The 113,532-nt window shown below is 42.8% G+C and overlaps 3 protein-coding genes across 4 annotated transcripts; 2 read left to right on the top strand and 1 right to left on the bottom strand.

The window, feature by feature from the left end:
- Nucleotides 1-41,569: 41,569 nt before the first annotated feature.
- Nucleotides 41,570-85,683, top strand: LOC104689058 (ubiquitin-conjugating enzyme E2 E1). Its single transcript, XM_039569226.1, is given in 9 exon segments — nucleotides 41,570-41,764; nucleotides 41,887-41,923; nucleotides 42,433-42,457; nucleotides 42,459-42,495; nucleotides 43,762-43,940; nucleotides 46,044-46,094; nucleotides 76,669-76,801; nucleotides 83,735-83,882; nucleotides 84,767-85,683. Coding segments are annotated over 9 exon segments (888 nt in total). The 5' UTR covers nucleotides 41,570-41,584; the 3' UTR covers nucleotides 84,865-85,683.
- A 1,518-nt stretch (nucleotides 85,684-87,201) lies between these two features.
- NKIRAS1 (NFKB inhibitor interacting Ras like 1) lies at nucleotides 87,202-102,511 on the bottom strand. The gene is made up of 5 exons (XM_039569216.1): nucleotides 102,436-102,511; nucleotides 101,319-101,412; nucleotides 100,518-100,642; nucleotides 92,670-92,911; nucleotides 87,202-89,822 (listed from the first exon to the last, which is right to left on the bottom strand). Exons 3-5 carry the CDS (start codon nucleotides 100,609-100,611, stop codon nucleotides 89,583-89,585), a joined length of 576 nt encoding a protein of 191 aa, XP_039425150.1. The 5' UTR covers nucleotides 100,612-100,642; nucleotides 101,319-101,412; nucleotides 102,436-102,511; the 3' UTR covers nucleotides 87,202-89,582.
- An 88-nt stretch (nucleotides 102,512-102,599) lies between these two features.
- Nucleotides 102,600-108,207, top strand: RPL15 (ribosomal protein L15). Of its 2 annotated transcripts, none has more exons than XM_039569207.1 (4): nucleotides 102,600-102,668; nucleotides 104,082-104,266; nucleotides 105,619-105,755; nucleotides 107,846-108,207. In XM_039569207.1, the coding sequence occupies exons 2-4, from the start codon at nucleotides 104,095-104,097 to the stop codon at nucleotides 108,149-108,151; spliced, it is 615 nt and encodes a 204-aa protein (XP_039425141.1). In that variant the 5' UTR covers nucleotides 102,600-102,668; nucleotides 104,082-104,094; the 3' UTR covers nucleotides 108,152-108,207. The 2 variants fall into 2 exon arrangements, with proteins under 2 accessions (XP_039425141.1, XP_039425145.1); XM_039569211.1 differs by having other exon boundaries at nucleotides 102,610-102,668; nucleotides 104,085-104,266.
- Nucleotides 108,208-113,532: the final 5,325 nt, after the last annotated feature.

Below are 113,532 nucleotides of genomic sequence, written 5' to 3'. Positions count from 1 at the left end.
ATCCTGATGAGAACACTGCACTGGAAATGCTTCTCAAAAATGGGATGGCTCTTACCTTTCCTTCTGTGCATGCTGAGTGGGTTAAAGCTTTTTTACGGATGTGGGTGAGAAGATGTTGAGGTCACTACAACACTATATGTGTTTTAAGTAAGGTAAGGATTTTAGAATGGCAAGACCCTCCCCTTGAATTTTGCCTTTTTGATTCTGTCAATTTCTGTAAAAGCACTGCAAAGAAAAGGAGAAAAATACGTATTTAAATGGACCTGTAACACTCAAGCAGAAAAGATTAGGCAGCATTTTCAGAACGAATGACTCTCGTCCTTTCAGTATGTTGCTTTACACACACTAGCATGCTCTACAGACCAGTATAGCAACAGACAACTACAACTGATGTAGTAATAGCCCTCAAGAGCCTACAGCATAACACAATGTCATAACATCTGAACAAGAAGGGTCTCAGGAGCATCTTCTACTGGAATCACTGAATGCACTATTCCAAGAGAAAACCCATCAAGCTATGGTGCTGCTGGAAGGTTTGGGGTAGAGGCAGTATAGATACTTTTAATTGACTCCCCTCCTTTTGGAAAGCAAAAAAGGGATTGGCAGGGAAGCGAGGGATGTTGCGGGGAGAACAGGAAGTTTTACATGAAAACTTTTACTTCATCAGTCTAGTACCAGTGCCACAGAGGCTGTTGCCTCAATGAGCATCCCCACAGGATCTCTGATAAAGCTGTTTAATATACACAGGACTGTGCTTAGCTGACTGAAGATGCGGTGGGAGGGTAGGGTGTTGCAGCGGAGATTACTGCAACAAGCATATTTCAAACCAGGAGTCCCGTGGAAACGAAGTATATATGGACAGATTCATGGTAGATGTTTCAGAGATGTTTATTTCTCCAGCCGCATGGCCGGGGCTCAGCTCAGGAACCCCGCAGTCACGGGACCCCAGGGTCCTTGGCCACCCTGGGGAACACAAACCAACCAATGGGGAATGAATCTGACCAGGGGCAGGGAAACCCCGTGTCTCCCCCCCAGGGCCCATCTCCCAGGGCTCCATGGCAGGGGGAGGGACCGCAACAGTAGGGTCTCTGCTGAGCTGCAGTGTCTCCGACTGACAGCAGTTCCACCTGGGTCTGGAGGCAGCAGTCATGCCATCAGGGTCTTGAGTGCAAAGGCAGTAGTGCTTGGGCTCCTCTATGACTTGTGTTATTTGCATTCCTGAAGATGCTGTTAAATATCTGTCCAGTTGTTCATTCAGATGAGTCAAAAATTGCCCTGATTATCATTAAATACATTCCAGTATGAATTAAGAATCAAGACTTAAGAATTTACAGTGTTATAAGGTGCACAAAAAAGTCTCATATTTGCAAATTCCTGCTTCTCTTGGTCAAGTTCATGCAATATTTCCATTACAGCTGGTGGCAGGTAGCTCCCAGTGCAGTTCCAGCACCATCCAGAAGACATGAGTGAGACTCCAGTAATAGCCTCTCCCTTGGGACAGGTTGCTAAGTATTTCTTACCATGAAACAACAGAATAGCCTAAAGCAGGAATCAACACTCTAAATTTTGGCCTGTACAGAGCTGAAACGTATGGCAGTGGAGAGAAGAGAATATCCAAGACACCCTATGAGGATCTGGGCTTTCTCAGAGCAGAGGGAGGTCAGAGCCTGAAGCTGAAAAATTAAGAAGCCATTTGATTTCACCTGAAAGATCTCGCTATTGTCCTTGTTCTGACTTCAGTGAAGTTGTTGCTAAATTGTAATAGCCAGAGCAGCAGGGCCAGTCAGGATCCACTTTACTCAATACAAAAGGAGTGAGCAAAGAGAAGAGGGTCTGGGCAAGCTGGGGCAAACTGAAGTGGGACACCAGAAGTCCAGAAAATGAAGAGCTGATCCAGCACAGAGGGAGTCAAATTTCTTCTGAACATTGTTGGCAAAAGCCAGTAAGGACTTCAAACAGATGAGAGCTTTTATTCTCTTGTTTTCTTTTCAGGATATTCTGTATATGAGCAAATCACTCATTCATCAGTGCTTCCACTCTTGGTGTTGACAGCTTTTGTTGATTTTTTTTGGTGGGGCTGGGTTTTGATTTTGTTTTTTTTTTAACTTTTGCATTTCTGCCCTAACAGCCCAACCACTAAAACAAACTCCAGCACAGCATGTTCAGAAGTGGTTTGAATATGCTAAAGATCAAAGAGAGATGCTACCCAATGTCTGATGTACACTTGTTCTTAATTCAAGGTTAAAGAAACAGCGAAAGCAAGGATGTACAAAATGACCCCCATTGAGAATGCATCTGGGAGGTGAAGGGAGAGACATTCCTCCCTAGAACCCCATAAAACTATGCACATATGCTTCTCCCTATTGTTAATCCCTTTTGCTGATGGGATGTGGAGAAGATTTTATACAGTGGTGCAAAATGGAAATCTATTGCAGGAGGAAAGAGTACTGCAATCCCAGAGGGACTCTTATGTTCAAAACAAAATACAACAATGGAGTTAATTAGCATTGCATGGTTCACAAAATCCCCTCGAGGGGATCTTTTTCTGTTCTAAATCATCACTTGTATGTGAGATGGAAAAGCTCCCACTGAGCAGGCCCCTTCCACAAACTTTTAATAGATATTACCACGGTTTTTCATCATTTGCCATTGGCTTTGAGAAAGGTAACAGCTGAGCCAGGGCTATTCAGCTGCATTAACCAGCTGCATGTTAATACAGAAATACTACCCTGCTCCTCCCTTCTGCCTGCAAACCACCACCGCCCCCCAAAAAGTTAACCCTTTCCTGCCACGCATTTATCTGCCACTGTGACACAGATACACGGGCAGAGGGGTTAGTACAGGTTGACAATTAAGCAAGAAAGGACCTCACTATTAATATTTGAACTTACTCGTGTGCAGATGAAGTTATCCAAACCAGATCTTCAACCCACTGTGTTCACACCCATTTGAAGGGACAGAACTTGCTCCAAAGGACTCGCTATGCCCCGGTACCAGGGAGGAGGGCAAAAAGCCAAGAGGAAGGGCCTGGTCTCAGGAAACTCACAGAAATTTACAGCATACCTCCTGTCTCCCACATTTGCTGTTACTCTCAGAGCCTATTGGCATAAGACTCCCAGCAATCTCAGCTCTATCCTCACTGAAATTCCCTGCACCCACACAGTGCAGTTTCCAGTGGGTATGAACACTGGAGTCTGAGCTCTGCTCACTAATAGCGCGCTGTGAGTGAGGATTAACGCTTCTCAGCTGGTTTGACTGGCCTCCAGTTGCCCTCCCGCTTTCTTTTGTGTCATGCCAAAATGGATCAGTACCTGCACATCCATTTGCAATCACGTAGCCAGATGGCCAAGCCTGTGTTTCAGTGCCAGCACTGCACTCAAGTGCAGTGCTCTCATGAGATGCTCTCATGCAATCTTCTGGAATCGGCAGCAAAGCTCCGCTGTGGACACAACTGCACTGCCTGATGCACCGCCCCACTGCTGATCCTGCATCTCCTTGTCTCCTGGGAGAGCCAGGAAGCCCTGAAGAAATACTTCAATACAGCAATCATTGCTGAAAGACACAGCTAATGAACTGTTGGAGCAAGAACATGTCAGGGCACCTTGTAACTCTCAATCAGGAGCTTGGAGGTGAAGTGCTTTGTAAAGGAAGAAGTCAGATTCTGGCAGGGTTTGTGCTACCTGCCAAATTCTGATGGGTGAGAGGGGGCTTTGGCATGGATCATTCCTACTAAACTATATTATATTATGATTGCCTCAGGTTAGTCAAGACTTCTGAATACTTTGGGACTGGGGGGGTATCTGGTGAGACCTAGCCAGAGAATTGTAGTATATTGAGGGAAGCCAGGGGGTAAGTCCCTTCTTCCATTTCAGCATTGGGTATGTTTACTGCTTTCTATCTTAGTTAACTGTATTGCTCTTCTCCCCTCACCTGTCCAGGGTTTCAGGGAACAGCCTCCATGGCTGGGCCCCAAGACCATCCCTGCTTGTAATCAGGGATCTCCCTGTAACACAGGAGGGAGAGACGCGTGGAGAGGGCAGATTGTGCGCGAGCATGGATGTATGTGCAGACTGCCAGTCCGGGGTGAGGGACCTCAGTAGGAAGCGTCTGTCCTTCTTTGTATTTTATTAGCATTTTAATATAAATGGTGGTGAGACTGATGTGAAAGGGAAGGTGAAGGGTGGTGATAAGTTCAAACAAACCATAGGCTAACACAAGCTGTCTTCCTCCAGATGTGGCTAAACTATCACACTCCAAATCCCCTTCCTCCCGCACTTCCTCACTCTCACCTGGCACACCACAGTGGCACACCTCCATCTTCCCTTTCACACACCGACAGCAAGTGACCAACCCAGGGCAAGAAAAAATGGTTAAGTACATCACTGCCTTGGGAATTTTCTGTTGGCCTCCCCCTGTCCTGCCACTATGCCACTACTTCTGTCACCTGCTTTTCATCCTTTCCTTCCTGTCACCCACTGCTTTACTCCCCCACTTCTCCCACTGCACTAACCTGCACATTTTGTCCAACCACCTCTGTCCCACCCTCGGCACAGCCAGTTGAAATGTACGACCATCTAATGGTGACACAGTCCTTGAATGCTTAATGCCATTTAGATTTGTTACTCTCTCACTCTGGCTGAGAGCCTGCTCTGAGATCACAACCTTGCAGCGCTCACAGGACCGATGACATAACGTTTCATGACTTTGCAGGCGCACTCATAGCTCTTTATAGTATGTCCCCAAGCATTTTATCACAGCACATGAGGAGATGTTTCACAGTATTCTATCTAGGCACTGCTCCTGGCCCAGAGCCTAGGCACTTGAACAGTAAACTCCTTTTAGGACTTGTGTGAATGTGCATAGAGATAGCAAGGCAAGAAACAGAGGATATAATTAACCACTGAAATTCCTCACAGTCATTGCAAAATGCCAACAGACTATTCATCTCTACAGAGGAAACAAAGTGGAATTTAAGCACAGGCAGGTCTCTCTTCCTGTTCTAACAGTCTTACTCTCAGATGTAAGGGGCAGAGGTGGTTTCCTCAATCTTTCTGTGTGCCCTTTCTTTCCTCTTTGGGAATCTATTGTGGAGTAGCTTATGATGAACAGCCTGCCCTAGTGCAGACCAGTGAAGCTTGGTCTTTTGAAGATGTGATCTGCCTTATTGAAACTCAGCCTAGTATTTAGGAGCAATTTGTGGAAGTGGCTCAAATCTTAGGGACGTGCTGCACAGACTACATTATGGTTAACTGCAACACATTGCAGCCACACCACAACAATGCTACATGCATTTCTTGTTCCATTATTTTAATGCATTTCCCCAGTTCACTGTAATCCACATTGTTCATCCAAGGACCTTTCACAACATCACTTCCTGTTGACTCAGTTTACCTGAGAGGAAATATGGGGAAGTGAGCAGTGTAGACAAGCCTGAAGTGACTACCTCCACTTCTGGGTTTGCTTTGTTATAGAATAAACCTGGAATAAACAGCAAAAAAGAAATCTGAACCTAATGGCCTGCAGGAAGAGCTGCTAGGAATCTATATAGTGTTAGTCGCATGAAACACACCAAGATGCTGAAAGGTTCAGATAGGTGTCTAACCACCTTGAATTGCTTCCAAAGGAAAGTTAAAGCCCTATTGTTTGAAATTCTTAAAACTGTCAATTGGGAAATTCCCTGTAGAAAACAGGCCTGCACTGACTAGTCCTCCAGTGGCCTTTCCCATCCTCAGCTCCTATGATTTATGTGCTCATGAATTCCTTTGTGTTCCATGCTTACCTGGAAGACTCGCCTATGGCTGGCATCCAAGAACACCAGAGTGGTGTTGTGTTAGACTGTTCTTTCTGGTTTCCCATTGTCTCTTCCCTGCCTGAATTTGTATGTAAGAGTGGATATGGACCAGATGCAATGTGTCCTCTTCAGACTGGAAGGCCACCTTTTCCCATAGGGACACCCATCCACTTCGATTCTGCCAAGTGATGGGTGAGATGTGAAATGCCCTGTCCTCACCAGCTGCTACCAGAGTATCTTCCCTTGCTGTGCCTTGCTCAGGCTCCTTGGCTTCAATCCTCCTCTATTTTATTTAAGAGTGGCTGTATCAGGAGAAAGAGAACTAGCCTGGGGCCAAACTGGTCTGAACTCAGAACCATTTCCCTACTACCACAGGCTTTGTGGAATATTTACTTTGCATCATTTTTCAAGATCAAGTTTTATTTCAAAGTGGTATATAAGGGAATAGTTTGTTGTTGCAACTCTGTTTCATGTAAATGTGCCCAAAACTCTTCTTTGCCATGTATACAGCAGTGTATTTGCATATCAGAAGATTTCACATAGCTTCTCAAGATACTGTACGTGCCTAACTGCTTACAATTGCCACAGTAACATTGGGGGGAAAAGCTTTTACAAATGCTTCGCCAGACAAATCACATTTTTAAGCAGAAGCAGAACAATTCCTTTCTCTTAGAAAGATGTTTTCAATGAGGGTAGAATCAGTACACTTAGTTACAATACTGGAGTGTCAGATGTTTATTGAGTCAGCAAAGGAGATATAAAAAGAACTGGCAGGGCTCTGCAAATCACTTTGATTTTCAGTAGTGACTCTACTATGGTAAACAGTAAATAATGTAAATAGCAAAGGTGTTCTCATTCACTGAGAAATGAAATGGGAAGTCAAAATCCTTTTTTTTCCTTGTGATAAGAAATCTTTTGAAACTCTCTGATGCCATTTCTTATTCCATCAGTATCACATTAACTTGATATGTTGCTCTTAAACAGCCGCACTTAAATACATCAAATGGATTAATGCTGGCATTTTAGCAGGTATAGTTTCTGTTTCTGTAACACGTCTCTAGACATATAGAAACTACTTAAAATGAGAAAGGAAGTTTCTCCTCTTCGCTGATTCAGACAACTGTGAGTAACTGGCTGATATTTCTTGAGCATCCTGATTAGTGCCAGGCTGGTCATGGCTGTGACAGGGCAGATAAGTTAAGTGGACTTTGAAAATTGCTCTAAGTGACATGAGTAAGTGCAGCTTCAAAGTGCTCTCAGCTGTGTGGGAAAGCAGGAAGAGGCATAGTGAGGAAGAGCCCACAGACACATTCAAGCTAGCTGCAGTTTTGCCAGGCATAATTCAACCAAAGCTGAGGTATAAACTCAGTGAGCTGTCTTGCACTGCCTTTGCTTATCTGGTATTGCTCTATGTAAATCCTTTGGCTGAAGGAAAAGGAAGGAAAGTAGTTGCTCATAAGAGAGAGTAACTTCATCACTGATAAAGGAAAGCACTAAAAGGAGTGAGTCATTGGGCCCCATTTACAGAGCAGTAAATAAATTCAGTGTAGTCACTTGTTACTTATCATTTTAGTACCAGAAGTAAGAATGAAAGCTCTTCTCTGTCCCAGTCTCATTGCTGTTTCTCCCTTGAGCATGCAGCACTTTATGCCTGTAGAATAAGCCACTCCACAGGCAGGCAGGCTCCCTTCCCTTCCCTTCCCTTCCCTTCCCTTCCCTTCCCTTCCCTTCCCTTCCCTTCCCTTCCCTTCCCTTCCTTCCCTTCCTACCGCTCTGGGATTCATGTGATTCCTACCTTAAACTTATGACTCTGCTCAAATAACCTTCAGCTTGTGGGCCAGGGCCTTCCTCCCCCTGCTCTCTAGGAACATCACTAAATCACTGCCAGCCCTGGCACAAAGCCTGGCTCCAATTGTGTCATCTTGGTCTTGTGTCACAAGCTGCTGGGGCTGCAGCTTTGTGGTGAAACAGGAAAGGTTTCTCCAGACGGAAAGCTGAGCCCAAGAAAAAGAGATCCTTCCATCTCCAAGCGGATTTTGAGTGCCCTGCCTCCTTGTGCGGGACAGTTAGCAATTTCCTCCCCTCTCAGCTGCTGCTGACACATGGCTGGATGGCTTCCAGCCTCCTCAGTGCACATTGTTCTGTGAATGTTTGTCTTAGCAAAGTGCAGAGCCAGCCGCACCTTGCAATTAATAAATATATGTCAACACTCAGTGCAAGCCCGATTATTATCTTTACCCCAGAATTAGAGAGCTGGCACAGCCACTGAGCCTCCTGAGGGCCTGATCCTGCCAGGTGCTCAACATTCTTCATTTCCACCAGCAGCAAGCAGAAGTGAAGGCCAGGAGGGAATTACAGGATTCAGCTATCCAAGGGGTGATTTTTTATTTAGTCTCAAATACTAAAAGAGATTATTCCTGTCAAGAGAGAGGAGAAAGGCAAAATTAATATCTAGGGGCCATCCCCTCAACAGCTATGAAATAATGACACTCACTTAACAGCAATGGATCGCTGCTGATCTACATCAGCTCAGAATCTGGTGCTGGTAAACATGAAATGGAGATTATGAAAGGAAATTAATTACAGTGAAAGCTAACCTAAAAGGTGAATATGTATGCAGGGATTCCCATGCTGGTTACAGTGCAGCCATGTTGGGCTTGAGTTGAATTTCTAATCCATATTGACCTTAGAGAACTCCCCATTTTATGCTTGGAGCACTGCCCCCCTGGAGTCAGGGTCACAGTGATGTACCTGGAGGGAGGATTTGTATCCTCAGGCCTGATTATGATTTGCACTAATGCCTCTTTTCACTTTTCACTGCTGTGACATTTACCTAACACCCTGAGCACTGCTAGAATGAAAAAGAAACCATGGAGGATGATCTTGAAAGGAGGTTATTTTCCCAAAAATGCAGATGGGACATGTTTTTAAGATATCTGCATTCTAAAAATGTCTCTTCAGGCTTAGTCCTCGGCTCTCCTTGATTTCAAGCGTTCAGCATTGCTCCTGCATCAATACTCTGCAGAATTTGTAGAAGTGCCAAACTGGTCTTCAGGTACCTTCCTAATTTGAGCAATCCTGCCACCCCAGCAAGCAGGGGATCAGGCTGTCCAGCAGGATTTGGCTGCATCTGAAGGAACAGGTGGTTCTCATCCAAGCTGCTGTGTCAGAAGGGTTGAGGGTTGGGCTAGAAGCCTTGAAATGAGTAGGGTCCTTAGAGAGAGCAGTAGCCTGGAGTACTGTCAGGTGTAGTGATGCTTCCACAAGTGCCCAGGGAAAGGTGCCTGCTGCCATTTACTCTTTTCCAGATCTGTTGGTCTGAGCATTCTCACACCATTTAGAGCAAGAGAAGGGCTGGAGTGGACGCTGGTGCTGACTTGAATGGGAAGCAATCTAAGAAATATGCCAAAACCCAGCACAGCCCTAGGCCTGGCAAGTGCCTCTTGAATAAAACAGAAGTGTTAGCCCCTCCAAGAACTGCCATTACTCAAGCTGCAGTTATCCCAGGTCCCTCTGCCCCTTCTAATGTATCCTGCAGACACTGCTACAGTATCAAAGCCCACTGCTACCTGATAAACACCAACCCAGGTGAACTGTGCCCTGTGGTGGGTTAAAGTGAAGGGTATTCAAGTACAGGAGGCAAGGCTGAAGGGTCATGCTGTGGTTAGATAGAAGGGCTCTCTGTTGCCTCATGTAATGCTGCAATCCTTACAAAACAGTTTCTACACCCCAGTCCTGCCTGAGGAGCACAGAGAAGCAGACATCTCTGCCAGCTGTTGACCCGGTTATTTGCCTCTGTTCATATCTCCAGCTCATTCAACATTTCTTCGAGAAAGTGAATCCAGGAGTTTGACTCACCATGGATAACTACTACTATTTACTGGTACTATCACCTGTCTTGATTATTGTGGAAATCAGTTCCTGCATTAGACATTGTTAAATTATCTCTTTGTTTCCCAAGGTCACACACATAACTTGGTATCAGTGAACCCTTCTGTGTAATAATACCAAGAAGTGGCTTTTCCTAGATAAACTCACAGTGAAAATTATTATCCTGGTCTAGGACTATTTTAAGTCATGGACCCATGGTTCCCCAGCCCGATACCATTGTTAGAAAAGGCTCCTGAGATCCATCAGCCAATCCAGAGGTAGTGAAATATTGGATAATATAAAATAATATAAAATTTTGGTGTCTTATATGATCAAAGCCAAGATCGTCTGTGAAAGGCATAGAGGACTATCTCAAATTTTTGTAACACCTGTTTGCATTGCAACAAAGCAACCCAAGCATGAATCATGTGTGTATGGCTGTGTCAGACCTCCTGAGCAAGGTAGCAGATAAGTGACTTCCTGGAGAGGCTGGGTGCTGCCATGCATGTCTGTGTCCTCATGCTCAGCTGCCATCTGTTCAGGAGAGCAGAGCCCTCACCGAGCCTTGGGGTTGGCACTGCCACAGTTCATAGCATAGTACAGTTTAGCCCTCATCACTTATATTTTCATACCCACAGGCTACCCATAAACTACTGAAATAGCAATCTGTTTTCCTACTGAAATTTCTCCCTGTCTCTTCTTATGAGAATTTACCAAAAAACACAGTCCACACTTGATTATGGGTGAGCTGCTGCAACAGGAATACTGCTTCTTGTTGCTTATAGCACATCTATTCTTCTTTTAAACTTCTCCAGCCAAAAGGCACCTTTTTTCTTCTTTTTGATTTTGTTTTCTGTTTACAGAGTACCTGGCAGAGTTATATTCTGTGGTAGAGTGGGTTTGGTGTGCAAGCTCTGTGGTAATGAGAACAGCATTATTATTTTTAAGAGGTGGCTTTTTTTCCACTCTGTGGTACGGCAGCAAGAGCAGTCACAGCTGTGAGCTCCTTCCAGCCTCTATACTGAGTTCCTTGTGGCTGATGTTGATTTGTTACTCATGTCCTTTAATGGGAAGAAGGATTTTCACAAAACTGTGTTGGCACAGCTGAAATTCTCCATGGTGCCTTCCTGCTTCTGGATCACCTGCTCTTCAGCAAGAAATCAGATTCCTTCTGAAAACAGAGGCAGGAGGGGCTGCCTTACTGGGAATGCAGAAACAGGTCTGTTGCACATACTGCATGGCACTTTTTTGATCATTACTACATCACCCAGTGCAGACACAGTGTTTCTGCTTCAGAAATGGGATACCTGCATCCATCTCAGCACTACTTTCTGGGACTTTCCCTAACCCTTTGCCTTGGTGTCTGGATTTGGAGAGCCTGTTCTGCACTGGGTCTCAGAGCCACTGGCTTTAAGACCTTGTTTGTGCATTTTGACCACAGAAGCTCACTAAATGAGTTGATTAAAGCCTAGATCCTCAAAGGTATGGCGGCACCTAAATCAGGTTAAGCCTATTTGATCCCAGTGGGGTTAGGTACCCCTGTGTTTTTAAGGAGCTGGGTGTAGTACCCTGGTTTTGGGGGAGGAGCAAGAGGTATTTTTCTGCAAAATGTGCATAAAATAATTGAAAACTGGAAATGAAGGAGGTTAGACCCTGAGTTACAGGTCTTAAGGCTATAGAACTTGTGAAGAATAAATAGTGGAAAGAAAATTATCATTTTCTTCCAGTTTCTCAAAATATACTGGGGCAAACCACATACTTTCCAACACTGGCATGCCTTTTTCATCTTAATTGTTCCTTTTCCTCACTGTTAGTCTGCCAATGACCATTATCCCCTTCAGGCAAGAACTGTGCTCTCCTTCCTGTCCACAAAGCGTTCAGCAGATCCTGGGCAATGAGAATGTGCCTTTCAGAACCAGCCAGGTAGTGCAAGGACTTAACGCTGTCCTGAAGTCCCACACAATAGGAAGAGCACAGTATCTTGGCTCTTTGATACTCTTTATTGGCCTTATGTGCTGGTGCACTGGTCTCAGCTCCTTTTCCTGATGACTGCTGGCCTCCAGCTTCAGTTGTGAGAGGTCCTCATGAATATCTAAATGTCAAGGGGGGTGCTGTGGCTGTGCCTGGGTATGAATCCTACCCCAGAGTTCATTTCTTCATGTGGGAACCAGGCTACTTCCCAGGCACAATCACACATTGGAAAGGTACTTCTCCTGTCAGGAAGGAGTTGAGCCACTACTGGTGGTGGTTTGTCCCAGGGACCCTGTCACTGCCGCTCAGAGGGCTGGGGGTGATGGCTGCTGAGGAATTGCCCTCGCTTACCTGTGCAACCACTCTGACAAAGCTCAGTGCTTAAGAGAGTGAGTATTATATACCCCTGGCAGACATCAATATGTGCCAGTGCTTATCTTTCCTGAAAATAAATGAACAGAGATGTCTGTTGCTGGAGTCTCTGAGTGTGCATGTACACAAAGTCTGCAAGCAGAAACAACAGCTCCCAGCTTCCTGCAAACACATTTCCTCATTTTGCCATGTCCAGCCAGAAGTGGCCTCTCACCCTCCAGTGTGAGAAGGCAAGGCAGTGCCCATGGAGCCCATTGAAGTGGAGCTGGAGGAAGAGATGATTAAGACATGAGTGAAGAAGCCCTGCTCATGAGGCATTCCCAGCAAGCATTCCGGTGGGACGTCTGCCCACGAACCCTGCAGCAGCAGCAGCCACCTTCCCTGGACCTCTGGAGACACTGGGAGAATTTCCTCTTCAGCTGTTTTCAGGCAGCATCTGCGTCTCTCACCAGCCATGGATGCCACAAGGCATGGTGCCAAAAAATCAGCAGCTTGGCAGCTTGTCTACATGGACTCAAGAAATATATTTTGGATTAGCTGTACCATCTGCCTCTCACAGGTGTTCATCTGGGAGGATGGGGGAGGAGAAGGGCACCTGAGGGCACCAGAATCCAACAGAAAGTGTATTATAGGGCAATACACGTTAGCAGCTGGTGTTGATGGAGGAGGAATAAGGAGGAAGAATGGATACTAACTCCTACCTTTAAAAAATTAATAAACTTTGCAGCCCAGTTTCACTGAATCTGGGCAAATCTGAGTCCTTAACCCTTGACCTGCTACAGGGGGCAAGGGGAGGTTCAGGGTAAGAATTCCCAGGGTTACGTACTGAAGGGAGGGAAGAAATTTTCTGGATAAATTTGTAAAATAGCCATGTGACATGTGCCTTTGTTTTGGGTAAGTGGAAGATTGAGCTAATCATTCACAGGCCACAGGCTTGGGATTTTTGTCAGCTATGACAAAATAACTGCTATCTCTCAGCAGACACCACAAAGATCTCATCCTTCTTTACTTATTTATGGTTAATCATTAATATTTTCCTGGAAGTGGAACTCTACTGGTTCTCACAGAACTACAAAGCCACATTTCTAAACAAAGATCTTATTTGTGAGAAGATGAAACCCTGACAGCAATGAATGGTTTGCTTTCCACTGCACTACAGAAACACCATTTCCTGTCCCTCCCATGAAAAGAATTTGTGGCAGCAGTCCCTGCACAGGCTGCACACCTACGGAAACCATGGGCTGCCCACGCCAGCAGCACCAGCACCTGCTGCCTGCCTCACCTCTGGGGACAGAGGTGGCTCAGCAGGAGCTGCAGCTGTCACACCTGCAAGGCTCCACGTACCACCCATCAAAGGAGGGCGACTATCCTGCCTTAAAACTTTTTTTTAATCTGTTGCAAGGAATTGATTCCCACAGAGGCAGGGAAACAGAGGCAGGAGGGTATTTCTGTTGTTTGGGGACAACGTGCTGTTAGGACCAACACTAGGTAGATCCAGTCGACACCTTGCTGGGTAGATGTTCCTGCTGTCGTCCTTGCTGTGTGTGTTGGACAAGTCATGAAAGAACTGGAGAAGGCCATCACCACTTCTTTCTCCGTCCTCTGAACTGTTGGTCCCACACCTCCTTTAAAACCTGCAGAAGGTGCAGGGATGGTGCTTCCCACGGCGGCACTTCCACTTCAATTGCCTTCAGACCAGTTCATGGGAATGGACGAAATTTGCAGGAGCTACTCTTCAAGACATAAGGCTGCACAAGTCATGAAAGAATTGCATGGAGGGGAAGGAAAATAAACCCACTCTCGGCTCCTCATCTGCAAGCTGTTGCTACACAGGAAGGCAGCACTGAGCTCTTGTGAGGAAAGAGATTGTTGTTTCCTGTGTTTCCAGATAGCCACCAATAACATGTACGATTGCAGCTGACCTTGCAATACCATACTGCTGCTTCTATTTTCTTTAAAAGTGCAAATAGCTGTGTTGCCTAATGCAAACAAGACTGGCAGTGGAGAAGCAAGCTCACAGCACCTCTGGTAGCAAGACTGATGACTACAGTATTGTCTTTCCGTATTTCCTGTTCTGTCCATCATCATCTGGATCATACACTGTCTGTGTCATTTGACTGTAAAACATGGCCCTTCATCATCGGACACATGGTTTCCTAATCCCCTGGGCTGAACCACTGGGCTTTCTTTTCCTTCATCTTTGGAGCTACATGTAGTACTTTCAACATTCGTGCTACCAGCACATATCCTCAGGAGGTGTCCCATGCACACCTTTTTGGTGGGTTCCTACCACCACACTTCAGGCCTAATTTCAAGTTAGAGCTTCTCCACCAGTGGCACTGCAGACAAATCAGAGTCCTGATCCAGGCAATTTTAACTGGATACTCATGTTGAATAAATACAAGCAATAAGAAAAAAAGTAGGCTTTGCTCTTTCCAGCTAAACCAGGAAAATCTTGACTGAGCCCAGGGAGGCTCACGATGTACTCTTGGCACGTCAGCTATCTATACTTGTAGGGTTCCAGCAAGTTTCAGTTTTATTCAGAATACTAAATAGCGTTAGTGTGTGTTTCCTAGTGGAGATTTTCTATTTTTATCACCACTTTTTTGTTTTCAAGCACAGAATAAAAATACACCTGCTGCGAATGGCTGTTTATTGGGTAGGTACAGATTGGGGAAATTGAGACTCAAAATTGCAATGACTTGTAGATTGGACAGGACAAAAGATACTGCCTGTGAGTACTGCTTGTATGTCTCATGATGTGTATACAGTTTATTAAGGGCATTAATGTCTTCGGGCACCTTGTTATTTTTAATGCTGGCTTTGTGTCACTTATTTTTGGGATGAATGTGAGAGAGAGAGAGAGCAAACATCACATTAGCCCTTGTGAAAGGTGCCAGCAAGTACTTAATACACACCTGTGTCAAGCAGTACAGAGGCAGAAAAACCCACCCAAACATATGCTGAGAGGAGCTGCAGAAAACTTCTTGTCATTGGGAAGAGAGAGCTACCTGAATGCTCCCATGGTCCTGCCTGCTTTGGATGCTGGGAGGGGTCCCAGTGTGATGCAGGACAGTCTGTCCCAGTTTTGCAGCTTGGGCCTGTGCTAGCGACTCCAGGCATCTCAAGACCGCACAAGACACAGTCCTGGCTGGTTCCCCAGACATTTGTAATAATACCTTATGTCCTCAGGTATTTTATGGTGAGCTGTGCCTGATCTTCAGGAGCACCTGTAAGTTCAATTGCTACAGAGCTGACTTTTACAGAAGTTTCATGAATACAGTTTATAGATGAGATTTGCCCCGTGTTAGGTTTGCATACATATCAGACTATTAAATTGCATAGCTGTTGTGTTGGTCATTAGCAGATGTCACCCCAAGGTTCCAGGCTCACCACATGATATATAGACTGTTTGGCCTGGTTTCAATCCCATGGGGGAAAAAAAAAGAATGTGATGATACAAGGCTCAATTAATATTTAATTGGAGGACTAAAGTATAATAATTGCCAATCAACAGACGTTGTGGAAAACAGGTCAAGCAAACAGAATGTGTTATAGCTACACAGTTATTTTTACCAGCTGATATGTTTGACATAGTGCTTCATGCCATTTTGTTTAAATTTAACATTATACAATTTCCACAGAGTAAGCCTACAGTGGACTGGGAAACACACTACTAAGAGTTCAAAAAGAAATAATAACTGTATGACATGGTATTGAGGGGCTTCTATTGGGTTTCTGTAAGCATCAACATTAGGATCAAGGGCATTCAACATCTCTAAATTAATGCCCTGGAAATGAATATAAAATCACTGCTAATAAAATTTGTAGATGACATCAAGACAATTTTTAGTACAGACCACTCACACAAACTGACCAAGAGCTTAGCAATCCTGGATCATTCTGAGAAAATGTGGGTTTATGCAGTGAAATGTAAAGCAATTCATTTAGCAGTATGGAATCAAGCCAAAGGTATAGACTTCATCCTGTAGAAGAATGGATCTGAAAATGATTATAGCAGAAGAGCCATTCAGCATGGACTCCAAAGGCAATTGTGTGATAAAACATGAGCAGTCTTACTCTGGGACTTCCAAATTGATGATTACTGTGTAGGACTAAGGAACTGATTTTCTGGGTAGAACACTGGGGCAAGTTATATTGGAATACAACATCTAGTTTTGGTGTCCATGGGTTTAAAGGGTATTTGAAACAAATCCGAAAGGAGAGAAATCTTTGCAGCAAGAGATGCGAGGGCTTAGTGTTTTAGCTTGTTGCAAAGCATATTGAAGGCACTGAATTACAGCACAAAGTACCTCTGTTGTAGGCAGAAATAGAAATAGAAGGGTTCCCCAGCCTCGTGGAGAAGATTGTAGTAAGGACTAATGGCTGGAAACTAAGGCCACGCAAGTTCAAATTTAAAAAGTAATTTTGTTTTGGTGTTGTTTTTTTTTTTTTTTTGTAGTGAAGGTGGTCAACCATTGGAACACATGATCAAAGGAACAAGTCATTCTTTGTCTCATGGCATCTTTAAATCAGGCTGTGCCTTTGCCAAATGCAAATTATTGGCTTCATTACAGACATAACTGCAAGGAATTTAATGGTCTGTGATGCACAGGAGGCTATGCCAAATATCTAATGATCCTTTTTCACCTTAACTTCTGTGCATCAGTGAATTAAAGGAGTGTATTCTGGTACTACAGGATATTGTCAACTGGGAGAGGATGAACTGGTGCTTTTGGCACCTTGGGAGGAGTGGAGGATGCTTCTAATAACCAAAAGATTGCTACTTTAGTTATAACTTTACTCTTTAGTAATAATATTAGAGGTCAAGAAATTAATTTATTTTGGGGGGGGTGAGAATTTCTATTGCTAAATTCTTTCCTACCAACAGGCCTGGAAAACAAATTTTCTTTATTTTCTTAACTCAAAATTTATGCTTTCAATTTTTGCTTAAACAAATGTCTTCATTTGCTTAGCAAATGAAACGAATCATCTGGAGGTTCCTATTACTATCTGTGACTAATAGCTAACACTAAGCCCAGTCCAAAGACCATTGAAATTAGAGGGAGTCTCCACAGAGTTTTTCGAGTAGAAGTTTTATCAGATTCACTGACATTCAGTCAGTCATTATGCAGTTTTCTGGTCCACATCTGGTCAATAGAATGGACTTCTGCTACTTTGGCATAGATCTGGATGCACACCTGGGAAGCCCATCTGCATTAGTTCAAACTCTGCACTCCGTAGAAAAAAATTTTTTTTAATAAACCACACAGCAATTTATATTTTGCCAAGATTTGGATTATTCTTTTCCACAACTTTCCACAGTATCTTTTCCACAACTAGGAGAATGTTGACTTCCATCATAAAGTTCAGTTTCACAACACCAGTACCAAATAATCTGGTTTTTCAGCTTTCCTATTTTCCCCAAAAGCAAGAGACAATATTCTAGAAGACCTGAAAGGAATTCATCCCAAAAGTTTTCATTTAGCTCCTATAATAAAAATGTTTTTTTCTAAAATTATCTTTTTGTCTGTCCTACTTGCCTCTCTGTTTCATCCAACCTGTTGAAAATTTGGCCTTTAGGACCACCTGAAAAAAATATGTTTAAGCAAAGTAAAGATCTTGGATGTGGAACATTAGAGCCAACTCTACTTCTGATTTCACTGGAACTCTAAGTCAAATATTCTCACTATTACTATCAGTAAGGATTTTTTTAATGTAAGTGGCAGTAATATCGAATATTGTACATTAAATGAGTTAGAAAACATACAATAAAGCCCCCATTCATTGACAGGTGTTTTCTATCACCCATCTGTTTTTATAATAATGTTCTTGCCCATAGCTGATGTGAAAAAAGAGATGTACCTATTGTTCCATGTACATTACTCCAGTACATTGCCTCTGCTAGCCAGCACAGTATCATAAGTAATAAAAATACTGATGATGATAGCAACAGTAATAATAATTATATATATATATATATATGTATATACTCAACAGGCAGAAGAATATATGCAAGTATTAAGACAAAGAAAGAATTTACCTAACAGGAGGTTAACTGGGTGACAAGAGAATAAGATGGGTGGATCCAGGATACTTGCAGATTGTATAACAAGTGTCTATATAAAAATGTTTTATTTATTTAGATGGTTTACAAAACTATATATACCATTATATACATTTCATACACATGGAAAACTTTCCCATTCAGAAAGCCTACTTACTTTATTCTGTGATTAAGAACACCCAGTAATATTGCTATGTTCAGGTCCATTCTAAGTATAACAACTATGCTCCTATTCTCTCTAAAAAAAGAAAGAAAAAATGAAAAAAAAAAAAAGAAACAAAGAAAGATCTGTAGAAATGCATCACTGATGTACTAACACATACTGGGAATATTTTCCCAGCTGGGAATGGTAAACTGTCAGTAGATAGTAGATACTTTGGGGGGAGGGGAAGATGCAGCAGAAAGGAAGGAGAATCCTGTAAGTGGGAAGCTCATCGGGAAACAGAAAACCTGTGATGAGTTCCCTGCCACCGATACCCCGAGGCCATGCAGATAATGTCTCTTTAGTGTCTCTGGTCCTTCTCCAGTAGTCCTTCACCATGCAGCCATGTTGGGAGTCTCTCAGATGTGATTGTAATGAGGAACCATATCGAGAGTGAGCTGAGTTAGATACGAGAGACAGCAGGATAATATCTGCCTTTATTAGGGGACAGATACTGCCTTGAAAAGCCAGGACATGGTCCCTGCTGTTAGGATATGAACAGAAGGATTATTAAATGAATGGGTGTCATAACAGAAATAATAACACTGACCTCCAGTTTTCATCAGTCTTAATGTTGTTCCCTCATTATAACAAACTATTTACCCTTTGGCCTCATTTTATGCACATGGGAATCAGATTATTGCCTCATAAAACAAAGGAGCAGTGAGATTATCACTTAAGTAATGGTCCCAAGCATGCTGTTAGCACAGTGTCACGGACTGTTGCTGTACGGCAGAGCAGCATAACCCCTTTCATTAGGGCACAGTCTCAGTAACACAGGCAGTGGAGCAAGCAGGAATGTCATGGGGCGAGCGAGCACAGCTTCCCGTTCACCCTCAGAGCAGTCAATCCCCAGAATTTTATCCCTGCAACTTTTTAAACCTCGGAAAGCCCATAGCCATTTAAAAGTGATGGCTGCTGTGTCTGTGCCAAATTGCTTTATCAGTTCTAGATAGCCGATTTTTCACACACACACACACCCATCCCAGCCCCTTGGTATTTGCTGATAAAATGTTTGCACACTGCTACATGGGGAAATACAGAGCACTTGGGGTGAAAAAAGGAAAGAAAAAAGGCCTTGATAATTTAAGAGCTGGCATTTCAGAACGAGAATGTCAAGTAGTTTAGATCTTGTTGACATTGAACCCTGGGGGTCTTCCTCCCTCCTTTTACTTCATGTTTAAAGCAGGCAGAGTGATCCTATGTTAAGGACGTGTAGTCAGATACCTCTGCTGGGGATTCTTCTGACCAGCTTCAAGCACACTGTGGTGACTGAAGCCCATGGAGACAAGGATCTGTGGATATAATACTGGCATTGTCTACACTTTCATTTCTGCCATATGCTGGCCCCTCTCCTCCTCTGCATTCATTGTCACTATTACATTTATCTGGGGAGAGGGGCCATCATAGGCTGCATATTTATTAATCATTCTTACCTGCTTCTCTTTTTGTTCTTTGCTCTTGTTCTTTCCTGCACAGGGAGACAGAAAGGCAGCAGCATATCATTGCAAAAGTACTTACACAGTGCTTTTTTTATCCACAGATCTCCAAGTGCTCTACATAGGTAAGTGCTAATATAACAATTATCATTCCTGTTTTTGTCAAACCAGACAAGTGACATAAGAGAGAAGCCGAAGGGCACACAGCAGGCCAGTGGTACAGGATGGGAGAGACCTTACAGTTTCCACAGTTTTATGCTATGTGCTTCTTAAGCCAAGAAGCCTGGTGGAAAGGCCTCTCTTGTCCATAATCAGAGAACTTTTGACCAGCAGAAGACATCCTTGTTTTAGTGGGTAAGCCAGCACAGCACAATATTATCTTTACTGTAGCAACTGGGTTACTTTCTTCTCAGCACTCTGCAAAACTCCTTCCCAATCACTGCTTTCTGTAGAGATTACTAGGCTGATGGGCAAGCACGCTGCAAAGGCTGCATAGGGATAAGGAAATTAATATATGCATCTGGAGATTTAGAAGAGGTCACTAAACCCCTGACTATTAGCAACTACCTCTGAACAGCCCTCCCTTTTAAAGTTTGGGTCAACCACCCTGGGTAGGCAGAGATTTCCCCAATTACACAGACACAACAGCAAAATTTTGATCTGCCTGAAGGTAGTGGTGTCTGTATAATATCATACTACTCATTTCTAGATCTTCATTTCAGCTTTATCTTCTGAGAACAGTTATAAAAATAAAATCCTGATTTTTTTTTTTTTTTTTAAGTGCTGATGAGGATGGGAGTTTGGATGTCTCAGGGATTAGGTAATGGGAGAGACAGTCTTTGGCTTGAAGTCACCCATTCAGCTTTAGTCAGGTCAGCTGTGTGTTAGCATTTATATTGTCTGCTATCCCAAGTACTGAGAAGTTGGTGGTCCTGTTCTGATGTGCAGCTCAAAAGGAACATTTCACTTTGAATGTGGAGAGCATTTATCAACAACAAGGCTAAAGACTACAAGAGCACTGAAAATTAAGCAGACCTGAAACTTCTGGGCTGTGCCAGGATTTCTGTTCACAGGAAGAAGCTGTGGATAATGCTGCACATCTCTTGCAGGTAATAGATCTATGGAAAAGCCTTCAGTGCAGTCAATCTAACACCTTCTCAAAGGTGGTATCATCACTTTAAAAGAGGCTGAACATTAGTATTGTTTTTCTTTGAAAACTGAAAATTTCAGTAGATTCAAGATTTAACCAATCCCTTTTTGGCTCATACCACCATATGAACTTAATGTAATTTTGTATGTTATTATCTCCACTGAAAATATTCTGTAGTTTCTTTTCCCCTCCTGGTATAAGTACAATATCTATAACACAGTACTTGCAGCCACTGCCAGCGCCTTGGACAGTTGTGAGGGGAAATGTGAATTAGAAGTGGATTTTAAAAAAATCCTTTCCTTAATGGTACCTTTGTAGCTGATTAGATTTGGTAATGGACTTGCAAATGAAGTTTAAACATTAATCTAAGAGCTCAATTAGGTAAGGTATTATGGTGCAGCAGAGATTTTCTCCATTCCCCAAGCAAGTGAAAAAAACCTTGAAAATTAAGACAAAATCAGCTTCTCTTCTTTCTTGTCTTTTGAGAGGTTTAACAGAGGTTGTTACTGAATTAATGAAATATTATTGATTCATATATCCTTTCTAGTAAGTGAAATGAAAAGGGATATCACACTATATTCCTGTGCAGTTTCATACTGCAACTGGCAACACCACTGCAGCCCTATGGGCCTGAAAATCCCCAAACAAAACAGACCTCTCTGGAGGTCACATCAGCAAGCCATCTGACTTTTCTGAATAAACTCCTCAGATTTAACTTTGCTCTGGGAATCATAAAGTACACTTTTCAGTATGACCAAGTTACTGGACCCCATAATGTTTTCTCACAAAGGTGCAAACTCAAAAGTTGCACTTAACTGCATATTTAAATGGGAATTAAGCATATCATTAAAGTTAAGTGTGTGCTTAAGGACTGCTCTAAATAGAAATGCTTTCCTGAATCCGAATAGCAGCAAAGAGTAATTCCTTCCACTGCAGGTTTTGCGGGGTGGAATGCCACAACCTACATTATGCGGGAGGTCAGATAGGGTGGATGGTTGTAGCCATCCTGTTTGGACCTCCAGCCTGTGAATAGGACACATCGTTGAACAAATACCAACTTTCCAACTGGACTACATCCAGCACAAGCAAACAGTGTTTAGAATTATACGAAGGAAATAAAGACAGGCGGGGGTAATTAAACTCGGGGGAGATTTTTTCCATTCACAAGCCCTAGCCATCAGTGTTTTGAATAACTTGTTCTATTAAAAAGCTATCTTGCTACAATATATTTGAACAATCCTTTATTCTGCTCATTCTATCAAGGTTGCTCTAAAATTATTCCACTGAGTATTGCCAGCAGCTTTGAGAACTTTAACACACAACATTAAGTAGAAATGAATAAAGACTTGGCTAAAATAACACATGGCAACTCTCTTAAAAGGCACTGTCAAGGCATTTTATACACCTTTGCTTTTACTCTGCTTTGTTCATAATATTCCTCTGAGAAGCCTGAAAATTCTTGGCTCTTCCCACTGGCATTTGATCCCTTGCACTCTGAAAATAGACATTGTCTTCAGTGGCAGTGGGACTGAGCCTGGCTGTTTCCTCTTAAGAGTCCCAGCTTGCACAATTTGCTGCTGGACTGGATCAGCAGTAAAGGTATCCCAATAACAGCTCCTTTGCAGCTGTGTGATGCAAGGAGCATCTGAATTGGCAGTCCATTTAAACTAATGACTGTGAGACCTTAAAATACAAGCTCTTGCAAAGTAACACCTACTATCTGCATGCAGGCATAAAAATGTCTTCTTGGTACATAAACCCAGGAGATGCTGAGTTTGTTAAAGAACAAGGCTCTCCACTGCAGCTTCCCACAAGGTCCGTCTCCAGTGAGAGACTCACCCATCATGCGCCTAGTGGTGCCTTGCAACAAAAGGCATTCCCCAGCTGCTGCAGACAGGATAACCTGAGTGGGAGGAGCGTTCTGCCGGCTGGGACCGTTTGGCGGTGGGTTGGCAGCACTCATGGTGACACAGCCATACAAGCCTCACAGCACCAGCTGGGCTCATGCAGTGGAGTGAACACTGAACAACTCAGTGTAGCCATCCAAATCATCTCCATCAGATGTGGGCTGGCAGCCTCAGCTGCACCACTGAGTTAGTTACTTTGCTGGGTGGTGCTTTGAAGCAGGGAATTGCTTGCCTCTTCCCCCATCTTCTTGCACTCTGGTGCTTTTTGCCACGCATCCATCACAGCTCCTCCTTCCCCCTCTCATTGTCATTCGACTTCCTGAAAAATAGCAGGAATGTGGACCAAAGTGACTAGGTACTGATTCAGTTCTCTCTGAGGTAGCACCAACACTCTGCCAGCTTTAATTACATGAAAAATATTAGTTTAGTAATGTGGGGGCTTTTTATAAGCCCTAAGGACTGGTTCTCTTCTCATCTATGCTGGCGTCAATCAGGAGGATGTCAACAAGGGCTAGTCAGACCCTGTTTAAAGCAAGTGCAGTCTTAATTCCTTTCCAAATCTCCTAACAGTATAGATGTCACTGCAGAACTGTTGCCTGTCAGCAGACAAAAAAAAAGCATGCTGAAGTACTAGGACTAGCTATTAAAAAACCTGCTTTCATTAGTTCAATGACCATCATCTCCTGTCCCACCATCCTCTTCCCTGTTTCTCCACTGCCTCCTCACCCAGACCTGGAACCATTCAAAGTGACAGTTGCTGGTGACAGAACCTGTCTCTGCAAGAAAAATATTAAAATCCAGCCCAGGAATGCCCCAGGAAACAAAATGGAATTTCTTGAATTCAGAAAGAAAGCCAGGGCAACTAAGATTTCACAGTATTATGGGGTGGGGGCCAGGGGTATTTCCATCCCGCTTCACAGATTTCCTGACAGCAAGACTCTCTACCAGCATTACATCATCCGTCTTTAAGAGGAACAGCAACAGCTGTTTAATAGCACTGTGTAACACTTCCTGACAGCATATGACAAAGTGGGAAGTGCAAATTGGACTTTCTTTTTCAAAGATCATTGCTACTATTTTACCTACCAATTGTCTCTAATGAATTGTGTGATTCAGCCCCAAGAGAACTTGCTTGAAGGACTGTTCTCCCCGAGAGAGCTACTGTGAAAGCCCTTTTCAATAGTTTTTTCCCAGATTTGACGACTTCCCTGACATTAAACCCCCTCCCTCCCCTTCTCACAAACCTGTGCATGAGTGTTGCTCACTCTCTACTTTCCTTTCCTTCCACCTTTCCATGAGAAGGATTGAAAGTCTCTTTGCAAAGATATCAATGGAAGTTTTGTACTTTGAACACAGTTCTACTAAGATGAATATTTGAGGGAAGCCTGAAGTACTTTTTCAGTCTTTGCCTATCAATTGCATTTTGGAGTGCTGATTGAATCTGACCTGTAAGAGATAACAGATATTTAAAGAGAAATGATGCCCTGTTTCATTAAGGCTCTTGGTTTTCAAAGTACATCAGTCCTTGTCTTGAGCTGATGCAAATTTCCACTTGATACATTTACAGTGTTTTGGCCCCACCAAGGTCTTGTCCCTTATGTTTCCTTTAAATTAGTCTTGTTTCATCTCTTTCCCTCAGAAACAGAGCTCAGACTCCTGCCTTCAATACAGGGCCCAACAAAGAGCATCTCATGAGATGAGAGATTGTGTCCATCCCCTTGGCCTGTTGTAAAAGGGAGGCAGCATGAATGATGAGTCAGATACTTCAAGTGAGGTATTACAGAGAAGCTGATGCATGGTACCCTGCTAGCAGGGTCAAACATGTCTGAGCACTTTTCTATTTATGGGATGCTCTTGAGACAATGAGGTTGAGATTTATTTTACTATATTTTATTCAGAACCCACGTGCAGAGTTGAATTTTTTGTCTCCATACCTGTACTGTTCCTGTGTGTGTGCACGTGTGCATTTTTATGAGTGTGTATATATATATTGTAGGTATGTTGCTTTGGTTGGCTGCTCTTCAGATTCAGGACACAAAAATTCAACAGTTTCATAACTCACTACTCACATTCACAGACCTTTTCAGCCTCCTAAACCATAACCACTCTCTATGTTTTGTAAGATCAGATGACAAGGACCACTGACTTGTAATGGTGCCTTGTAACAGTGAGTATTGAAGATGGACATTGTGTTAGACAGCAAAATTGCAGACAATAATCACGGCTCAAAGCGTATCTCTGACATAAGCATAAATATTGCTCATTAAATATTATGGGAGAGGAATATAAAAATCTTACTTAGTCTCTCATTGAAGCAATAAACAGCACAGCCAAAGCACCTGCTATGAACAGCTCTGTAAATCTTTATATAACATATGGCATCCAGGAATGAAGAATTAGTTTGTCTTCCTGTTCATCTACATTTTCAGGGAATATATAAGTTCCTGGGAAACCAAATCTAAATCTTTCCAGAGGTGCTCAGCCATGGGAACCTCAGCATCCTGTTTGAGACCTCAGTAATTCTCCCTGTGACTGGAAAGCACAGCTGCTTCCAGTAGCCAATACAGTGATATAGAACATAACACCTCCATCCTTTCTAAAGCAGATCTTCTGCTAAAGTCAATGAGAAATCAGCATCTGTATCAGTAGTCAAAATAAGGTCTCGGTATGCAGTTTTCAAGTCAGTTGCCAGCAGGGATTTTCTTCTGTGGGATATGTCCCTGGATTTGAAAAAAAAAAAAACCAAACTAAAAAAATCATGCTAGCACTTTTGTTAGTTACATCATTATGAAACCTGTATATACATCAAGTCAAAGGCTTAGTATTAAAACCATTCATTTTGGATAGTGTTAGTCCACTGGAAGCAAATGAATACGTTCAAAACCCTAGTCCAGGCAAGATAAACCGTGCTGTAGCACTCACTGAGCTGATGAAACTGAAGCCTTGGAGGAAAAGCCAGGCTTCAGACCAGCAATCATCTCCATGAAAGCAGGCAGGCAGTCATGTGCAGCTCTGCCTGCACTCCAAGACAGCCAGATGTGAAGCAGCCAAGAAGTCCTAGGGAAGCATGTGTGTTGGATCCAGTGTGTCATATGTGCTCTAGATTAGTTTTCCATTTCCACTCTTGGAAGACATCCTTGTCCATATCTGGATTAATTATGTGTCACATGCTCCTTTTGCAATCAAGAAGCAATATCAGCATTTTCCTGCAGCTACAGAAACACCTATACATTGAAAGTCTTATAGGTTGGCATCTTTTTCTAGAGAAAAAAGGGGGGGAAGTAAAAGAGAAATAAGCTTACTAAGAAAGTTTCTTAGATTTAATTTTCTTACTGTGAGCTATGGCCTTACAGTTAGAATAATTAAAACACAAGTATCACATGGGTAGCTGACATAAGGATCCTAAATTTATACTGACCACATAAAAATTACCAGGTAGTGAGGGATGCAAAATATTTACCATAGCTTCAGTAGTCAGCACTTTTGAAAATCAGGCCACTTGATACAGGCAGCTAAACAGGCACATTGGAAATGGTTTGCCTTAATTAGTTCCCCAAAGTTACATAGATTATTAGAAAAATAACTAAAGAAGCATTTTTATTCAGGAGGCAAAATCTAATGCAGCGTTAAACTATTAAGCGTAATTTGCATGAAACGTGGTGTGCACACACAACTCCCTCTGTTTGAACTTTACAGCCTTTCTATATAATATACTGGTGGTAATAATTTTCCTCTTGTAATACTCATTACGTTTCTCTTGCTTTGGGGGATATTAAGTGAATTCTTTTGTAGGTAAAATGACAACGGCAAATGAATGGTAGGATTGTGTAGCTGAGTGGATAAAATACTTTAAAATATGGCACTATGATAAAGACACCTCTGCAAAGGTTGCAAATCATTTTTCATTTTAAGGTCAGTATTCATGATTCTACTAACATTTTTAGATAGGTTTAAGAATGAGGTTCATTCTGTTTAAATGTATCACAGGGCTGTATCTGTGGAAAGCTTTCTGTGCCTGCAGAGAACCTGCCCCTTTTCCACAGCAAGGGAAGATGCAACCCTCTATCTGTGAGAGCTCATCAGGAAATTATTTGATTTGGCACTATATACTTTGATCTCTCTAGATTCTTTCTCCTCTAGGTCAAGAGGTAAGCTCTTTTTTACTAGTCATAGGCTCAGCTTGCACTAATAATGAGGGTCATGAGTTTACAAATAAGGAGGGGGATATTTTACCTTAAAAAGCCATCTCATGAGAGATTGCCGGATATCAAATTTGGGAATTTTCATGGATTTTATACAGGAGAATTATGCAGGCACTTAGGGGGGCCATAAAAGAAATCCCTCTCCAATTTGTCACTACGTATTAGGAGATTAACTTTCCACAGGGCTCTCTGCACTAGGAAAACCACTGCCCACTTTAGAGACAAGCTCAGCTGCAGTACTGCACCAGCAGGCTGTGCATGAGGGCAGGCAGGGCTTGGTCTCACCACCATGAAAACCTGCTCTCACCACTGCTGTGAAACCAACACAGGTTTTCCTTGTGGCTTAGCTCCATAAAAACTGATGTTAGCTTTGTCTGGACAAATGCATTCCGAAAGCTGAAATTTCCTCTGCAGTCTTGGGGAGAAATGTCCTCAGGAAGGAGCTTTGACAAGTTAGGAATTTTCCCCAGATTCTGCCTTCAGTTGACTTCTCAGAGAAAAGAGTAAAAACAGCAAATGCAAAAGAAGAAAAGTGTGGTGCCTCCAAGTTTGAGATAAATTTTTCAGAAAAGCATCCTAACTTCGAGAAGCTTGATGTTGACTTGGGCTGAGCCTTGGGTCAGGCCAGAAGAGGTGGCAGGAAGTTTGTTCATGAACCCAAATTCTGCCCCTATTACTCCATGTAACAGCACAGACCTGAGCACCCTTTTCTTGAATTCATACTCAAGAGGAGAGCTTGATGAGTCTCATGATTTTATGTTGAGACTGGTAGCTGATGCTTTTCTGTCTCACTTCTGGAAACAAAGACTTTTCCCCTGGCATGGGTTTTGCTCCCTTCACAGGACTCCTAACACATAAACAACTAAATTCAGTGCTAGTGTAAGTGGGCACAACCCTTGATCCCTCAGCTGAACTGAGGAGCCTACACCAGCAGTGAACCTGTCCCAGTCTGCCAGAGGAGAGGTGTTATTGACTGCTGGGAGCATCTTACTCAGCACTGCTAGCACCATAAATACATATGGAGATCCACCCTCTCCATCACTTCCCAGCTGCCGCATTGCTTCTGAACTCCCCTTTAATTTAGTTTAATTCTCCATCCTAACCTGAATCCCAAAATAAACCCCTCTTACCCCCCCCTTTTTTTTTCAGTTTGTTTTTGCGGGGGGTGGGGGAGGAGGTGTGGAGAAATGCCCTGTGGACATCTCAGCCGCAGTGGTGATTTTGCAGCGTTGCTAAATTAAGTCGCCGATTAAAGCCGGCGCGCTGCGAGCTCCCCCTCCTGTCGCCGAGACGGCGCCGTCCCGCACGGCTCTGCTCGGGGCGGCTCCGGCTCGGCACCGGTGGTACCGACAGCAGGGCAGAAGGATGCTGAAGAGGGACTGATTTTGAAGGAAAACTCCTTGGCGCCGCCAAGGGAGGCCTGGCACTGAAAAAACTGGCATGTTGGAAAGCAAAGCAGCTTTATGTTGTACACTAGAGCCTTCATGGGCTGGGGCGATAAAATTGTCTGGCACAGCATAACACTAGCCTTTGCCAGGACATCACTTATTTTATACAACTCCATCTTTAAGAAGGAAATAAATGCTAAAATTACAAGAAAATCCCTTGTTCCTTTGCAATCTCTGTATCTTCCTTTGTAATGGTTTAACTCAAAGGGCTTGGGATATAAGAAGGAGAAAACAGAATTTTTCAGAGACTGCAAGCCTGCCCAAGTCACAGAGGAAGAGTGAATGCAGGCTAGTGTTGAGAGAGAGCACCACATGCATTGTAGTCAGAACAACTCTGACTCTTCAGCAGGCTCTCCCCGTCTATGTATTCTAGATGCAGTGTGCCTCTGTACAGCAGGAGGAAGAGCAGAACTTTGCATGAGGCGTGAGGGATGGGAGAGCCAGACCCAGAAGTGCATCTGCTGTGGATGCTACTGAAGCTCATCTTCGTACAGTGTCGGGAGAGCATTTTAAGAAGGAATTAAGTTTTCCAAGTGAAAGCTCTGCTGAGAAATCATTACCAGTCAGTGTTGCCAGACAACGGGCAATCACTGTGGATCTACCCCTGGGTCTGACGTGGTTTAGAGCCCAATTTCACAGTGAAGCTGAACAGAACAAGTCCAAGAGCTTCCTCTCAGTTTTTCAGAGGTAGAGTGTACTCTGAAGAAACTTTGAACCAACTGCTTGAGGTATGTAGCTGGTCCCTTGTTAACAAACCAGAGCCAACACTCATTTGGAGGGAAGAGCAGAAGGGAGAAATTGAACCCAGGCCCCTCTTGTAGGCTAATAGGGAACAAGAGGAGCACCATTTGAGGTGAAAATGAACGCAGGCACAGGACAATTTTACCTGTGTCCTTGCCACTTCCTACTCTTGGCAGGCCCCGGAAATGAATGGAAGATGGTCTAAGCCATTGGACTAGGGTGGGGAGGAGACAGGGGCGTTGACACACAGGGAAGGAGGCTGGGGAGAGAGGCTCACCCCTGGAGCTGAAGTGATTCATTAAAGCTCTGCACAGAGTACAATGAGTCAAGCAGTTATTCGTTTAACACTGGAGGTGGGAGTAAAGAATGCAGTACTTTATTTGTGGGCTTGTACTAAAGCCTAAGCAAGAGTCTGAGAGACAGCAATGTGTGTTTGCACAGTTTGCAGCCCCGCCATGGAAATCTGGCACAGCTCAGGTACCACTGAGTAGATGGTTTCCAAAAAAATCCAACTTCTGGCCTCCCCCCTCCCATCCCTAAAATCCATCAAGACCATTCATTGGGCCCTATAAACTGTGGAGCACAGACCTTGGGACAAAACACATCTGAGCAGAGACTGTGTCTGTATTGTGGGCTGCAGCTGTGAGCTGAGAGATACATATATGAAGCAGGGCAAAAGGAGACCACCATGAAGGGAGAGAGGAATAGAGATTTACACCTAGTGTAAGGGCTTTAGCCCTTCCCAGGCTCGGAGACCAGGTGGATTTAGAACAGCCATAACCTCCATTGGGCAGTTGGGGTGGGTGGAGGTACTTTTGAGTACCCCAAAAGCCTTTTCCTTTCCTCCTTCCCGATATTTCCACACATGCTGGAAGCGCATCCCATATGCCAGGAGCCAGGAGGGATGGAGAGATTAAATTCTCACCCCTGTGAGCTGCTTCAAAACACCCTTAAACCACAAGGCTATTCAGAAGTATTCCTAGTGAGAGCCAGACCTTTCCTCTTAGTCAGAACACTACACGAGGCAAGTCTGCTGGTTTCAGTCGGACACCAGTGTTACTTATTTTGGTTTCTAAAAGTAAATCAGAGTTTTAATCTTAGAAACAGGCAATGAGGAAACCTTCCAGCCATCAAAGTGAGGTTTGACTCAAAAAGGAAGAAAGAACCTGGTTGTTCATAGGCAGCTTCAGAAATCAAACAAGCCAGAACCTTCACTTCCCCGGTTACCACCTTGCCAGCGCTGCCTTGGCACCAGGCTCCTCTTCTGAAAATGTGAGTGGGTGGAGTTGTATTTGCAGGCTGGAGGGAGTTCCTGAGCTGACACACTGCCAGATTCAGGCCTTGTTAACTGTTGCTTTCGCTGTCAGATGCTGAGATTATAACAGGAGCATTTTTAATAACAGTGGGTGCAAAATTAAAAAGAAGCCATTAGGTTAAGCAGCAACCCTGGAAAAATCTGTAAGTCACAGTTGAGAGAGAGATATCTGGAAGATTTGCCAAGTTCAAAGGTCTTCATTATTCATGTTCCAATAGCTGACTTGATGGATTGTCTCTAGCCTGTATCCCTTTATTCCTTCCAACTCTCCTAAAGACAAATGCTTAAGACAAATCTCTAGATGGAGGGATAGCCTCTGTAATAGATTATTTCTTATTACTTAGAAATTGGTTAATAATTTACTAATTCAATTTCACTGCTCCATCCCCCACTTCAATTAATCTTTAGAATATAGAGTAAACGCTGTTCTTTGTTCTTCCAGTACTAATGAAGAAAGAAACTAATGAGGAGACCTGGCCTTGATACATTTCTAAAGAAGATTTAGCTGCATAGTAGTAAATTTTTTTTTAATCTGCTTTTATTTACTTCTACTTCTTAAACACAAAATCCATCTATAAGCTTGAAAGTTGTACAAGCTGGTTACGAGCCCAATTTCAAGCATGCTACACAAGTCTTACTCTAGGAAAATTCCAATTCTTGTCAGAGTGTTACAAAAATCATGCACATCTACACTCCTCCATCCTGTAGATAAATATTTTATACAAATACTTCATACGTACTCAAATAAAACAAGAGATAGCAACTTTTGTACAGCAACTCAAACTCCTGTCTACCACTCTGGGAAGGTGCTTTAAGATTTTGCAGATGCAGAGAGTAATTTGTTTCTAACAAATTGTATCTGTGGCTCTGTGGCCATAATGCATTTCAAAGAGATTTATTTTTTAAATCTCATCTGTCAGGAATTACACAAGTATAGTCAATCCAGCTTCCTGATATTCCTTGCAGCCCTGTCTCCTATAAATCTATTACCTTTGGTTTCTTACTTTTTTTCTTTTGTTTTTTCCTACCCAACGCCTCCTACCAGCACTCAGAAATGTTTCCAGCCCTGCCCATAAGAGTGTCTCAAACCGAGACACCAGGATACACGGGAGTCTGTGATTGACGGCTGCTTGTCTGCCAATGCACAGGTGTGAATTAGGAAACCAGTTCAGGCTCCAGCCAACAGACTTTTGTTCTTGCAGCATGTTGTGTCATCAGTGGCAGGGGTTTGGACGTAAACATTCAGGGCACCAAATGACACATTCTAGTGTCCAGATACTTTTTGCCAAGTGGCAATTCACACCTTGGGGAGGATCAAAACAAAAAAGAAAAATCTGTCAAAAAACCTCCAAACAAACAGCAACACATATAAGTTTACTTCATGTAACTGCCACTGATACAGGAAACAAACAGCCTTTTTGCCCATACCTCCAAGCTTGCTTAAGCCTGTGCCACTAGGAACAAGGGTAGTATATTAAGCCATTTAATAGAAGAAGCAAAATACTGTCCATCCAATGAAGGGGAGAAAAGCTTCTGCCCAGCGTGGGAGAAATCCTATCAGTCAGGACAGGGCTCCTCACAGCAGGCTCTTCGCATCCTTTTCCCCATGAACAAGAGCACTCAGACCTGTGTCTGAGTTTGTTTCTGAGGGCTGCATAAGCGAGCAGTGGCTGGAAGGCTAAATCCAGGTCTGCTACAGGTCAGCAGCACTCATTAGGTTTTTGTCTTTCTACAGAGGCAGGAAATTCCCTGTGCATCTTATTTTCTACTTTGTCCCTCAGCGTAAGAGAGGGAAGGGTTTGCTGTATGAAATTTGTTAAACAGATTCCTAATTCTACTAAGCAAACACATCTACACACCACAAAGAGCAGGCCCACAAATATATTAGAATTGTGAATTGTCCCAGATCCTTGGCAGTAGGGGAGTAAGATATTCCAGCTGGCTGAGTAAATTGATGCCTCCAAAAGCACTGTAAACTGATCTATTGGGCTTGACTCTGAGCTCCCTTTATTCCAGTGTAAATCTGGAGTAAGCCTGCTGAACTCAATAGAGTTATGCCAAGGCAAAGTCAGAATCCCTCTCTTCACTTTTTTTCTTTTACTGTGCTGCCTAATCCCACAGCTGCAACAAAACTGAAAAATCTATATATACAAACTCCATTGGCCAGGCTGTCTTATTGTGAAACCCACAGTATATCCCGACCTTATAAAAAATCATTCAAGTGTGACACTGTCCTCTCTCTTGCTTTTCTGATAAGCACAGAGGAAGGGCTGCCAATAGCACAGAAACTGGAAGATGGGAAAATAATATTTCACAGCAGTGGAAAAAACATAACAGAATGGATATTAAGGCAGTTAAATTAAAGAAACCCACAATACCTGGGTAACGCATCCACAACACACAACTACAGCACAGATGTTAAGGCAACTAAAGGACTTCCCCAATGGCAAACTTCAAGTTGCAGAAAGCAGCAGCATTTCCACTAATAAGTTGCTTCTAAAAATCTGCTCCTATCCAATGGCTTGATTTGAAACAGATTAAACTAATGAAAAGAATCTTGTTGACTTCATCAGTCAGTACATGAGGCTCGATGAATTTAAATAAAAGGTAAACTGGTGAAATACTGTCATGGTAAATAAACCCAGTTTCCCAGATTGCAGATGATAGTACTGCATTGTTTGCTCTGTGTGACACTGTGTATTTAGAAGGGTGAGTGTCACCTTTCTGTGACATGGACAAAAAGTAAACGGGCATCTTCTGAGATTAGCAGATATTTAAAGCAAAATTAATGGCAGAATTTAGAAGTGGCATTGGAAAGGTGTTAGTCCTGTCTCTGCTGTTTGAAAATTCTCCATGTTCTTTGTCAACAAATTCCTAGAAAAAATGGTAATACTCCATTTCCTTATTAGCTGTTTTTAAAAAGTCATATTAATATGCCTTTCATACCAGCCTACGCTGTAAAGACTGCCTGTAGTTTCAATACATAAATTCTGAGATCTGAAATGCAAATTTCATTTTTGAGGACACAACAATTTATGTGAAAATCTTCAAAGAGCAACTCTCCTTCTGACTATACCTAGCAGAGGAAGTACTCTTGACATCTGTTGTTCAGTGACTTTTATATTTTTTTTCAACCTCAGTTTTGCAAACAAACCCTTCCAGGGTGTGGTATGATTGCCACCCAAAGTGCCACAGAGCTGTGCAGTTTCACTGACACCTTGAACATTGTATTCTTAATAGGAGGCATGATGTTCTGCTTTGTTCTAAGCACACACACCACTGGATTTTTACCAGACGCACGTCTCTGGGCTGGGAGGTGTCTTACTAAAATAGATTTATTTCTATAAAAATATCTGTTGACTTCGAGTATGGTTCAAAAAAAAAAAAGTTAAAACCCTTGAAACAGGACTTAAAATTCTGCAATTACATTATTACATCCTGTTCATATTGTGGTAATGCCCAAAGCCCAATTATGCTGTAGGAATGAAAGGCTCATGTCCAAAGGGCTCCTATTTTTATCCCATCAACAGATGCAATAGGTAGTGGCTCTCAAACTATAGGCCTCCATGGACCTGTGAGGCTGTAGAGCATTTGCTGTGTTACTGATCCATCGAGAGAAAGCTGCTTCCATGGACAGTCACAAGGCACTTTAAGGAGCAGCCTGGAAGCCTGGAAGAAACAGGAGATATGGAGAAGGACCACCTGTAGTGGCATTTACTAGAGAAGGAATGGGGGAAAGGAACTAACTGACCACTTTGGCTTCTTGGAGAAGATGGGAGAAAAAAATTTGGCTGACTGGACATACTGGCAAAAATTCAGGGAATCACTTGCAGAGAGTTAAGTAAAGACAGAGAAAAGGAAGAAGAAATGGAAAAGGTAAAAAACAATCCCAGAATCATGGTCATACAAATATGGAGAAAGAAAGTGCTTCAGGCTATTGGGAGAGGGAAAGCAAAGAAAAAGTCAAAGGGGTAGAAAAACTGCAATGAATTCTTTGAGAAAGAGTTGCAAACACAGCACCAAAGGAAACTCCTCCTGTTCCAGCTCTAGCAGAACTGTTCAATGAAGAGATTGGCAACAAAACTTCATTACACCATGGTTAAAGTTTCCCAAAGCATGTCTGTGCAACCAAAGAAGTTATTATATTATATAATGTTATATAATTATACTGATACAGTACCTTGTGTGAACACTCTAGAAGTGAGCCTTTTTCCAATTTTGACTTATATTGCTCTGGAAAGGCTATTAATTGAACTGGAGACAGCATTTTAATGGTGGGACAGGAGTTCACAGATAGGGTTATGCTTGTTTAACTGTATCTGTATAGTCATATTGATGTGAAGGGTGAAATGTGTCTGTGCGGATAAAGTCTGAAATATTTAGCTGCCCTTCAGGCCATAGACATGATGCTCTTTAGCTTAGCAAGAAGTCACGTTTCAAAGACACCTTTTATGATGGTATGGGAACAGAACAAAACAACACAAGGTTATTTAACAACAACAAAAAAAAGTCTTTTATAGGTACTCAGAAATGTTTAGGTTTCCTAAGCTTATACTTCTATGTCAGCAATTGCTGAATATGCTACATGGAACTTCGGTGAACATGAATGTGAGAATGGATAATGAAAAAGTGTTACGTGTGAGGCTTTAGTCCATGCTGTGAACACTTCTATAACCTTTGGTATAATCTAAGAGTTATCATGGCCTATATCAGGAAGAAAAAAAATAGACAGTAATGTTCAAGAAGTCTTGAAATTCAGGGCTCTCTAACACTGGAGTTTTTAATAACTTACACCTTTTTGTTTTAATTATTTACACGGGAAATGAAGAATACTTTACCACTCAATAAAGATGAAAAACTATATGATTCAGGTGTTAAATGTAAGTGCTGGTTAACAATCAGATGCATGTTCTATTCTTTGCTTTCATGTACTGGTCAGACAAAAAGAGAATAAAAGAATTGCAATACACTGGTTTCCCGAGAATGCAGCATCAGGGATCTGTAAAAGTCTGAGCGATTCCATTGCTTCCTTTTGAAGGGCTCTAATAATAAGAAGGCCTAGGGAGAAAAATTGCAGTTGAAGACCATTGAAGTCTTGAACTGTAGTCAAGCCACAGAGTGAAATTACTGAGCCCTGAACACCTCTCCTGATCCTTCTCTGTTGAGAAGAACCTTTGTTAGATGAGGAGGCAGAGGTTGAAAGACTCAATTGAAATCCTTACTAAATACATTTTCTAAGAAGTTAGGACATGTAGATTTTTTCCTCACATGGATTTAGAAATCCACAGAATTGGAGCAGATGGGAAATCTCTCTTTTTTTAATAGAAAGAATAAACTAGAGTATTACCAATTCTGCGTATGAGCAAGCAAAGCAGAATTTCTTGTACTAACCCATCTGAGCCAGAGATTCACTTACTGTGACACTGAGAAATATTTGAAAGCACAGAAAGAAAGGACTGTAGGTGTAAACATTATTTATAAGGAGAGAAACCCTTTTATCTCAAATACCGGGAAAATTACTTTGTCCACATATTACTGAGTTCTTAAACAGCCCATTTAGTACAATTGACTGACATATGTCTTATTGAAGATCTGCATCTTATTGAAGATCTGCATCTCCACACTGAGCGATTTTGTAGGGTATGTATTCCATGGTCAATCTGTAACATCCTAGTGACCATATGATAAATACTGTTCTTTTTCATCTGATATTATCAAAGGCAGAGGCATAAACTGTGAGCATACACTATTAATAAGCTATCCACGGAAGTTCTCCTATCTGACTATTTTGTTTCAAGACAGAGACACTCCAAGGTTCAGCATACACCAGAAGAAGATCTCTTGGATAGCTGTGCAGGCACTACAGTTGAACAGACAAAATGCAGCATCAGGAGGTGCACTCTGTGCAGGCAAACCAGTCTTTTAGACTGGCTTTTACTGGGCTACACCTGGTGCTATGCCAGCATAGGCATGTCATAACCTAACCGTACTTCAGCTACAGATTTGCTCCAGCAGTGGACATTGCCATTGGCCACTTAGTGGTGACAAATAAAAAGCAAACACAAGTTTAAATGTCAAGTTTTACTTTCCTGCATGCTAGCAAAAGAAGAGAGGGAAAAGCAGTGCATTTGCTGCTGTTTGACCCGTCACTTCCAGGAGTCCATTTGTCTGGGTCATGTTGGCCCACATCTTTCATCTCTTCCAGAGCTCTTGACAACAGGAATGCCATCACCCTGGGATCTTTCCTATGGCAGTGCTGTTTGATGATAGTCCATCTACTGCTTAGTCTAGTATAATCCCTCCACTATCTGAGTCTCTTCAGAACCTGCGTACTGCTGCCAAGGAAAAGTGGTATGTAGAAATGGAAAGCTGCTGATGATCAATAAAGCAAGATTTCCTGTAAACTAAAAAATAGGCAGAAACAGGGAAGACATCTGAACTAGGGGAGCATGCACTACCAGAAGAGAAAAAGTCAAAGAGTCTGTAATACAGCAATCCAGGGAACCTAGATGGGGCTTTGAGATGGGGCTCTAGTGGAAGGTGTCCCTGCCCATGGCAGGGGAGTTGGAACTAGGTGATCTTTAAGGTGCCTTCCAACCAAACCAGTGTATGATTCTACAAAGAAAAGCATAGCCAGCTACTGCAAAGCCCAAAGGAAGCACAGAGACCACTGGAAGAACAGAGAGGCAGCATTCTGCAGAAAAGGAGATCAATCCATCAGGCACAAAAAAGGAAGTGACAAAAAAGTCCAATGAATTGCTATGGGTGAAGTCTGAGTGTGCACCTCTATCTATACTATCAGTCTAATTCCAGATATCATTCTCTTTTTTTACAGGATGGAAAATGAAGATCAGAAATATGGAGTCAATGCTAGAGACACAGAAAAGGGAAGCACCATATATCTCTCAGTCTTGATTGCTAAGTAATAGCTATAGATTGGGCAAACTGAGAAAGCAGTGAATCATTGTATCTTCAAGGTAAAGCAATTTTAAGACTCAATCTCATCACCTGGAAGTGAGGCAGAAGCCCCTGGAAATACATCTCGTGAAACTTCTTATGATGCTGTGAAATTGAATTGATCTAAGCATTTCCAGTTTTTCAATTACCAAAATGAACCAGACCATATACTGGGAGATGCACAAAAGAAGCACAGTAGAGGCAGAAGATATGTACACTTACATGCAGCTATACTTCTCTGCTTAAGCTTTTGGAATTAATTGCCAGCCTGTCTCCACGTCTATAAGGGTTCAGCCAGGACTAAAACAATGCAAAAACATGAAACAGATCTCAGGTATTTCTGTCCACACTGACAGTCTCCCAGCAAGGCCTTCAGGTCCCAGGACTGATCTCAAACAGAACCAAACCTAAGTGGTAATGACCATGAGACCTAAACCTTCCCTTCACAACTAAGTCCTCTTTTGTACTGGAATAAAAGGAGATGAAACAAGTCTTTTTCTGCTTGTGGACCCTTCCATTCTTCTGTAAGGAACTGAAAAAGATATAATTCTAAGGACTAACAGCTGTATTGTGTGAGAAAATTACAGCAAGGGAAGTTGGACAGCATTATTAAGTTATGGCAAGATAGTTGCGAGTGGGAAACCAACGGGTAAATTCACTACCTTATGTCACACAAATAAGCCACTTGTGTATTCTCTGTTATGTTTTGTCTCATTTGAATGAAGTTCCTTCCTCTTTTGGAAGAGTTTCTGTCTAGCTTTATTCAAATAGTTGTATCCTAAGTCCTGAGCTTATTGTAACTTTTCCTTGCCACCTCACCTTTTATCACAGGGTCACACAGAAAGGACAAAGTGTGTCATCACAGGACTGTGTGAGATATCAGTATATTTCTTGCTTTGCCACTGTCACTTGCAAGTGCGACATTACCGGCAAGCTGGTATTAGGAGAGCCAAAGAGATGAGCATTTCTTTCTGCTCCCCACAAAAGGTCTGATGCAAAACTCACTGGAATTGCTGGAAATATAAGGAGATTTGGCTCAGACCCAAACAGGCCAGTCAGAAATAATGCTGAAAATGTATTTGGAACTGAGATGGTACAAAAGAACTAATCCGAATCACCTTCCCTTAGCAGAAGACTCAGAGCGATTTGAACTGGCTACCTTCTGTTGTGAATTAAGCTCAAAGCCCCAAAGGCAACTCGATTCCAGTCATCTATCTTTGCAGCCTCCTCCAAACTCAATCCAGAGGGAAAAGTGACTAATCCTATTCAGTTGCTACACTGAACTAGTGCCATCGATTAAAAAAGCTTGAGGAACAGGGAATATGAATAATCTGGGTCAGTTTTCCTCTGCAAGTTCTTTGCAAAACTTGGCCAAGAAAATAAAAAAAAAAAACCAAACTAAGGAGACAGGAAGAGGAAGCACTGATAAGAAGGGAAGCTCACCCAATAAAGTGCACACACTATAGGAAAGAAATAGAAGAAGATCAGTGATGTTGTGCCAAAATTCCCAAGACGGGACGAGATTGATTGGAGGAGGTTGTTCTTCTTTTTGCTGGGAAAAGAATAATGTATTACTCTCTCTTCCCATTTTTCCATGTCTGTGCAGAGCTGAGAGGCCAAGCATGGAAGCAAGGCAAGCTGCAAAAACATTTCTGGGCATAGAAGTCGGCCTCTTGGCTCCCTCTCTCTCCAGTGCTCTGGGTATGGCATGGCTAGCACAGGAGAACAGCCCACTGCTGATCCTAGCCGTGACCTAGGAGGTGAGTCATAAAATGGGAGTTGCCACTGTAACAGCTGCTCGAGTGCCGACATTAGTAGGTGCTTTCAGCAAAAGCATTTCGTAGGCTTCAGAGTAAATAACCGCTGCTACTGGTTATCGTATTATTACTTTGAATAGGGTTACCAAGGATTGTGTGCTACAGAAGAGGTTAATCTACAGATAACCCCCTACCAAGATTAGTAACATAATACAGCAAAAGCACCTGATTTTGTAGCAACCTTTACATTTTCCCTGCCCCTTATTACAGAAGTGGAGAGCTTTCATTATTAATATCAGTTGTCTCACTTGACTTTGCTGAAGGTTTCCTGTGACGACAGGAAAGGGCTGGAGGGTTTTGGGGTTTTTTTTTTGGTTTTTGTTTTGTTTTGTTTTGGGGTTTTTTGTGGTGAAAATGAAGATTTGCTGTTTTAAAAGAGCTATTCCATATAAGCAGTGAAATTTGTTAAGCCTGGTCCCCTTGCTCCGTTTCTTCACATCTTTTGCATTTGTCACCTGACACATAGCACCATACTGCCAGCCCCATCCTCCACAGCCCCCTGGGTCAGTTAGGAAAATGCTGACAGAGAGGCTCATCAAAGTTTTCAGGAGCTCAATTCTGACCCCGTTTCTTCAGTGAGGGGCATGAAGTAATCAGATCACCCACCCTTACCTAAATGCCAGTTTTCATGACATTTATTATGTGTCTTCAGGGCCATGGTCAATGGTGGAGACACCACAGCTCCACAGTTACTAGAAGGTAGGATGACCATAGCTTCCCAAGTGTCATTCCCGTAGGTCAAACTGGACAGGTTGTCTCTGCTAGCAAATTGCTTTTGGAAGACAGTTCACTGAGGCCTAATACAGGGTACCAGAGGTAATAAAGACTGAAGAAGAAGGTTAGCAGAAAAAAAAGCCCCAAAATCAAAACCCACACACAAAGACCATTTAAGCGTGACACTGCAGTGGAATTCCTTCTGTTGTCAGGGTGACACTCACAGTGTCACTGGGGTGTACATATTTAGCACACTGCACGGCTCAAACAGGAGAAGAGGCAGCAAATTTGGGGAGTGCAGGTAGATTGGGGATTGGTCATGGGGAAATGAGGTGCTGCTGAGATGAGGAAAAGACTCTCCCTGCACGGATGTCCACTCTGGGGGTACCTCTGGCTCAAAGATTACAGGAGATAAATGGTGAAAGATCAGTGCCATGACCAGATCCTGGTGTTGAGTCACAAAATGTGAAGCTGCTGTCCCATGGAGGAAGGGCTCAGCATCCCCAGGCATCCCGGCTGACAGCTGACCCCAAAAGAAGCCACGGGCACCCACTACCAGACCCCAGCTTGAAGAGTTTCACCCCCACTCAAACCTCCGCCCTTGCTAAGGGGCAGGCTCCTCCCGGGGGCCAACATCACAACACCGGTGCCACGGCGGGCAGAGCGCCGGGTCCCACAGGAGCCCGAAGGCAGCACCTGGGCACGGCCGCTCGCCGCGGGCAGCGGGGAAGGCTTCCCCGGCCGGACCCGCACCCGCCGCTGGGGCCATGTTGGCAGCCCGGGGACGGGCAGCGCCTGGCAGCGTCAGACGGGAAGCCCGGGCTCCAGGAGGAGCCAGCCTCGGCTGCCCCCGCTCCCCCCCGCGGTCGCTGCGGAGCGGAGATGTCCAGCCTCGGGATGTCCCCCCGCCCCCGTCCCCCGCCGCTACTGCGGCTTCGGTTTTGTAATTGACCCCTCGGGACTCCCAAGGCGTCATGTCGTAACAGCGCCCTGTCGAGCCAGCAGTCCTGTGTGCCTGCGGATCACCTCGAGGTCCTCCCGTGGGAGGAAGGGTGACATACAAACTCCGATCCATTATCGCGGTGCGTGGTGGTGACAGTCCAGTGTATTTTCGGCCGCTGAAGATACCAAGTAACTGGATAGGCGATCCCTCGATAGGCTGTGGAAACTGGCGGCACCGAGCCAAATGTGCCCCGGGTGAGGTCGGTGGGAATGCTGGTCCCCATTGTCCCTTCACAAGTGGGTCCGGCACCTCCAGGAAGAACCGCGGCTGCCCACCGGGGCTGCTACCCGCGCCTGGGGCCGGGGGTGGTGGGTCGCTCCAGCCAAATCACTTTTCTCCGTTGGGTGGACAGGGAGCGAGAGATGGACAGCAGAGGTTTCGGAGAAATGAGTAAATCGCCTCGCGATTATAACACGCTAGCGAATACAACACGCCTTTTCCCGCAGACGGGCTCCCCATCAGGGGACTGGGGAAAAAAAAAAAAAAACCCAATACTTTTACCTTTGGAAAATTGAAGGGTCTCTGTGTGCGTGTGTGGTGTGTGTGTGTGTGTGTGTGTGTGTGTTAGTGCTGTCGCTGCCAAGCCCAGAATTTTGTTTTCTCTCCCAGCATGCGTTGATGACATCACGAAGTGCCCCTTCTTTGTGTGTCAGTGATGTCACCAAATGCAGTGTGGGGGACAATGGAATCCTGAACTCCGGGCGAGGGCGAGTGGGAAGCGGCTGCTCCTGCTGCTGGTTCAGGGCTGAGCCGGGGGAGGGAAGGGAGGACACAGCTGCTGCTTTAGGGCTGAAACAGGTGAGAGACGGGAAAGCTGCCGGGGATTCCTTTTGCCTGGATGGTGGGGGCGGGTGGGCTTTGGGCTAGGCTCTTCTTTCTTTTTTCTTCCCCCCCCCCTTATTGCTTTCAAACTGAGACAGGTGAGAAGTTGCTGCTGCTGCCGGAGGGACAAAGCAGGTGAGGCAGGGGAGAAGCTTTGGGGTTGAAACAGTTCTGAGAATAGGAGGAAAGCAAGCAGCCCCAGCGCCGAGCCTAATATCCCCCTCTGAGCCTTAAAAAAGCAGCCCCGGGAGCTGCCCCTCTCCCAGCCACCTGCTTCCACCGTGTCCCCGCGGGGCTCTCGCACGGAAGCAGCAGCGGAGCCGGGGAGGGAGCCTGTCCCTCTCCCCCGCGACACCCCTGCAGGTTACTTTTCAGAGGGTCTCCATTAAAAACTCACGTCCCTCTCCGCATGCCCCTTTCTTCCCTCCCCGGGGGAGGGAAAGGGGGGGGGGGCCGTGGCTGCCGGGATCCCCCTCCATCCCCGGAGCGGGGGCTCCGCCGCCGCCCCCTGCCACCCCCGCTCCGCGCCGGGTGGCGCCCCGGCCCCCGCCGCCCCCCAGCCCCGCTCGGCGGTGGGGGAGGCAGCCAGGGAAGCCATTGCCTGTTTAATAGTTGCTGTTGCAGCACTTCCGCTTCTCTCCCAGCGAGAGAGACACGAGTGGCCAGGCCAGCGCACCGAGGAGGAGCAGCCAGACACAAAGGGAGAGGTAGGGGGACGGGGCACCCCCCGCCGCCCTCCCCGGGGGCAGGGGCGAGGGGCAGGGCCGGCCCGCGGCCCGGCGATGGGGCGGCAGCCGGCGGGGCAGGGGGGTCGCGCCCGGGGCTGTCAGTACCTCTGGTCCCCCGGCCCTCCGGGCCCGCGGCCGGGGCAGCTTCGGCCGGGCCCCCTCCGGCTGTCGCCCGGCGGGGGCAGGGGAGCTCCCTGGGGCCCGTGGCCCTGGGAGGGAGGCGGCCGTGTGCCGCCCCCCTGGGCCCGCGGCTGCCCCCTCGCCTCTCCCCCGAACTCTCCGGGGTGCTCTGCCAGTCCCCCCATCCCTCCCGACGGCTTCTCGCCCCTCGGGTGTGGACCTGCCCTCGGTAGCCCGCCGTGCTCGCCCTCCTCCCCCCTGCCCCCGGGGTGCTCGCATGGACCCGGGCTGCCTCCCTCTGGCCCCCGCTGCCCCCCTCCCTGACACCGGCCTCCCCGGGCCCTCCACTCTCGACCCTCGTAGGCCCTGGCCCTCCTTTCCTCCACGCCCCCCCCGGCACAGACCCTCTGCTCCCTTCCCCCTCGGCTGGCATATGCCCCTCGGTGCAGTGGGCCTTGCTGGGTCCCACCAGTGCACCCCACTCCCTCCGTAGCCCTTCCCCTTGGTTTGCCCCCTTCCTGCCCGTGTGCCCTCACGGCTTCCAACACCCGATCCCACAGACAGGGGTTATCCAGCAGGCAGGGGTTTCCCACCACAGGTCGCACCTCTGCCAGGGTCTTCCTTGTGTTGCCAGTGATGCCCCACTTCCATTTTAGAACTGGCGACGGTCACCCCCCCAGCCCCATCCCTTCCTGCCTCCCCCACGTGCCTCCCGGGAACCCAAGGGACCGGCGCTGTTCCATTTTTATCTCCTACACCCCTAGGCTCGATAGTGGTGGGTGGTGATGGCTCTTCTTGTGTGTGCAGTTTGGGGGAGATTAGAAAGAATTTCTTTGAGCTTCCCTGATCCTCGCAGTCGTCCTCGTTCCAGTCTCCTCTCATTTTGCACTTGCTTTCTGAGAGGAAGCTTTTAAAGTCCCTTTCCCCCTGCTCCTCGGTGTTACTAGTGCAGGGGAAGCTACTGCTCCTCCTGCTATGGCTGTAGGGCCTAGAGAGGAGAGGGAGACACGAGGATCCTTTAAAAGGAGCATGACCCAAACACAGAGCAAGATTGTCAGCAGCCTTTCTCTGTGTGTGTTTGTGTTCACTGTTTGTTCCCCACGCCCCATGGTGTCTCCTCTCCAGGTTGGGGTGTGTGGTGGGGGGGTCGCTATGTCGGATGACGATTCGAGGGCCAGCACCAGCTCCTCCTCATCTTCATCCTCCAACCAACAGACAGAGAAAGAGGCAAGCACGCCTAAGAAGAAGGAAAGCAAAGTCAGCATGAGTAAAAACTCTAAACTGCTATCTACCAGTGCCAAGAGGTGAGGCTGCAGTCAGTTTTCTCACTGATTTGTTGCATCTTCCCTTCTTCCTCATTTTATTTTGCTCCGTTCCCTTGCTTCTCTCATTCCTCAGCTGCAGCCCCTGTGCTCAACCTTTCCACATGAAACTGCTACTGTCTCACTTTTTTCAGGGTCTTGCTGCAGTGAGTGTCTGCCCAACTTCTCTGCTCTCTGGTCCCTCTTCCTGCTTATCCCAATTTTTTTCCTGGGTTTTCTTCTTCTGGGCTGTTATTCTGACCCTCAATTATTTCTGCTGTCTTTTCCTTTTTCCTTACTAGCATTTGTTATGGGAATGGTCTAGGATTGGCATTTAGACCGTATTTTTTTTCTCTGCTACTGGAGGCTATATGGTCTGAAGTAAGGCATTGCATTTCAACACCCATTTCCATCTCTTGTGGGTTGGAGTCTAGAGTGTCTTTTTTTTCTTTCCAGGACTGATTTGGAGATTAATTAATGTTTGTGAAGTTTTGAGTTTGCTTGCTTTGGGGGAGTGCACTCCAGTGTAAGGGGTGTAATATAGCCCCAGATCTTTACCAACAAATACATTACTGTTATTTTTGTCTGTTCATCACCTATATTGAATTTTCTAAGTATGGTTGGATGCTGGCTGGAATAAACAATCTAGAGCAGGTCCACTTGTGGACATTCTGCTCTAAAATAGTCTTTGCTCACAGCACAGAGTGGGTTTGGGCTTTTTTTTGAAAATAAAGTACTTTTTATTGCAGAATAATGTGTAGGGAGAGACACCTGCATAGAATAGTAATTCCAGAACAGCTATGTCAGTCAGTTTTCTTCACTTGGATTGACTCTTGGAGCTACTCGTTAAAAAAAAAAAAAAAATTGTTACCCTTTCTTACTTATTCTGTGTGTCACCTGAATTCAGCACCATCCTGCTCCAGGGAGCTAAGCTGACAAATGGAAGTTTTCAAGCAAACTTGCAATCCTTCAGTAAGAATAATAAACCATCTCACTGAACAGCTTTGCCAAGCAGCAGAGAGGTTGTATCAGTAGGTGTCAAAAGTGACTGGGGTTTTATGCAAATACCCTGTTGAAGCAACTAAGTTCTCTGTGGCTTTGTAGCATTTAGGCAGTTTGGTTATTTCAGATCTCCACTTAGCAGGTTTCCATGGTAAACGGACATAGATAGTGGCAAGCAGTGTTTACGTGTTGTGCCCTTCACTCTTTTAAGGAGAAGATTTTTAAACTGCCTCCTGTGGAAAGGCTGTGGTCCTTGTGTGTGACAAGTGGCAGGAGAATGCTGGCTGTGTTTAAAGCAGAAGAGAGGCAGGCTGGGTGGGGAAATCTGGAAGGGAAGCCTGAGTGACAGTAATGGGACTCCAGGGAAGAGGATGATAGCTGTTTGGGCGTTTTGTGGCAAAAGCAGCGTAAGCCCAGAATAGTCTGGGCCGGGAGGACAGGGTGTTGGCTTAGCACAGTGGAGAGAGGGAGCGTCTGGAGCCCTAGGGAGGGTATATGGGGATGTTGTATGGCTCTCAAGGGTGAAGAGAAGGAAGAATTGAAGGTAGTAGGAATGTGCAGGAGCCTTGGAAATAGATATTCACCTTCCTTAAAGTGTCCTTGAGAATGGCGCAGTTATTGACTCCCTCAGGGCTGTGTTTTTTTTTTTCTCAGGATGGTGATGAGAAGCTGGGGGAGAGAGGAGGGAGCCAATTTGGCAATGACTGTTTCTCCCAATCCCGTAAGACAAAATTCCTTTTCAGACTGCAGTTTCCTCTTGGTGCATCACATTTGCAGAGGTTTCCCCTCATTTACAGGCTGGTTGGCAGAGCAAAGCGGACAGTCTTTTTCACTGTGTGGTTGGCATCTTTGTAGGAGCATTGAGCAGTGCACCTGTCTGGGTTCAGTGCATGATGCCTGTCTGCTTTTCTGCCTGTCTCTGTAACAGGGCAGGGCGCCTGTCCTGCTTAGAGGGGTTTGGACTGGTGGGAGGCTGCAGCTGAGAGTGGCTCTCTCTTATGTGCTGTGGCAGGCTCACAGTGGCAGTATGTCTGCAAGGCGAATGTGTTAACTGCTATCCCGCACAGTGACTTACCTTTGTTCCTTCTTGCTTTATTGCCACAGGATTCAGAAGGAATTGGCTGACATCACCTTAGATCCACCTCCCAACTGCAGGTTGGTGTCGATTCCTTACCTGAGGAGGGTGGGGGAAGGTGAGGGGCTGAAGTGTGCCTGTGTGTTGTAACTCTGTTCAGAGGCTCTGGATGGAGCAGAGGAATGGCTGTTTAGGTGGCCAACTACTTTCATGAATGCTTGCACGACTTTAAATAGTTTCCAGGTGGGGTATCTCCAGAGATTGTATGTGTTTTGACCAGTTTTCTATTTGTTTGCGGGGTTGTTCTGTTTTTTTAACAATTGCCTTTCAATATGTTGTACTGTTTTGTGTGTGTACATTTCAGAAACTGGTCTATAAAGAAGAGTGTGAAAACTTTCTCCTTGTTTGTTTTGGTTTTAGTTTATAACTCTAATGCCTGACTGCACTAATCTTATATAAATAAGAGTCTTGCCAAGGGAGCAGAGAACAGTAGAATGCTATGAGGTTTTTAGCTCAGAGTTCTGTTGTGAACAGCAGCTGACAGTGGAAGAGAAGGCGAATTTGTCACTCAGTGGGTGCCCCACTGGAACATACATCTTAGCTGATGAAACAGAAAGCAGGGATATTGTTGCCCTTTATAAGCAGCTTGTTTTTAAGTATGTTTTAGGAACTTGTACTGTTTTTTTTAAAACATTACCCGGTTGATTTGTTTCATTGCATGGTGTCCCTGAGCCTCTTTTGCATTTGGAGAGGAGACAGTAGTAGTGTAATATCTTTGGTTATATTTGCTCATCCAAGAGGAAAGAGGCTTTTGGTCTGGTCTGTTTGCCACAGCCTAACTCTGTTCCCATCTTCTTGCTGTAGCTGAGGTTTGATGTCTTTTGATGTTGGTAATAGCAGAAATCAGAGAAAATTATGTTTATAAATAACTGTTTAAATTGGTCTTTCTAGTATTGAGTTTCCACCCACAAATGTACATGAACCTTTTTATTGAAGCTTTTTGCCACTGTTAGTCTGTGGGGAGGCATTAGCACAAGAGTTAGCCTGACAGGTCCAGAGCCACCCTTTCAGTACCAGTCCCAAGGATCAAAATTAATTAAAGGAGGGATTGAGTGTGATGTGTGACATCTAGTCTGATACTAAGAAGATTTTTGTGCTGTTGGCATGGTAGCCAATAAGCTCTGAAATCTTTAACTGGGACAATGTTGTTTTAGGGACAGTAATGGCTTACCTGAATATTACAAAATTTCCAGTTCTTGGGCTAGAGATGTCTGTCCTGTGTGCAACCCAGCTCTGTGTCAGGATGAAGTCCACATGCTTTTCCTTCCTCCTTCCACATTCACCTGATTTTCATGAGAAGGAAACACAGAAGCAGGCACATCTCAGGCACTGTTACTTGCTCTCTAGATAACTGAGTCTGGATGGTCAAGGTGCTGGGACTTCAGTCTGAACTTTGCAAATCTATCCAAAAGCTGTGATAGTATATGAGTGTGTTAGATGTGTGTTTCTTCTGAAGGTTTGTGTAAATAATATTAGAACTCTAGTTTGTCCTTGTTTCAATTGGATTCATCCACAGGTAAAGATGAACTAGCAGACTACTATTCAAAATACAGTATAGGTTTGGTTTTTCTTTTTTAATTACATAGACCATTGAGGATAATGCACTTCAAGGCCCACATAGTAAGTTTGTGCTATTTCAGCCCTCACAAATATTTCTAATGGTAAAAATTAGTTTGTAGTACAAGTAGTGATGATTAATCTTCGTCCATAGTGGAGTTACAAGTATTCTGCATTCCTTTTGACTTTCAAATGAGTGACAGTGAAGGCTGGCAACTCTTGCAAGTAATGCATTAAACTGGTGTAGTTGTTACTGCCTTTTAATATGTTGATAAGTAGGAAAACGTGAGTGGACGGGTTTGTTGTGTGTGTATGTGACCAAAGGAGTTTTGGTATTGCTCATCTTCGGGTGAAGTCATCCTACTTCTGTAAAGACGGTGCTGAGAGTGAAGGAGAGCAGCTCTGCTTATGGCTAACAAGGCTCCAGTTGTGCAGTCAAGCACTGAGAGTTTGCCTCTGTAGCAGCTGATTTGTAGAAAGGTAGGCAGGTGCCTGTTGCCACAACAGTGAGATGAGTTTCAGCTATTGCAGTTATGGGGAAAGTTCACCTCTTGTGAAAAAAAGAAATAGAAATAGTCAGTTTATGACTGTGGGGAGATTAAGCACGTGAGAGACTCTGGTTGCTGCATGATGTTTAAGGTTGCCAAAATTTGTTCTTGGGAAGCCTGCTAAAAGTGTCACTGCTTTCCTTTATATTTTTTCGTTTCGTATGAACATTACTGGCATGCTGTGAAGGAGATATTAAATACATAGTTCAAGAACTTAGTTTCAATTTCCTGCCTTTATGGCTTTGCTCATTCTAACTTTTCCTCTGTCCTCCTGCCCCTCACATCTCTGATGCCTTTGTGCCTCTACAGATTTTTTTCAGGCATCACTGGAGGAGAGGCCAGTCCTCTCCTTTTAGGCGTCTCATTCTTTTAGTTTAATCTTAAAACTTACATATTCAGGGCATTATGTATGATGCCACATACTACCTGTTGTGCTGTCAATTTTATGGGTTGCCAAAGCCTCAAGTCACATTTGAAAATGTTCGTCCAAAACTGTATCCCGTGTTATGTTGGAAACATCATAATACTCTTTTTTTTTCTTTTTCCTGGACATCTGTTCTTACACCCCTCACCACCATGTTTGTATTTTCCCCTGTTTTATACTTGGTGTTTGATAGAAGTTCGTGGTTGGCTGTGCTTTAATGTTTGGCCTCACTGTGAAATACTGTTCTTCTTTCAGTCTTAATGCAGTAATGGGAGTTCAAGATATTTAACACATCCCAGAGCAGCTCTGTATATTGCAAGACAAAGATTCAGGTTGTGAATGATTTTTAGTAAGAACTTAGTTTTACCACATGTTACATGAGGTATTTTTGTTCTTATAAAATACGACATACAAGATGCAATTACAAATAGTGACAACCATTTGACATTTCAAACAAAATAGCTTAAAATGAAATGTTTCATTTTTATTTTTGTAGCTTGCAGTGACTGTGTTTTCATGTGTGTAACCCACAGATCATCTGTTTAAAAAACAAAAACCAAAAAACCCAAACCCCAAGCACACTCAACACCCTGTGATTGAGCAGCTGTGTGGTTTTTACACATATGCGGGTAATATGAGGGGAATTTTATTCCAGAACTTCCTCTCTCCTCAGTACTTTCCTTGCTTCTGGTATTTCCATAGCTTGCGTGTGTCCCCCAAAAGCTTACTTGGGCTTGTCTCTCACTGACTGCTTCATTTCTCATAGTCCCTTTGCCCTTCTGTCTCCTTCCTCAGGCTGTGATTTTGATTTTCACAGGCTAGTACAGTTAGTTGTGCAGAGGTGCGGAATATGTGCATGGAAACAGTCTCTGTTTGGCCTGCATTCAAAAAGTAGATTTTTGGACTTGGAAACATTTTCTAAAAAGGTATATTTAATATGTGCCGCAAATTCGTGGGTTCCTGATGGGAGCAATGCTGTCCTCATAAGTGTCCTAGTGCAGTGTATGTTTGGCAGCTACTTCTGAATGGATTTTAGCCCTCTTCATCATTTTCAGAAGGACAGTGCTCTGAAGGTCTTTAATTTCTGAAAGATGATTGGACTCCCGATATTAATACTGAGTTATGAAAGTTAAATGTGGCTTTCAAGTTCAAAAGGTGGTTAGTGGTTAATATGAATTGGAGAATAACTGTTTGGACCTAAAGTGTTTTAAATCTTTAAGAGTGTATCTGGTGATCTCTCCTCCTACTTTGTATTATATCAGAGAGTTTAACTCTTGCTTTAGAACTCAAAGAAGGTTACTAGGAATTTCTTACTTTTGGTCTTTTGTATATGTTGGTGACAGAGGAGGTGTCATGCCTTTGCTTTGGGTCTGCAGATGTCAAAATATGGTTCCATCTTGCTATGTAGGTAGTCCTGACTTTGTTTGCTGGTAACACTTGTGAGTGTTGTGCAAAAGCTTTCCTTCTGTCTCTGTGATGAAGTCTCCAAAGCTTTAAGAGAAGTTAATTAAAGCTTTAAGTACTTTTTATTCGCTTCGTGTCGTTTATTCAACCTCTATATCTAAGCATCTCCTGATGGTAAATCTTCTTATTGATGTGAAGTTATGGAACAAGTGGTTTTCCCCATTTTTAGGAATGGGGAGTTACAGCACACAAAAAACAAGGTACTTGCCCAAGTCATGCAGAAAGTCTCTGGCAAAGTAGAGTAATGAATGTAAATCTCCTTTGTTTCAAGCTAACTTGCAACTGAGCTGTTCTGCTGAAACTGTGTGCATCAGTTACATTATGAGAAGGGCTTTGAATTTGTGTTTTATTGGGTGTCTGGTATTGACTGTATGTAAGCATGGTAATTTAATGTTATTTTTCCCATCTGTGTAGAGGGACCAAAATGGATATTAACTAGAATTAATGTTTTTTAGTCTATCTTAACCAAACTGGAACAACTTTGTCTCCACATGCCTCATTTAAGTCCATATAGGCAAGACCAGCTGTTATTTAAACAAAAATAATTTTCAAACCTTTGCTGAAGGAGGCATTTACCTGCAGGGTTTACCATTGCTTCAGAGCAAAATGCTATCACAAATTCATTTTTAAAATAATAATAAAATACAGTTGTGATTCTTGGCGCCTTCAGCCAAGTTTTTGTAAATTTGCAAAATAAGGACCAGAGCTCCTTGAGAGTCTCGTGAAAGTTAACTGTCAGCACTTAATAAATATGTGTCTCAGTAAAGATGGTGGGGAGAAGTGCTCTCCATTATAATGTATGGAATATTAATAGTTTTCAAAACTTTGCAGTGTGGAATTAAAGTTTCTTGGCTTGAGAGAAGTCTGCATAAAATGTGTGGCTCAAAGGCAGTTTTGAACTCAACAGCTTCATATTATAATTACTATATTTCATCTACATACCATGGAAGTCTGGCATTTGTCTTGCTTACATTTGTTTTTTATGGTGCTTGTAATTTTTTGCAAATGTATTTTTTCAATACTTTCAACTCCAATAATGCTTTAAGTGCTTTTGCTTTTAAATCTTGTATATTATCTAAGGATGGATTGTCAGTGTTAAACTCTAATATCAGTGTTGTTTTTGTTATTATCATTATCATGTGTAAAATAGTCCTTCCTGAACACAACCATATTCTAGCATAAACTTTCTGGTCTTATGTTTTCTAAGTAACAATGTCTAATATTTCTAATATTTTTCTTAGTATGCACAGTCAAATTATTAGATCAGGAAGGACACAAATGCCAGCTTTTGCTCCCTTGCATAAATAAAAAATTAATATCACCTTTAATGACGGTGAATTATCAGCTTACAAAAGTGGTTTTAGAACTCTTTTTTTCTATTTCCTCTTGTGTTGCGTTGAAAATGTGTTTTCTGTGAGAAGTTTCCAGATGTAGGATAGGAAGGACCTTCATAATTAGTGCTGTGTGTGGTTGAAAAATATCTTTTGTCGTATAAACTACCAGTGGTTCAGCATTCCCTCCTCGCTTTGTTTGGCATGTGATCCCTGGAGAAATAACTCTTCCTTTTGAAATGGTGTATTAACTAATTTAGAGATCCTCTGCAGCTGTGTATGGTCTCGCTTGCAAACCATAAAAATAATACATTTCTACACGGGGTGAATTTAAGTATGTGGAGGTTAGCAGCTCCTGCAGGCAGAGTCCTCTGCCCGATGTACTCAGACAAAGACTGCGCAGGAGCAGTTTCTTTGCTGAGGCTCAATTAGTTAATATTACAGGAATTAACTTTCCTGAAGCTACTTCTGTTTTTATTTTAACTGTCAGAAATGTTTTGATGGCCAGGCTGTTCGGACACTGTGGCAGAAGCTTGCTGATGCTGTGGTAGATTTTGTTTGGCGCATCCTGGCTTGGGAATTCCCAAATGAACTGCATTCTGTGCTCTTGCATGCCAAACATGGAAACGATGAATCTTGAGAGCGGCTGTGAAATTGTATCATGGCTAAGAACAAAGAGGTTTGAAATCCCTTCTGTGCACACTCCCTTGTATACCACTTAATTTTATTATTTGACTTTCAGTTTTGCTGCCCTTGGAGGGCACTGTGCAGCTGTGTTTATGATGCTGCATATATGTTTTATCTGACAAATTCTTATATTTCCTCTCAGTTACTCAGTCTTGTTTGGTTTTTCAGTTGTATTCCAGCACTGCTTGTCTAGATTTTTATACTGGATATGTGTATAGCAGCAGGTTATATGTCTGGTCTTGTTTTTGAAGAAATATGCATTATATGTGTATGATACTCCATAGACATAAATGGGAAACACCATACGTGTGCTGTTCATACTTTAGGGGTTGAATCCATCTTGCCTTTTTATATGAAGACAAAATTACCCATGGATAACTGGCTTGTCTGGGAGATTGAGGAGGATGGGTTCGTGTTTGAGGATTTCAACAAGAGCAGGTTGCCAGTGACTGAGAGCCTTGTGGTTTCTGAAGAATGGGTTGGTTTTGGGAGCCGGTAACGTTGCGTCTGGCAGATGTTTGCTTTGGCCCCGCTGTTGGAAGGCGTGGTGCTGGGGATGGAAATGGAGTTCACCTGCACTGGTTCATCAGTGGATTCATGTCATCAGTGAGTTTGTGTGTAGTGAAACTTGCAGCCTCTGCCTGCATTCTTCTGTAGTTGTACATGACAGACCAGCCTTCCATGCAGCACCTTTTCAGAAGCCTTTAATGTACTAAAAAAAGGATACCATTTTATGGGAATGGGTTAAGAGACTACTGCACACCTGTGCAGACTCACACCACGTTCAAAGTTAAGGGCTATGCTTTCTCCACAAAACAAAGTGTTTCAAACTAAGTTAAGTTAATGATGCAATTTAGTCATTATAGGTAGAATCTTGCCAATCTGTACATTTATTTGAAGGAAATAAATTTATACCTATTTTTCCCTCTGAGGCTTAACAGTGGAGGTCTAAATACTCACTTCATTATATTACAAAACAAGGAAAGAACATGTATTGTCAAGTTCTATAAATAAACTACAACTGTCAAAATAAGCACTGTGCACTCAGGAATTCAGAGGGGTTTTCTTGTTTCTCTTGCCAATTTGCAAATTTCAGCAACATGCAGTTGAAATTCCGAGGCATTTGGGGAAAGTGTAATGGTTGCAACCATGCATTTAATACATATTTTCTGTGTGTAAGGGGCTAATTGACATTACAAGATGTTGCAGAGCTGTATGCTTAACTTCAATATCCAATTTGCAGTGTTCTTTATTAGCCTGGACTCTGGGGAAAGAAAGCTGGGGGAGAAAAGGAGCGTGGGGCATGCAGACTGTAGCTCGGGGCAGATGTGGGGTTTGAATCTCCCCACTCACTCCAGTCTCTTCCATGATTTCACAACTGATAATATGAGTCAGATAAGATGAAATTGAGCTGTTTTGAGAACGGGGTTCAGGCCAAGTTTTGGCAGTTCATTTGTTTAAGAGAAAATACAAAGTAATTGGATTAAAGAGGCTGTACGATTAAAGATGTAGAGTCCTGTTAGATTTCTTTGCTTCTCTGTTTCTGTGAAACAGTTTGGAATTTAGGTCTCAATTCCTCCAGGAGCTTCAACTTTTAGAGTCAAAAGTGAGTGTGAACCAAATCAGATCAGCATGCTAGTAGATGTGTTTTGTACTTCGTATCAGTGTAAATGACTGTTTAAAAAGATTGCTCATCTCTCCCTCTGGAGCTGCTGGGCTTGCTGGAAACAGAGAGAATCTTGAACTGGTACTGAGAATTGTAAAGACAAAATGGGGAGGAGCTTTCTGGAGCAGGTGGACTGCTAATATTTAATATTTTTTCTGCTGTGGGTATCTGAGCAATACATGTTGGCCAGTGTGCCAATTCCAGTGTCTCGCTGGGAGAAATCAGGAGAGGGGTCTTGGTGTGTTTTCTTTTGATGCCTAACATTGTGCAGGGAGTTGCGCACGGGAGTAAAAAAGTCCCCAAACATTAAAAATTAATTCTGAAATCAAAAGTGTCTTTTCACAATAGGTGAATTGATGAAAAAAAAAAACTACTTCTGGTATGGTCTGAGAGCTTTGTCAGATTTATTGGAGACAGTGATTGTTTTACAAGGAAACTGCCAGAGGAACTGTCTTAAAGGTTTTAGATGCAGTTGGAATATCTTCACTGACATTTTAAGGTGCTGATTTAGGTGTCGACTGTTATGGATTGTCCTATATTTGCAGTTTTCAAGTGGACAACTTCTAGAAAGTTTCAGTGTGTTATTTTATATTCCGAACAAGTGTAGCTGCTCTGAGAAGTGGCCTATAAATGGTGGAGAAAGTGCAATTTATTTCATTGAAGCAGTGTTTAGCTGCTGCAGGTGGTTTTGAAAGATTGCTAAAATGTACACAGCTGTAATAATACAGTTTTAAAGTAATTAGATCAATACTGTAGTATACTACTAAAGGTCATTTTATCAGAAGTCTCTGATCAATCAGGTTGTTGTAATACTGTATTTGCACAGCACTTTCTGTATGTCTTAGTAACCTTTTTAATGGAGGTGAATGCATACAAGCCTTTATAGGTGGTGTCCTCCTTGTCTTCCTTATAAGTTATTTATCAACAAGAATTGTCTAGCTTTCTTTTTGGTGGGGTAATTCTTAATATAAATTCTCATCATATTTTGTAGTGCTTTGACTTCTGGTTAAAGTATTCATGCCTCCTTACACTTGGGTGACTGTGGGAGAGAGAAAAGACTGAAGGCTTTAAATAGCTGTGCTATGTCTCAAAACACCATGAATCTCATTGAGTTCTCCATTGCATTAAAATTGTGGTGATTCTGTCTTTCCTACTTTAAATTGAATTTCAACAGCACCCTTGTAATCTAGGAAATGAGGCAGGAAGATGTACAGTAGCAACAAGAGTGACCTAGGAGATGTAAGTTTTGGATGTAACTAGTGCCAGGCCTTCAGCTGCCCTGCTGCTTGTCTTTCAGCTGCATCCCAGGGTTGAAATCTCTAGTGAAATCTTAATGTTTTCTTCAGAATAGTGTCTTTCCAATTTTTCCATCCCCTCACTCCCCTTGTGAGGTTAATCAGATTGCAGGTATTGGTAAGACTGGGAGATGAGTGAGTTGCAGATGAGGAACAGAAAAGGACATAAAACTACTCAAGGTAGCAAGATTGTAAAAGGTATTAATGGAGACTATAAGGGACAGCAGAGAGAGATGGCCCATCAGGATGGCTGAGGAAAATTGCACTGGTTGCTGGAACAGTTGCAGCAAAGGTGGAAGTAGAGGCAAGACTGATGTTTTTCTGCTCCAGCAATTTAGTTCCACTTTCTGCTCCTTGCACTGTAAGGAGCAGAAGACACAGGGCATCCTCCTCTTGATGGATTGGGAGGACCATCCATGGGCCGCCTTCTTCTTGGGCATGAGTAGATTTTTGAAACAGTAAAGCATACAAGCTGCAACAATAGTTTTTCTGTTTTGGGCTTGTAGGTGTCACCCTATCCTCCCTTCCCCAAAAAAGTTCTGCTTATGTTGCAAAATTGCTTTTTTTCCCCCCTTATCTGATAGAGGTAAATAAGTGAGTTGTTTTATTCAGCAGGTGTTGTATTATCTTGAGTATGTAATTTAGTTATTTTCCGATTTTGTGCACACCAGGGTTATCACAGCTGTTACTTTGTGATACTACTACATTGTAATAGGATAATGTATTTTGAGATATATTAGCGTTGGGGCTTTTTTCTTCCTGGATAGTGGCAGAGAAATAATGAAGTCGTCCAACAGCTAATCCCTTTCTTTGGTGTCTTTGTGCTCCTACTTCACCTTCCACCTCAATATCTAGGAGGACTATAAATATTGGTTAAGGAAATATGAGTTAAAATGCATAGCTATTACATGTGTTGAGACATTCCAGTTTCAAGTACTTAGTAGTCACTTTGTGTACTCTTAATGACTATAAATATTATGTTACATACGAGGTTTTGTAATGTAAGGTATGTCTTCTACATTGTTTTTCCCCCAGAAAAAGCAAATTTTCTAACCCCACAGACTGTGCAATCTGTACTTTCTGCATTGTATTTCAAGGATTTTGCCTTGTATTTCATAGAAAAGTCTTATTTATGAGGAGATGTAAAGTCTAGACAAATAATTTAGCATTGGGATTGTCCAGGTGCACATTTCACTGCATGCTAAGTAGCATAGAACTAGCCATTTAGGACATATTTATTAACTAGTACTGGATTTTGTCAGGAAAGACTGAAAAGTGGGGATTGGATAGCGGAGGCTTCGTGTGGTAACACTTTGCAGTGGGGATACAACAAGATGGCAGGGTCCAGCCATAAAGGGTGGAGTGGTGATTTGGGTTTGGATCTGGAAAGGAGAGGTATCTTTTACCTACTGAAGTCTGTTCTGTTTGCAGCAGTCTACATTGATTCAGAACAAATGAGGAAAAAAAGGATGGAGCTAGAGTTGATAGCTGAACTATGACATACTAGGAAAGAGTGAAAATACAGGGTGGGATTAGATTTAATCCCTTAAAATCAGGGAACAAGACAGAAAAAAAATGTATTTTGCCAGATCCCTTTCCAGTAGTAAATCTTACAGTCTCTTGCAGAGAGTCCGAGCAATCTCTATACTTCTCTTCTAGGTTTTCCTTTCCTTCATCATAATCCAATGTGTCCCAAGTCACCCGTGTGGTGTAAGTTCTGGAAGAAAGAGCTGGAGTGCCTATTCTGGCTCATGGAGCTGGGCCTCTTTCTGCAAGCCATCTCAGGCATGTAAAGAGCAGTGCTAGTGTCTCCTGCCTCCTTATCCTTCTGAGCTGAGCATTTTCTGGTCCCTTCTCTTTCCTGATGGCTGCGCTGATCCTTCAGCAGTAAGCCATTACATCTGTCAAAGTCTGCAGCCCATGCCTACAGGGAACCAAAGAGGCAAGTTTGTCCTGTTGACAGAAAGAAAATGTATATTAGGAATTTAAAAATAAGCAGACATAACCATTCTTGTTTTATTAATTTACTTGCAAATGAAGTAGCAGTGATCAGCTAAACTACTGAATGTGTATGTAGATTTTTTTTTTTTTTTAAATTGCTAAAGTATCTGGGTCATGAATCAGAGGAGCTTGATGAAAGGGAAAGAGGAAAGTGTTTTTAAAGTACTTAAATGAGCAAATGGGATAATCCTGAGTGCAAGGTAACACAGAAATTGAAATTTGTCATCTTTCTTTATGTAGTACTCTTTGGTCATTGGAAAAGTATTTTTATTAGCTTGAAAGGTTTCTAGTCAAGAGGACACATCTAAACTTCACTTGGGAGTTATGAGGACATTTGACTGTGCAGAAGGTGAGCCTGTGTGAGCATTTACACAGCAGACAACTGTATGCCAGGCAAATGAAAGATTCTTTGGTCAGTATTTTTACTAATCCTCCTCTCATGTACACATTGAATGTCACAGCTGGAAAGTCATTGCTGTTTTAGCAAATGATTTCTTTTCAGAGGGAGAATCTCATTTTTTTAGATATTAAAATAATGGAACTATAAAGTTTGCTTAGATTGGCTTTCCTGAAAGATAATGTGTAATATCCTAATGACACACTAGATCCAGTGTTAAATTTCAGTCTTTGCTGGAGATAGTGAATTAACTGTGTCCAGAAAGTGGGTTTGCATGTCCCTGCTTATATTACTAAAGGTCAAGGTCACTAAAACAGTTCTGTACAGTTTAATGTACAATATGTATTATTTATCCTTTTTTTTCTTTAAAGTGCCAGACCGTTTACTGAAGTGGGTGAGCACTTCACTGTTTTATATATAGGCAATGATTTTCTCAGCTGATTATGCACAGAGGGTAAGCATTTTTATTGTCCTTATTTATTTATTTATTAATTATGCTGAGACAACCAGATGGAAGAATGCATTCTCGCCTTTGGCTTCTGAAGGAAAGATCTCTATTTTTGTTTAGTGTGCTAAACAGGGTTATTTTCTAGTAAGAGTTATATAGTATGATTGTGCAGTTATCCTCTCTTCCAGAGGGTCATATATGTGATCTCTGGTCAGTATGGGGAAACTCACACTTTTGACCTTTCTGTCTCTTTGGAGTCATTACTTGTTGGACATAATGGTCCTGAAATTGCTTAATTGTTCCGAAGAGATCATTTGTGCTTATTCCGTTATTGCCATTTGATGCTGCCTCTCTATACACTGCCAAAAGTCCATGGTATATTACATTTTTATTGTTATGTAAAGCGGCTGTAAAACAAACTGTGGCTGTGTAAGTGTATTTGAAATCTTTGCTATTGGCTACTTTGTTTTTTCCCTTTATGTCTCTAACTTTTACATTTATAGTTTTGCCACCACAGGGAGCTAATGAAAAGCAAACATATAGACTGTTAAAAAAAAAAAAAATAATGCTATGCACAGATTCACATTGCTTCCTCACTCATATTTATTATTCTGTTTCTCTGTATAAGAAAATATAGGAAGGACATGCTGTGCTGGGATGGTTTTTGGTGGGAGGATTGGGGATTTTGTCTTTCCTTTGCATTGCTTTGGCTGTTAAAGTCCTCTGATTTTAGGAGACTTCAGCAGTTGTAGATCTAGTGACAGTACAGCAAACAAAGGAAGAAGATAAATGTATGTGCAGTAGGACATTGATCTGGATGAGGGGAGGTCTGTTTAACCGCCTTTTTTTAATACTTGCATTGCTGCCTGTGGGCACTCGGGCCCATGTGCGTCCTTACCACTCTCACAGGATTATGAAAGGTGATTTCTCTTATGTGTTCAGGTTTCTCTTTACAAGTAGTAGTGAAGAAGATAAGGGGTTAAATTATCCTATATTTTTGATTCTTTCTGTATGCCTTTGAGTATGTAGTAGAACACTGTGTCTCATAAGAATAAAGTTAAGATGTGGATACATTTAAGGATCTGACTTTCCACAAAAGCCGTTTCCAGTAAGAGTACTCATTGAGATGATGAGTCTCTTGATCATTCTTTACCCTAGTGGGAAAAGTGTGTGAAACCAGCACAACAGCCACTGGGCAACCTCTCTTACCATTTCTCATCCATAGTGGTCACAGCTGCTAAGATGTTTTTAATAGGTAGACTTTTTCTTAGTTTAAGCTGGTTTTCCTGCTTTAATTGGAGCTTGCACAGCTTAGACCTTGCTTTCCAGTCTTTTCAGAAATATACTTGAACTCAGTCAACACTGAACCAGAGCTGCCTTCCCTCTGGAACCTGTGCTGAGGAGACATACCTACTTGGTGGGGGTCTGTTCTACATGGATCAAAGGAACATAAACTATAAAGATTAAAAGATGCTCAGGAGGGGAATATGTACTTGGATTTTGCCAGCAGTTAAAAGTAAATCCCTTACAGTAAGTAAGACTCTAAATGGTGCCTCTCAATATGTGGTTTGCAGTAGTTGAATTGTGCAGGAAGACTGAACCACTACCAGACTTTAACTTTGAAATAAATGAAGTAGATTTTAGCTTGATTTTTAATTTGCCCGCCATTTCATTTTGCAAATTATGAGGTAATTCGTAGTAATTTGCAGGTTTTAAAACTGTTAGATACTATCTGTACAACAGTTCTAGGGGAACAGTGTTGAATCAGATCTGGTTTTTGTCAGCAGTGTGTTTAGAGCATGTATGTGTGTGCAAACACACATTTTGTGTTCACTTACCAGAGTGCAGTTGAAGTTCTGAGAAAGTAGTTATTTTTTTCTTTACTTTTTGCCTCCTAAATGTGCAGAAGTAGCTGTGTGGAAAAGAATTACTGTAAGATCAAGTTTCCTTTTCTTCAGCAGTTGACTTGTAGAAGTCGACAGACTATGTGTTTTCATAAACTGTAAACATTGCATTACCCAGGAGAAGCACATGTAGGAAAGTCTCTTAGGGGTGTGCAAAACAGACTCCAAGGATAATGCTGATTTGCCAGTTAATCCCAGTGGCATAAAGGGTAAAGTCAAACTTCTTTTCATGACTGAGAGGGGATCAGTGCTGCCATAATGTATATGCTTGTTGTTACTTTGTAGCAAAAATGATAATACAATTCTAGATCAGCTGCAATGGAATACCATATAGGAGTGTGTGTGTTCACATGTCCCTGAAGTGAGTGAGTACAGCTATGGGGGTGTACAGGTTTTGTGTACTCAAACTTTATACATTAAATAGTGTCTGTATGATCAGAGCTAGATATAACAGTACCATTATCACACAAGTTTGTTAAAAGATATATGACATTTTTTGAAAATTCAATCAGAATGTCATCACACTCAATCAGGACACCTCATTTTGTATTTCACCCACCTGGATTTCCTTTTTGTATCTGATCCTGTCATCAGGTAAGAGCTAATTGTGCTCTTGTGCCCTGGCTAATCATAGTCTTTGCAGAGTTTTGACTTGCAACAGTGAACTTCCTAACTGTGTGGTAACACTTTATTTATTTATAATCTGTTTCACTGTTGAAAATACACCTTTAAAAAAAAAAGAATCTGATCCAAATGATATGTATTGTCAACAAGAGTTTCTCTGTTCCAGAAATTTGTTTTCAAGTCCTCAAAGCTGGGCAATATAACTGATGCCTTTTCATGTGTAGCAAATATATGCTAATAAATCTGGTGTAAAGATCAGGGATCCTATCATCCTGCAGAATGAAGCATTGAAGTATGTATTTTTCCTCAACTGCAGTGTTGTTTACATTAAAATAAGATGAGGGAAGTTGGAATTTGGTATCGTAAGATGCAGTGCAGGCTAGTAGATCTGAGGGTAGGCAACTTTTGTATTTAGGGATCAGTCCTATAGCTGAAGTAATATAAAAGCTCTGTTGTTCCTCTGAATTGCCCTTTCCTGTCCTGCAATAACTAAACCAAGCAAGGTTTTCACTGAAATTGTAACACCAATGTCATCAGTCTGCAATCTGGTGAGTTCCCTCTGAAATCTACTTCCACTTGCTTTTACAAATTTAGTGCCTCTACATGGACCTTCCTATTTAATGAAATGTTTTGACTGAAGTTGTGCTTTTGTATGATGCAGTTTACACCCAGGTAATGGTAGTTGCACGCAAATACAGATGTACACCCTGCAAGTGCCCAGAAATGTCGTTGCAAAACCGTGGCGTCGATCCCTTTTTAAGCTGTTCATCCATGACCCTGATGATGGCACCTGAGAACTTGCTTATGCTCACAAAAGAAGCTGCAACTGTTGACTGTAATTGCTTTCACAATGAGGATTAAAATAGCATGCTGAGTATGTGGGATATCAGAGGTTTGGGTGACATTACATATAAAGTTCTGTTCTTTTGCTTTTTTAATTGTCCCTCTCCCTCACTAGCATCTTCAGCCGCACACACTGTATTTCATTTGGTTAGTTTGTGGTTCATTGGAGTGGGTTTTTTGGTTTGGTTTGAGTGTTTTCCAAATATGGACATACCAGCATTGAATAGGGGAGCATTTTTTAATGCTTTTGGTATTTGTTTTCTCATTTTCTGTCATAAGCCTTATGCTTAAAGTTCATAGGTTTGAACTTCTTTACTTCCTTGCTCATCTTTCTCTGATCCTCCTAGTAGGCAGGTAAGTTTACTCTGTCTGGAAGAACACAATCAGGATGAATTACGTCAGTCATTTAACTGCTAACTTCATGCTGCACTGAATTCTAGTGTAAGAGAAAATAAATCAGAAACATCTGTTTTCTTTTTCTCATAACAGAAGAACAGAGATGTTCTATTGAAATCAGAGATGTCAAATAGAAGAGCAATAAAAGGAAGATATTATGCGTGTACTTCACACAAATAATTAGTCTCTGGAACTTACTGTCATAGGAAATTATTGAGGCCAAGAACTTAACAGAATTTGAAATGGAATTGGGTAGGCATGTGGCTACCATCAATGTTCAAAGTCAGTATAATTAATTATGGTGATTGGGAGCAATATTAAACTCATGCTCCTAGGTTTAAACAAGATACCTTGAGATGTTGTACCAGAAGAGTATGGTGGAGGGATTTGTTTGGGGTGGGGGGAGTTTGTTTCTTCCAATTAAGTTGCCTATAGACTAAAATCTACTTTTGCTCTGAGTGTTACATTGAAATCTTTGTCCAATCCCAGCTTGCACAAAAAGTGGTTTTCTCCCTCCTTCCACATACACATGTGCACACCTGTCTTGTATTCTTTGGGACCAGAAATCCTCCTCCCTTACTGACTTTATCCCTTTTCATGCTCCTTTTCCACATCCCTTTTCATAACATGTCATCCCAGAAGTGACTTTTTTGCGTCATGTCTGATCAGGTTACAAGGGAATGCCTACGGAAATGACCTACAAAGTGAGCAATAGAATCCGAAGACTTACAAATGATTAATACCTACACAGAGCAGAAGCCACAGCGTTGATTAAACTTGAGTGTGCTGTAATGAGTGAAATCACTATATTTCTGTAAAGGAAGTGATGATGGTAGCAAGCTCTTTACCATGTCTTGCCTTTTTAATAAGTGGCACTTCAGGTTATGGAATTAATTCCACAGAGTGTGAAAATATCAGGAGTGAAGAAAGAAATATGTTAAAAGGCTAGACTATTATAGTTGACATTTATGCCTGCAGATCTCAGCAGGACTTTAAACTACACAGTTTCTACATGTTGGGGCTAGGGAGGAGAAATATCTTGATATGCTAAAGATATAAAACAAAACAAAAACAAACCCCTCCAAAAAAACCCAAACCTAAAACCACATAACAGAAAAGCCCAAAACAAACCCCCATCTGTAGATTCAGAAAGAAAAGAAAAAGGTAGTTAAGCAAAAGCTAATAGAAACAGCAATTAGAAATACCTAGGCTTTAGTCAAAATATTCCTGACCTCCAAATTCTTATATTAGGAGTCTAGGAAAGGTAACTTGAATAAATCATGTGGCTTTAAACAGAAGAACCTTAAAACGTCTCCTGTAGAGGAGTTCAGCTCTCTGCAGAGCTCTGTGCTTTCCTTATAAGGTTCTGCTCTTCTGTAATTATCTAAAAACTACTGTCAGTTTAATGACAGAAGCAAAGCTCGGTGCTTGTTTTGAAGATGCTCAGCAGCAGCATTGATTGATAACAAATCTTTAGATTTTACTCTTCCATAAAAAATACAATATTTTGTCTTTTCTTGGGACGCAGATGCAACAAGGATGCTTTCAAAAGTGTTCTTTGCTGTCAGTGGGAATGAGGAATGCCATAATTACTGACTGGGCTAAGTGTGATGAAGCAACCCCCCAGTCCAAGTGCTCTTCAGTGATCTGGCTTTTGCAATTGCTGCTGGGTTTGTTGGGGTGGGGGTTGCCGGGTTCCCAAGAGGTTTCTCTGCCCCGCATTGCGTGTGAATTAGTTCTGTTGAACTTGATGGAATTTTTGTCATTGATTTCAACTAGCCCAGACTGATACAGAAATACTGGCTTTTAGAAAGAGACTTGACAAATGTATGCTTACAGGATAGGTCTTTAACAAAGAGTGGTTTGCTGCAAACTTGGAAGTAGGGAAAGAAACTTACTCTTTACTGGCCTTGTGCTCACTAGGGGCATTATCACCTATGGTGATAAGTCTTCCCATTTTGAAAAAAGGGTCATGTGAATGAGAAAAGGCTTAATTCAAGCACATACAAAGTAATGTCTCATCTATCAGCTTCTGTGGAATGGTGTCCACTTTAGCTAAAAGAGTGTATTGGAGAAGTAGGTAGATTTTGGAGAGGAGAGATGGAGTTTATTAAAAAAGAAACTGGAGGACTTCTCATGTAAAGATACAGGGATTGTTTCCTTTAAACAAAATCCAAAAAACCGAAACCAATAAATGTATCATTTACAAAATCACAGAAAATGCTGAGTTGGAAGGAACCCGCAAGGATCATTGAGTCCAACTCCTGGCCCTGCAAAGCACCATCCTCGAGGATCACACCATGTGCAAGAGTGTTGTCCAAACACTTCTTGAACTCTATCATGCTTGGTGCTGTGACCCCTTCCCTGGAGGAGCCTGAGCCTTTTTCTTGTTTTTTTTAACCTCTAGAAAAAATAGACAGGAAGGTATTTTTTCCTCTTCTAAGAACAAAGGCATATAGAATGAGATTAAAAGATAATGAAATTAAATTTTTTTTGCTTTTTGCAGAATGAAATGGGGCTTAGGAGTTCCATGCTGTATTACATTACTGAAACCAGGAATTAAGCAAGCCTCAGGCTTCTGTGGAGGGCAAAATCAGACAGAATTACTGCAGCTTATGAATAATACTGATTTCAGAAGGAAAACATGGATGCCTGGTGTTGAGGCTCAAGCAGTTACCACCGAGGGTGTTGCTATGGTAGGGGAAAACAGAAGACCTGGCAGAACCCTTCTGATGCCCGTCTCTTTCCGATTTGACACTGGAAGCCAGTGAGATACAAGGTGTTAATTTAGGTGGACTTCAGATCAGATCCAGCCTGATGGATCTGTATTTCTTTTGATAAGCTAGTAGATAAAATTTGCACTTGCCCCGTGATCAAAATCTTTGCAGTAATACTATCTCTAGTACACTTATGTGTGAACTGAAGTTTATTTTAACATTGTTTTATAGGGGGAAAATTGTGTTTAGAAAAAAATGTCTTTGTAAGTCATGTTGTAAAAAGTTTGTGCTCTATGAAACACACATTCATATATGTGTGTGTGTGTGTATATATATATAACAAAAGCACTTCTAAGAGTGATTTCTAAAAGTATTTTCTATTATATTGTTGTCAAATTAATATGTCTCTCAGAGAATCGAGTCTTAAAGCACAGAACAAATACTCACTTTGGTGTCTTACTCCAGTACTTAAGATTAAGGTTGACTTTTCCTGATTGGATTTCAAGTTTGTAGTATCATTAACTCATGGCTGAAAGTTGCATGGGTTTTCTATATATTTATATAGAGTGAATTTAAAAATCGTATTAATATTGGTTAGTTTGCTAACCTGTTAATGATACTGTCATTGGGATGATTTTTTGGTGAGTGATGTGTTCTATTCTTCTGACAGGTACAAGCTCAGCAGAGGAGAGTTATTTTCAGCTATTTTACCTTAATTGGAAAAATAGTTGGCTCATCCTAACCTGCAACGACATTTGATTAAAAACCCAATAGAAAATTAAAAAAAAAAAAAAAGATAAGTCACTTTTAAGGATGGGAGTGTCAGCTGCCTTTGGAAATTGTCTATTCTCACTAATTTGTTGAGAAGGCTATTTGTGTGTACTCTGAGAGTTTTATTTACTGGCCTTCCTGAACTGAGGTCTTGATATAGAAACTTAAATGAAGAAATACCTGTTTATAATTTTATTTTGAAAGTTCAGGTAGGATTGTCTAGACTGGATGAGAAATTTTCCAACACAGTGTAAATATATTTACATTGTAGACGTTTTGCTGTTTGAACATCTTTATTTCACTTAGAGAAATACTTGAAATGCCTTTTAGTAAGAAAAATCAAAGTGAATGAATCTGGAGTGACTGGAAACACATCACTTTTCTTTGTTCTTAGAGAGATTTTTCCCTACCTTCATGCTCAAAAACCCTGCGATTTGTAGTTAGTGATAGATTTATTTCTCTTATGTTGTTATGTATGTAAAATTGCATCAAGCATGGGTATTAAGGCTGGCAGTTCTTCCAGGTGTTTTGCCATACCACTGTGTGCTATTATGCTGTTTTCGTATTTGTGCCTAATTAGGAGCAACGTGTTCAGTTCGTGTTCAAAAAATTAATGGTGTAATATTGGGTGCAAACCGCTCATCTGTCTCTGTGTCAGTTTTGCAGTTTCCTAGGCATTTATTTCTGTTGCTGCCTGTATGGTTACAGCATAACAAAAGCAAGGTGCAACTCTCAAAACATAGTTGTAATCTTGTCACTCTTGCTTCAAAATATTACTTGTAACAATGCTGAGGTTAAAAGGTTAGAAAATGTATGCTGCTCTCTGTCTCTAAGATGCTTGTTTCTGTGAGGTGTGGTCTCCTCCTTCTGCCTCTATTTATGAAATACAATAGAAAACCTTGTGCTAGAACTACTACAAATTAGAATGTTACCACCATCCAGTGAAGAAATGTGTATTTTAGACCTTTTCTTGTGAATTTCTTGGATTGCACCTGAAGTTTGTGAAGAAAATGTCTTTCTTTTTTAATGACTAGAACAGCCTCCATGGCAACATACATGAAGTATTATTTAATATCAGTGGTTTCAGGTACTTAAAGTGTGAATTTAGCATGTTTTGGTTTTGTGGTTTTTGGTTTTTTTTTTTTCATGGCAGCAAAAGTTTAAATTTAATTTAAACTAAGAATGTCAGTGATCAGCTGAAGGAGCAAGTTTCTAAGCCATGTGGGACCAGGAGTGATGTTGAAGAAGATGCCTGGATTTCTTGTGCTCCCTGGTAATTCCCTGTTCCCTGCATGCTGTGGTCCTCTGTCAGCAGAACTTAACTGCCACACGTGGGAGTTGTCTTTCAGCTTATTAAGTTGTTGCTAAGTCATCTCTCTTTGGTTGAAATTAGGGAGGAGAAGACACCAAGTGTTGGCTTGTGTGAATGTAACGTGTTTTTCATAAAAGGTGTAAGTGATGTAATGCCCTAACTTGAAACTATTATTGCTTGTCACTTCATGGCTTCATTGTCATTAATGTTTCCTTACATTTGGGACATGCTTCCAAGTAAAAGGGTCATGAAGTAAAGGCATTGGGAAGTTCAAAATTCATCCATGTGAGTTCTTTTGCTTTGCACGGAGAAGTTGCTTAATATCAATTGCCAAATAGGGTTCTGGAGAAAAAAACCAATAATTTGTTAAGGACAATCTGTTCTTCAAGTTAAGGCATGCAAATTGACCACAAAACTGTATACTTTATTTAAAAGCACTGCTTAGTCCTCTTGTGGCTCCTAATGTAGATTAAATTTAATGTTCCTAATACTTTGAAAACAAATTAACAAACTTCGGAAAGCCATTGCAAATGCTTGTTTAGGCTATCCTTATGCATGTGAATCTGCTGTAGAAAAATTGAAATTCTATTTTTCTTCTTAAATCTCTTGATAGATTTTTGGGGTTTTTTAAAAGTTTTTCCCTCTTATCACCTTCAAAATATTTGCATCTACTACAGTAAATGTTGGCTAGGTGTTGTGACTGGCTCGTGTTCTTAATGAGAACAACTTGCAGTGGTATATAAGCCATTTTTAGTGGCTGCTATGTAGTGGGCTGGCAGCTATGCTCTATTACAGTGTAGAGGTAATCTTGTTTTACTTAAAGCAAATTCTCATCTTAGATTTCTGTTTCTAGTCTGTGCATGCCAGAGTTTCAAAACTCAAAGGCAGTGCTTTCAAGTTACTTTACTTTTCTGCCAGGTAATTTTGATAGTTTAGAACTGTGAAAATCAGGAAAGAGTTGCTGTGGGTAGTACAGCATAATTGAGAATATTTTGTTGTTGTTTTGAGTAACCAAATTTTGAGCTGTTAATGGCTAGTTTGTGTAGTTTTGCTGTTAGTACACACAGTGAAATAGGTTAATTCAAATGCAATGATCTTGATTTATTTAGTGAATGGCAAGGAAAGGAGGTTTAATGTAGGTAAAGAAGAAGGGGAAGACATCGAGATTAGACTTTTTTTTTCTTTCTGTCTTTTATATATCTTTAAGATATGTCCTTCAAGACATACTGTATTTTGTTTAGCAACATGATGTTATCGGTATCAGCATTGGTATGCTGATGGGAAGCAATACATAGATGTGAAGCCGAGCTACTGGGATGGCCTGTTTCTCTGGTTAAGTGATGTTGACTCTACCTATCTAAAGGGGAGGGGACTCTCTTTGTTGGTTGGCTCATGGATTGTTCTAATTTGTAGCGTGTTTTTAGGGGGAGTTGGTTGGCTGGTAGGTAGGTGATGGGACAGGTACATCAGTTTAGGAGCATGTGGTACAGGAGCAGATTTTTTTTCCCTTAGGTTATGTTGTCTTGAAAACTTAAAAGTTGCATATAAACTAGTAATCTTAAAATATTACTTCATCTCTTCTGAGTACAGACTTTCAGCAGAATTCCTACCATTCAGTGCAAGAGAGATGGTAGTGCATCTCTAGTCTGGCAATGTATTGTCTCCTCTCTTTCAAGTAGCCCTTTTCCTCCCCATGGAAGTAAGAAAGTTAGCTCAAGGAGGCAGTTGGGTGAAGCCTCAAGAACCTTGTCCTTATTAGTTTGGGGAAGCTCAAGAGTCTTGTTTGCTTTCAATTTTCAGCATAGCAGGGGCATCTTGCCAAGTGTTACACATCATCTTTAACTTTCTGGGGCTGGTTTTTTCAAGCTGGTTTGTAGCTGCTGTTGCCCTTTAATCTAACTTATTTAGGGTATGCATTTCTTGATCTATAGAATTATAATGAAATCGGTATGGCAAATGGATGATAAAGTCCAAAATAAACAGTCCACTGTGTTAGCTCAGTGCTGGATAGGTAGACTTATGAAATAGGTGAGATCCTCTATTTTTTTTTTTTCCTTGACAGGGCAAGTGACTTGTGAAGAGACAGAAGCATCCAGATCATGTGGGTTCAAATTTATTACTTTTACAATTGATGTACTACAGGGCTCCTAAATATTTATGATGTGCTGGGTGTTTGTATCTGCGTAGAGAGATTGGCTTCCGTATTCTCACACTGATGAGAACGAGACAGGAGATGGGCATGATAGACACAAACACAGATGTAGGTCCCAGCTTGATTCTCGAATGGCAGGTTAATTGTAGTAAATTTCCATTTCTTTAATGGATAAAGCATAGTATTTAGGAAAGAGCCCTGTTATCATTCAGTGTAGCACCTCTAGGGCTTATGGAGGGAAAGGGGGTATTATTGAACCGTTTAGTTGTCAGAGAGGGTAGTTTCCTTTCCATGTATGAGTAACCTACTGTATCCCAGTAAGTGCCAGGAGGAAGTAGATTTGTTTTCTTTTGAGGAGTATACCACATTTGAGATTGGTGACACAAGAACTTTCATATTTGTTAGTAGTATTGATTGTCTTTTATTTGTCTTTAATTATAGATCTGTCAATTTGATGCTAGGCAACCAGTTTAGTTTGTTTAAAATTACAGAAATAAATAGGTTCACTAGTTATATTTCTATACCAATTTCCAAAAACCTGTTGGAATATGAAGAGGCCACCAAAAAATGGTGTAGTTGCAGAAATAGTGCATTTGTGAAACCACCTGGTTTTGCTTACCAACTGTAAATTATACGTCTGTGCTATAAATACATAAATAATTTGGAAATGCAGTCTGATGATGTGTAGGAATTTCTGTCCCCATGTTGGTAGTTGTTAGTCAGTACACAAATGGCAGGAAGGAAACTGATTTAAAAATAACATAAGGTTATGTTGGCAGACCACAGATTCTACCATCACATCATCTTGTCATTTCAAATAAGACATTGCTAATTGTTAGGTGGATCAGATTCTCTGTTACTCTTTCCCAATTTGTTTTATTGTTTCTTATGCAGGGTATTATTTAATGGGACATGTAAGGTCACATATAAACTGTGATGTTTTAATTCATTTAATTTTTGGTCACGGCCTCAAACTAAAACTATGAGGAGAAAAGAAAAAGATTTGCATACAATGAAAATAATTTTATTGATTACTTAGTTTGGCATTTTCTGTATTTCCATACTGTACATACTAAAGTCTCAGACTTACAGAAACAGCCTCTCTGCAGTCATGTTTGACACTGAAAATGTTCCTACATGTATGTAGTGGGACAAACTTCCTGTACTTTGCAGTAGAGGAGGCTAGGAAGAAGCCACTGGAAAGAAAAACTGAAACCCTTGAGAACTGAGCAGGCTGGATTTATTTTCAATTTTGGAACCAATGCTAAATGGATTAATTTCTCTTGACCCTTTTTATAAGGACTTGCTCCTAAATTGGAGTGATTATTGTTGAACTAAATAGAGCTGTAGCACACTCCTGAGAATATCATAAATCTTCTCCTGACCTCCCTGAGGTCAAAACTGAGATTTTATTTTGAATCGTTGAAGCCTGGTTTAAAAATGAAACTCTGCAGTGAAATTGTTTAAGAGGGTTGGCCTTTTCACCAAGTAATTTAGTAGTAACTTCTCAGTAATATTTTGCAGAGACCAAAATACTTCGGGTAAAAGTCCTAAATTTGCAAGTACCCCACGGCATTTCTGTTCCTCTTGTAATAGAAAAAGAATGAGATCTTGGCTGTGGTAACTCTTGGTTGTTGTGTGGTCTTATTGCCAAGTATTTTTTTTATAAATTGGAAAACATAGTCTTTTTTTTTTTTTTTCTTCTCACGAAGAAATCCCCCTGATCAGTCTTCCTTGAGGTCCCATAAATCCCTGCATTACACCTTATCAGCTCCATTATCAGACCTATTTAGTTATTTAGTTCCTTTTTTAACCTAGTAGGAAAGTAATTCACTGCACCATTTATCCTCCAGTTTAAGCTTTGTGCAATTGTTCAAACCTTCCTAATTTTACCTTAGGCTGATACTTAAGGGAAAAGCTTTCCCAGATGCTAAAACAGAAATTTTGTGCATGAAAATGCAGAGAAGAATGATATTATTTCTAACTCTGTTAGAAATGTGGTGGGATTTGTAAGGGACTTATACTTGTGCAATAATATTGTGACTACCATTTTAAAATTGAAGACAGAAAACACAATACTTTCAATGACTTACAAGAAAAATAATATTTACAGTTTTGTACTTGAAAACCATATCCCTGAACATGAGCTAGAAGGAGAATTAAGTTCTATTTTTGCAATTTTACCTCTACCTCCTTTGCTCCCTTCCCATGTTTTAACTAAAGCCGGCTGCAACTTTTTCTCTTGCTGTCTTTTCCCTCTGTCTCTCATTGAGCCTGCAGGAATTTCATCTGATATCAATCCATCATTTTTGTGTTAACACAGAGGAGCAGCTTGGTTGTGTGTAATGACAGTGGACAAAAATTGCTGCTGATACGCATTGGCACGTAGTAGTTCAGTATATTACCTTTAATTTTCCATGGTTGCCCAGGAGTAGTTGTCTTGTGTTGTGATTTTTTTTTTCCTTTCTTTTCCTTTAATTTCCATTATTTGACTTAAAAATGGGAGGCGTCTCACTTTTAAACTACTTTGCCAAAAAAATAGCAATGAAATGGATGGCCCCGGGTATCCTTTTAACTACTTCTGTTTTGTCTATTTGAATTTCTTCCTAATAACTGTGTAATGTTTTAATGCTTATTTTATAATTGAAAAACCTTTGTAAATTGTGTACACAGGTCTTTGGATTGTATTGTAGCAGGCTTGGCATAGTGGGGTCCTGCCTATGAATGGAATGTCTCAGTGCTGTAGTAATAAAAATAATAATAATAGATTTTGGTAGCTAAAGCATGTGCAGAAGGTGACAGTTTATTTCTAAAATTAGAACTGTGCATTAATATGAAGGTTTCGAAGTGATGTTTAGACCAAAGGATTAGCTACATTTTGTTTTGTTGGTTTTCACTCTGTTCATCAGCACTCCTATGTTAAGACAGCTTGCTTAAAGATCTGTAGAGCAAAATTTCTTTGGATGGGGGATTTTGGAGGTGTTTGTTTTCAATGGCTAAGATAGATGAGCTGTCCTGCTTCTTGTAGAGGTGGCACCTGCCTTCCCCAGTGATCCAGTATTTCTGGGGTGCTTTTCCAATCTCTCCACCGGATTCAGTCTAACAATATAAGTGAACAAATTCAGTGTGGACCCACCCAGTGGGCTACAAAAAAAGGAAGTATATTTACCCTGAGGTCAGGAGTGGGGTGGGTTAGAAGGGAAAATCAAGGTGCAGCAGAACTTCAGGTGAGAATGATATGCTGCCTGCCTGGCAGCCAAAACTTCTAATGTGTTTTGGGCTTGCATATTTGGAGAAAAAGAAAAAAAAAAAAAAAAGGGGGCAGGGGGGGAAGGAGCAAAGGGACCTTCTAACATTTAGCTATTTCCTAAAGCTGCCTAGTAAGTCCATAACTAAGATGCACTTCTATGTTCAGCCATTAAGTGTTTCTTACTAGAAAATAAAGCAACAGCAAAAAAATTGATATTGCTGTCAGTTTGTAAAGGTGCAGTTTTACTTTAGAGATCATTAGATTCTCTGCCACCCTGAAATTCCCATGTACCGTTAGTATGTTGTTTGTTTTCTGATCTGAGCTATGTCCCTTGGAAAAGGTCATGTCTGCGGTGTTTTTAGAATTTATATTTATTTTCCTCAAGTGTGCAGCTTCCAAACAGCTTAAGTACTTTCATCAGACTCTTCATGTTTAGGGCGAAATAGCCTCAAAAATAGCAATAGGGATATGGAGTAGTTGGTGTATGAGTTCGTGGGTTTGTTACTTGCAATTTTAACTGAAACATACTGTAGGTTTTCATTAGGTGTTATTTCCTTCATCATACCATGGAATTGCCTTTCTTCTCATCACCCTGATGAATAGCAGTCTCTGGCACTTCTAAACTACTCTGCTAAATTAGTTAGCTTTTAAAAGGAATATGTACTGCTTTGGTACATCAGGGTATTAACCTAGTGTTTGTAGCATCAACTATATTGATTTATCACTGCAGTGATCTGCTATTGTGTGTCTTCTGTATCTCAAAGAAGAGGAATTAAACTATTTGCCAGTCTGAATTTTCACTGAAAGGAGCACTTAAATTATCATTCAGTCAAACTCCTAGAAAGGACCGGGTAGTTTCCAAATGAACTAGCATGTTTACATAAACAACAGACTCTGAGTCATTCTTCTGGAAAGCACCATCGCTGTGTTCCCAGGGATTTTTATACATTAGCGGTATGTGGTGAACACCAAGAAGTCCTGCCTTCCCTCCGTGGCATAGGCATATTTTGAGTGATTTGCCCAGGGTGCCAGGGCAGAGGAGGAAGCTGAGTTTGTGTGTGCAAAATATCGGGGTGGTGTCATGTATTGCAGACCTGTGATGGAGGTTGTCTCTGGCTGGCTTAATACAAAAAAGTCACATGCTGGGTGTTCTTGCAGACTGTCTGTCATTTCAGCTTTTTCCATATGTGAAAGTGCGTGTGTGTGTGTGTCTTCTCCATGAACACTGAATCTCTGAGATGGAGTTCTGTGTTTACAGTTGCTCAGTACTGCAAGGCATCTGCAGCTAATTTACCTAGGCATTGTTCTGCTCCCTAGCCTCTGCTCTAGGTGTTTCTAATTTACCTATTGGATTTTTAAGTTGAGAAAGAATATGGCACCTGCCAGCAAAGAGAGGCAGGGCAAGATCAGGTTTTTCCAAAGCAGCACAAGGCTGGTTGGGACTTGGCCCATGCAGGACTTTGAGCTTGGTCTCGCTTGTGCTGAGGCTTTATCCCTGCCTTGCGTCTACCAGGAGGTAGTGCCTTGCATTTTCCTGCCTCTTGACTTGGAAAATTAGATATTCCTTGAACAATACCTTGCCACTGGGAGGTTTCCCAAGGAGTGTTTCTGTCATAACATCTGTCTGGGGGATAAGCCAGCATCATTGGGAATGATCAGGATAAGTTGTTACAGTGGGTGCAGTGTGTCTTCACTGAGCATATCACTGTTTTTCCAAGAGAGATCTCAGTTGCACTGCAGTGTAACACATGCTGCTTGATAGGATAATAATGGGTTGGGATCTTTTCAGTTTTCTTTTGGATGTCATTTTTCACTCTGAATTGCTGGTCTTTTACTCATTTCTTTCTTTGGAAGTGAAGAGGTTGTGGGCTGCTGAGTTAATACAGAAACTCTCGTCTTGCAGTGGAAACTATTTCTATTTAATTGGTTAAAATTGCCTTCCCAGTGGTCATATGTTGGACAGTTTCAAAATGTAGTATTAGTAGATCTAGACACTTAATTTGAGCACTGGTGGCACATATCAGGCAAGGTGACAGCTGTGCCAGTGAGCCTTGTGTCCATGCATCAGTGAATTTCTTTTCAAAGCAGATAATTGCAAGGATTTTAAACAAAGAATGTGATCTTTAACCTGTGACGGTTTCTGTATCTCCACCAAAAGTTAATGCCACTGTTCTTACACTGTGGTCAAGTATTGTCACTTTTCTATTATGCACTAGGTCTTCATGAGCTGTTTGATATTACTAATCCTAAGTTAAATCTAAGCAGTATCATACTTGAAGCTGACTTGCATCTTCCTCTTTCAGTCTTTCTTTTATAAGAAATCAATGTTAATGTCTAAAAGTTGGACATGCACAGCTGTTTTACTCTGTTAATTGAATTATGAAAAGCTTAAAAGGAAAGCTTAGTACATCATTGTTAAAGCCTACTGATGTCTTACAAAGATGTTGTGCTCTTAATATGGCAGTATATTACTTGTGTGCAGTGATAGCTCTAATTGGAAACCTAATAGGATACAAGAGATTTCTAGGACTATTACTAATGATAATATATTTTTTAAGTCTGTGGGATTTTTTTATTGACAGTCCTTTGGGCTGAAGCTGGAAATAAAATGCGAAATGTTGAAATATTTCTCGTTGGTTCAGAGGGCTGTATTCAGTGCTAATCGCACATCACATTTCTTGAGTGCTGAAGTGCTCCCCATTGGCAGTTCTGGTGATATAAATTCCAACACTAAATCGGTGCTAACAAAGCTCAAGTACCTGTTCCCGTTCAGTAGCTCCATCTTTAGGGGAGGGAGGGGAGGATGATTGCCGGTGCAACTTGCAGTAATGACAGTATGTCAGGAGGTTGCTAATAGGTACATAAAGAGGTGATTCCTTGGAGCAGTGGCTAAGGGTGCCCCAGAGAGTCCTTTTCAGTAAGTTTGCACAGTTAAGTTGGTGTCTTTCCAGAGGTAGAGCTTCCTGTCAAAATACAACACTTTTCCAGTCTAATGCACAAGTGGTAGCTGGAGAGTACTGACTGCCCAAATATATAGACTTGCACAGGACAGGGACAAGTCATTAAGGTGGAGTGGGATGCCAGGAGTGTTCAGGATGGAATGGCTTTTACTTTAATTTAATACTGATCTTGAGCTGTGCTGGGTTTTGTGTACTGGAGAGAAAAATCTTTCCCTTGTGGCTGGTGCATCATTTGCAGAGAATCTGTCTTCCTTTACTGCTTTCTTACGTGCTTTCCTTTCCTTGGAAGCATGCTTTTAGTCATAACTTCATGATTGTTGAATTACCTAGCACCAGCATATTTGTGAAATTTTATTACTAGGTTAATCTGAAAAAAACCCAAAACATTAGGTTTGGTAACAGAATTAATTCCCTTTCTCTCTCTGGATTCCCCTGCTGTCGAGAACATGTTCACCAGTATTGGGAAGAGCAGGGAAAAAAAATGTGTCTCTGATCACTGTTATTATGACAATTTATGTTCTTGCAATTGTATTTCTATTTGTTACACTGTTATTAACACTTAGTGATTACTCTGGTTCCTTGCACATTAATCAAATGCATATTGTCATGTGTATATTGAATTTATTGTATTGCCCTCCCTCTCAAGTAATGCTGCTCTGTGATTGTTGTAATATGAAAAGAGCCTGTTTTTTCCTTCTGTCTTAGGGGAGCCTTGTTAAAAGAAGGGGGAAAGAAGAGCAAGGCTAGTTTTCATTGTATTAGGAACATTAAGATCCATCCCCTTCAGAAGAAGGGGAGAAGAGATTTCTGAAACCATGGTATGTCCATGATGGAAAAAGCTGTGTCACCACCTCCTGTTATGCAAAGGGTTTTTCCAGCTCTGGCATCTTACAAATAAGATACTACCATAGCAGTACAGAAGGGAAGAGGCAGCAGTGGAATCCTACACCATTAATGGCTTTACAGGTTGAGCTGTACTTAGAAATACTCAGTGACATATGGCACACTACAGAGTGCAAGTGTCTGAGGATATAAGTAAAACTAATTTTAACAAGCAGACATTTGATCTTTGCAACACCTTTAGTTTGTACTGCTTGTAGTGAGCTGCTGGCAGGTTAGGCAGTCTCAAATTAGGCAGAGCTAATTTGAGAAAGTGCTGTTTTAATTTGACACAGTGATTTTAATTCCCCCTAAAAAAGGCAGTTCCACAATGCAAGCAATATCAACAAGGTAAGATCATGTGGCCTCATCTTAGAAATCAGTGCAGCAAAATTATAGAAATGTAGAAAATTTTGATATTTAAGAGTGTCATCATTAATTTGGCTTCCTTCAATTATACTATGAGCCTTTGTTTAACAATAGTGCAGGATATATTTTAATTTAAAGAACAAAAAAGATTTTAAAAATGAACAAAAATCCTTAATTTGTTTAGTACAGTCTTTAATGTGATACAGTTTTATTAAGACTGAGATGGAAGAGCCATTTCTGAAATACAGTAGGAAATTGTTCTTTGAAACTTAGCTCTTGTGTTGTATTGATAGTGTAGTATGTTTAGGAGTAGTTCTGGGCAATGCTGCTCTTGTAACTGTCGAGAGAGAGAAGATGGAACCGTACCCCACCTCTAGTTTCTCAGCTTTGCTAAACAGGCTGGAACGCTGGTAACTTCAGGTAAGATCTCTGAGTATTTGAGAGCATTCAGTCTTCTTTTAATCCTGATCTCTACTTCAGGTGGTGTATGAAGAGTAAGACTGAAATATTTCTTCTATATCGTACTTGAAGAATGTAAGAAGTCGTATTTATTTGAGCTGTGGTAGTATTTCTAAATGATTTTGGTTTTTATCTCTCAGCGCTGGCCCCAAAGGTGATAACATCTATGAATGGAGATCAACCATTCTAGGACCTCCAGGTTCGGTCTATGAGGGAGGTGTTTTCTTCCTTGACATCACGTTTACGCCAGAATACCCCTTCAAGCCTCCAAAGGTAAGAGATCTGTAGCTACCATCTTAAGTCATGAGTGCTAAACATGGATAGCATGCAGTGTTAATGGAATACAGCCCATTTGAAATCCACTCTTAAGAACAAACTTAAGCTCATTTTAGACATTAAATTAGTTTCTATTAGCTAATGTTAACAGCTTTTCCAGTCCTCTTGATAATTATTTTAGAGCTTGTTTTCTTTTTTCCTGCTTCTAAGAAGTCCTAAGCATTTAGTGCAAGCATTGGGACAGGACTGAGAAACTGAGAAGTAGATAAACTTGAGGAGAAATACTACAAATACTTGTTTCTCAAACCACCTAGGTACTGTAAGCATAAGTTACGTGTGTTTTGGCTGCTAAAGTAGTATTTAATTTTTCAGTTTTGTTGGACGCTTGTGTTGTTCACCTATTTGTACAGTAACAAACTTTCTGTAGGTGTGTTATATTTGTGAAGCTCTTACATTCCAGTGTTGTTGTGTTCCAGTGCTCTAAGGCAAATACCAGTGTGAGTAAATGTTATCCGGTGGTTCCAATATGTGACCACAGGAAGAGTGTTGGGTTACAAGAGGTGCTTGTGTATACACTTGGTGTTTGTCTTGTATCTGAAAGCATTCATATGCATGTTTAACTTTCTACTTAAAAGTTGTTTGATTGATGAGATACATGCCAATGACTGCACCATCTTTCAGGCTTTGGTCTAGTCTGCAGCAGAAAGGACTTCTTCAGGCCATCAGTCCATCTCAGCAGAGCAATGCTAATTGCTTACGCAAGACAAATTAATACAAGCTTGCCAAATTAAGGAAACTGTTTGCCTGTTCTTGCTCACATAACTTCAGGGTTTCAGTAGTACCAACAGGTCCTTCAATTCTACCCCTAAGATAGGGTTCCAGTTCACAAACAGCGTGGTCTACCTTGGGACATCTGTAGTGCTTTCCTGCTGACATCTGTCCATCTCTTTTTGGAGATTCTCTGGCAACACAGATGGTTCTCTCATGTTAGAATTCAATTCACTTTAGAGTAGGTTTGTTGTTGTTTAATTTGCTGAATAATTTGTTGTCCAACCAACTGTACGCAATTTATTATGTTGTGAACCCAGTAAGCATTTAAAGAGAGATTTTTTGCTTTCCCATGTGTGCGTTGTTACACCTTTGCTTTTTATGCTACAGGTCAGGCTTGTTCATCATAGAATCATGGAATGGTTTGGGTTGGAAGGGGCCTTAAAGATCGTCTGTTCCAAACTACTTGCTGTGGGAAGGTATGCCTTCCACTAGACCACGTTGTTCAAAGCTCTGTCCAACGTGGCCTTGAACATTTCCATGGATGGAGCATCCACAACTTTTCTGGGCAGCCTGTTCCGGTGCCTCACCACCCTCACAATAAAGGATTTACTCCTAATATCCCCTCTAAATTAACCCTTTTTCATTTTAAGGCTATGACTCCTTGTCCATGCCCTTGTAAAAAGTCTCTCTCCAGCTCTCCTGTAGGCCCCTTTTGGTACTGGAAGGCTGCTCTAAGGTCTCTCTAGAACCTTCTCTTCTCCAGGCTGAACAAGCCCAACTCTCTCAACCTCTCTTTATATGAGAGGTGCTCCAGCCCTTTGATTGTCTTGATGGCCCTCCTCTGGACTCACTCCAACAGGTCCACATCCTTCTCATGTTGGGGGCCCCAGAGCTGGATGCAGTGCTCCAGGTGGGATCTCACAAGTGATTTTGATTGCCCAGATACAGATGCAAGGACCTTACACATGGCCTTGCTGAACTTCATGAGATCACAGGCCCACCTCTCTCTGTTCCTCCTAGGCTACCTGTCCTTGCTTCCACTTTCTGTACAGTTCCTTTGTGTGTTTGAGTTTGTCCAGGAGCTCCTTGTTCATCCATACAGGCCCCTTCCCCTTCTCTGAAAGATGGATCCCATCAGTGCCCAGCAGACCAGGTTTCCCAAAGCAAGTCCCATGGTCTTGCTTTCCCAAAGCAAGCCCGGTCAAACCCCCGGCTGTGGCACCAGTCCCATAACCATTTGTCGGTTTTCTAGATTTGACTAGCCCTTTTGAACCCTTTCCCTTTGACCAGGAGGATTGATGAAAAAAATACCCATGCTCCAGAGTCCTTTCCTTAACTCTCAGGACTGCCTTATTTGGCTTCAGTGTCTTTTCTGTTATCGTGGGTCTTTCCAATCTCAGAGCAGCAAAGTGGTTCTGCAGGGACACCTCAGGCTTTGGGGGCAAGTCTCTTCCTGCAGGTCCTTGCTGTGGCAAGCTTCCATTCTTTTGCATTTTTGGCCCCCATCCCATCCGTGTGTGCCAGTGGGAGTTTCTGGCTGTTTGGCCATGGGCTGTAGGTCCAGTGCAGACTGTGCTTGGGACCAGCTGTCTGACTCCTCCTCAGCAGCCCTGATGCCATGCAGGCTTCTCACTGCCTCCTATAGCTCAGCCAGCTGCTGCAGGAGGTCCTCTACCTGGGCAACACCTTTTGCAGGCAGGTCTGCTGCCCGTCCTGCCTAGGAGAAAGGTCTTGGCACTGCCTGCAGTCTGAGGTCCACTCTGCAGCCTCTCCCTTCAGCAGCTCCATCTGAGTAGAAGTATGTACCACTGGCAGGGTAGATGGTACAAACTCCCCAGCCAGATGCAGCCCTTGCTCTCAGATGTGTTCCCACCATGCTGCTTCAACAGTCAAGTAGGATGCCTTTCAAGGCCATACTGTAACTACCAGTGCTACTGAGACAGCCAAGTTTCCCAATGCAGAGCCAAATAAACAGTTGTGTCATTCCAGCTCAGCCCTGCTTTCTGCTCGGTGCTTCTGACTAGGATACCTTTGTCTTTATCTTCAGATCTAAACCCTCACCCAGATGAAAAGAAGGGTGGGATTAAAAAACCAAACAAATAGGCAACACTTATTGAGGCCTTAAAAGATGAGTTTAATGGTGATTCACTGAATTGTAGCAGTTTCATTAAAATGGAGTCTTTCATCTAGTGAAGTCCGAGTTGGTTTACAAACCACAATCTGTGTACAGAAGTAAAATACATACAGCTTCAGTCTCATTGAGATGGGATTTAGGAGAAAGCATGGTGGTGCTATAATAGGACACACTTGTTATGCTTGGGCACTTAAGGTTGAAATGAAGACCCTTCCTTCGAGAACCAAAGCTGCTCCTGTATTAAAATTTACACTAGTGTTAATGGTAATGTGGAAAATATGATTATCATATTGTTCCTGCTTTATTCCTGCTATTTTGTTGATTTCGGATTGTCCAACTGCTTGCAGTAGTGAGTAAATACTGTCTGTGGATCGTGTTTAAGTGGTAGGCTAATGTAATTACAGTAGCCTTCCTCTAAGTGCCTTTTAGGGCAAGAAATAAAGAAACAGCTAGTTGAAACAAAACCCAGTGTATATCACTTTTGGTGATAAGGACTCACAGAACAGTAGTCATTTTAGAATAGAGTAGAATGTCATTTTAGAAGCCTTGATCTCTGAAAATATTAAGCTCTGTAAGGAAAAAGGACTAGTATCCCTTCAATCTTCCTTGGTGAGACCAGTAGAAGAAAACCTCTATGGCCTCTTTAAGTCTTTGGTAACTCCTGTGGGGGCAGTTGCTGCTGTGGTGGCCTGCCTGATCGTGAAGGGCCTGTAGCTGAACACATTTCATAACCTGAAAATGAAATGTCATTAAAGGATTTACTTTCTTAAATAAAATGAGGTGAAAATGGTCATCCTGGCAAGCTTCCAATCCCTTAGGAATATGTATGAGAGAAGGTGTTGAGGCATAAACACTGACAAATACTATGTGGTTGATGAGCATCCTAGAGGCGTGTGATGAAGGATATACAGGTGCAGCCTTTGAGGACTGGGTCTAGCTCTAGCTGAGGGTTCGATTCAGTATGTTGGAGCAAATGTTTTTGGAGAGGATGTTGCTGTAGGAGAGCCAGAAGACTGTGCTAGAAGTGATACTTAGATTCCTGTGAGGATATTAAGAGGGACTGCACTACTGTGCTTGCGGTTGGAGAAATGAAAGATTTAAAAATTTGACTTGGAAATGCGTTGCATGGTACAAGGAACTTCAGTGGGAGAAATCTGATACAGGGACAGATACTCTCTTTCATGTCCTAAATATGTATAATGAAGTTCTTTTGCATTTAACCAAGCATTCTATACAACACCTTGAAAATGTTAATCTGTTCTCTGCTTTTTATGTTTTCTCATTTTGTGTTGTATTCTGGTTTTGCATGTGTTTCAGATAGCAAATGAATCAGGCACGTGCTGGGTGAGCCTGGATTTAGGAGAATCCAATAAACAAGTATAATTAGAATTTAAGAATTCAGTATTTGTACTATTACAACGGGCATTTTCCCAAGAGTTACATTACAGTTGGGTTATATTTCATTTACTGAGGTGAAAACAGTAACTTGTGTTGATCTGGTGTGTGTGCTGTGATCATTTGTATTAATAACCTCTAACCACTTCCTTCCACCCACTCCTATTCTGCTGCTTGTGTAAATTAACCTCTACTATCACTTCAGGGTAAGGTTGAGATTAGCTTCTTTTATGTCTTTTCAAAAGCTGTGCTTAACTCTGTATAGTTACTGCATTAATGTAATCTCAGGTGGGACATTTCCAAAGGATTGTTCAGTTACACTATATTTTTCTGTTATTCCACATGCTGTTCTCTTCACTACCTTCTAAGTAACTCAGTTTCTTTTGATTTTGGTCTGAATGTACTAGGTTTATGTGAGAATTTTTTTTCATCTTTAGGGTGTAATGAACATTTACTTTAAATATTTTTGCTTGTTTTCAAGTGGGCCTCCCAATTTCTCCCTATTCCAGTTCCATTTGGGTTCCCTGCACTGCTGGCTTTTGTGCCATCAGCAAAAATTGTGAATGGCAAACAGATGGACTGCATGTGTCTAACACCATCCCAGTTCTGAGTTACTGCTAAAGTGAAAACAAATTTAGATTTTTTTCCACAGTGCTTGGTAGAATTCCTCTAACTGGAGAAAACTACTTTTAGTGCCATAAGGATTATATCTTAAGGTGTGTTAAGGAACCAGGATGTTCTGCAAGTATAAGGCAGTCTTCTTTCATTTTCACTTTCCCCTCATTCATGAAAAATAATTAAAAAGTAAGTCTTACTCTTAAAGGCAAGCAGCATTCATGCTTTGTTATCAGTTATTAGTCAACTGGACTGAGAGACTGTCTACACAGTATTTAGCTTTTGTGCTGAGAATCAGGATTAACAACTTTCTGTCTTTACAAATTAGACCTGTTGACCTCTGTTTATTTGGTCCTTATTGTATTAACTTGGAAATACTCCATGCTTCCCCTTCTGGAAGTGTTTAATCTGTCAAAATTGTTACCTTGCTTACAGTTAGAAACCTTCTTGGAAGGAGACCAAAGGTGCAGGTCAAACACAGAAACACTGAGCAAGCAGCAGGGCTGGGCTGAGGGCTGCTCAGGAACCCAGGGCAGAGCCACTGCCAGCAGCCGCAAATGCCACGAACATGCCCTGAACAGTGTGGGCTGGGGCAGGTGCGGCAGAGGCAGATCCGCCCACTGCTCTGGCTGCTGCACGTGGACTTCCACATGACTGCCGGGAGTAATTGCTGCCTTTCCTCGGAAGATTAGATGATCTGGGAAACAAAGGTCATTTAGGTTTCTTGTCTGCTATACCTCTAAGGCTCCCTAGGTAGAAAGCATCAGGAGTTCTTGGTTTTGGAGTGACAGCTTGTTGCAGAAGGTGTGGGAGGGTGACACATCTCTGCTCTCTTGCAGTCATTTTGCTATTTCCCCCATAATGTGCAAACATGCAGGGATTTGGGGTTTCCTTTGTTTGCTTCCTGTTTTAATCCAAAATCCAAGCAGCTCACAAGAAACAAAGCACAAAATCTCCCCAAGCATGCAGTGTGGGTGTCTCCTGTGTGACAAGTAACCGCTTTTGCAAGTTCAAAAATAGCCCATGTGCTCTGTGCATCAGGAGCATTCTTGGAAACACTGCATGGATTCAGTGCACAGGGACATGCCAGTCACCAGGGTTCTGTAGCTGTGTCACCCCACACTTGGGTGTCACTTGGGCCTGCTGCCCAAGCCTGTGAGAGCGAGGGTTGCAGGCAAATTCTTTGCATCAGAAAGGCAGTAGAAAAAAATGAGGATTGACTGGCAAGTTTTATGTGTGGGCTGGTCCCACCTCTAGAGAAAGCACTAGTGTGTTCTTGTCATACCACACGCTTACCGAATGTGTTCTGCAAATACTCCTGTGACCTATAAACAGACAATAGAATTTCTAGGTGAGGATAGTTGACAAATTATGAGGATTTAGGATGTGAACCCACCAGCCTTTATTCATGTGCATAATCTTAACCCATGCAAACTGCACCAAATTTGTTCTGAGAATGGCTCCTGGTGCTTGTGTTTCCCTTTCGGATAACTTCTGTGGCAAGCTGCCTAGCTCAGTCACATCACGAAAATAAGTAAATCTAACTAACATTCCCCTTGATCGCTGAGCCTCTTAGAAGTGATGGAAGCTGTCATTCCAAGTGCCTTGGCCTGTCTGGAGGATTTTAGAAATCCGTGGAAGCCCAGAAAGAGAAAAATGCTGGTGTTAAGGCCCCGGGCCCTTTTTTCACTGGGAACAAAAAGGCAAAAATTAATTTAAGAAAAAAAAAAGTGGGGGGAAAAAAAAAAAATTAAACCCACCAGAGCCTGGGTTTTGCATTGACCGTGGAAGTTGGCTCCTGAGACTGTTAATCATTTTTCTTCTAAATCCGGCTCTTTTTTGTTTCCGCCGCGAGAGGGCGGCGGCGGCCCGGGGAGCCCGGCGTGGGTCAGCCCGGGACCCGGCTCGGCCGGCGCGCCCGGGCGCTGCTTCACTCCCTCGCTTGGTACTCCTGTGCTGTCCCTCCCCACAGCCTGTGGCACGCCGGCACACCTGCTCACACCCCTCTCTTGCAGGTAACGTTCCGGACAAGGATCTACCACTGTAACATTAACAGCCAAGGCGTCATCTGCCTGGACATTTTAAAAGACAACTGGAGTCCAGCATTAACCATTTCTAAAGTACTCCTCTCCATCTGCTCCCTCCTCACAGACTGTAACCCCGGTAAGTCCACCTGCCGCCTTGCACTCCTCCCAGCACCTAAAAAACGTGGCCCTCCTCATCCCATTGGTATGGCAGCTTGGCTCCAGCCTCCAGCACGTTTCCCTCTCCCGGGCAGTCAGAGAGGGGCTGGAGGTGCTGGAGGGGGATATACCCTACCAGCCTGCTGTTTGCTGCTTCTCAGGCCATGGGGAAACAAGCACGTGAAAACTCCTTCCCCTTCCAAACCCAGTCTCCACTGGTCTGTAGGGCTACAGTGATTCAGTAATGGAGCTTGAAGACCCATGAACACAGTTCCAAAAACAGGGGGGTTGTCCTTTTACTTTCCATCGTCCATATAAAACCAGTGACCAGCTATGCCACAAATGGTCATCGCTGCTGCTCTAACCCACCCGCTGTCCACACTAGTTAAGAGGAATATGTCTTAATTTCCAAAGTCATTTTACAGGTTGCATTTTTATGTGTCTAACGATGAGAGGCCAGATTTCACACTGTAGTAAACTTGTTGGGAAAATTAAACCCCTTCTTGACATGTGATCTTTCCTTGAAGGCAGCTTTATATTGTTACAAGTACACTTAGCATGATCATCTCAGGCACTCTTAGAAGGAATAAAACAAACCTGAAATGCATGAATTGGTGAAAACCCTCAGTGCTGTGTCTTAAACATCTTAAAACTTTATTGGCATTTCACTCTATTAAGTTACAGATTAGTACATCACCATAAAAACACAAAAGTAGAGAAGATACAGATTATCAATTCAGTATGTTTAGATTGTTACAGTATACCTTACCTGTGTGTTTGCCTCGTATTAAATTCACACTTGAGCTTTATTTACAAGGTTTTATTTGGTAACTTGTCTGAATAAGCGGTGTGTTTCCTTTTCAGCTGACCCCCTGGTTGGAAGCATTGCCACTCAGTATATGACTAACAGAGCAGAGCATGACAGAATGGCCAGACAATGGACCAAAAGATATGCTACATAAATTGGATTTTTGTCAAACTCTTACATTATTTGTCTGTGATGGAAAGAGCTGCTTATGATTTTGAAGGGGTGGGAGGAGGGAGGGTGCTGGTAAAGAGTAGGGTATTTCTATAACAGATTTTATTCAGTCTTTTATTTCCTAAGATTTTGTTGTTGTAACTTAAGGTATCTTGCTACAGTAGACAGCTAGGATTTGGAATAGCATACTTTAAGACTGTAATTAGTTCAGCAATATTAGCTCACATATAGTACCGAGAAGAATGTAAACTTCTTAGACTTCTTTGGTTTTCCGTTTGCTTGCAATATGTAAAAGATTAAAACAGCTTAATTTTGTACAGGTACATAGGTTGACGTTTATGTAAAAGTCCTTTCAAGACTCTACACACTGTTTTTGCTTTTTGTTTGGGTTTGAGGGATTTATTTTGTTCTGGGTTGAGTTTCTTTTTTTTTTGGGGTTGTTTTTTTTTTTTTGTAAAAAGATGTTTGGATTGTTTTTCCCTATGGAGGGCACATTGGTATTTAACAAATCCTTTTTAAAGACTGTCATCTCATGATCTGTGATATGGAGAGGTGGATATATGGCCTCATATATGAAATGAGAAGTAGTTAATGTATTATTTTATAAGCCAATCTATCTTTGTGAAAAGAATAAAGGGTTTAATCAGGACTTACGGTAACCTGTAGTGAAATACCTTAAGCTGTTTAACTGTAAGGTGTGGAATAGGAGTCACTCAGTGGATTGGTTGTATGTTGTGGGCTACTTAAGTCTGCATTTGTTACTGTGCTAATAAAAAGATGTTTAAAAAAAAAAGAAGAAGAAAAGATTTCTGCTTAGTCCCTTGCTTTGTCATTGTCCCTTGCCAGAACCGTGTCTCTGTACACTTTGGAGAATTTCTGCTATGGTTAAGGACAAGGGAGACCTGCAAGTGAGTGCTCTGACTGCTGCTATTTTAGGAAGACAGTTCTAGACAACCATACAATGAATGACAGCGTAAGACCTTCACAACTGTTCACTAAGTGTTGTGCAGGGACCTGGCCATGAGGAGGTAACTTGCTACAGAGTCCATGATAGTTACTTTATAGCTTAAGTTTTCACAGCATTGCCTCTGCAGGACTGGCATGTTGTTTGAAAGTACAATCAGAAAAGTGTAAGCCATCTGGAAGGGAAAGAAGCGGAAGAAAAGAATGTCTTGGTGCTTTTCTGATGGAGTGGTCTATTCACACTTGGAAGAGGAGAAGGAATCGTGTCCTGGTAAGCTAACAGACAACACCATAAAAGAGTATAAAGGAGACTTAAATCTGTAGATCCTTTAACTACCTATAAAGATTATCTCCTAGAGACATAGTGTTTACATTGAGGTATGTAGCAACAGGGCAGTTAGTTGTGGATATGGCATTTCTGACCACTCCCTTAAGGTAAAGGCCGGAAGCACAGATTCATTTTCACATGGCAAGTGCTTCACTTTGCAACATTCTTGTGAGTGCTGTGTGGTCATCTGCGCTCTTGGATTTGGTTTGGTACTTTTAAAATAAATTCTGTATATATTTCATTTACATACTTCTCCTCCTTTCTAGATACAGAGCAAATCTAACTTGGTCCAAAGTAATCTGTTAATTAGAGGTGTCCTTTCCTTTGCTGGGTGGCTGTGGGTAGTGGCACCTTACCCTGATCATCTGAACTGCTGTCTTTCGACACAGCACATGTTTTGGTGTATGAGCTCCCTCAGCTGTTTGCCTATTTGGTATGTAGCTACATCACACCAGGAGCATCTCTGGTAGTCTTTACTCTACTGAGTAAAAAGGTAAATGGCTTAATCTCGTAGGTTTTTGCCAGCTTCTTGCTTTGTGCCACCAGGACATGTCAAATTAACTGTTGTACCTGGTGGGGGTGACTGATTTGTACAGTGTTGATTCAGCAGGGTAATGGCTTAAGAGGAACAGAGAAAGATGGTTTAGTTTAGTAATTTGTTTTTCTTCTTTATAATAATTTTTCTCCATTATCTTTTGAAGGGACTCCAGTTTTGCAGAAGGTAGGTGATCCCCGTGACCTAGAACAGCATTTGAGTCAGTGGAGCAGTAAGAACAAAATAGGTGTTCTGCCCGTTAGCTACTACATTATACTCTGTACTTTGCTTATTAACCCTATGTAAAACTACTACAGCAAGTTTCATTTTTACTCAGTACCAGCCACTGTGTGCACATTGTTTGCAGAGGAGACACTACATTTTCCATCACTTGTCAGTAAAACACTACGGTATTTAGAAAAACATCAGAATAAGTTTATGAAAGAGAACAGTGGGTGGTGATTTTTTTAATCTGAATGCCTCAAATTATCTAAACTCTAAATTTAGCCAAATCAAAGAAAATGTGTTTGCCTTTATGTAACCTATTTGGAAAAATGGCTGTAGTCATTTAGAAGATCTTTTTTCTCTTGTCTGTCTTAAAACACTGCTGAGTCCTGGGAGGCCAGGGGAGTGAGTGAGCAAGCTACACTTGCACTGCACAGCTCTGGCAGCCTAGAGGTGACATCAGTCTTGGCAGTATAATGGGCACCGAGTTTACAGCATGCAGAGCTGGACAGGAACCAGTCATCCCCGTTTGTTCCATCTCCAGGCATTTTAAGTTCATTCTGACTTGTCAACCTGCACTCCCTTGGCTCAAGTGTTAGCTTTAGTGATGTGCTGTTAGTAGACGTTTTCACTTATTTTGATTGATCCAAGGCTGATTCAAGTCCCTTCCAGAAGCAGGGTTATGCAGAGCTGAAGAAGAGGAACATGACCCATTCCTTGGTAAGGGGTTGCAGCAAGGAGGTGAACCACTGCTGCTCTGAAGTCACCTCCACTTCCCAAGCATGCAGATACGGAGTCTTCTGGGTAGGGAGAAGCCGGGAGTACACGTGTGTTCGTAGGAAATGAGTGAGATGGGAGTGTCATCCTGCAGCATCCCCAAGGACAGTGACTTATTACTGGCCAGGTGGGGGGAGGTCGTGCTATAGTGCTTACTCAGCTGCAGTGTTGCAATGGAAACAATTGTATGTTCCTAGCAGGGCATTACAAGAGCTTGCTCATTCATAATTGCTCTCTTATCTTACTCCTTGGCCACAGCAATTCAAACTATATTGAGCAAAGCACATAAACAGTTTCGTCTACCTTCATTGTAATGGTAGGGATTCCTGCTTAATTTTTAGTGAACTGTACTGCTGCTCTGACATTAATAATGCTGACAGACTTTATTAATCAGTATTCAGGAAGAGCAATACTATAAGCTTAATTGTGATCATTAAGCACATTATTTAGCAGTTATGGTATGACAGTGCAAATAGTGCTTGTGGTTTTGCTGATTCACAGTGAAATTCCCAGTATTTGTTCAAAACAGCATTAATTTAGTGGAAAACACAGAAACTGCATACTTCACTCTCTCTCCCTGCTCTTGCCTTCAAATACAAAGACAAGCTAGAATCAATTAGTACAGGAGGTTGTTAGGTGCCAAAACCTGGCTGCTGTCTCTGGGAAAAGTTGTTCATTCTGTCACTATATATCACCTTTTGTTCAGTTTACTGACAAGTTGACCTGGGACAGCAGATTCCTGCAGCACAGGTTTGCCAGTGTTGGGTCAAATAGAGCACGTGCAGTTGCACTCCTGCAGCTGGACCATGTGCAGCACATTAAGACTGGGGCCATTTGTACAGGTATTTCTGGGTATTTGCCACAGGGATGTCTCTGAAAAAGGCAGCCTCCTACCCTCCTTAGCCCTCACATGCAGAGTAGTACAGCACTTTGTACCAGTTGTTATCTGGCCTAGGGAGGGTGGATTGCTGCAGCTTGGCTGAGCAGCCAGGAAAGTGTGCCCTAAGCAGAGCCCAGCAAGACCTCCTGCGTACAAAATCGATCCATATAATTCTCAGTAAAATTACCACCTATGGGTATGTGACTGATTGGTAGTGGACATGCTGGAACAAACCCACAGCTGTGTTGTCCTTAGGTTGTTGTTCAATCAATGAGTGCTCTGAGGGCATTTCTGGTTTCTACACATGAATTCCGGACCTGAAAGCACTGCTTACTAGACTTTGTTGACAAGGTTTGTGTTGGGGTAGATCTCTTCTAGTATTTCCCAGAAGATGTGGGGGGTGGTTTTGTATAATTTTGTTGGGGTTTTTTTCTTCCAGACACTAGCAGAACATCAGTGGCTAAATCTGGTAATTGTTCCTCCTGCCCCATACCCTTCTACAGGAAACACTGATCTCAGCCTCTTGAAGCATCAAAAAGCCCCATGTCCCTGTTTAAGGTCAAGGTAAAAGAACTGTTGCCATTTCAAACATATCACCTTTCCAAATTGAATGCTTTATTGCAGCTAATACTTTTTGTGACTACAGGCTATAGATCTGCAGGGGGATTATATACTGGTAAGCTTGTTGATTTGTCCCTCAACATAGCTATACCCAGGCATACTAAAAGCCCCTGCTAGAGAGGTATCCATCTATCCCTTCCTCCTCCATAGCCCTGGATGCAAAATAACTACTCTCATAAAGCGCTTTTTGACACTTTTACCACCAGCAGCTTTTTCAAGCCAAGTCTATGGGAAGGAAGGATACCTCTTAGCTATAAGCTTGCTGATTTTATTGCTGAATGATATTATTGCTTTAAGTGAAACTGCAAGAAGCAAATGGCACAAAAAGGACTTAGACTGTGACCTGGCAGCAGGAGACAATGCTAAGCTAGTCTAGTTATCACAGTTATTCCCTTTGCTCTTCCTTCCAGGCAAGGGAAATGTTGATTTGTTCTGGGACTGGGACAGTTTGCTAGCTAAGAAGGTGAAGGGTTCAAGCAGTGTTTTCCGATCTGTCACAGTCACTTCCCACAGTCTCACTTTCTCAGCCCTTGCCCATTGCTGTGCTGCTTCTGTTTCCACTTGCCTTTGGTCCAGGAGGTCAGTTTTGTTTCCCAAGACAATAAGTGTAACCTACAAACCAAACAAGAGGGTGAGTTTTATACCAAAACCATCCACCACTCACAATCCTTTTAAACAGCAGGCAAGTAGCAACACAGTTCAGACTTGTTCTGTAACTTAGCACTGGCACAAGGTACGTTGCATGTAGTTTGGAAGATCAGGGTCTGGGATATGAATTAGCCTCATCTAGTTATGGGTTGGAAGCTTGTTTTCATCATAGGATATGCAGGACTTCCCCTTCTCGCCTCCCCACTCCCACCCCCCAACGATTGCTTGAAGGGAAACAATACCTAAGAGATCCAAAGTTAAACAGCCCTATTCTCCACTTGGCAATTGAGCTGCCCTGGACAAATGATAAGAGCATGACATCCGAGTAGGTCAGAGCAGTGGATGCTTGAGAGATGACAAAATGCACAGCAGCAGAGAGCCTGGACCCCATAGTGGTGGATTTTGCCCTGTTTGTTTCTTTCCCAAGCCCCATCCCGCAACATAAATAAAGCCAACCGTGCCAGCAGCCCGGGCAGGCTGGGCTGTGGGGCCCCTTTCCCAGCCCAGCCCCACCGGCTTCCCAGCCCCAGGCAGCAAGAGCCACCCGAAGGACTGAAGGGGTCTGTCTGCTGAAAGGGGCAGATAAGCACTAGGAGCATCCTCTGGGGAGCAGTTTCAAGAGCAGCTGGTTAGCTAAGAAGAGCAGCACAGCGGTATCAACTCAGATCTGCAGTTGTAAGGATCCATCAAGTGACTTGTATATTACCCAGACAGCCCAGGGTGGCTGAACTCAGTAAGTACATGAAGCCTTCCCAGTACTTCAGCTCTTAGAAGTGCCAAAGGCAGTGCTGGCTATGTGAAGCTACTGCTCTTCCTTATTTTAAGTTCACTGTTTTCTAAAAATATTTTACCAGCACCAGCTCTTAGGGGAAACCATGCCTACATTTTTAATTCAAGGTCCTTAGTCAAACTCTGTTTTCATCTCTACACTAGTGGTTTGACAAAGATCAAGTGATAAAGTCCTCTCTTGCTGATTTGTGGGTTTTGCTGTGGCCACACCTGCTTGCTCTTTCCTGTTCGTCAGGCTCACTCCAGGATGCCTTCTACTTCTTTCCAGCTAGAGATGTTTGTCCTGTTCCTGTGAGGTCTGAGGTTTCCTTTCTTTTCTACAGCAGTCCAGGGTGTTTGGAAAAATGCTGTTTAGGGGGTTTTTTTTCCTCTCTGTGAGGGCTTTGAAAGAAGCTATAATCTTCATGTGTATTTAATGCATGCTCCAGCTGAATTTTAGCTGTGGCAAAGCTCTGTCAGTATAACAGAACAAAACCTCTATTTAGTGTAAAATTTGGCCAGGCTTTAAGGTGCGTGCTGGAGAGCCCCCACAGCCAGCAGAGGCAAGGAACCAGCCATCAGTGCTTTCTGTCATCTGCCACACAACAGGGGACTGTGCCACTCAACAAGTTGAAGTTCTGCCAGCTCAGAAGCACCCTGTGTGGAGACACATCCCCAATTCAGTAAAGAATTCATTCTAGTAGAGCCCAGGCTTTAAGTCATAGAATCATTAATCTGCTGATTAACAGTTACCTTAAGGTAGGACTCCCAGTCTCACCTTGTATACCTCAAAGCCTATTTTTCATGGAAATCACAGGAATGAAAACTATTTTATCCATCTTATTGTGGCCACCACTTTAACTGTGTTAGCCTCAGTCGAAATCACAATTTTAAGCTCTCCAAAAGGATGAGCAAACTGGCTGTTTTCTAAAGCACCTTCGTGCAATGAGAGAGGAGATTTCTGCCGGGTAACACAGAAGAGCAGGACACAGATCCTGTTGGGACTGTGACTCCCTCTCTGCATTACAACATGCTGTATAGTAACAAATCAGGGCCCTTGCAAAACACAGTGCCTGGGAAAAATTCCCTGCGTGTCCACCTTTCCTTGCCCTGCAGGGCAGTTATGCTTGACTCCTGTATCCCTGATATACGTGACAGTCTGCAGCTCACACCAGCCCTACCACCTAACATACCTCTCCTGTGACTGCACATTCATCTGCCGTCACACTCGAGCCTGCCTTCCTCCACCCTTGTGCTGTCAGTACAAAACAAGTTACATTTTTGCGAAGTCTCTCCCTACCATTATCCAATTAATTCTTCATGCTTTTTTTTTTCTTTTAAACAGCATAAAACAAGCATTTGGAAAGCTGTAGGCTGAAGACATTTAACAGGGAAAACTATTCGAGAATATAAAGATACTGTAGGAAAAGCCATAATGCTAATGCCACATGCAAGTTATATTTGTTTAGCTAAGCTGGAACACTGTCAGCTGAAAACACTAGCTGCTTTCTAAGGGAAAATAGAGCCGTCATTTCACACAATTGAATTGATTCAATATGGTTGTTAAAATACATTAAAGCTGCTTTGCCAATTGACTAATGTCTGGGAGACCCATTGTCAATTACACTAGTTTGTAAGCCATCAAGTACATGAATACAAAACAAGCAAAGATAATGCCCTTCGTTATATTATTCTGTGCACTTGACTTCCCCTGTACAATATCTAAAAAAACATATGAGCTGCACTGCTGTAGACCATATGTTTTATTAGTCATAAGTGTCCTGGCTGGTGCATTCAGCTGACTGAATTTTAGCTGTAGTAGAGGAAATAAGGACAAGGAAAAAAAAAAGCATTCTTTTGCATGACCTGCATGGCATGTGAATTAGGCTTCCCTGGCATGAGAACGCCTCCTTTTTGCTGGGTTGCCCAAGGCTCTGGGTGCACCCATTTTCCTTTGTACACAACGTTTACAGAAACAAAAGCTGGGCTTTGTGACCTTAACTTCCTATCGCTGACACAGCATTTAGCCAACCATGCATTTACCTCCTTTTTGTCTCTGAAGACATCAATCTCCTTTTTGAGCAGTTCGACTCTTTGGAAGGCTTCGAGGCTGGTCACGGCATATACCAGAACGAAGCCGTCAGCCACAGAGAAATAGTGCTTGGGCAGCTCCACGCCCTCCTGCAGACCCCTGGTGTCATAAAGCCGCAGCTGTTCCTTCACGCCTCGGTCTGTCTCCACCGATGCCAAATACACATCTTCCATCGTGGCACCCTCTTCTAAGCCTGTTTGAAAACAAGCAGGAACGTTCCACTGCTATAAGAACAGCCCCACTATAGGAATTCTTTGCAGTGCAGCAGAATTGTGCCCCACAGTAGCTTTCAGTGAGTGTTTTACAGAGTGATTTGACCAGGCCTTGACCTTGCCTGGCATGTCCATAGAGGGCTATATTCATAGATGACTGCACTAGCTCTTTCCAATAGTGATGCTGTAAATACACTAACATGTAAGCACATGATTATGCCTGTAAAATTAATCTATACAACATGTACATTCAGAATAGGGTAAGATACATGCTCTCCTCCCAAGTTTCCCAAACTCCAACCACCCAGTTGTACCAGTTCTGTGCCAAACATGCTGCAAAACGAACCTGCCCAAACATACCCTTTTGGAACAACAGCCAGGTAACACCAGACAGTCAAGTGCTAACATCTTAAGCCTACTTCTTTGCCTCATAATGAGCTGGATCATACTGCAGAAGCAGGAGCCAAAGGAACAATTCTGTAAACGAATGTGTATTGGTGGTACAACTAGCCAATAAGTGAAAATAAGCCAGAAAGGGAAGGGGATGTTTGCAGGCAAACAAAGTTGCATACTCTATTTACTCAAATACACAGTGAGCTTTTTCGATCCCCTAGGGATCTAAAATGACTCAGATTTGCTAATAGGAGCAAGTTCAGTTACTGCAAGGCAAGAGCATGCATAAGGTAACAAGCTTTCATATATGTATCACCTGTTCCACCTTATCTGCATACTGGCCCTCCTTCCCTCTGCTTCTCCCCAAGGTGAATGTGAGGTAATTCAAGGCAGCTTGCTTTGAACTGATTAAAATTATGTTTTCTAAGCCAAACCTGAGAACACATAAATCACGTTAGCTTTGTGTTCCTCCTGGATGCAGGTGCATAAGGTTACAGGTCGAAACAATCTATGTATAGTGTAGCTGGGCCACTTCTGGAGCTGGTTTTAAGTATTCATACAAACCTTCTGCAACTCACGTTTTTGCCTCCCCTGCACTCCTATATACAATTGTTTGCTGTTGCAGGACTACAATAATCAGTCCTGCTTTATTCTCTTTGTCTGCCAAAAAGGGACCATTTTAGTGCATTGTTTAAGAAAACACAAGGGATTATCTGGCCTATGAAAATAAGGATTTTGCTATATTCAATGACACTATTCAAAACACTTCACATTGACAAACAAGCTAAAGCATTCCACCCACGCTGATGGTTTCATATGATGTATGCAGCATTCCTGTGCAGGAAAGTGGCACAAGCTGTTCTTTTTGCCCCTCTCTGTGCAGTCTTCATAGATCAAACTCTTACTAGGTTTCCAATGATTTAACTTATCTTGCCTCCAAATATAGCCACGGTAATGTGTGGGAGCAAAACTACGAACAGAAGGACAAAGCAAAGGTTAATAAAAAGAGGAAGCACAAATGCATTCTGTGTGATTGTAGAATGTGTTAAAGGGGCATTTTTAAAGACGGAGCTAATACCAGAGCCCTTTCTGGATACAGCACTGTTGTTTAAACACAGCACTATATTCTTGCTCTGCCTCGTTGCATTGTACAAACAGGTCAAGGAAATATCTAGCATCAGTAAGTACAGCTTTGGCAAGAAGGAAGGAACCATAAGTACCTAAGTTTTCTTTTTAAAAAGCAACACATAATATTATACAGTTTTTCATCCTCTAAATGCTACACTATAATTCAACAGCCTCTAATATATCCACATTATCCTGAGACAATCTCTTCCTAATGGCATTAAAAGCAGCAGTGAAAAGTATGTCTTTTAACATCTTATTTAAAAATGAGGAGGAAAATTTAAGACCTGGGACTTAACTCAGCAGAATAGAGCAACAAATTTTGATGTCAAATAGGAGGGGCACTTAGGAGAGAGTTGAAATTTATCCACCAGTATCAGATTCCAGAGGTGAAATTTCACCTGTGTGCACTGGGGGAGGGAGTATATGCAAGTAGTTTCCTTAGTAAACACAGATAATTTTTAAAAATACCTGTCTCACCTTATTCTAGGCCCTGCTCCTAAAGCCCCGACCATGTACCAGCCACATCTTGCCAACAATGATGTTTGCACTTCTTTTTAGTACCATCCCATTCAAACACTTCCTAGGTCTCCATTCAAACATGGGTCAGGCAAGTTGCTGTAAGAGTAGCAACACTAGTCAGTGTCCTAGAAAGGTGCTGGCACCATCCCATCCTCCCTGCCACAAAGATCCTGATTCTCCTTTCCTACACTGGCACCCCCAGGCATCCTTCCACCTTCTCTACCTGGGTGGGCAAGGGCAGCTTGTGCTGGGAAGTCACTTACGTGCAGACTGCTGCCAGCTTGAGTAGGTTTTCTGTGGAGCAGAGCACTACAGTGGGCCAGCTTTCAGGTTCAGAAGTTACAGGGGTGAAGGGGAACTAACAGGATTGTGCACAATATCATGCTTCCTTTGAAAACTAAAGTGTAAAAAAGTTGGAGAGGGAAAGGAGGAATAGACAGAAGTGATGCCACTCTCTAGCACCTACTTAGCTGGTGCAAATCTTAGGAGAGGCAGGAAGGTCTTTGTTTGTTACCGACTGCTGCCACAGAGGAACTGCAATGGGAAGCCTCAGTCATAAATTGGGTTTTGTTCCAACCCCTTGTGGCTTCCCAATGAAGTAAAGAAAAGGCTCAATATACTAATGAATACTGCATACTTAGGCTAGGCAGAGCAGATAGATTGCAAATACCCAAGTAAATCAAAATTTCAAGAGGGATGGAATTTCAAAAGTTCCCAGTTGGATCTCGAGCATTAATGCAGTACAAATTTTATGTCTTCTTGAGTACTTCTGATAATCTCCTGTGTTATCTCTTTTTGTCTTTTTCCAGAGGAATTCAGCAAAGAGCTCCTAAAGCCTGCTATTCCTTATGTTTGTGAAGTGCAGAATAACAGGCTTTGCTTACTTATATCTCAAATGACAGTGTATCAGAGGATCCCTGACTTGGGAAAGAGCTGGACAGACCTCAAAAGGAGCTGATATGTTTAGATTTAACTGCTAGGGAAGTACTGGTCCCACCAACGAATAGCCAAGTTGTGACCCTCAGTTACAAATATTCAGTTCCATTTACATCTATTTCTAAAATGCAAGGCTGACTGCACCTCTATCACGAGGTAGTTTTAATTTAAAAAGTGAAGATGTAAAAGGTGTCTCTGCCCATGGCAAAGGGGTTGGAAGGAGATGATCTTTAAGGTCCCTTCCAACACAAACCATTCTATGATTCTATGAACACATAATTAGGTTAATTAGCCTGCACGTCCAAAGTGTGTAAGCCAAAATCCCAAATCCCTCCAGCTGGACCAAGTGAGGCAAATTCTCTCATTATGGCTTCTGCCACACTAATATATGGTGTTTTCATTCCTAGCTAGTAAGAGGATCTGAAGTAGCTGCTTATGAATAACCTGACCATATTTACACAGCCAGGAGGCAGAGGTAAGTTTTCTGCAACGGAGAGTTCTCATCTCTTCCTGTTGATCTGATAAGCTTTAGCATAGGCTGAGAGGCCAGAAATATTTTAAAGGCAGAAGGAAGACTCCTGTCTGCACCATCACTGAACAGGAACACTGTTTAAGGAAAAATACCCATCCTCTTTACAGATGTCCTGTGCCAAAGCTAAGCCAGTCTCCTGCTAGCCTGGTCAAGAGAGGTCGGGCCAAGCAGTGCCAGGTACCACAGGTATGTAGTGGGACAATCTTCTGCTGCCAGTCAAGGACCCTTTTCATGACTGAGGAGATAAGACTGGCTCCTCTTTCTTCAGGACAGCAAGAGAAGGTGAGGATTTGGACAAACACAACACTTAAGTCACAAAAAGAGAGATCATCCCAGGTACGAGGCAATCACAGAATCATAGAACAGTTAAGGCTGAAAAAGACTTCTAAGATCATCGAGCCAAACTGTTAAACCAGCACTGCCAAGCCCACCACTCAACCATGTCCCCAAGCGCCGTATCTACATGGTTTTTGAACACTTCAGGAATGGTGATTCCACCACTTCCCTGGGCAGCCTGCTCCAATGGCTGAACACCCTTTCAGTGAAGAAATTTTGCCTAATATCCAATCTAAACCTCCCCTGGCATAACTTGAGGCCATTTCCTCTTGTCCTGTTGCTTGTTACTTGGGAGAAGAGACCGACCCCCACCTGGCTATGCCCTCCTGTCAGGTATCTGCAGAGAGCAATAAGGTCCCCCTTTGGAGCCTCCTTTCCTCTGGGCTGAACATTCCCAGCTCCCTCAGCTGCTCCTCATCAGAGCAGTGCACCAGGCCCTTCCCTTCACCTGCTTAATTTTCCTTCTCTGGACACACTCCAGCCCCTCAGTGTCTTTCTTGTAGAGAGGAGCCCAAAACTGAACACAGGATTCAAGGTGCTGCCTCACCAGTGCTGAGCACAGGGGGACGATCACTGCCTTGGTCCTGCTGGTCTCACCATTCCTGATGCCATTGGCCTTCTTGGCCACCTGGGCACACTGCTGTACTTGTATATGTACTACATAAATATGTGCAACTTAACAACTATTTGTCCTGACCTCTGGCAATATAGTCCCTACAAAGCTAAATCTGCATCCATTTCAAACATTTCCTTTTGGTTTTTTTCTAATTCCTTGTATTAGTTTAGCAAGAGTATCTGCCATGCAATAGCTACATTATTTTCCATGGCTCTGAGAGTGTCTCTCGTCTATTTATCCTCTCTTTTCCCATCTTGGGACACAAGGCAAACTCTGTTGCAGTTTAAAGCCTAGCACAAAATCCAATACCAGACACTGTTGCTCACATGCTACAGGGACACATACTCTTTTTTTGGGGTATTCCTCCTTCCTGAATACTTCTTCCTCTTTGACCTCAAGCAATCTTAGTGCCTTTGCAAGAGTGCTAGCTGCTGACCATGTAAGTAACACTGCCACTTAGGGACTTAATCTATGAGAAGCCAAGGAGACCTGAAGGTGCATGTTTTCCTAGGAAAAGAAACACAGTGCAACTGGCTTTACAGCACCATCACCAAACACACAGCCAGGAGCATGGGCTCAAAGCCAAGGGCTTTACATAACAGTATAAAACTCCAAGGACTCTAATCACTTCCCTGACACCAGCTGTGCCACCACTCCTTTTTACAGGAAAGTCAACAGGAGGCACGTGAGCACTGACAGACTCATGGCTGATTTACGGCCAGGAGGAGACCCCCGTGACAGTGGCTGCGACACCTCAGTATGGTAGCAGGTCTCGTGCTCTGAGCCTCCAACCATGTTCTAGCATGCCTCTTGTCACTGAGAGGAGGATGTGCCTGCCATCAGAACGGAATGACTCCCTGTGTTGGCTCGGCTGTCCTCCCCATGGCTCCCGGGCCCTTGGAGCGGCTGCAGAGCTGCTCCTGACGTCAGTCAGGAAGCACAGGTTTTGAAACAGCTTGTGTCCGTGTTGCCATGCCCGGTGAGCTGCCTTGATGGTTGGCTCTGAACAGATAGGCTTTCAGCAAACACACTAGTCCTTTCTTGCCTCCAGCCAAAAAGGCCAGCAGCCAAGATGTACATGTCAGCTTTCTGGAGCTCGTAAGCTTTAGGAAACGAGGATCAAGGTCCTGTAATCATGTTTTAGGCGTGGAAGGGCCACCCCTGCAATGGTAGCACCGTTGTGCAGTTTACAGCAGCTCAGCTAAGGAGCAGTCAAACACTCGCCATTCCCCAAACTCAGTCCTTGCATAGCGAGATCTTCACAATGGCACCCTGCCTCTGCAATTCGGGAGTTAAATCAATACGGAGTGGAACAGTAGCTGAAGGTCTTCTGGGAACCATTTCCAGCAGCCCATACTCCAGGCACCCTCTGCCACAACTGCCTACGTGCTGAGGAAGAGGCAGGGAGGATGGTGACCACTCAGCAGGACTGCAAAAAGCACCAACTTATCGGTACATCCCCCCAAATGTGCCTGATGGCCTATGTAGGGGATATCAAAATTGCTGGGCCATGGGCACTCATCTCTTGGGGCTGCAGCAGCTCCCTAATGACACTCTCAATTATTAATCTTGACTCTGCTTTTTGCCCTCTTTCTCTGAATGTCTTAGGAATAAGATTTGACCAAAATCACAGAAAACAGGAAACTACCTCTTCCTTCTCCCCTTGCACTCTCCATCCGGTATCAGCTGCTCCTTCCCTTACCAGTAACTCAAAAAAATAAGAGCAGAGCTGCAGGCCAGGAAAACTGATCTTTTTAAGGGTGGGGGCTGGGGGAGGGGGTCCACATTGCTCAATGGCCAAGCTGGAGCAGAGCATTTGGGAGTGACAGAGGGACACCCACGGCTAAACCCCAGGCACGAGGCCTCCCTCCGGTTATGTCAGCCAGTGTCCATGACGCTGTATAATCATGTACATGGCTGGCTCCATAAATAGCTCCTCTGATCAGCAACACCCAAATATCCTTCCTGCCTGGCTTGCTAATAGGAGGCAGGAATTAATGCAAGGCAATACGATTTAAGTAACGTGGCCTTGCTCATGCTGCTGGGGTGTCTCTGACAGTCAGCCAGCCCGGCACAGAGGAGAGGCAGGTTGGTAGCAGAGGGAAAAACCTTCAGCCTGCAGGTTTTGCAACCTTCACGTTGAAAGCTACGCGGGGCTACGTGCCTAGCTCTCGGTAGGATGCTGGAAACAGATGTTGCTGCAACATTAGAGGAAATCCTCCTTTTAAACACGGGTATTAGCACACAGTTCTGTATCACGCTTTGCCAGCAAATTCCTCCCATCCACACATTTTAAAGGTGCAGTGCTGCAAAGCACCATCCTAGAAATCCTCACGTTTATCCAACAACTTATCCACACGTCTAATTTACCGGCTCAAGAAAAAAATGCAAAGTGACTAAACATCAGTCAAAGCCCTGGTGCCACCCCTTGTTTCTAGGTGAGGCAGGAATAATTTGTCAGCCTGATGATCATTGCACTTTGTTTCAAAGCCAAATGTGGAAACAGAGGGAAACATGCCAGCTTTGCCTTTGTTCCCTTTCTTTTGTGCACAGCAAATATCAGGCATCCTCTGTTCCTCTGTCAAGTCTGTTTTCCACAGGAGGATTTCTTAGAGAGCCGAGACGCTTGGCCTTCGAAGCTCAGCACAGAATGTGGAACCTAAAGCTGAGCTGTTTTTCTTTCCAGAGCTTTGATTAAATGTTAGCCAAGACCAAGCAAAATAAAGCTTTAAGAAAATGAAACAGAAGTCTAAACAGAGTCTACACTCATCATGTGACAGCTATTTATTTTTCAGGTATCTACGGCATCTTTCATGGAATGAGATATTTCTTTTGTAAATAGGCAGGAGGCACATCACCTACTTTCAGTGTTTGTTTCTTTTTAAACATTCTTGTGTATTATTACTGGGAACATCACAGAACAGGTTCTTCTCCAAGGCTCTTTTAAAAATCCTTAAGTAAGGGACTATGAATTTTAAGAACAGCCAAGAGATGCCACAAAACCACATTAATTTCCTCCTTCACCTCAGCGCAGTTCACAGTCCTCGATTATTGGTGTTTGGGGGCTCACACAGAACAAGATGCTAGAAAAGGAAACAACCTCCCCCCAAAAGTAAAAATGTCTCACCAACAGTATGCTTTCCATAGAGAAGCTGCTCCAAAATCGCAGTCTTTCCCACTGAGGCCATTCCACAGACCACCACCTTGTAGCCCTTCCCCATCTTTGCCGAGGGCCGGTTCCGCAGCGGAGCCCTGTGCAGACACGGAAGGCTGTTAGCCTGGCATGGCGCAGGGATGGGCACCCTGCGGGAGCGAAGCCCACGGAAGGCGCAAGGCAAAGCGCAAAGCAGCGGGGGCACAGCTCCCTCCCAGCGCTCGCCAGCAACTGATATTTTTAGGACTAGAGTTTCCTCCCACACCATTTTTTCAGGTTTTAGGCTGCTGCCAGTGGTGCTGATGCTTGGCTGCAGCCTCGACACTTGTCCTGTCAGGCTCTGGGAGACTGGGAGCGCTGGAGCATGCACACCCTGGGGCAGGGGCTGTGTTTGTTGGCGTGTGTGTGCACGGCGTTATCGGGCTTCCTGGGCTTGCAATGGGCTTGATGGAATCTCATGGTACCAGGATGGCTTCTGGAAATGCGAGAAACTGGTGGTTCCTTCCTTTTTATTTCACTCACAGAAAGTTTCTAGCTTTTACAGAATAGGAACTACAAAACAGGAGCATTAAAGGCAGAAGCAGAGGAAAGCAAATGCAGAAGCAGGTTTTTTCAGTCTGCTTTAAATCAGTTTGGATGGGTGGGGGTTGGTTCTAGCAGGAGGCATCCAGCAGCCAGGGGCACTTCCCTCTGCCAGTGAGCCATGGCAGGGCTGCAGGCCCTGACTCAGTTGGCTCTTTGGAGCCATTTCCCATAGAGAGAGCTGAAGAATACCTTTTCTGGACCAGGAGGGGTTGGCACTGTCCTGCTTCAATTCCAGTTTAACCAGGTAATGCTTCACAAGCCAGGGTGCTCTGAAAAGCATACACTGAAAAACAGAAAGGTCATCCCGCAGCCGCAGGTAGGGAGGCAGAAAGGACTTGCAGGCTGGGAAAGCCTAACTCACAGGATCATAGAATGGCTTGGGTTGGAATGTAGTTTAAAGATCCTCTCCTTCCAGCCCCCTGCCATGGGTAGGGATGCCACCAATGAGACCAGGTTGCTCAACACCCCATCCAACCTGTGCCATGCCATATACAGGAGGGATGGGAGCAGGGACAGGAGCAGATCAGTGCATAAAGCCTGCAGAACCAGGGACTCCATGGTGCCCTCTCCCTATCCTCCACTGAAAAGGTTTTAGGATTGTTTTTAGGGTTTTGTTTTTGCCCTTAGGGTTTATTATTTAGAATACAATTGAATCATCAGGTTGGAAGAGACCTTTAAGAACATCCAGTCCAAACATCAACCCAGAACTACCACTGCAACCACTAAACCACATCATCCAGCACCAGATCCAGACGCCTTTTAAACCCCTCCAGGGATGGTGACCCCACAATCTGCCTGGGCAACCTATTCCAATGCCTGACTGTCGTAACAGTGAAAATTTTTCTTCTAATACCTAATCTGAGTGTCCCCTGGCTCGGCTGAAGGCCATCTCCTCTGGTCCTCTCACTGCAGTCACAGTAGAAGAGACTGACCCCCACCTCACTACAGCCTCCTTTCAGAGAGTTGTAGAGAGGGATGAGGTTCCCTCTGAGCCTCCTCCAGGCTAAACAAACCCAGCTCCCTCTGCCGTTCTTCATAATCTTACGATTTTAAAAATTATTATTATTTTAGAGCTTTTTTTAAAGGCTTCTTTTCAGGGTTTTAAGCAAAGTCCCCACCCCAATCCCTAACCTGGGGCTCTTACGGGGGTTGGGGGGAGGGGGTGTCTCAGGGGATGCCGCATCGCGCCAAGCCCCTGCCCCAGGTCCAGCCCTCGGGCGGGCCGCGCCCCAATGCCCTGGCCCCAGAGCGCGCCCCGGCCCCAGAGCGCGCCCCCGAGGCCGCCCCCCCCGCCGCGAGCGCGCACCTGGACAGAGCGTCCGGCCCGGCCCCATTGACCCGCGCGGGCCCCGCCCCCGGCTCCCATTGGCGGGCGCGGGGGGCCGGGCCGCGCCGGGCCGAGCGGGGAGGGACGCGCGGCTCGCGGCCCCGCCGGACTACATTACCCGTGAGGCACCGCTGCCGCCGCCAGAAGCGCGGGGTGGCCCCGAGGGGTTGTGGGTAGCAGGGTTCTTCCTTTCCGGTGCTGGGCGCCATCAGGTGAGGGCCGGTCCGCGCGCGGCCTTTCCCTCAATCCGTGCCCATCCCGGGATCCGAGCGTCCATCCGCCCGTCCCGCCGCCGCGCCCGCCGGGCTCCGGGTGGGATGGGGCTGCTCCTGCGGCGCGGCGCCTCTGGGAGGCCGGTGGAGGAGGGCCCGCGGGCTGCGCCTCGGTGGGCCGGGGCGGGGAGGGGAACGGGCCACCCAGGGTGGCCCTGGCGCGGCAGAGCGGGCGCAGGTCGGTGATAGACGGCGCGCCCTGGTTTGCGGTTTGTTCGTGGGGGTTTTGTGCCATTATGCAGTGAAAAGATGGGGTGGCTGGGAGTAGGAATGGATGAACCATAGCTGGGCACGTTCAAACAAGAGGGGTATCCAAAGTCACACACGAACTGTTTTCGGCGTGTTTTTAAATGTAAATAAAGTGAGCTGCGTGTATCTGATGGTGAGTTGGGTGGGGGCTTGATGGGGTTCAGGTACACGTGCTGATTGCTGCACATGTGTAAGGCCTCAGAGGTTTTCAGGAAGACAGCAGTAAGCATGAGTAAAAATTAAGTAATATTTGATTTTTTAAAATGCCTTCATCTTTTAAGACAATTTCAGCTCAGAAGAGGGACTTTGTAATAGTCATTATTTTCTTAAGAGCAAAATTTGATCTGTAGGAACTTCGTGTTGAGTCCTTGCTCTGCTGAAGTCAATACAAACTGACCCCGATGGTGTTCAGCAGAAACAATGTAAAAAACCTTTAAAAAACCCACAGGGCCTCTGTGGAGCAAAACACAAATGTCAGCAGCAGTAGGACACTAAGTTATGACACTTCTTGTTTAGTATTGCATGATCAGTACATCCCATTCTACTTAAAGCCCAGTTTCAGCAGATGCGGAGGAAGGCCTTGTCTCTCCTGAGATGTGGGAGACACCAAGTGAATAGCTCTAAGGAAGCAAAAGTCCCAATCTAGTTCATTTCTTAAGCAACAGTTAAATTTCCACTTACTAATGAAACTGTTCAGCTTTCACTTAGAAGTAAAACCTTATTAAAGTAAGAGTTAACAGTAAAGGCCACACTCCTTGCAGACCCGTGGTTTTTTATAGATTGATATTTACAACTTGTTTCAGGTATTAATCATTGGGTTTGGTAGTATCAGACATAACACATCTGAAAATTTTCAGTTGAGGAGTTTAACACTTCAGAACATGCAAAAAGGAAGAAAATTGCTGGGAATGGTGACTGCAGCATGTCATGCTGAAGGCTGCCCGGTGTGATCCATGTTCTCGGGTGTCAGTGGTACAAAGACGCTTCGGAGGTCCCTGTCTCTCAGTGCTGTTCCATGTGTGGTTTTGTGCAGTGCCACCCTTGGAAGATGTTCAAACTGGGAATTGCTTTTGGTGCATTGTTTTCACTGAGCTCTCTGTCCAGCAGGTAGACAGCCATGGGTGCCTACAAGTACATCCAGGAGCTATGGAGGAAGAAGCAGTCGGACGTGATGCGGTTCCTGCTGCGCGTGCGCTGCTGGCAGTACCGCCAGCTGTCGGCCTTGCACCGGGCCCCGCGCCCTACACGACCCGATAAAGCCCGCAGGCTGGGATACAAGGCCAAGCAAGGTAATGGCACGGAGAGGTGAAGTCCGTGTGCCTCACAATGGAGTGACATTGGCTTCCTTCAGTGACAGCAGAAAAACAAAATCTGGAACTGAAGTATCCCCCAATAAATGGAAGTGTCCTGCGTGAAATGAAAAGAATATCATAAATGTTCTCAGTCGGTAGCAGTGCCCACAGCCTTAAACTTAAACCTAAACTTTTAAAAGCCTTAAAACCTTAACTTCACTTAATTTTGCATCTGTGCCTTCTGTGGCTGTTCTGGCAGGTGAAGATCAAGTGGGCTTTGGCCTCAGTTTTTGTTCTCGTGCAAAGTTCCACAGAATTGAGCAGTGGTTTTAGTATCCTAGGGTTGGGGGGTGTCCTTTCTCTGCCCAAGTTTTGTCATGTGTTACTTTGACTTTTTTCAGGGTGACTGAATTGTGACCTAGCACCTGAAAAGAGCTACAAGGGATCTGGATGGAGACTTGCACAACAGCATGTAGTGACAGGACAAGGGGGAATGGCTTCAAACTGAAAGAGTAGGTTTAGATTAGATATTAGGAAGATACTCTTTACTGTGAGGGTGGTGAGGCACTGGAACAGGTTGCCTGGAGAAGTTGAATACCCCATCCCTGGCAGTGTTCAGGTGCAGGCTGGATGGAGCTCTGAGCAGACTGGTCTGGTGGAAGGTGTCCCTGTCCATGGCAGAGGGGTTGGAATTGAGAGGTCTTTAAGGCTCCTTCCAACACAAGCCGTACTATGACTGTTACAGCTGCATGTACTTGGGCAAGGTGATGGAGTTCGTACTGTCATTGGAAAACAGTTACTTGTCAGGGAAAGAAATGGGAAAAGTGGTCATCCATGAGTAACTTGAGGAAATCCAGTTAAAAACCCAGTATGTTTATTCACAAGAAAATAAAAAGCTAAGACTTGGCATTTCTGTCACCGTTCATCTAGTTTCCTCATCTCTCAGTGACCAGATTTCAGCAGGGTTTGTGGATGGCTTGTGCTTCAGTGCTTTGTGAGTGCTGCCATCTAAATTGTGCGGTTTGGGTAGTGGTTTTGGTGGGGTTTTTTTAATGATTGTATTACAATATAGTTGTAGCTGATTTTAGTCTGTTTGGGACTAAAACAGACTAACCAGGTGCCATAAGCTCTGGTTTGGAACCAAGAAATAGTTGTGACAGGATATCACTCGCCTTACTCAGTTGTAATGAAAATGACAAAAACATCTTGTACTATCCACCTTGAATCGTAAATTTCGGTAAAAATTGGTATAATGACTTCGTGTTGCAGCATTTCGTGTAAATTTTTGGGTACAGGGATGAAAATTGCTACTAGAATTGTTCTTGTTCCTAAGGCACTGTTTGTTTTAGGTTACGTTATCTACCGTGTCCGTGTTCGCCGTGGTGGTCGCAAACGCCCGGTCCCGAAAGGTGCAACCTATGGTAAACCTGTACATCACGGTGTTAACCAGCTCAAGTTTGCCCGGAGTCTTCAGTCTGTAGCAGAGGTGAGTATTTTGGTTATTGCTCACAAATATGGGTTGGAAAGTTTTAGTCTGTAAAAGCTGAAAATACTCAGAGACAAAAAATATAAACCAAACCAGCTGCTTTGTTAGTAAGTTGGGTAAAAGATTTTGAATAATGGTGGCAGGAAGGCACCAGAATGTCTTTAAAAGCTTTATTGAGACAATAAAAAACTATTCAGACTTTAAAAATGGGGTCTGTGGGAACCACTTGGCTGGTTTAGTGACGTTCATAGTGTATACTTCTAAAGTATGCCACAATATTTGTTATGAAAAACACATAACTAATCCAAGCCACAGTGAAATAAAGAGCTAGGCATGAGGCATAAGAATTTGTGTGTGCTAAGGTGTCTTAACATGTCAGTAAATCCCACTCTTGTGTTCCTTGCCACGTGGTGTGGATCACCAGCTGTAGCTGATGGTCCTTTCACAAAGTACACGTGATTTCCTGACTTAAGGCCTGTAGCGCCTGTTTGTGTAGTAGTAGTGTTGCACAGCATACTTAGCTGTATTGCAGGAGCTGAAGGCAGCATGCCAGAGACCACCTGCTTCTTTATAAAAAGCTTTGGTATCTCACAAGCACACAGGTTGGGGGTTAATTTATTTTTAGGTGAGATATTGCTACTGAAGTACTCAAAATGTAAGCTTTGATTCGATGAGATCTTGTAAACTTTGTCACAGCAGTAGTCTGGAAGAGATACAGTTCTCACCTTTACAAAAAGAACTTTTTCAGTGGGTTAGTTAATACCAGTCTGCATTCTCAAATGAGACATTGTGGAAGAAGGGAGAGTGTCACTGCCTTTCCGTCTTGAAGCAGAAGACTTTTCTGTTCTCAGGACTTAAAAAATACTTCTGAGTGACTTCTGAAAGTTGAATATGGTGGGATTTTTTTTTTCCCCCAATGAAAAAATGTAAATGGGATATGCTTATTTAAAAGAAACAAAGGTGATGAGTTTGAATTAAAAATGCAATTTTGTTTTCAGTGCTCATGGCATTCTCTTCATATATGTTACTCCCAGATACCCGATGGCTAATTACATGCTAACGACAATTATGGAAGAAGTTATTTGCCCTCAGTTTTAGCTTGAAATTTTCTGAATCTGACAACAGTCTTTCCTGAAGAGTTATATTTTTCAGATTATAGAAACGTAGAGCCTCAGTTGGAGCTCCCATCCTCAAATAGAAGCTGGTCGAGGGTGGCTGGTGTTCTAATGTTTCATATAGGTGTTGCTCTCACACTAGAAGAAAATGAGGACTTGAAAAAATGTTACTCCGTGTGCAGGAAATAGTCAAGTGCTGTTTAGGGAAGCCTGTAGCAATAGGTTAGGATTACATTGGGGAAGAAGATGAATGGGGTCCATTGGTTCGTGCTTCCCCATGATGAAGATAAAGTCCTACAACTGAACGCACATAGGGTGTTTTAAGTACGGAGCATTCTTGATGGGAGAGGCAGATGGCATAATAGCTATAATTGCTATTTTCTGCTTTGTTTTGTTTTCTAAACTAAGATTGCGTCTTTCCAACCACAAGTGAGGATAGGAATAGTGAGCACTAATATGCCAGCAGTAGTACAAAGATTTGTTACATCAGCTATTCCTTTACTCCTACCAGTACAGGCTTACTCTCTGCAGAAATGCCTTTCTCCCCTGTAGCTTTGGATGCGCAAATTAATCAGTCTTTCATAACTTCCCACAAAAGATTGTTCCGTGAGCTCAAGTGCAGCTCGTGCTCTTCATCTTCACGTTGAAGTTATTTTTAACATTGTATATTTACTGACTGGGTGCTTCTGTGTACAGAGAGTTCTTTCTTTTGTCAACCAAGCACCTTCCTGCTCATGGTCATTAAAACCTGTTTCATGCAGGAATCCGAATGGCCTTTTTTTTTTTTGTAACACAGCATTCTTTTCAGCTATTACTTTTCTTGTACCTTTGCAACTGGACGGGGAGGATTTTTTGTAGGAAAAGAGGTTCTCTTGGGGAAAATTGAAATTTTATGTTTGAGTTAGTCATCTTTCTGCATGAAGAGTGTGCTGCATCCATGGTTTTACAGCCTTTTGCATTCATTTTTTCCTCTAGGAACGTGCTGGCCGTCACTGTGGCGCTCTGAGAGTCTTGAACTCGTATTGGGTGGGTGAAGATTCCACTTACAAGTTTTTTGAAGTGATCCTGATTGATCCCTTCCATAAGACCATCAGGCGGAACCCTGACACCCAATGGATCACCAAGCCCGTCCACAAGCACAGAGAGATGCGTGGGCTGACGTCAGCTGGGCGCAAGAGCCGTGGGCTTGGCAAGGGCCACAAATTCCACCACACCATTGGTGGCTCACGCCGTGCGGCCTGGAGAAGGCGCAACACCCTGCAGCTGCACCGCTACCGCTAATTCTTGTAAACGTGGCCATCTAATAAAGCTCATGCAGGTTGTTAAATTTAACAGTGCTTCTGCTGCTTCTTGAGTTATGTGGATAAGTGTAGAATTCTCCAGGAGTTCAGATGTTTCCATATTTAGACAGGCTTTTGGAAATGTAATTTGATACTTGTGAAGATTGTGGGCCCTGAGTGTAGAGGTCTGTGGTGGGTTTCACTTTCAACATGGAAGGGTGTGTGCTGTGTGTATTGAAAGCCCAAGGGCTGGTCCGTGATCTTTTTTCTCTTGGTGTGCATGTATCTAGTCACTGTCTGTAGGTTGGGGTCTCTGCGTCCTGTGCTTAGACTGAAGGCCAGCTTTGATCTTGTGCAATGAGATGTAAACTGAAAGTGCTCATTTATTTTTTATAGGTGATTAAATACTAATGGCAATTTTATTTTTCAAGTTCTGGGTTTTTTACATCTTCAGTGTCAAACCAGCTCTCGGGCCTCTCAGCTACATTGTCTGAATCAACTAAGCACAGAATGGAAAGGTAAAGCTTGCTCTGGTCATTGAAGTGCACGGTATTAAAAATGTGGACACATCACAAAGAATGATAAGGTTTTAGGCTGAATAGTAAAATACTGACTGTAGAGTAGGTATTATTTCATTTGTCAAGATTGAGGGGGAACAGTTTCTTAAACCTTCCTTTTGCTACCAGAACAGAAAACATGTCTCTCTGTTAAAGAGCTGCATTCTGATTTCTCTGCATGGTTAGGTGGTAGAAATAACCACATTTGGATAACAGTTATAGATGAATGTATTTTTGACTACTTTTTGTGAAATTACAGTGTGACCTTTCAGCATGAAGTCAGCTTTCACATAAAAGCCAAGAGATGAAATGCAGTTCCTGGTAAATTAGGTGGATGGCTGTCCTAGCTTCCACAGATTGTGTACTATGTCTGTTGGGTAGTGATAGGAAAAGGCATTGATAGAAGGCCCAAAAAGTAGCTGTGTCTTCCAGCAGCTTGGGATGTGGATTGATTTTTTTCTTTTTTTTCTCCTGAGACTTAAAGCATGTCAAGATTTTTCCCTTCAACTGACAAATTCACTTAATACTCCTCTTTAGTTAAAGTTCGTACAGGAGGGTGGTAGTCTGAAGAAGAGATGTTTTGGCAGTGTGTTCTTAAAGCCAGGAAGAACAGCTCAAGGTGGCAATTCTTTAATGATGTGTTTTGTTTGGTTCAAACAAGAAAAAGGCAAAGTAATCTTCTGTTAAAAATTGTTAAAGCTGTCTGCTTTAAAGAAGGGAGATATTTTTAGCCTCTCCTTTGAAGTATTTCTGGTGTTCTTGAAAGCAGCTCCTGTGATGGTGTAGAACAGGAAGTTTCTCAGAGCAAATTTGATGAGTGAAGTCTCTCCCGAGCATGGATGAGGTTATTGCAGAGAGGGGGCTGATCTGTCTGGTTTGTAGATTTAAGGGTTTAAGGTAGTGCCAGTATGGCCAGAGTGTCCATTCCTCTGGAATTTCTTTTGTCTGTTTGAGCAACATGGTCTAGAAAAAGGCATCCCTGCCCATGGCAGGAGATTTGGAACTGGCTTTAAGGTCCCTTCAACCTGAATCTATGATTTTTTTTTTGGTTGGTTGGGTTTTTTTTAAGGCAACAACTTCGAGACTGATGATACTGTACTAGGGGTTGTTAAGCTGTTTGGACCCTTGCCACTGATGGGGGAAGGTGACAGTAGGTGATGGGGCAGTCAGCACTAATGCTGTATCCTTTGCCAGCCTTCAAACCATGCAGCACGTGGCAGGTGTCTTCGGTGACCTGCCTGAGGCTGGCCCTTGGTCCTGTAACTCTGAGCTTTAAAATAAGGGGGAAAGCACTGTCCCCTCCAAAGTTTATTGAAAACTGCTGATGACAGTGTACCATGGTGTCTGTCAGACCAGTGAAGGAATATGAAACAGATGGTAGTGCCTTCAAAGATGCTCTGGGTATGTACAGCTCATTCCAAGTCTTTGAGAAATCAGATTTCCTTCATGTTATTCCACACTGGAAGTGTCTTACGCTCTTAAAAATGATTTTGAGTTTGAAGGGACATTGCGTTGCAAAATTTATGTGAAGTGGTAAGACAAATTATCTTTTATTAAAATCTTTATTTTAAAAAGGCAAAACATGGAGGAAAAACTTCTTTTGTTTGGGGTTGTTGGCTTGAGAAGTCAGGGTTAGAGAAAGGTTATGTGATCTCTGCCTTTCCTGCTTGATTCTTGAACCTGTTTTGCAAGTTCAAGAGATTGCTAGTAGCCTGTGTTCCTTAAGATTGTGGTAGAAACCAGTCATCTGAGACTGTCCTAGTGAGAGGCTGTAACTTGAGTTCAACACTCCCCAGACACCAAGGGTCTGCCTGAAACAGGGACACTAAGCTGTAGCTGAAGGAGGGCAGGGGGAGGGAAGAGGAAGCTTCAGGAATTTCACTAGGCAAATCTATTAAGACTAATCTATTAAGACATAGAGGAATCCAGTAATCTGTTTCCAAGCCATCTACTTGGCTCTGTGTGCAGGACTGATCATTTCTCAGTCTGAGCAGGCACGTTTTGGATGTAATTAAAAGAGCTGTCTGGTTTCTAAGCAAGACAAAATGAATACCACAGTTACACTGCAGGGAAATGGGGCTGTACAGTACCAGCCTGGTTCAGCCCGGTTTTAGGTGCTGTTGAAAATAGTTGACTGTTAGCTTTTATTAGGCTGGATTTCACTTTTGTGTCAGCTGCCTAGATTAGCTAATCAGTCAGCTTTTGGTACAAGGTGAGGGCCTGGCAAGGTTGCTATTTCTGTCCTGAAGGGTGGGATGTGTAAAAACAGATTGTGTGATTTAGGATGTTCTTTAAATAAACAAGTAGTACTCCCTTCCACATACTTAATAGAAGTGCTCATTACTTGGCAACACTAGCTAGGTTGAAAAGTAGGGACTCACTAATCAACAGTGAGTGTAATTGTTTCCTTGCTTTGTCTCCAAAGCATTGGGAATCTCTGCGAGGCAGCTGTGTGCTGCTGGGAGAGGGACACTGGCGTGATGCCTGCGGAAGGCACAGATGCTGGTGGAGGAGGCAGTTGGCTCCTTCCTTGCAGCAGAAGGTCATGGAATTTCACTGATGATTTTTGTGGGGGCCTTAGAATGAAGTAATTAGTGATGGAGGAGAGTTATAGCTTGACTTTCTCACTTATCTCTGTCCTTGTAATGCAGCAGTTGTTCACTAGCCTTGACCCAGTAGAGAAAAGTGACTGCCTGTGAAGAGTTCTGTGCAGCTAATGAATTAAAAAGCGAGGTTCTAAAAATAGAGCCTGATTCCTACTCTATTATCTACTCACTCTCCAAGCTGGGAAAAAACACCATATTTTTGTACATCTCTTTTCTTTTCCAGCAGACACAAGTCTAGTTCGGAGAGTATCAAGCCAAAATAGTCAGAGTGATGGAAACACTGCTGCAGCCACAAAAATACCCAATTTGGATTTGAATTGGATGCTCTTTTCTGGGGCTTTGAGCAAGCACCAACTTTTTGATCCAATCCTTTTAAAGTAATTGTTTGAAATGTAAAGCTGTATGAAAGGATGGAGAGCCTGTAGGTCGTTCTCTTCATGTGTCAGGGTTCTGAATCAGCTTCAATTTAATAATTACACACAGAGTGTTTAGGTTGCAGAGTCTCGCTCCCTACAGTTAGGAAGTGTCTGAGCTACGCTGCTTACACAACCTTTAATTCAGTGGCCATCCTGCTCTTACCTAATGGGCCAGAAGAGGCCTCTGGCAAAGCCAGGACTGCAACCCAGTTCTTCTGGACCCCTTGTCACTGCCTGAAATTTAGGAGAGCATGCTTTTCTTTGGTATCAAATGATGTTCAGTGATGTAATTAAAGGCTCTTATTGTAATGAAGATGGCATTCAATCTCATTAAATACTGTCATCCATCCATCATTCAGGGGAATGGAGAGCAGGGGTATCCTGGGGATCAGGGAGCAGATGAGTGATTAAATTAAGCCTGGCTCTGATAAGACCAATGCTGGCTGACCCTGCTCTCTCAGATGGCAGGTACCCCTCTTCCAAGCCTTCTCAGGTCTCCTTGCATTTCTGGTGCCTGGCTTTGGGAAAACCCTCGCTAGTTAATATGCTGGACCATAGCTGACTCCATAGGGGTTTTGCAGTTTGTATCTCCTTGCACAAGAGCAGCAGAGGAATGCCTCTGGACCCAAGCTGGCTGTCCATGTGCAAGTTGAGGAGTTCTCTTGGAAACACAAGAGTGGAGAGGCACATAGAAGAGAAAAAAAATAAAGGAGGAGAACAAAGAAGACAAGCTGTCTTTCAGTGGGGCTTGTTAGTACCTTGGTGCTGCCTGGTGACAGGAACACCTGATAGAGGAGGCTACAGCTAGCCAGGGTCTCACAGGGCTCATCAGCCAGGTCTGTGTGGGGCAGTCCCCACGGTACAAACCTGGCTGGACAAACCTACAGCTCCACGTGCCTGTGTCTCTGGTATCATTCTGCTTCCCTGAAACACCAGGCAGCAGCTGCACTTCACCAAATCCAGAGCAGGAGGACAGTTCTCATTTGGTGCTGTGAAATAAATGTACTGTGTCCAGTGCTCAAGCCCTCCATGTCCCAGGCCTTGTCACCAGGCTGTGTGTCAACAGAGCAGCAGGCAGAAACCAAGACCCTGTTAACTCTGCATAGTGTTCACACGTGTAATGAAAATGAGTCGTCATCCCCTGAGAGCTCATCCACCAAACAGAGGAAGTAGCTCATTAGTTCAGTGTTCACTTGTTCATTTATTCATACAGTTTTCTTGCAGCATTGTTTTTCTGTGACTAACAAGCAATTATTTGAACCCTTTCCTTGTACGAGAATCGTGGCCCTTCAACTCATCTGCTGTTACAATCCACCTGCCTCTCTCACGGGTTTCATGATTAGTCAGATAAGTTTAGATGGCAAGTTACACAACCTTTATAAATTCTGTGTTTTGAGCTTTGTGTTCTTAGTTCTTCCAGAGCCATATATAAAAATAATGTTTTATAAGTTGCTTTGTTTGCAACTATTTGGAAAGTGGTTTTGCCAAAGCACAGTTAAACAAAGCCGCAGTGAACCTTTTAAGCAAAACAGAAAATTTTGTATTATTTTCACTTTGCAAGTTACTGCTACAGGTGTTGGTGGAGAATATCCGTTTAAGATCTTTTTTACAGAAAAAGACACAAAGTAGGATTCAGCTACGCAGGAAAAGTCTGTGCAAGTAAAAGGAACTTTCTTGAGCTTTGGGGTTTTTTTAAATAGAATTATAGAAAATACTTGATTCAATTGGTCGTGTTGAATCTAGTCCCCAATCTTAACCTAAGTAGTTTTATTTCTGATAGATGCCTGGTAGTCCATTCTTAAG

The sequence above is a fragment of the Corvus cornix genome, chromosome 2, assembly GCF_000738735.6.
Source record: "Corvus cornix cornix isolate S_Up_H32 chromosome 2, ASM73873v5, whole genome shotgun sequence".
Lineage (NCBI taxonomy): Eukaryota > Metazoa > Chordata > Aves > Passeriformes > Corvidae > Corvus > Corvus cornix.
The sequence above is the reverse complement of the archived record's forward strand: the minus strand, read 5'-3'. Positions and strand labels throughout refer to the sequence as shown.

What these genes read in the sequence shown, in the direction of transcription:
- RPL15 (XM_039569207.1), top strand. Translation starts at nt 104,095, where the DNA reads ATGGGTGCCTACAAGTACATCCAGGAGCTATGGAGGAAGAAGCAGTCG. An exon ending in GGGATACAAGGCCAAGCAAG is followed by an intron (nt 104,267 to 105,618) that starts GTAATGGCACGG and finishes TGTTTGTTTTAG; the next exon opens with GTTACGTTATCTACCGTGTC. An exon ending in GTCTTCAGTCTGTAGCAGAG is followed by an intron (nt 105,756 to 107,845) that starts GTGAGTATTTTG and finishes TTTTTCCTCTAG; the next exon opens with GAACGTGCTGGCCGTCACTG.
- NKIRAS1 (XM_039569216.1), bottom strand. Translation starts at nt 100,611, where the DNA reads ATGGGGAAGGGCTACAAGGTGGTGGTCTGTGGAATGGCCTCAGTGGGA. An exon ending in CTATGGAAAGCATACTGTTG is followed by an intron (nt 92,912 to 100,517) that starts GTGAGACATTTT and finishes GTTTTCAAACAG; the next exon opens with GCTTAGAAGAGGGTGCCACG. An exon ending in TCTTCAGAGACAAAAAGGAG is followed by an intron (nt 89,823 to 92,669) that starts GTAAATGCATGG and finishes TTTGGTTTGTAG; the next exon opens with GTTACACTTATTGTCTTGGG.